The sequence below is a fragment of the Felis catus genome, chromosome C1, assembly GCF_018350175.1.
Source record: "Felis catus isolate Fca126 chromosome C1, F.catus_Fca126_mat1.0, whole genome shotgun sequence".
In the NCBI taxonomy this organism is placed as follows: Eukaryota; Metazoa; Chordata; class Mammalia; order Carnivora; family Felidae; genus Felis; species Felis catus.
Genome location: NC_058375.1, coordinates 8,679,767 through 8,818,530, shown reverse-complemented (window position 1 = coordinate 8,818,530; position 138,764 = coordinate 8,679,767). Strand labels below are relative to the sequence as shown.

General features: G+C 53.3%; 4 protein-coding genes, 2 long non-coding RNA genes and 2 other non-coding genes across 16 annotated transcripts; 2 read left to right on the top strand and 6 right to left on the bottom strand.

Moving 5' to 3' along the window:
- Positions 1-5,562: 5,562 nt before the first annotated feature.
- LOC109502084 lies at positions 5,563-10,207 on the bottom strand. Its single transcript, XR_002160452.3, has 2 exons — positions 8,567-10,207; positions 5,563-7,869 (listed from the first exon to the last, which is right to left on the bottom strand). It is a non-coding gene; the product is annotated as an uncharacterized LOC109502084 (long non-coding RNA).
- Positions 10,208-10,551: 344 nt separating this feature from the next.
- On the bottom strand, positions 10,552-20,609 carry MIIP (migration and invasion inhibitory protein). 3 transcript variants are annotated; one of them, XM_006934292.4, is made up of 10 exons: positions 20,462-20,609; positions 18,788-18,977; positions 18,207-18,542; positions 17,710-17,794; positions 14,082-14,190; positions 13,948-14,000; positions 13,128-13,257; positions 12,847-12,943; positions 11,704-11,829; positions 10,552-11,448 (listed from the first exon to the last, which is right to left on the bottom strand). In XM_006934292.4, exons 2-10 carry the CDS (start codon positions 18,914-18,916, stop codon positions 11,371-11,373), a joined length of 1,143 nt encoding a protein of 380 aa, XP_006934354.1. In that variant the 5' UTR covers positions 18,917-18,977; positions 20,462-20,609; the 3' UTR covers positions 10,552-11,370. The 3 variants fall into 3 exon arrangements, with proteins under 3 accessions (XP_006934354.1, XP_019691740.1, XP_019691741.1); XM_019836181.3 differs by lacking the exon at positions 20,462-20,609 and adding an exon at positions 20,122-20,428; XM_019836182.3 differs by lacking the exon at positions 18,207-18,542.
- A 1,757-nt stretch (positions 20,610-22,366) lies between these two features.
- TRNAK-UUU lies at positions 22,367-22,439 on the top strand. The gene has a single exon. It is a non-coding gene; the product is annotated as a tRNA-Lys (tRNA).
- Positions 22,440-29,157: 6,718 nt separating this feature from the next.
- Positions 29,158-56,991, bottom strand: MFN2 (mitofusin 2). Of its 6 annotated transcripts, none has more exons than XM_019836178.3 (20): positions 56,754-56,991; positions 55,374-55,513; positions 54,895-54,979; positions 50,808-50,986; positions 47,467-47,602; positions 43,863-44,025; positions 43,044-43,168; positions 41,788-41,896; positions 41,561-41,668; positions 40,363-40,516; positions 40,085-40,152; positions 39,817-39,938; positions 37,716-37,842; positions 37,224-37,328; positions 36,851-36,953; positions 36,143-36,399; positions 35,174-35,329; positions 33,547-33,743; positions 32,617-32,751; positions 29,158-31,187 (listed from the first exon to the last, which is right to left on the bottom strand). In XM_019836178.3, exons 4-20 carry the CDS (start codon positions 50,980-50,982, stop codon positions 31,118-31,120), a joined length of 2,310 nt encoding a protein of 769 aa, XP_019691737.2. In that variant the 5' UTR covers positions 50,983-50,986; positions 54,895-54,979; positions 55,374-55,513; positions 56,754-56,991; the 3' UTR covers positions 29,158-31,117. The 6 variants fall into 6 exon arrangements, with proteins under 6 accessions (XP_019691737.2, XP_019691738.2, XP_019691735.2 ...); XM_019836179.3 differs by having other exon boundaries at positions 54,895-54,962; XM_019836176.3 differs by lacking the exon at positions 54,895-54,979 and having other exon boundaries at positions 56,754-56,990.
- A 12,787-nt stretch (positions 56,992-69,778) lies between these two features.
- On the bottom strand, positions 69,779-97,425 carry PLOD1 (procollagen-lysine,2-oxoglutarate 5-dioxygenase 1). Its single transcript, XM_003989499.4, has 19 exons — positions 97,256-97,425; positions 89,469-89,560; positions 88,233-88,366; positions 87,687-87,850; positions 86,523-86,635; positions 84,818-84,881; positions 83,494-83,591; positions 82,540-82,641; positions 81,114-81,245; positions 79,543-79,664; positions 77,943-78,047; positions 77,434-77,559; positions 77,016-77,157; positions 76,062-76,175; positions 75,298-75,363; positions 74,597-74,701; positions 73,101-73,247; positions 72,198-72,323; positions 69,779-70,659 (listed from the first exon to the last, which is right to left on the bottom strand). Exons 1-19 carry the CDS (start codon positions 97,329-97,331, stop codon positions 70,504-70,506), a joined length of 2,184 nt encoding a protein of 727 aa, XP_003989548.1. The 5' UTR covers positions 97,332-97,425; the 3' UTR covers positions 69,779-70,503.
- Positions 97,426-104,366: 6,941 nt separating this feature from the next.
- Positions 104,367-111,443, top strand: KIAA2013 (uncharacterized protein KIAA2013 homolog). Of its 2 annotated transcripts, XM_023258135.2 has the most exons (4): positions 104,367-105,525; positions 108,341-108,639; positions 108,715-109,194; positions 110,742-111,443. In XM_023258135.2, the coding sequence occupies exons 1-4, from the start codon at positions 104,493-104,495 to the stop codon at positions 110,757-110,759; spliced, it is 1,830 nt and encodes a 609-aa protein (XP_023113903.1). In that variant the 5' UTR covers positions 104,367-104,492; the 3' UTR covers positions 110,760-111,443. The 2 variants fall into 2 exon arrangements, with proteins under 2 accessions (XP_023113903.1, XP_003989629.3); XM_003989580.5 differs by having other exon boundaries at positions 104,369-105,525; positions 108,341-109,194.
- A 10,837-nt stretch (positions 111,444-122,280) lies between these two features.
- LOC111562012 lies at positions 122,281-122,396 on the bottom strand. The gene has a single exon (XR_002745073.2). It is a non-coding gene; the product is annotated as a U5 spliceosomal RNA (small nuclear RNA).
- A 6,329-nt stretch (positions 122,397-128,725) lies between these two features.
- Positions 128,726-135,217, bottom strand: LOC123379353. Its single transcript, XR_006583743.1, has 2 exons — positions 135,125-135,217; positions 128,726-129,100 (listed from the first exon to the last, which is right to left on the bottom strand). It is a non-coding gene; the product is annotated as an uncharacterized LOC123379353 (long non-coding RNA).
- Between the last annotated feature and the right edge of the window lie 3,547 nt (positions 135,218-138,764).

Sequence of the window (138,764 nt, the reverse complement as noted above, 5' to 3'; positions counted from 1 at the left end):
GCCGACCACGCCAGACTGTCACGAGCATGCTCGAAAGGCGCCCACACGGGTCGCATCTCTCCAGGATGTCAGCTTTATTCAGTCATAAAGTCAACATGGTTCTAAAGCAGGTTCAGGATTCCAAACTCAATGACATCTCACCACGTGATTACCTTGGCCTCTTACGTGGCACACGGAGCAGAACATGAAACAAGTCACACCATGGTCTAGGTAACAGAGGCCGTAGGAAGTCAACGAGCCAAACGTGAAGTCAGTCCGAGGTGCGCAGCTGAGATAAAGGCCCCGGTCCGTCCCGTCCGGGTCGGCTCTCGACACCTGCTGCCTATCACGTCGGAGCAGGGAAGGACCTCAGTTCTGTTCGGAGAGCCATCCGGCAGAGCCTTGGGCGGGAGCTGCCTTTTTGAAGCGGTCAGACACAGAGGGGTCACATCTGAAGAGTCTGACAGTTTGCCGGTAAAAAAAAATCCTCCCCTTTTGAAAGGGACGCAATCGCTCTTGGGCTCTTGCAGACGCCCTCGGCTTCTGGCTGTTACCAGTTCTGGGGTGGCAGCTGATGCCGGTCCCGGCGCTATCTTATAGCTGCGATGCCCTTCCCTGCTTGTGTCATTGCTCGACAGAGGCCCCTGCTTGACATGAATGACCCCATCTTGCCCACGTAAGCAGACTGCGGTGGGGTGGGTGCGGTGGTCAGAGAGGGCTTCCCTGAGGTGGTGACATAGAGGCTGAGAACAGAAGGAAGAGCCGTCTGGGGAAATAGGACAGGAACCGGCCGGGGGGGGCGCTGCTGGGAAGACCTCGGTGAGGGCAGTTGGGGGGAACTTCCCGTGGCCCCACGGGGCCCGAGCGTTGCCAAGAGCGAGAAGAGCGAGCTCCAGATGAGGCCAGAGTGGGCAGGACTCTGGGTTGCTTACTCAGCACCCAGAAAAAAGGAGGCTTGGCCCTCGAGCAGCCCAATCAGACCGAGAAATGTAGATGGATAATAAATAGCCACAGATGAGTCATCTCAAGCCCTGATTTTTGAGCCTGCCTTGCAGCTCTCCCCAGGCTGCATCCTTCCCAGGAGGGGCCCCTGATTTCAAAATGACCAGGTCAGGCAGAGCTCAGCCCCCGGGGCCCCTGTGTGGGAGCTCAGCGTTGCAAGAGCCCAGGCGCCAAGGCGAGCTTTTCCTTGCGTTGGCATCCCCATCGCCTTCCCCGGGGCTCAGCGAAATGAACAGCACGCGGAGCACCTGGGCCGCAAACTTTTTCCAAAAAGAAGAAAAAGAAATGCCTTGTATGAATAGAATGGAATTGGAGGCACACCCAGTGTTGAAAAAAAAAAAAAAAAAAAAAAGAAGCAGCAAGCAAGAATTTGGGGAAAGTAAGTCAGACAAAGCTGGGTTGAAATCGTGCCTCTGTCTCTGCCACAGCTGAGCCACCCGGAGCAAGCTGGTTAACCTCCCAGGCCCGCTTCACCCACTTCACAGGGTTGTGCAGAGATTAAAGGAGCTGATAAGTCTTCACGGAGTGCTGGATACACAGGAAGCTCGCGAATATTCATTGCCTAACTACTACAAAGACAGGGATCTATTCTAAACATGCAAATACACCGCCATCGAGTACAAATGAGGCCACCATGCTCCCTGCAGGCCCCCCCCCCAAGGTCCCCAAGGGTTCCGCGCACGCACACAGGAGCACTTGCGCATAGTGTCTCAGAACCCCCGTTGGAAGGCAAGTTCAATGAGCCAGGGAATTTTGCCTAATTTCTTCAATGCTTTTCCCCCCGGGGCTTGGCACTATAAATATTTGATTTAATGAATACAGCCATCCTGAGTCAGTGATAATAAATGTCAAACAATTAGTTTGGCTTGCCACCCTTCCGTGGCATTCCAGGAGCCCAAAGGGATTTAAATGGTTTACTGCTCTCCGCACAGCATGCAGCCTGAGCCCTGTATTTGAACGGGTCCCCTTGCCCTCCAGTCCCGCAGAGTGATGCGTGGCGCTGGCCCAGCTGAATGCTGAGCATACAGTTGTCTGGGTCACAGTTTAGGAGACCACCAATCTCATAAGACTCATCCTTTGCCCCAAGATGACATTATTTTTATTACCCGGCAATGGAAGCAGATCTCCACTGGGGACTGGAGGGGGAGAGGGGTGGTGGCAGACCCTACCATCCTAAAGGGTAAATGAACTTGTTCTCTGACCCACAGGGAGACAGTCACTAGGTCCCTCGGCTGTGGGCTGTGCAAACGGACTGTCCAGGACAAAAGCCGCCATGAGATCTGTAGAAACAGCAGGGAGAATTGCCTCCCACCGACGACACTGCCTCCCATTTACTGACCAGTTTCTTTGTGCGTGCCAGTGATCCCAACAATAGCCCCTATGTTAAGGGCACCTGGGTGGCTCAGCCGGTTGAGTGTCGGCTCTTGATTTCAGCTCAGGTCATGATCTCACTGTTTACGGGATCGAGCCCTGCATCGATCTCTGTGCTGATAGCTCAGGGCCTGCTTGGGATTCTCCCTCTCCCTCTCTCTCTGCCCCTCCCCTGCATATTCTCTCTCTCTCTCTCTCTCTCTCTCTCTCTCAAAATAAATAAACAACAACAACAACAACAAAAAACCACTTAAAAAAATAGCCTCTACGTTAGCTTGCTATCACTGCTGTAACAGAATACCACAGACTGGGGGGCTCACACAGCAGAAGCCTAGTTCCAGCCTTAGGGGCTAGAAGCCCAAGGTCGCTGTGTCAGCATGTTTGGTTTTCCTGAGGTCTCTCTCCTTGGCCTGCAGACAGTCACCTTCTCAGTGTCCTCACTTGACCTTGCTCCTGGTTGTGTACCCCCCGTTGTCCTTTCCTTTTAAGGCCCGCTATAGGACCGGGGCTCTTATGACCTCACTTAACCGTACGTCCCCAGAGGCCCTATCTTCAAATATGGTCACATTGGGGCGTAGGGCCTCACGAGTTCGTTTATTCTTCCCTGTGTCCCACAAGGTAGGCATTACAATAGCCAGTTTATGGATATGAAACTGAGTTGCGGGGTGAATTATCCAATATCCCATCAGAAAGAAGAAAAAGTACAATTTTCTGCTATTCCGGTGATGAACCACATCTCTCCGTGGCCCCTCTCCCCAAATCCAAATAATCTGAAAAGGAAGAGGGGAGTCATAGGATTTGGGGTCTGAAGCGTCTGGAAGCAGGAAGAGGCTGCTTTCTCCCACGGACTGTTCTAGAACTTTTCATACTTCACAACTCTGAGTTAATGAGGGCATGGAGGGCCTTGCCCAGAGTTCCTCTGTTAGCAGAGGCAGAATTGAACTTGGAGACGGTCTGAAGGAAGCGGGTGGAGGCCCGGCTTGGAGAACCCCAAGCGTAGTGGCTGGGGGAGGGGCAAGAATCTGGGGCAAGCAGGTGTCGGCATCCCCAGGAAAGCTCTGTGATCAGCTGGTGACCCCAAGTCCCTGAAGGGGCTCTAGCTATCACGTCACGATTCTCTGTGCCCAAACACTTCTCGAACTGCTCACAGAAACTCCCAGTAGAGGAGGCTGAATGACACATTCGTGCCTTTGGGGTCCGGCCTCCACCCCAGCCCCCGCAGCGACCTCGCGTCTCACCCTCACACGTCCTTCCCCTCCACCTTCCATTTTGCAAAGGGCTGGGCAGCTGGCGGGGGAGGGGACTGACAAGCAGGGCGTGTCCCCCTCCCCCCCCCCCCCCAGTGGACAGACACTTGGGAGAGGCAAGAGCTAGCCCGGAAGTGAGGGGACAGAGCTGCAGCCACTGGCACAGCCAAAACCACAAGAGAGAGAGATTGAAAAAAAAAACAACAAAAAAAAAAACCCTTCCCAGTCAGAATGAAAAGTGAGACCGAGAGAAATTGAGTGAGAAGCTCTCGGCAAAAGAAAAACCAAACGTTGGCTTCCATGAAAGCAGCGGAGGCCAGTGGGGTGTTAAATGACTAGGTGCTGGGGCCACAGTGACAACGACAAGGCCTCTTGTAGCACGTGTGTGTGTGTGTGTGTGTGCGTGTGTGTGTGCTGATCGTGTGAGGGGATATGTGAGCGTGCAGGAGGGCGTGTGCCCTTGAGGCCGCGTGTGTGTGTGTGCAGCGGGGGGGGGGGGGGGGGGGGGGGGGATCAGTCTCCCGGGGCTGTCCTGACAAAGGACCACGCGCCCCGTGGCTGACAAAGCCCAAATGTGTTTCCTCCGTGTGTGTGTGTGTGTGTGTGTGTGTGTGCGTGCGTGTGCATCTGAGTCCAAATTTCCCCTTGTCATAAGGACACCAGTCGTGCTGGGTTGTAAGGAACTGAATCACCTTTTTAAAGACTTGGTCTCCTAATTTGGTTACCTTCGGAGGTGCACGGGGTCAGGGTTTCAACGTACGGATTGGTGGTGGCGGGGCACGCTCGGCCCGTGACGCGGCGGCTTTGCTTGCCCACAAAGTCAGTTCCTGCAGCTGAGAGCCCAGCTGTGGACCGGGGCGCCCGCGTGAGCAACCATCAAGGGGGCCAGCCCCGCACAGGGCCGCGCCTCGTTCCCCGGCAAACCCCGAAGCAAGGTGTCTGCGGGGTCGGTTCCTTCTGGAGGCTCTGAGGGAGAATCTGTCCCAGGCACCTTGCCCAGCTCCTGGAGGCGGCCAGCGATCCCGGAGCCCTCGGCTTCCAGACACGTCACGTCCCCTCTCCAGTGTCCGTGTGCTCCTTTCCTCTTACGAGGACACCCGCTGCTGGAGTTAGACCCTCCCTCATCCTGGATGATCTCATCCTGAGAGCCTTACCTTGATGGCGTCTGCAAAGACGCCAACCCCAAATAAGGTCACATTCTGAGGTTCTGGGAAGATCCGTGCTTGGGGCCACCACTGAACCCACTTTTTGTGGGCCCAGGGGCGATACTGGCTCTTCCCGATGCTGGTGGCCACCACGTCCTCCATGGGCATCGACGAGCTGGGGCCAATGGGGCTGAGCAGCCCCTGGGAACCCCAGCCCCCACCCAAGCAAGGCAAGAAGATCCAATGAGCCCACCCGGCCCTGGTCAAGAGACGTGGGAAGATGAAGGCCAGGGATGGCTTCCAGAGGTGGGGGGTTGGGGGCAAGGAGTGCGGGGCCAGGCAGGGAGGTTGAGGAAAGGTCTGGACAACAGTTCTTGAAGGGAAGACAGGAGAGAGGTTTGTTCCTAAAGGAGATGGATGGAGGCTTGCGTAACCTCACGCCCACATCCCGCTCTCTTCCCAAGCTGTGTCAGCCAGCCCCACGCCCCTAGTTCTAACCCGACGATTCCTGGAAAGGCCTGAGTGGTTTCCAGGCCTCTGGTCAGCCCGGCCATGCTGTTCTCACCCACCCACCCGGCTCTCCTGGGCATGCAGGCCCATGGGGGGGCCCACCCTGGGAGGGACATGGGGCCAGGCAGGGTCCTTTACCAATCATTTACCAGAGAAACTACCTAGAACTTTCCCCTTCCCTCCCACATTCCTTACTATGTTTCAAGTCTGGTGGGGTAGACCTCCCCAAAGACAGGACCTCCACCTTCAAATACTTACACGAGACGCCTGCTTTCAATCAGTCCCTTGTATTTATCAAGCACAAAGTGTTAGCTGTTGCACTAAGCATTTATTATCTCATTTAGTCCTCGAAACACCCTCATAAGGTAGCCAGCATTAAAATCCCCATTCCGCAGATGAGGAAACTGAGGTTCAGAGGCCCACGGCTCCAGGCTCAGTGCTCTGCCCACTTGGCTGGGACTGACCCCGCCAACCCGGGAGGGTGTTTCTCGTGCTGTTCCTCCCACTCCCAGCAGACTTTGGCAAGGGGGGCTGGGGAGGTTGTCCGAATTTGTTGGGATTAGAAAGGAGAGGTCTCCCTCTGGGCTGGGGTTTTGATTCCCCAGCCCTGAGGGCAGGAAAGATCCCCGCCCCCCCCCCCCCCCCCACCATATCTGAGATCTGGAAAATTCTCCAAGCCTCCCTCACCTTCTTTCCCAGCTGAGATCCCATGGGTTCCCAGTCCAGGGTAGCCAAGAATGGTCCCTTCTGCACCCGGGCCCCTTGCTGCCCTGCCATAAGGCAGAGAGGACTCTGGGGACTTTCAGAGGCTGTTTTGGCGGCTTCTGGAAACGGAGAGAGAAACCCTGCCGCCTCCAGTCAGACAAAGAGGACCTGAAAAGGAGTACCCTGTGGTCAGGGCTCAGCCTGGTGCCACGACAGGGGGATGTCCCTGAACGCCACCCAGTCAGCGAGGTCCAACCTCAGGCCACCCCCTCTGGCCACAGCCTGGTCCCATGGAGCCCTGGCTTCCCCTCATGACTTCCTGCACAGCCTGGCCGACCCCCCTCACATGGCTGGGGAGGGCCCTGGTCACCTGCGGCCTGTGGCTGACTTCGCCTGTCCTACTCCCTGCGGGCAGAGTCCCGATGACGGACTGCTCTGTCACCCATTTGCTCTGGGCAACAGCCCCCAGAGCAGCAAGGCTTTAACCCTGTAGACTCCACACTTAATGGCTCCCCCCCCCCCCCCGCCCCTGGAGAAGGTGCGCACAAGGAAGCTGAACTCAGAGGGCAGGGCACTGTGCCCCGTCCAGATGGCACTGGTCTTGACGAGACGGGGTGGGGGACGTGAAGAGCTGGGGACAGCTGACCTGTCTTACCAGTTAGGGCCCTGTTCTCAGGTCGGCCCACGTGCAGCCTTCTGTACCTGCCCACTGGTGCTGTCACCCTTTCCACAGGATGAGTAGGTGACGCACCCAAGGACATGGGTCGGGAAGCCGCCAGACCGCGGCAAGGGTCTGAACCCCGATCTCTGACTCGGGGTGCCCAGTAGAAACTTTTCATTGCACCAAAATGCTGTAAATCCTCAGAACATCAGAACGCTACATTCAAACAGCACGTGGGGAAATAGTTCCGGAAAATCCAACGTTTTGTTGTTGTCCGGGCCACGTGCGGGCCACTTCCGTGAGGACAGAGCGGCAGCAGAGCGGCCACTCCACCCCTCCAGGGACAGCCACCCTCCCAGGTGGCAGCTGGGGGAGATTCTGTTCTTTGGGACGTTGGAAGGGTCCCTTGAGAGGCCAGCTAGAGTTCGCTTTTCCACACACTCCCCATCTGCATTCTGGGGACGGAGGCAGACAGGTGTAGGAAGTCTCCAGGATGGAGATGCCACAGTGTCCCCAGCCGCTCCCCACGTCCCCTCCCAGGAGGCCAGACCCCCCCCCCCCTTAATCTGCCCGAGACACAGGACAACATAACGTACTAAAAACTAGTCAGTTACAGTTCACCTGCCAGGGCCAACCCCCGGGTCACCCTTCGGGTCCCAGGGCTGTGTGGGTCTGTCTCCCAAGTCCCAGGGGCTCATTGATTCACTCACCCACCATTTACCTACCGAACACCAACCACATGCCATATGCTGTTTTAGGACAGAGCTGAGGACGAGTCTGGGCCCAGTTCCCGCCCCCCAACATCTCACTGTTCGGTGGAAGAGGCTACGGCAGGCGAGCCGGGGCGGGTCTCGGACTCGGGGGGGCCCTTGGCCAGTTCTGTGGGATCGGGGGAGGCCTCCGACGAGCAGACACGGGAGCTGAGGCTTGCGTAGTTCGGCGGTAGGAAGAGAGTTCTGGGCAGAAGGAGCTGCGTGGATCCAGACCCGGAGGCCGGGGGCAGCGGCAGCTTTAAGACCCAGAAGAAAAGCCGCAGCAGGGCTGGAGCGGAAGGGAGGAGAGGTGCTGGGCGCCACGGCCGCTTCGCACTTTACGGCGTTGGCTGCTTTCGGCCTCTGCTCCTGCACGGGGGCCCCGTGGGGGCAGGACGCTGCTGTCACTGCTGTCAGGTTCACTGCAGGGCCCCGGACACGGTGATGGCACACGGCAGGAGCTCGGTGCACACGCGGTGAACGAGTGAGTGAATGACCTGTGCGGGGTCCACGAGTCTACGCTGTGATACAGGCAACAGAGGTCAGTCCCTCTTTTTTTTTTTTTTTTAAGTTTATTTAAGTAACCTCTACACTCAAGGTGGGGCTCGAACTCACAACCCCAAGATCAAGCGTCGCACGCTCCATCGACTGAGCCAGCCAGGAGCGCCTGTTCTTACTTTTTTTTAAATGTTTATTTTTGAGAGAGAGACAGCATGAGCGGGGGAGGGGTGGAGAGAGAGAGAGAGGGAGACACAGAATCCGGAGCGGGCTCCAAGCTCCGAGATGTCAGCACAGAGCCCGACGTGGGGCTTGAACCCACGGACTGGACTGCAAGATCATGACTTGAGCTGAAGTAGGACACTTAACTGACTGAGCCACCCGAGTGCTCCTTCTTTTTTTTAAATTTTTTTTAGGGGCACCTGGGTGGCTCAGTCAGTTGAGCGACCAACTTCAGCTCAGGTCATGATCTCACAGTTTGGGAGTTCCAGCCCCGTGTCCGGGCTCTGGGCTGACGGCTCAGAGCAGGAGCCTGCTTCCGATTCTGTGTCTCCCTCTCTCTCTGCCCCCCCCCCCCCCCCCCGCTCGTGCTCTGTCTCCGTCTTTCAAAAAAAAATGAAATAAAACGTAAAAAAGGAAAAAAAAAAAAAGAATGCTGTTAATTTGCAGGAGTGGGGAGACACATGTAAGACATACCAGTGTCTGTGGCAACCACGGGGCTCCTTCGGTTCCATGAAATTAGAGCATCCTTCTCATCACCTTCATGATGTGGGTGGAAAACCAGGCGCGAGGAAAACGCCAAATGCGGAACACAGGTTAGCCACCACTCTTGAGAAAGTAGGGGGAAAAATCCCAATGAAGACAAAAAGAGCTACCTCAGCTCTCATGAAGCTGTTACATTCTAGCAGGGGAGAGGGGCACGCAGCAAGGAATCTCACGATCAGGAATTCAGTAACACACGAGGCCCGAGATGGACGGGTGCAGGGAGGCGAGGCGTGTGACCCGTGGGGTCCATCCGACGGGCTCGCCAGCTGAGATGTGGAAGACTGGGTAGGAGCTAGAGGGGTGAAGGTACGGGACAAGGAGAGATCCGGGCAACCCCAGGGAGGGGGAGGGAAGGACCCTGAAGGACTGGCAGCGGCTCGTGGGTAGCTGGGAGGGCAGGAGGGTGGCGGGTGGGGGCTGCAGGCTGAGTGAAGCAGGCCATGGAGACACGGAGCTCTGTCCGGGGGTCTCCGCCTGTCACCTTCACTCTTGGGGCCCCTTAGGGATGAAGACAGGCCTCGTCCCCAAACTGGAGCAGTCACACCGACAGTTTGGGAGAGGCGGCGAGGGCAGGATAGGATCCTGGGGCCAAGCCCTCCTCGACCTCCCTGAAATGTTGACAGGCTGACCAGCAGCAAAGATCAGGTTAAGGCTGCTGTCTTCCCAGCCCAGGCGACTGTTCCCAACGGCCCCAAGGAAGCCACTGAGACAGCTGGGGGTGCGCAGAACCCAGGAGTCAGCACATAGACAGCCCGGAGGCCTTAGGCTTGAGACTTTGAAGATACTAACTCCTTCACATTTTAACGTCTCCGAAATTAGCATTATCTCACAGCCCGGGTGAGTGTCAGAGGTTAGCGCCATTTTTCCCGGTACACAAAATAAGGGTGAGTCTGATCGTCTACGGTGTCACGCTGCCAGGAGACCATGGGTGTCGTGTCTCACACACAGAAGCAACGAAAGCCAACAGGTGAAAGCCACGTCTCCAAAAGAACTGTCCTTCCAGAGAAACCACTTACCCTGAGGACTTAATGGGACCCAGCGCTGCAGTCTGGACTTTTATGGGAAACATTTCTGTCTTGTTTAAACTTGCTATTCGGGGTCAGCTGAACTTAGGAGTTGATCTCAGCTGTAAATTTTTCGTTTTCGTTGGGCAGAAGGTACCCAGATTCTCTTCTCCCTCTGACCAAAGAATTTCTAACAAAACCACGGACTCCCACAGGCTCTTTGACTTAAAATTACGTTAAACATCAGAAAAAGCAAACAACCAGATCTAAAAATGAGCAGAGGACCTGAACGCACACTTCTCCCAGGAAGATGCACGGGTGGCCGATAAGCACAAACAAAAACGCTCCAGGTTCACAACCATCAGGGAAAAACACAAAACAGAACCACAGTGAGGTACCACTTCACGCCCGTTAGGATGGCTGTTACAAAACATGCAGGAAGTAGGGCGGGCGCCTGGGTGGCTCAGTGGGCAAGCGTCCAACTCTTGATTTCCACTCAGTTCACGATCTCACAGTTGGTGAGTTCGGGCCCCGCATCGGACTCCGCGTTGACAGCACGGAGCCTGCTTGAGATTCGCACTCTCTCTCTGACCCTCTCCTGCTCACCTGGCTCTCTCAAAAATAAACATTTTTTTTTTTTTTAAGAAAGGGCAGAAAAGAAGGGTTGGCGAGGATGTGGAGAAACTGGAACCCACAGAGGCCAGCCACTGAGAGCTGGGGATTCATCAGTTACTGCGGCAGAACCTCCCTCACCCTGATTAACACGTGTGTTGTGAGCCACACGGGTGTGGGGGGGGGGGGGGGACCAGGCTTTCCCGGCGTCACAGCCATGACGGCTTCCTGTGGAAGCCACAGGAGACCACAACCCTAGTTCCAGCCCTCAAAGTGGAGAAACCTCAGAAAAACCACGTGCCTCCTTGGGGCTTCAGTTCCCCTTTTATTTCATGTTCATCTTACAAAACCAGGAATTTTATATCGTTCAACCTATGCGGGGAAGACAGACACTGGCTGTTAATCCACGAGGGGGGGATATCTGTACTCACTGCCAGCCCTGCCTGGCTCTCGGCTTCCCCATCTGTGCCTGCGGCAGCTCTGCGTCCCCTGTGGCTTCTCGGGCTGGGCTGGGGAGAGCAGTCGAGGAGCCACTGGCCCAGGGACTTTAAGAGAAGCCCTCTGTCAACGGACCCCAGCTTCAGAGACCAGGAAGGGGAGAACTCACTCATGGTCCACAGCTTCAGCCTCATCCACAGGAGACAGTCTGGGTCCCGGAGCGCCTCCCTCCCACTCGGGAGGCCATCTACCCAGAGTTGGAAGCTGCACCGAGAACCAAACTCAGGGCACTGGATCCCCTCGGCCCAGTACAGGTTGTCAGACGTGTCTTTCCCCAGGCAAGGGAACAGACTGCCGCCAGAGCACCTCCTGGGCACTGAGGGCACCAGCAGGGCGGACCCGGCACATGTGGGAAATCTGGTGCTGCAGACGGCACTGAGCTTTATTTACAAACACGTCACCCCGTCCTCTTTCACCCACGCCCCCCAACCCTGGAGTCCCCACCTCTGTCTCCAGGAAGCAGAAGGGCCTGAGCCCATCCACCTGCCCAACCCAAGAGGGTGGGGACTACGTTCACCTCCAGCTGAAGCCAGGCAGGGCTCCCCTCTGGTGGGTGCCCTGCCAGAGGAGAGGGGTTAGGGGGGATGGCAGGGGCTCTGTCCTCCTCCGGGTGGCCAGTCCTCAGGGCTTCGGCCAGGGCGCGCGAGGCTGGAGTTGTGACCGGAATGGGGTGGAGGGTGGGACTCGTGTTGGCTGGGCCTGGATGGTGAACAGGGAGGGGTCAGAGGGGACCACTGTGGAAGTCGCCCCCAATTCCCACATCATCGTTCCTGGGGAGGGTGGGGTAGTTGGCAAGGAGAAGAGCCTGGAAGGGTGCTGTGGGCTGGGCTCTTGCAGAGAGAAGCTTCCAGGCTCTGCACTCCCTGCCCCAATCCACCCCACCCCTCTAGGGACTCTGCAGACCCCAGGCCTACTCCTAGGCATCTGTCCCTCCTGGGGTACCCTGGACCATACCAGGCGGGCAGCTGACAGCTTCCGGTGCTGGGCCTCGGAGGAGACACAGGACCAAAGGTCCAGGCTCTTGGGGGCTGAGCTTTTCTCGGGCTTCGGAGGGAGAATGTCCCAGCCCATCAGGCAGTGCTGTGGAGAGCAAGGGATTAAGGCACCTGATCTGTGGCAGGGCTCTCCTCTGATGGGGCGCACCCCAGGGAGGGGCCGTGCCTCTCCCCTGGGACTGCCTGTAACCTGGGTTACCCCAGGCGTCCCTTTCCTTACCCCGCTGACCCAGGCCCTGGGCCCCTGGACTGAGACGGGAGGAGGGAAGGCCGTGGATACTGACAGAGCACTTCCTGTATGCTGGGCTCTGCCCCACGCCTGATGGGGACTGATTCCCTGAACTACCCACCCCCCGCCCCCGGTCTGAGGACTCATGCGTTCATTTTACAGGCGAGCAGGCTAACTTTCTTCGGCATCCTTTCTCTTCTCCCCAGTCTCAGCTCCCCCAGCCTCAACCGGCAGAGGAGGGATCTCCACTGACCCCCACCCTTACCCAGGGGACATAAAGAATGTTTCTAGGGGCGCCTGGGTGGCGCAGTCGGTTAAGCGTCCGACTTCAGCCAGGTCACGATCTCGCGGTCCGGGAGTTCGAGCCCCGCGTCAGGCTCTGGGCTGATGGCTCAGAGCCTGGAGCCTGTTTCCGATTCTGTGTCTCCCTCTCTCTCTGCTCCTCCCCCGTTCATGCTCTGTCTCTCTCTGTCCCAAAACTAAATAAACGTTGAAAAAAAAAAAAAAATTAAAAAAAAAAAAAAAAAAAGAATGTTTCTAGGAGAGGCTCGATGGAAACATTAAGGACCTGGGTTCAAATCCCAGCTCTTCCACCTGCGGACTGGAGGCCAGTGCCCTCCCTCTGCCTTGTCTCATCTGGACAGTGGGACGCTTATCCTGGAAGCCACATCGTGGGTGGGGAACAGGCAACAAGCATAATACAGGTGATGGAAACGGCCCAGCCTGAACTCCAGGGATCTGGGCACCCACCCTCCTTGTGCCCAGCCTCTCTGTGGGCCCTGGGACAGTCTGTGGCCCTCTCTGGGCCTCAAGATCCACCAGGGAACCTGGGCCCCGCGCTCAGCTCCACCCAGGCCCCACTTGGCTGCTCACCCGGGGCAGGGCCAGCGTGTCAGAAGCATCGAAGCTCTTCCGTCGGTGGACGCGGTGCCGGTGCGGAGGGTCCAGGACAGACAGCGGGATGCTCACCCTGGGGGCAGGGGCAGTGGACAGAGAAGGCGTTGCTTTGGGCGCCTCCGGGCCGCTCTGGGACCCCAGCCCCGGACTTGGCCTTCCCTCCCTCAAGACCGGCGGGCCTCAGGCTGGGCTCCTCTCCTCGGTCGCTGCCGCCTCCACGGCTGCCCCCGGGTGTCCTACCTGCTCTGGCCACTCACCTGACCTGCGCGGGCTCCACCAGGGTCTCGGGGCCCCGCTGGTCCCGAGGTGTCCTGCACAGGCGGCAGGGGGAGCCAGGATCCGAAGGCACCAGAAACAGGCGCCGGTTGACGCGGTAACAGTACACGCCTGCGGGGCCGTGAGAAGCGGCAGCTCCCTTCAGCCGGGGGCCCGGATCCCTGGACCCCCTTCCTACCCCAACCACACAGGCCCGCCGATGCCACCCCCCCGCCGGCAGCCGCACGCACAGGCGCACGCAGGTGTACACGTACGGAACACTAACACGCACCTGAGCTCACGTGACAAAACACGGAGGACACACACTCGCACGCGTGCGCACACACCCATCAATGTGACACGTGCAAACCCAAAGCACGGCTCTGTACGGTCACATTCACGGACACACGTGCGCGTGCCTAAACTGGCAAGCACACACGGTGTGCACGCACACACGTGTTCACACGAACGGCCCTTCCTTACGCGAGGCACGCACGTGAATGCACCACGTGCTGTAGACACAAACCCAAAGCAAACACTCAGGACTCTGTGACTGAGCCAGCACCTCTCCCCTACCCCACCCCGGAGCACCGACTGGAGGAAGTGGGGGGCACACAGGAAAGGAGGCAGCTGGCGAGAGGTAAGGTGACAAACGGCCGGCCCTGATCTCCACAAGTCCGGGCCTCAGTGCACCCTCACCACCCCCCCAGGGCCTGACCCACCCTGTCCAGACCCAAGGCCTCCCTCCCCGAGTCCCCGCCACCCCAGCTGCCTCCCTAGGCCCCCGAGACCTTGGCCAGGCTGCCGAGAATTTACACTCACATTCGTGGTCTTGGTCCACCCTGCTGCTCTCCCGGAGGCTGAGGGACCGGGGTCTGTGAAGTGACAGGGGTGAGCAGGCCAGGCGACGGGGTCCCTGAGCCACCCTGCCCACCCCCTTGGCCAGCCCTGCTCACTCAGGGTCACTGTGAATACACTCCTCCTTGTTGGCTTCCCGGAAATCCTGCAGCTTCGAGAAGAAGGCCTCGGGCTTGCTGGTGACGGGCGAGGTGTTGTCCAGAGACCCTGGAGTGGGCAAAGCACCGGGGAGCTGCTGTGTGGCCACTGGCCGAGCCTTAAGGGGTGCTCGGCACAGCACTCCAGTCTACCTGCTTTGCCCCCCACTCTGCCTCATGCAGACCTGGAGGGGGCCCTCTGCTCACCGTGACTGCTGGCTTTGTCTGTGCAAGCATCCAGGCAAAAAATATTTACAGAGCCCCTCCTAGGGGCCAGACACTGGTTGTTGTTTTTTTTTAAGTTTTATTTATTTGTTTTCAAAGAGAGAGCGAGCGTGCAGGAGGAGCAGAGAGAGAGAGGGAGAGGGAGAGAATCCCAAGCAAGCCCCACACAGTCAGTGCAGAGCCCGACACGGGGCTTGAACTCACGAACCCTGAGATCATGACCTGAGCCAAAACCAAGAGTTGGATACTTAGAAGACTAAGCCACCCAGGCGCCCCATGCCCTCATGAGCCTCACAGATATGGTGGCAAAAGGGGCACCTGGGTGGCTCAGTCGGTTAAGCGTCCGACTTCAGCTCAGGTCATGATGCCACGGTTTGTGAGTTTGAGCCCCGCGTCAGGCTTTCTGCTGACAGCTCAGAGCCTGGAGCCTGCTTCAGTTTCTGTATTTCCTTCTCTCTCTCTGCCTGTCCCCTGCTTGTGCTCTGTCTCTCTCTCTCTCTCTCTCTCTCTCTCAAAAATAAACATTAAAAAAAATTAAAAAAAAAACATGGTGGCAAGAAACTAGTCACCAAAGAAACCTGTGACACGAAACCGAATAGTGACGCCCGCCAGGAAGTAGAGCAGAGTCAGGCACGCATGCAACACAGAGCTCACGGATGACAGGACGGTGTCGGCAGGTGTCGGGGACCGAAGCCCAACCAAGAAAAAGCGAGGGAGGGAAACTGGAGACGGCGAGTCTAGAGAGCCCTTTCGAGGAGTTCTGTTATAAAGACAAGCAGAGATGGGAATGCAGGCTGGTGCAGCCACTCTGGAAAACAGCATGGAGGTTCCTCAAAAAACTAAAAAGAGAACTACCCTACGACCCAGCAACTGCACTACTAGGCATTTATCCACGGGATACGGGTGTGCTGTTTCGAAGGGACACATGCATCCCAATGTTTACAGCAGCACTATCAACAACAGCCAAAGTATGGAAAGAGCCCAAATGTCCATCGACAGATGAATAGATAAAGAAGATGTGGTATATATGTCTGTGTGTGTGTGTGTATGTGTATATACACACATGCACACATACACAATGGAGTATTACTCGGCAATCAAAAAGAATGAAATCTTGCATTTATAACTACGTGGATGGAACTGGAGCTATTATGCTAAGTGAAATTAGTCAGAGAAAGACAAAAATCATATGACTTCACTCATATGAGGACTTTGAGAGACAAAACAGATGAACATAAGGGAAGGGAAACAAAAATAATATAAAAACAGGGAGGGGGACAGACTCTTAAATATGGAGAACAAACAGAGGGTTAAGGGGAAGGGTTGTGGGAGGGGGGATGGGCTAAATGGGTTAAGGGGCACTAAGGAATCTACTCCTGAAATCATTGTTGCACCATATCCTAACTAATTTGAGTATAAATTTTAAAAAATAAAAAACAAAATTAAGAAAAAAACCAAAAACCAAAAACCAAAAGAAAGAAAGAAAGAAAGAAAGAAAGAAAGAAAGAAAGAAAGAAAGAAAGAAAGAAAAAGAAATTAAGAAAAGCACAGAAAACGGGCAGTGACCAGAAGCAAACGTAAGACAGAAACGTTTCGGGGCACCTGGGTGGCTCAGAAGTTGGGCGTCCAACTTCAGCTCAGGTCATGATCTCATAGTCCGTGAGTTCGAGCCCCGCGTCAGGCTCTGGGCTGACAGCTCAGAACCTGGAGCCTGTTTCAGATTCTGTGTCTCCCTCTCTCTGCCCCTTCCCCGCTCATGCTCTGTCTCTCTCTGTCTCTCAAAAATGAGTAAACATTAAAAAAAAAAAAATTAAAAAAAAAAAAGAGAAACGTTTCAGCGGGATAGAAAATAGCACACTGCAGCTTTACCCCTGAGCAGAGGGAAGACTTTGCTAAGTGGCTCAGCCCTCATGGCTCGGCCTTGTCATCCGTCAACGGGGACAACAGCAGCACCCAGCTGATAGGGTCATCGTGAAAAGCAAAGGAGAGAATAGGAGTAAAGCCGAGAGAAGAACAACGCACATAATGAGCACCAGGTAAAACCACCACTCATCACTCCTCTGGGCTGTTCATATGCTGCTGGGACCGAGTAAGGAGAGAATCACAAGAAGCAAATCCTCTGGGAGGCTGGAGGGGATGGGGCAGAGCGTACAAACGCGGGGACAGTCCTTAGATGGGAGCGCTCGCTCACCCTCGGAAAAGACAGCGAGCACAGGAACAGGGTAGGCGGGAGGCGGATGCCTCCATTTTCCACAAATGGCAAGCAAGGCAGTGAGCTGACAGGCTGGGAAATCCCTGGGATGGGGCCTGAGTCTCCACCACCCCTGGTCCCAGCAACCCCATGGAGCACCTGCCTTCAGGAAGCAACTCAACCTCTCCGTGCCTCAGTTTCCTCCTTTGCAAAACGAGGATCCAAACAGCACCCACCTCTTAGGGCCACTCACTCTCTCATTCAACAAGTGCTGTCTAAGGGCCTGCCATGTGTCCCACACCTAAGCTCAGGCTTGGGAAATACAGCAAGAAGACAGCTATGGCCCCGCTCAAATTCGTTCTAGCGTTCTGGTGGAGAACTCAGACAAGACACAAGGAAACAAGGGGTGCCTGGCTGGCTCCGTTGGAAGAAAGTGATCTCGGGGTTGGGAGTTCGAGCCCCACACTGGGTGTAGAGATTACTTAAATAAATAAAAACCTCAAGAAGAAAAAAGAACAAGGAAACAAGATGATTCCTGAGAACAAAGGATACGAAGAACATACAAATGATTAATGCCACAGGCAATGACGCAGGGGGCAGTGGCCCTATGACAGTATGCTCGCAAGAAAGGCCTAGACTTTAAGCTGGGCCCTCAGTGACGAAAAGCAACCACAGGGTGTGAACCTGGGGAAGCGCACGCCAGGCAGTAGGAACAGCAAGCGCAAAGGCCCTGAGGTGACCATGAGCATGGCAGGTTCAAGGACCACCAAGGAGACCAGAGAAGCTGGAGCAAAGAGCCAGAAAGTGGATAGTCAGAGGTCATGTCAACAGAGCTAAGTGAGGCTAGGTCATACCCCCTAAGTCTAAATGATGACTTTGGATTTTCTTCTAACTGCTAAGTATTCTGATCCCCATGTTTAGAAATTCATTCTGGCTGTCATGTCAAAAATGGATAGGAACAGGGTGGACGAAGCCAAAGGGAGAGCAGCTGGGCCACTGAGGTTGCTGGGGGTGGGGGTAGAGGGGGATGGGCAGTAAAAGGTAAAGAGTGATACGCATACAGAGTTTTGCAAGGGCCTAGCACCAATAAATACTAAAGAATATGGCAGCTCTGACTCATTCATTCATTCAGTCCCGACAGGGGCTCAGGCAGGTATCTGGAAGCGGCCATACCTGCGATCCAGTCGTAGCCCAAGTATGGTCTGAGGCGCCAGCTCCTGTCAGGCACTGAAGACTCATCACCGAAGGTCACTCTTGGCTGAGGAGGGAGACAAAGAGGGGCAAAGACTAGGCCTGCAGGCCCAGCCCGAAGGAGGTCCCACCTTGGGGGAAGGAAAGGAGCTGTGTCTTAACTTGTACCCTGACATGGGCCCCGGGGCTCGGCCACGGACTCGGGAGCTGGAGGATAAGAACTGGCCCCCCAAGTTCCCCTTATGTGTGACTCTGACCAAGCCTCGGAGCCTCGGTCTTCCCATCTGTATAACAGGCTCATCACCTTCTTCCCAAAGTGCTGAGAAACTAACACCACCACTTTTCGAGCACTTAGGGTGAGCTGGACGTGACTCGAGGCACCTTCTGGAAGCCTCTCAACCCGTAAGGGGGGCTGCCCACGACTGCATTTGTCAGACAGGCGAACTGACGTTCAAGGAAGTTCTATTCTCCCACGTTACCTTGGACGGCCTGCTTTGTTGATCCAGGATGGACCTCTGGGCCTGGGCCTCCTGAGGCCCCGGCCTGTCCGGCTCTCCTGAAAGCTCTGTGCCATCCGGGTCTGAGATGGCCAGTAAGGGTGCCGAGCAGGGCCTCAGTGAACCCGGGGACGGCCGGCGTCGGTATGCGGCAGGTGGGAGAGACATCACTCCAGAGCTGGCCCCGCCAGCCCAGGACATATCACAGGGGCCACCCTGGTGGGCACCCTGAAGGCTGGAGGCTCTCGGGGCCACCGAGGACGTCTCCTGGGACGATGGAGTCTGGGAGTCACAGCTGCTGCTGGAGTCCCGGGTTGACTGGAACAGAGAGGCCAGGTCACCAGGCAGCGGCCCGGTCACACACCCAGCTGGCCTGCACCAGGCACGAAAGCCTGGGTCCTCATTCCTGCTCCGGCCTCTGCACGTCCCACCCAGTCCCTTCCTCGCTGGGCCTCAGTTTCCCCTTCGCCACTAAACTGGGCACGCTGCACTGGAGGTCTGGATTCCGGCCTGGTCAGGCAGCCCCCTCCACACCCCCGGGAGTTCTCAAGGCGGGTGCTCACCCCTGAGGCTGCCTTGGCCACCGACCGCCGCACAGCATCTTGCCCGACCCACAGCTGCCTCAGGAGCACCAGATTGAGCTGCCGGAGCTGCACCGAGTCCTTGGGCTCCACCATCCCAGGCGTTATCATGAGGCTTCCTCCTGGGCTGCGGAGCCCCCTCCGGGCCAGGAACCAGGCCCAGCTCTTCTACCTGAAGCCAAAACAGCATGACACTGGGCTGCCAGTGGAGCCGGAGGCCTGGGTTCGAATCCCCGCTCTGGAACTCCCTAACTGTGTAGCCCCAACCAAGTGATTTAGTCTCTCTGTGCCTCAGTTTCCTCATCTGCCAAACAGAGATGATGACAGTATCTAACTCATAAGGTTACTATAGAGATTTTTTTTTTTAAGTTTACTTATTTTTTGAGAGAGGGAGAGCAGGGGAGGGGCAGAGAGAGCAGGAGAGAGAGAATCCCAAGCAGGCTCCACACCATCAGCGCGGGGCCCGATGTGGGGCTTGAACCCCAAACTGTGAGATTATGACCTGAGCCGAAACCAAGAGTTGGCCACTTAACCGACTGAGCTACCCAGGCGCCCTATTTTTATTTTTATTTTATTTTTTTAAGTTTATTTATTTTTGAGAGAGACTGTGTGTTACTGCAGGGATTAAATGAGATAATGCATGTTAAACCTCACTATGGTACCTGGTACAGAGTGAACATCCCACAAACGTTCCCTTATTACTAAACTGGCCAGAGTGTGTTCGCTTACATGCCAAAAGAGAACAATCCCCTTTAACAATAAAATTTGGGTAACATGTAGAAATATGCAGATATTAGGATAATATGTAGAGAACAATTAGGGCAAGTCTACAAATGTAAAGTATTATAACTTGTGACTCCAACACAAAGCAGGCTCCTGAACGGGCTCTTCCCTCTATCCTGCCCACCCTTCCATTTTACAAACGAAGAAACCAAAGTTCAGAAAAGTTAACCAACTTGCCCCACGTCACACAGCTAGTGACAAGGCCAGGATTTGAACCCAAATCTGGCTACAGGGTCCATGGTCACTCCAGCCTCTCCCTTGTGCAGAGAGGTGCTTGGGAAGCCTTCTCCTCTCCTCATTCTTTACCCCCCCCCTCCCCCAAGGGATCCAGGCTCAGGAACACAGAGATGCTTCTGGAAGGGATTTCTGCAGACTAGGGGAAGGCGCTGCCTAATCCTCTCAGGGCTCCAGGCCCAGGCTCCACCCAGAAACTCAATGTCCCGGAATGTGCACCATCCCGGTTTTAACACTGGGTCGGGCCAGACCCTACTCGCAAAAACCCAGCCCGACCCCCAACCCTCCCTCCCACCCACACTTCTGGATCGCCGTCACCAGGAGCCCCCTTCTGGGCCAGGCTGCAGGGGCTGAGGTCGAAAAAACAGACTACACCGGACACGCCCCCACACACGCGTCCCGAGTAGAGACGATTCTTGCTGCGGCCGCGCCTGGGAAGCTAACAGCTGCGCAAATGCAACGGGAAGGCGACGTTCACAAGACAAACAGGGGCAGCAAAACTGCCGGACGCTCCCGGGAAAAGAGGCTCAGCCTCCCCCTTCCTTCCCATCGCGGTCCCCGGATCCTCCGCGGGGGCGCACGTGGGACCTCCCGCCGAGTCCTTCCGCCTCACGGCGGCCCCGCAGCTTCCATGCTCACCTCCTGGAAACCTGGACATCCGCAAGCCCGACGCCGCTTTCGCAGCCCGTAGTCCCGCCCTTCTCGCCCCACGCGTCGCTGCCGCTGGGGGCGGAGCCAGATCCGGCCGTCCTGATTGGTCAGATTGCGGGAGGAGTCGGACGCTCCTGCGAACGTTACTCGGCATTCCGAAGCGGCAGTTTCAACATTGGGGCGGGACTAACAGAGGGACTCAATAGCTGATTGGTCAATTTCCAAGGTCGTGTACTGGACGTCAACTATCGGTCTGGAGCGGGCTCCCGGAGGGCGAGCTCCGATTGGTCAGGATGGGGCGGCCGAACTCGCGGGGTTTGGCTGGGGCAGTTTCGAAGTCTGGACCCGGCGCTGCTCCCGCTAAGTAGAATTCTGCTGAGGGATGCCAGGCGGGGCTGGGGTAGGCGGTGGCTGGAGACCCATTCTTCCATACTTTCTTTCCGGTATTTATCGTGCCTACTTTGTGCTAAGAGGCACTGTACTAGGCATTGGGGCGGGGGGGGGGGGCAGAGAAGAATGAAGAGGGGTCCTTGCCTGGAGGAAAGGGAGTAAATTAGCACGAATATAGATACCTATAATGTATGCGGAGTGCTATGTTCCAGGTATTTTCCATAGGCCAGTGCATGCCAGCCCCATTTTACAGCGAAAACAAAAATGAAGCCATAAAAGATGAAGTGACTTGCTCAGAGCATTTTTAAACTAATCAGCTTGATTCAGCAAATTAACAGAAAGGAAGAAAGGATAGGAGGGAGGAAGGAAGGGGAAAAAAGGAAAGGAGAAAGAGAAAGGGAGAGAGGGATCATTTTGGGGTGATGGACATGTTCTAAAATTGGATTGTGGTGAAGGCTGCACGACTTTGTAAACTTGCTTAAATGATTGAATTTTGTGGTATGTAAATTACACCTCAATAAAGCTGGGTTTTCTTTTCATTGAATTCGTATCCTCTATACAATCCAGTCATTCTACCCCTAAGCATTTATCCAAGAAGAAAAAAAATTGTCCATACAAAGATTTGCATAGGAATGTTCACAGCAGCTTTATCCAAACACCTGTCAACAGGTAAATGGATAAACAAATTGCGGTATATCCATACAGTGGATACTTCTCAGCAATAAAAATGAATAAACTATTGATATGCACAATATGGATGCATCTCAAGACAGTTACACTGCATGGAAAACAAAGAGTACATACTGTACTTTCCATCTGTATAAAACTTTAGAAAATGTAAACTGATCTATAGCTCTATAGCGATAGAAAGATAAGTGGTTGCTAGGAGATCGAGTGGAAGGAGGCATGGTAAAGGGGCACGAGGAAACCTTGGCGGTGATGGATACGTTCACTGTCTGGGTTGTGGTGATGGTCTCATGGTGCATGTGGTGCATATATATGTCTAAAGTTATTAAATTGTACACTCTAAATGTGCAGTTCTATATAAATTATCTTATTTTTTAAGATTTTTAAAAATGTTTTATTTATTTTTGAGAGAGAGAGAGAGACAGAGTGCGAGCGGGGAAAGGTCAGAGAGAGAGTGGGAGACACAGAATCTGAAGCAGCTCCAGGCTCCAAGCTGGCAGCACGGAGCCCGATGCGGGGCTCAAACTCACGAACCATGAGATCATGACCTGAGCTGAAGTCGATGCTTAACGCACTGAGCCACCCAGGCGCCCCTAAATTATATCTTTTTAAATGTTTATTTATTTCTTTTGAGAGAGAGAGGAGGAGGGAAGGGGCAGAGAAAGAAGAGAGAAAATCAAGCTGCACTGTGCAGAGCCCAACCCAGGGCTTGATCCCATGAACCACGAGATCATGACTGGAGCCGAAATCAAGAGTCAGACGCTTAGTGAACTGAGCCACCCAGGCGCCCCTATAAAATTACATCTTGGTAGGAGTGCCTGGCTGGCTCGGTTGGTAGAGCATGGAACTTTTGATCTCAGGGTCATGAGTTCAAGCCTCGTGTTGGGCGTAGAGCTTACTTTTAAATAAATAAATAAATACCCGATAAAGCTGTTAAAAGATGTGAAGCAAGTAAAGGAAACAAGAACTTGGCCTCATGGGGCACATTGTGTTTGTAGTAGCTGGAATGGACAGCTGCCACTTTCGTGCCACCACGCCCTCTCAGGAGTGGCCCTGAGGACAAAGACAAAGGCTGATCCTTGCCCCAGTGGACACAGCTGTGTGCTTCACACTTGGTCACCTACACATAAAGAGGGATGTGCAGCCTGAGGAACAGACACGCACAATGCCCTGGGTGGTGGCAAATAGCTGGAGGCCTGGAGCCTGGAAGGAAAAGTTTGGAAGATGGGGGGGGGGGGGGCAGGAGAACTGGGGAAGGGGTAGGAAGATGAACCTGTGAAAACCAATGGGAGGGGCACAACGGATTAAGTCTCTGGGTCTCACGTTTCCAGTCCATCAGAGAATGTCCGATGCCGGGGAGAACGTTGGTCAACAAACAGCTGGAATGGGGCATCTGGGTGGCTCAGTTGGTTAAGCACCCAGCTCATGATTTCGGCTCAGGTCATGATCTCACGGTTCCTGAGTTCGAGCCCTGCATCAGGCTCTGTGCTGACAGTGCGGAGCCGGCTTCGGGTTCTTTGTCTCCCTCTCTGCGCCTCTCCCGCTCGCACTCTTATCTCTCTTGAAATAAATAAACACAAAAAAAAACAAAAGCTGGAAAGGCTGATGTGCTGCTAGACGTCAGCAGGCCTCCCTCCTCAGCCACCCTAGAGTGGGTACGGGGGACCCAGGGACAGACAGAGCAGCCGTGAGGACAGGGGTCAAAGTGGCCTGGGCTCCTCTCCCAAAGGCTCACGGAGGTCCCTCTGCCACCGAAGGCCTGGTCTGCTGAAGCAGGAACAAAGCTGAACCCTCGATATACCGTCTCCGAGGGACCAGCCAGCCACTGGTAGCAGATGGATGGTTTCAGTCCCCTGATGGAAGGGGGCCATTTGTCCCTATTGAAATTGATACTATTCTACATACCAGCTCCCCTGACCTGCTTGCGGGGCCCTCCCCCGGACGGCCATGTGAGGGCTTTAGATCACCTGAATGCAGTGACCCGGGACACACACATGGCCTCACGCCAACGTGCCGGAGTCCAGCTCCCGCGGGTCCAGGGGTTCCCGAAGGATGAACGGCGTCGGCGAAAAAGTGAAAATAAAACTAAAATAAACCACTAAAATAAAAACGGACACAGACAACAGCAGCGTGTTGAACTGGCCGATTTATCGTAGCAAACGCGGCATTATATTTGCTAGTGATTTCCTTGTAGCGTACGTCAGCTATGTTTTCTGGCTTTACCCAATTCTAAAATTGTTCCTTAGTGTCATCACCCAATAAGGAATTACATGATTGGGGTTTTTTTTTTTGGTAACGTTCCCTCCTGCCCTTTGCGTATTGATTAATTTCTTTCATTGTTTTTATTATGCATCTACGTTTATCAATAATCTATAAAGTACTTGCTTTGCTGTTTTCATGAAAGGTCATTTATCTCTCAACACCTCAAGTGGAACAGTTACAGGGACATGACCTCTTAGTTGTTTCCCTGAACCATTCGTGGTTTTGAAGAACAAAAGTGTTCGCCTGGGTCCGAGGTGCCAGGAGGGGGGCCGGGAAGACCTTAGAAACCCACGCCTTATACGTTCTCAGAGAGACCCTGCACCTAGGAACCAATGAACCATTCTGTACTTTAACTGACTAGGTTCAGTCGTCATCTGGAATGCTTCCTGGGGGCCAAGTGGGCCCAGGGGTTAGAGTGACCTGCGTCCATAGATACGCTCCTTAGTTACCGGAGTGGGGCTTTCGGATCCATATGTCTCTCCTTCGTTGGCCGCCTTTGCTGGCAAATGCATGAGGCTGTCCTTCCTGTGAGTAGGAGTCTCCATAGGGGATGGCAAGGGCTAAACGTAAGGCCGCACATGTTCTTGCGGAACCTTATTTTCTTCCCTAATGGTTCTTTTCCCAGGGGGCCTGTCGAGGGCAGTTCCCCAACAGACAACACCCCAGGTAGTCTTAAGGCCGAATTACCTAGAAGCAGGAGGACAAGAAGCTTCACTGTCGGCGGGCCGCCCTGCCGTCGCCAATCCGTCCACAGCCCGGGCTCTGCCACTCAGGCTGGGAATAGCTCGTCTTCCAGCACCAAAGGGCCCATTTTTTGGCCAAATGTGGAACAATGGGCCTCCGACTAAAGGGTCCACCGATCTCACCAGGAACCCCAACACCCAGGTGGCACAGCCTGAAAGGACCAAGCTCAGGAACCATACCCCGTAGCTCTATTCTCTAAGGAGCTGAGATATGCCACTGTGTCCCCTGCGGCTACAACACACGGGTACAGGAAGCAGAGGGTGGAAGTCAAAAAGGCCTCTCCCCTCATCACTCCAATGACCCACTTCTGGAGTTTGTGTTTCCTGTGCCTGGGGGTAGGAAGCTTCTGCCCAGGGACACAATAGGGTCCCATCAACTGGAAGATGTGACCTGGTCATTGGCCCCCTCCTGCCGGCAGACCAGCGGGCCTGTGGGCTCACCCGGAAGAGCCAGGGCTGTGCAGTGGGGCAGGGGGGTGTCGGGAACCCCCTTGGGTGTCTGGCTCTTGGTGTTTCCACACCCACTGCTAACAGTAAGTGGCAACCGCGCCGATCACAGCCCAGCCAGGGCGTGACGACCAAGGGCTGGGATCCCCAGGGATGAAGTCTGGATCACCCCACCAGGAAATAACCAGAGGAGCTGCAGCGCGAGGCATAAGGGAGATCTAGGATGGGGGCGGACGAGGGACCAGCTGTAGCAGCAGGGCCTGTAGCCAGGGCCACTGGTCCTCTGAGGCAGAGCCGGTGCTGGCTACCGCCTTGTAGGGCTCTGTTGGGTCAGACCCAGACCTCGCCTCTCAGGAAAGAAGGGAGAGAAGACAGCGCAGCTCTGAATGAGTTGAGGGGTGGGCTGTCTGGCACAAGCCTTCTGCACCCCTTCAGACCCTCCCGGCCTCCCTTGCCTGTCGCGCTAGCTCTGCCTGGGCTGAGTGATGTGCAGCTAGCACAGCCTGCCCACACCCCACCCCCGGCCCACACCCACCCCGCGCCCCTCACCTCCACCACCCGCCGTGGGCCTCAACACGGGGCCCCGACGTTCGTATGCACGATCCAGAAATGCAGAGTCGGTGCCCCAACGGGCAAATCTTCCACCAAGGGGAGGAGAGAAATAGTGGATAAATTCTTCCCCCTTCCTCCCCACCAGGAATGGTACCGGGCATCTCAAGGTCACAGTCTCATTCTGCAGGCACGTGTAATGGTAGCCAGCTGGATAAAGCATCCTTCTGCTAGCTCTCCCTCCTTCTCATTTTCTCTCCCTCCCTCCCTCCCTGCTCCTCTCTGGGGTTGTTCTGCAGAATAAAATGAGGGTGCGTGAGCCTTCCGCTTGAAGCTCTGCTTCCTGGGGAAGTCTGGACAAAGCACCATCCGTGTGCTGACCCCCAAGTGTGTGTCTCGGGGCCAGACTCCTCCTGAGCTCCAAGTTCTCGTACCCAGCTACAGCAGAGGGACCTTAGGTTGAACAGGTCCAACACGGAACTCCTGATTTCCCCCAAACCTGCTCCACTAAAGCTCTCCCCATCCTACCACGTGCCCAGAACCCTGAGTCATCCGTGAGTCACGACGTGGCATCTGTCAGCGCATCACATCATTTCTGTCCTCAAAAGGCCTCCAGAACCTGACCACTTTTCACCACCTCCATCGCAGGACCCCATTAAGATGGAGGTCAGCTCACGTGACTCCTCTGCCCAAAGCTCTCCAATCGCATCTACCTCACTGAGAGTAAAACCAAAGTCCTTACCCGTAAGATCCCGGTCTGTTTCCAGTTCCGTTTCACACCTAATCTCCTTCTCCTCTCTCCCTCCGTCACTCTGCTCCAGCCTCACCGGTCTCATTTTGTTGAAGACGTTGGGCATGTTCCTACCTCAGGGCCTTTGCACACGCCGGTCCCTCTGTCTAGAACGCACTGCCCCAGATATCCACAGGACCGGTTTCATTCCCCCACCGTCTTCCTCCAAACGTCGTCTTGATCAATTGGACTGCGTTAAGAACTTCTCGTCAAAAGACACCAGTAGAAGAACGGAAGAGGGCCCGCCGGATGGGAGAAGATCTGAACAAGACGGGGAAAGGGACAGAACACGGGAGAGGCACATCACCCCTGACAGAGAGGATAACTGGGGCGTGAGAGGTGCCCGGCCTCATGGGTCACCAAGGAAATGCAAATTAAGCCCACTACAGACCCCTGGAGAGACCAAACTCGAAAGGGCTGACACTATCTAGTCGGCAAGGACGAAGAGCATCCGGATGCAAAGCCGTGCGCCGGCTCAGCCCACCCAGCAGGTCTCCTGCACACGTGCCCCACAGAATGGGTCCTGTGTGCACCAGGGGAAGTGCTAGAACAGCCCAAGAAGCACTGTTCATAGGCCTACCCCAACCTCACTCCCATGCCCTTCCCTGCCTCACTCATCTTCCCCCATGGACCTTATCTTCTGATACATTATGTCTTTGACTCCATTGGTTTGGCCTACAGTCTGCCTTCCCCCGCTAGCATACCAGCTCTAAAAACACCAGGAAGTTTTATCCACTTCATCCATTGCTGCCACTTCTAAAGCTTTGCACCGCGCCCATTAGCACCAGCAGGCACTCAGTATTTCGCTGAATTAATCAAATTCCTCATTTGCACAAGGAGGCAAAGAAGTCACTGATTTTTTTTTGAGGAGATTTGGGTGCATGCGTCTACATGCCTGACACACCCAAGTTCTCATTAAAAGTTGGGCTGTTCTCATCTCAACCCTGAGAGTCTGACTCAGAGACCGAGATCTCTGTCCTGGAGGACAGAGTGGATTTACCTGACCTCTGTGAAGAGGGCCCAACCTTAGAAGAGGGGTACATTCTGGCTACATACTTTGTGATTAAATAGGGACGTTGTTACTGGAGGACCGAAAATCCCACCGCTTGGGATTCCTCAGAACTCTCAGTGGGCAGATGAGGTAGGTTGAGAAACCACAGGCATCTGGTCTTGACTGGGGAGAGAGAACCAGGCGGTGTTGAGTGAGGAACACCCCTCTTGGAAGATGGGTCATCACCTCGGAGTAGCTGGTGAACAATTCGGTGCATTGCAAACAGCAGCTGAAGAGAAAATACACAGAGAAAGGGTACCGAGTGACCAGAAATTTTTGGTTTCACCTACACGTATATGCGCGTGTGTGCTCGTTCATCATGTTTCTAATTGTGGGTAAGGGTAAAAAGAAAAAAAGAAAAAAAGTTTGAAAGCCGCTGGACTTTGGGAAATTAGGACTTGGGCTCCAATCCAGGCTCCATCAGCCCTCCAGCTGCTGAGATTTGAACATTTCAAAGCCCCTAGTGCCATGCCTACTTTTAGGAAGTTTCCAGGAACATTTGTTAACCCTGGCTCCCAACCCCGGAGGGCTGATAATGTGTGTTACCGGGACAGGATTCATTAATTCAGTGGGTAGTTACTGAGTTCTGATTCTGTGTCAGGCACCGGGCTAGATGCTTGGCACAGACCAGTGAACAAAACAGACAAAGCCTCAGGCCTCGCAGGGCTTATGTTCCAGCACGTGGACACACAAAACAAACAGTATTAGGTGTTGGAGGATGGCTGTTAGGAAACACATCTATTCCAAATGCTGCAGGGTGAGGGGCCTGAGAAGCGCCAGGCAATAGGGGCAGAGACAGGGATTTTAAATAGGGTGGTCTGGGTAGACCCAGACCACGAGAGAACGTTCCGGCAGGCTTGGAGGTTAAAGAATTAGCGGTGGCAACGTCCAGAGGAACAGGCAGAGGGTCAGCCTGTGCAAAGGCTTAAGGTGAGTGCCTCGCAGTCCCAAACAGCAAGAAACCGGTGTGGCCAAAGCAGAGGGTGTCAGGGAGCAAGGGGCGGACGGAGGCAGTGCAGACCCTGAAAGGCCACCGGGACGATTCGGGCCTGTTCTGGGTGGGCCAGGAGCCAGGGTAGAGGAGTAACATGAGCTGAGTTCTGGTTCAAATCTGTGGCGAAGTCCCTGGCTGCCTGCTGCCTCGAAACAAGCACAACGGGGCAGGGGTGGGAAGAGGGGACGGGTTAGGTGGCAGTGACCGGGGCCGGAGCAAGGGCTGTGAGGGACCGGGGAAGCGGTCAGGGTCTAGAGGCATTTTGGAGACCAGAACTGACAGGTTGGATGAAGCGAGCGACACCGGGGTCCAGGATGATGCCCCAAGTTTGTGGCCCGGGAACGTGGAAGGATGAGGCTCCCACCCACCGCAGTGCGGGGAGTGGGGGCGCCAGAGCCCGGGGGGACAGGTGTGGTGGGCCAGGGAGGCTGACTCGTCCCTGCTGAGGGCCCTTCAAAAAACAGAAAGAAAAGCTCCCAACCAAGTTCTCAGAAGGCAAACTAGGGTGGGCCAGTCTGAGTCATTACTTTTTAAGTGAAAAATGAATGGCTTGGAGTTACAGCGAAATCTGTCAAGAAATCACTCTAGATTTCTGGTTCTCAAAGATCAGTTATGCCCGTTGTTCTTCTGAGAGTATCAGCGTTCTTCCAAGAGTAAGAGGAACCCGCAGGCAGATTACAGTTGGAACTTCCCCTAAATAAACTTAAGGTCATTTCAGAACGCGGCCTGCAGACCCGGGTTTGCGTAAGAACAGTAAACTGAGATGCCACAGAGGGTTTCCAACTAGGTTTTATTTTAGTTCCAATGTTATCGGCAACGATACAGGAGCAGTTCAGGCAAATATACCACCTTAAATACATCGGAGGAAAAACTCACTGTGTCAAGCACGTCTCACACTCCAGCAAATGAACGTAAAGACAGGGAACAAAGTTAGCAGCATGAAATTAAAGTGCTTTTTGCCACACTTCGGTCAGAGTCTTTCCCTCAGTGGGATAAATTTAATTTTACTCATTGTATAAGAAATTCAAAATCCCATTCACCGCCCAGGGGCTACATTCAAAAAAATTCATGTTTAGTTATTTGAAATAAAAAAAATGATTCCCCCCAAAAAGCACAAAGTTCACTGGAATCGTGTGACACTGATTTCTCCTGACACGCCGTGAAGTGACCACCATCTAGGCCTGGCAAAAAGCTCAGAACATCCTCCTGCCATGTGACCGTCGAGGCAACACCCACCACTTTGCCCCACACGCCGTCCGCTGAAGGTCTGAAAGACAAGCAGGCACCTGGAGAAGAGGCCACCTGCGTGGCCACCCACCAGTGAGCAGAGGCCACCAACTCATTTCCCGGAAGCTGGAGGGCGGGGGGCGGGGGGGATTCAGGAGGACAGGCCCCACCTTTCTGCCAGAGCCCCACCTCTTTCTGGGAGAGAGAGCTTTCTGGTTTCTAGGAAGTTCTCCGACCTGAGCTGCAGAGGCTGCTTGCCCCAGTTAACACCCTGGGGACAGGAACCTGCCCCCTCTTCAACCAGTAACGATCCCAAACTCAACAGGAAACATTTCTCAAAGTCCACACGAGGTTGATGAGGGGAAGAGGCTCTGGGGGTCAGGGAGGGTGGCTGCTGGGTTTCCCACGCTGTCTCTCGGCCAACTGCAGCCTCAGCGGCGCGGGAGACTTAGTCAGGAGGACTGACTGGTGGCCAAGGGCAGCCTGGGCCAAGGCGGGGTGGGAACACCTCTTAAGGGGCATAACGGGGATGCGATCAAGCTAACCGTGCGAGCTCTCGGAGCCTGTGAGCCCCTCACAGGGCAAGGTCAAACAGCCCTGTTCTCCGTGGACTCCACATTCTCCAACCATCCCGGACGGGGCGCCCCCCTCCCTCCGCCATCTTGCCTTCTGCTACATCCTCTAACGCTCTGGACCAACCCATCTATGACCAATAATAAAACCAGGCTACACAGGCTAAAGACTGAAAACAGAACAAGGGACACAGTGAAGAGAAGGGAGGCCAAGCCCCTCCTCAACGCGGTACCAGCTACCTGCTCTCTCCACACGCCCCTCCCCTCGGCCACCGACCCCGCCCCGGCTTCTGCAACATCTTTCCCGCCCCCTCATGGCACAAGGGCCCCCCCCCCAGCCTCCAACCCAATCTCTGCCTCCAAGATGTGTGGGAACCGCTCTGCCGATGCAGCGAAGCTCAGAAGCTGAAAAACCAAACTGACGCTCAGGCAGCAGCCCTTCTGGAAATGCGTTCCAGTGCGATCGGGGAAGAAATCCCACCCTCCCTCGGGCGGCCCTTCTTTGTGAGCGTGGAGCGGAGCGGAGCGGACGTGTGGTCGGGGGTTAGTGTCACTGGAGGACGGGGTCTGCCTGACACCCTCGAAGGCGCCGACCGGGCGTCCCGCGGGGCCGGTGGACCCAGAGACCTTGTCAAGCACTCAGAAGAATCTCAGTCAAGTGCACCCGACAAAGCAAAGCCTCGACTCCTTGGTACCACGCGGTCCACGGTCATCATCAAAAAAAAAGGCTCCTTTAGGGGTACGAGCCTGAAGATCTTCCTGCAACGGCAGGCAAAGGGGGGGGGGACTAGCGTTTCAGGGGCTCAAAATGGTATGAGACGGGGGTGCTTTCGTTCTCAGGGTGGCAGCACCGGACGGGAGCTGCCCGGGGCCCCGGTGGGGGCCACACAGCACGGCCCCTCCCCACGCGGGCTGCGGCGCCAGGCTGCCCACTATCTGCTGGGCTGCAGGTACTGGTGCGTGAACATGTTGAGCTCGCTGTCCAACCAGCCGGCTTTGTTCCTGCGGAGAAAGGGTTAATTTGTAGTGCTCCAGCTGCCGACAGGTGACAGCATGACACACCGAGAGCGGTTCCAAGGACACTGGACTCATAGCCTCATTTACTCCTCTGATAACCCCCACTTTGCAGATGAGAGAAAGAGACCCAGAGAACTTATGACATAACTTCCCACAATCACGATTCATCAGCCGTGGAGCCAAAAGTAAGGCCTGTCTGACATTCAAGCCCTATGTCTGCTTCACCTGACCACAGGCAGGCCCCTGAACTGTCCGGAAGTCAGTTTTCCTGCCTGTCTGTGGGGGGTCGGGTTGCTGGATATGCGGCCCATACGGGCTCACCCCGTCCTTGTTGGCTATGAGCAGCAGAGGCATCGGCGACCACCACCCCCCCCGCCCCCACCGCCAAGGTGTCCTTGAAACTGACTCGCCCAGGGCAGTGGGCGGGGAGGGCACATCAGCCCGGGAAAGTCCACCGTTTGCCCAGGGGTTGGCACTGACGTCAGGGGCGGGAGCAGGAAGCGCAGGGTCCCCGGGTGCTGATGTTATCTCAGGCTGAGCGGGCTGAGGACCTTTGCGGAGCGCTTTCTGGTTCAGCTCTGTGGCTCTGTCATGAGATCTCGCTCCATTTTACAGACGAAAACAATGACACTTAAGAAAGCTCAGTGATCCGCCCAAACACGAGTGCCTGGGCCAGAACCCAGGCCTCTGGCTCCTTAGATTGACCCCCCCCCCCCAGCAAAGCTTGGACAGAAGCTCCGACTTTCCACAGGGACCCCGCACGGACCTGGGGGCCAGTGGGGGCTCTGCCCGTCACCAGCTGCCTGACCACCTTTCCGACAGGTAAAAATGCCGACATGGCCCCTTCCCTGCACCCAGAGAAATGGAGTAAAGCATGTGGCGGGTCCAGCCCAGAGACCCCGGTGCACAGTAGACAGAGAAAGACCATGAACGTGCGGAGTGTCCCCGGGCGCTGGAGCCACGCACACCTGGATCCTCTCCTCCTGGCCTCGCCACTGCCTGTGGGACCCCAGACAAGTTACTTAACTCCTGGAGGTTGCAATTTCCCCTTTTAGAAAACGGAGATAGGTGACACGACCCTGCAGGGACACGGACGGGTGAGCGGCACGGCGCCCGTCAAGTGCCTGAGATGCTGCTGAAGGAGAAGGTGCCCGTGAGCGGTCCCTTCACGGCTCCCTTCCGCCTGGCTCCTCCTCCGCCAAGGCCCCGACGGAGAGCGTCCGCAGGGCAGTAACTCTACATCCTGTCGAACGTCCAGCGCTGGCACCGTACCTGGCACCCAGCAGATGCTAGCAAACAGCTCACGCGGAGTGAAGTTCACGTCCACGCAAGACACAGACAAGCAGCCAAAACACCGCTGCGCCCGGGCCGCACACCGGAGCCCACCGCCTCCGGCCTCCCAGGGCGACCTCACCTGAGCAGCTTTGCTTTGCTCTGAAGTGAATCGAGAACCTCGATTTTCTTGTTCATGGCGGCGATGTCCTGCTCCAGGTTCTCCCGGGTGACGTCAACTTGCTGGCACAGGTGGGCAAAGGTCCCAGACAGTTCCCTGAGTGGGAGAGAGTCGGGATCAACGGGGCCACGTGGCTGGTTTGCAGAACACGGGCACTGGCTAGATCCACCTGGTGCCCATCGGTCAGCCGCTGGCAGCTCTGCCCTGCACCACGCCGGTGTGGCAGAATCTTCTCCGCCCGCTGCCCAGACCAAGGAGCCACACACGCTCAGCGTCACCACAGTGAGAGACCCAGGAGCACACTGCCTGGGGCACAGCAGGCGGGGATTCAGATCCCAGCTCTGCCGCTAATCACCAAGTGGCAGGGGAAAAGGGGCAGCCCCTGGAGCCTCGGTTTCCCCATCTGGAAAAAGGAGATGCCCGCACAATGTCTACTTCAAAGGGTTCACAGAGAAAATGAAAAATTAGGTGCGGGCAAGGGGCCCACCACGCAGCAGTGTGAGGAAGGCAGGCCGCCACTCCTCCCGCCCCGATTAGCCAGGCAGGCAGCCTGGCCCCCTCCTGCCCAAAGCTGTGCCAGGAAGACAGGGCCGGGTCTTAGAATTTCAAAGCTCTGCCTACAGACCTTGAAAAAACACGACAAGTAACGTCCCTCGTCCGCCCGCATCTCCCTTCCTTGGGGGAACAGAGGCCTAACTGGTCCCGGCCCCGGGCATAGGGTGTCCCCGGAAACAGCTTTCTCCCCATCCCTGGTCTCAAAGCCGACACTGCACGGCTGAAGGCCAGCGTCAGATGATGCTGGGGATCCAGCGGTTCCCAGGGCAGGTCCGAGGGAAGCTAGCGGGAAGTTCTGAACCAAAGGAGCCGGCCCCGGCCCCGCGGGGGACTCACTGCTGGACTTGGTGGCTGCAGTTGGAGCCGGTGTAGCTGATGATGAGTTGCAACTTCTCGCTGGCATACTCCACGAACTGACGCTTGAAGGCCCTCTCCTTGGCCCTGGTGGTCCAGGTCAGACGCTCGTAGACATACAGGAGGCCATAGAGCCCAAAGGACAGGGCAATGAGCCGCCAGCCCACCGCCTTCCACACCTGCAGAGGCACAGCGATCAGCCGATGTGGACCCTCTGCCGCCCCCCTGCCTCTCCCAAGGGCCCCAAAGAGCCTTTGTGTCTCTCCTCAGAACGCCTCCTTCCACACCTCTTTGATCCCACGGAGGCCAGAAGGGCAGGAACCTAATTCAGAAACAGGGTAACTTAGCGTTGGTCACACGAGGAGACTTGTGCTAGGAGGTGGGGGTAGGGGAGGGGCGGTTAGGGGAGTGTGGGGGTAGGGGAGGGTTGGGAGTAGGAGAGGAGGCACTGGCACCAGAAGCATGGAACCAGACACGCAGAGTCCCTAAAGACAAAAGCAGGTGCTCTAAAGTGACATTCCATCCTGAGGACACTGACAAGTAGAATCCCTCACGTCTTTCCTCAGAGGGTGGCTTCTGTCGCTCTGGTCCGTGACACTTTAGTTCGAGGCAGCGCGGTCACAAAAAACACTGGACACGGAGCCAGAAATCAAGGCATCAGTGCCACCTGCCGTCCTGGTTGAAACCCACGCCAAGTTTCTTTACACACGTTCCTCCCAAAAGAGGCCTGATGGTCTCTCCAGGTCTCAGGGTGGTTTGGGTAAAATGGGCTATTTGACAGGGTCCCGTGACCACGGAGTACCGGCGCCTCAGCTAACGACCCTCTGCCAGGTCACGTCTGAAACAAGCCACACGGCACGCCACGTCTGTGGAGACGGAGAGCAAGGGGCCTCAGCTGTGTCCACCCCAGTCTTCCGACCTGAGAGCACAATCCCCAGCAGTTTTGTCCCTGTCACATCTGCCACCACTCTACGGCTCGAACGACCACAGCAGAGAGAGCAAGCCCACATCCCCAGCAAACTCAGGGTGAAAGCGTCCTGGCCGCAGTGTGTCGTGCGTCAGGACGTGGGGAGTACCCCAGCCACCAAGAAGGCAGCCTGCGATCTCAGGCTTTGGAGTGGAAAAGAAAGGGCAAGAAAACCAGGAGACAGACACACAAGGGTTCAAGGCCCAGCCTGGTCTGTCTTAAACCCTTGCCAGTTTCGCTCTGGGCTTCCTCACCTCCTGGCCACGCCCACCTGTCTGGACTCCAGCTTTGTCACCTTCTCGGGTCCCTTCCCCGAAGCCCGTCACGTAGTAGAGGCCTTCAGGTCAGAGTTCCAATCCTAACTGTCTTTGGCGAGCCACCCAGACTTTCCTCCTCTGTCACATGGGAGCGGTGCCGTCTGAACGTCGCGTCGGCTGAGACTTCAAGAAGTCAATGACTAACACGCTGAAGCTCAGGCTGAGGCCGCACAGCTCCCGAGACCAGAGACCACCGTGAGAAGCCGCCGGTGGGCATGAAAACGCCGCTGTATGGACGCAGGGACCCTGACCAGCACCGTGCCCCTCGGGCCCCACCCGCCTGTCCTCCAGCCCCCACCCTTGCCGGGCAGGGCTGCTCACTGACCACGCCTCCAACAACGAGAATGCCCATGGAGGTCCTGGACGTCAGGGAGGCCAGGCCGGTGACCATGGAAACCATGAGCTCTTCCTGGGTGAGGGAGCCCTGCGGCAGCGGGGGCATGCTGGGGTTGGCTGGCGTCAGGGGGATGGGGCGCTGCACCTGAAAAGACACGACAGGAGGGGTAAGAAGAATGTGGCAGGTCTCTGGTTCAACAGAACCCTCAGTGACCCTCAGGACCAGGGGTCCTGGGACAGGGACACAGAGCGGCTCTTCGGTTTCCAAAAAGGCAAAAAGAAAATTAAGCTTTGCGTGCAGCAAGGAAGGACCGAAGCTTTGTAACAGACCTGCCAGCCCCAAGGTGAGCACTGTGGGGACCCCACAAAATGCGAGCAGTGGCAGCCCCAAATGCCTCGGTACAATTCCCCCGAAGTGGGGGTGTGCACCAGGCGCAGTACACACGAGCTCGACATGTAGAGACACGAGTGGTTTTAAAAATCTAAATTTTAAGGGCGCCTGGGTGGCTCAGTCAGTTAAGCGTCCGACTTCGGCTCAGGTCATGATCTCACAGTACATGGGTTCAAGCCCCACGTCGGGCCCTGTGCGGACAGCTCGGAGCCTGGAGCCTGCTTCGGATCCTGTGTCTCCCTCTCTCTCTGCCCCCTCCCCTGCTTCTGCGCATGCGTGCTCTCTCTCTCAAAAATAAAAAATTTTTTAAAAATCTAAATTCTAAAACGGTGGTATGTGGATAGACTTAAATAATCTATATTCACAAGTCACATGCTTCATTTGATATACGTTAGAAAAAACACTCGGCTAACGTTTTTAATTCCGCAGATATCGGTGCTTAAGTCAAGGCTACGTGGATTTGTGGCAAAAACCCGGACCGTGGTGTGGTAGCACACGTGCCGCGGCTGAAACCGCAGGGAACCCCCTGAGAATGGCTCCTAGGTCTGGAGACAGGTGCAGACTGACCTCTGGTGACACCCAAGGGTGCGGGACACTGCTTGCCTGGTCACTGTAGCCCATCAAGGCCCGGCGGCTGTTCTTGGGGCCCAGGAACCTATTCACCAGCATGGTCCACCCGAGTGAAAAATGGAACTCGATGTCCTCCTGGAAGTCAGCACACAGCTTGTCACAGTTCAGGTCGTAGCTGAGGGAGAAGCACTGCCGAGGGACCAGCATGTCTATCTGACTCCGCACAGACGCAGGAAGGAGGGGTTTCAAACCATCTGTCGGGAACACAAACGAGGGGAAAGAGCATCGGCTCGGCCCTGTGCCACAGCGGGGTCCAGCCTCCAAATGGAGGCCGTGCCAGCCTCCACCGAGGACGCGACTGCTCTGCAGGAATGGCCTGTGGCGCCACAAGGGCCCCTCCCAGAGAGGCAGGCCAGCTGGCCCCAGGGGTGTGTGGACCGAGGCTCCAACACCTGCTGACGTTTATGCTTCGGGTGATTTTAAGGACAGGCCAAACTCTCAGCCTGTGACAGTCCCGTGTGGTAACTCAAGCCGGCTCCCCGAGTCTGTGTGTGGAACACAGGCTCTGCACACCCCAAGAACCTGAGGGTACCGGACAGACTCATCGTCAAGAGTGACAGACAAGGAGAGGCCATTATTTCTGTGGACTGGCCTCCAAAGCTGACCGCTGGGAACCCAAAGCCCCAGTCTCAAGCCCCCACTGACCTATCATGTCCTGCTGCATGGTTTGCAGAGAGCTGGTGATGGCTGTGGAGCAGCGGTCGGACATATTCCGGCCCAGTCCTTCCTCTATATGGCGGTGCAATTCCTGCAACAGGGAGGCAGAGGTTCAGAGAGGCAACGCCCCCATCAGGAGTTCGTTCTGGGGAGCCAGGGGACAAGGAAGCCCGAGGCTGGTCAGCCCGCACCCAGCAGGTGACCGCGGAACGCGGAGTGGAGCCTGGGTCCTATCTCCCTGGCTGAGGGACCCTGACGCAGACCAGCAGGGGCCGAATCACTGTCACGTGGCAATTCCACCCAGCGGCCCAAGGGATTAAAGCGAGTCCCCGTGCAGAACACCTGCTGCTTAACGACTCACATTCTTGTAGACCTTGAGGACCACTGGGGAAGGGTGGAAATCCATCTGGTATTCGTCCACCAGCACGGAGAGGCGCCTGATCTCCTCCGCCATCGCAGTGGACACCTGCGGGAGAGGGACGCGTACCGTGAAGCACGGAGGGCAGGTGAGCCTGGTTCCCTCCTGCAGCACCAGGAGAGCCTAACGAGTCCTCGCAGACCGCATGAGCTTCCCCACAAGCCAGCGGTCTTCTCAGCTCCCCTACGGCAGGAAAGCTTTTGAGGGAGAAGGGATGTCCGAATGGCAGGCAAATGCTCCTCAGAGATGTGGAGGGGAGGCCCAGAGCACAGGGACTTGCCCAGAGTCACACGAGGGACCAGGGAGCCCAGGGGAGGCTATGCGCCCGCTCCAGTCAGGGCCACAACTTCCTTCTGGAAGGCTGAGAAACCGCCAGCACCCTGGACACTCCTAGGCAGTCCAGATCGCCCGGAGTGCTTCCTCCACGATCCGCACCTGCCTCTCCACCTCCTCCGTGATCTGTTTAATCCGCAGCTTATAGTCCTGCGCCAGGAGCTCCAGCTGCTTGTCAATAAACCTCAGCCGCTCTTGCCGTTCTTCCCGCATCTCCAGGCAGTAGACCCTGAGAGAAAGCACGCTGGGCTCAGGAGCGGGTCCCCACCCAACCAAGCGGAGGAGCGAGGGGACGCCAGGAAGGCTGCACATGCCCCAGCTGGGGCCCCAGCAGTGTCAGACGGTGCCCAGAAGCATGCTCTCCCCGTTCCTGAGCACCAGCCCTGTGCCCTTAGGTCTGCCGGCTGGGAAGAGGTGGTGGGGGACCAAGGAGGATGCTTGGGGGGATGGGGAGGGGGGCGTTTAGAACAGATTCTGCTCATTAATCTGGGAAAAAAAAAAAGCTCAGCCTCACTAGTCATCGGGGAAATGAAATTAAAAAGAGGTACTACTCTATGCAGGCAGGAACCTGGCAAAAATCACCAAGTCTGAAGTGCCGGTAAGGCTCGGGGAATGCACAGTCCCAGCACGCACCGTGGGGGAACTGGGGACGCGTTCAGACGTTTCAGAGGGCATCAGAGGAAAACGCTAAAACTGAAAATGCACACACCCTAGGACGAAACAGTTCTGCCTCCGGGAGTTAAGCTCCTAGACATACTCTTAACAAATGTGCACAAGGGGCCACTTGAACCGGTGTCCTCTGCAACAGGGTTTGCAACAGAAAAGAATTAAATCTAAAAATTAATCCATTGGCTGGGGCACCTGGGTAGCTCGATCAGTTAAGCGTTGGACTCTTGGTTTCAGCTCAGGTCACGTTCCCAGAGTCGTGAGATCGAGCCCCGTGTCCGGCTCTGTGCTGACAGCGCAGAGCCTGCTTGGGATTCTCTCTCCCTCTCTCTGCCCCTCCCCTGCTTGCACAGGTGTGCGTGCATATGCTCTCTCTCTCTCAAATATCAAAAAATAAACAAAAATAAAAATCAACCCATAGGAAAATGAGGTATATTGCCAACGGGATGCTCTATCTCAGTTAATAGAAACACCAACTCTGTGTTACCAGCTCTGTGTTACCTGAAAGGGATAGGGAACAAAACCAAAGCCAAGTGGAAAGAAACACAAGGTGCCCTGACACGTTCAGTACGACACCCTGTCCACATGCCTGAGGCACATCCACAGCAGTATTATGTATTCTTCAGGATTTATGCAAAAGTACTTTCTAAATGGATGATGGGGCTACACACCAAATTCATGGCTGTCATTGCCTCTGAGGAGTGGGCAGGGTGACAGCGGGGGAGGGGCTGAAGACTCAAAGGGTGTTTGATGTTTTTTGTTTTATTTCAACTTTAGGATAATATAAAGCAAACACTAAAGAAAGCAAGATGTTTTTACGTTATTCTCTGTATTTTCCCATATTTTAATTTCTATTAAGAACAAAACAAAACAACAACAAAAAACGGGGCACCTGGGTGGCTCAGTCGGTTAAGCATCTGACTTCAGCTCAGGTCATGATCTCATGGTTCGTGAGTTCGAGCCCTGCATCGGGCTCTGTGCTGACAACTCAGAGCCTGGATCCTGCTTTGGATCTGTGTCTCCCTCTCTCTCTGTCCCTTCCCTGCTCGAGCGCACGCTCTCTCTCCCTCTCAAAAATAAACAAACGTTAAAAAAAAAAAAAAAAAGGTTATTTTTAAAAAACTGTGCCCTGGGAGCACCTGGCTGGCTTAGTGCAGTGGAGCATGCACCCTTGTTCCTGGGGATTGAGCTCAAGCTCCACGATGGGTGTAGAGATTACTTACAATAAAATAAAATCTTTAAAAAAACCAAATCCACGTCTCCTGCCTCTAGCTCTGAGAAACGCTGCCATGCTCAGTGTGGTGTCAGCTGAGGCCTCCATCGGGCTTGTGGGGCAACACTTCTAAGAACCACTACACAGACCACGTGGGATGACCAGATACCCACCCAATGGCCATCCTCGCCAGGCTGCTCCCGGGGGATCTCACTAGTCCCGGTGGCACCCCAGAGACTCAGCTCTGCCGGCAAGTCCCCAGGCTGGGGTGAGCGATCCCTTCCCAGCTCTGCCCTCTGCGGGCACGCGGTGTCGGGTTCTTACCGCTGCTCCTGTGCCGCAACGTGCAGGGAGTCCATGATGAGACGCACCGCTTCCGCAATCTGCTTGGCCCGGACCGTGTGCTGCTCGAACTTGGTCTTCACCGCAGACTGGGAGATGCACTCCTGGAACAGACAAGAGGTGCTGAGGAAGGCGGGGGCCACTGGGGTCCACCAGCCCCAGGCGAGGCTCTGGCGTTCACTGCCAGGGTCACGGCTGGCGGGTGCCGGGGAGGCACAGAATAATCAAACGCTGGAAGCAAAGGGCTCACCTCAAATCTCCTTTCAAAGTTCTGAAACTCAAACATCCTCACTTGAAAGCCTTCTGCAAGAGCACCCCCTAGGAGAATTACACCATATTAGTCCGGAAACAACAGCAGAAGGAAATGGTAACATCGTCCAAAGCCAAGCCGACGGGGCACTTGGCTTAAACACTGGCCGAGAAGCAAAGAGCTTCTCCCTCAAGGCTCTTCATCAGAACCATCTTTACGGGCTGAGCACAAGCCAGATGTCTCAACCATCAGGGAAAAGGAAGTCTGTTCCATCGTACCTCCTTCAGGCATGCCCTGGGCCTTCTGGATCCTGGCGTTGAGCACCTCCTTGGCAGATACAAAGAAGATGCGGTCTCCAGCCTGGCCTCGGTCCACCACGCCCAGCTCATCCACCAGGAAGCTGGTACAACGTTCCATGTGCTGCCGCCGCACCTGAAGCCCAAGCAGATGGGTGGGTGTGACCAGGTGGGGTGCCAGTGGCCCCCTCCCAATGGAGCCCACAGCCCCGAACTGCCACTCTTCTAAAGAAGAGGTAAGGTAGTCACATGGTTCAGTATTCCACAGGTACAAACACACACCTCCCACACACATGAGGAATCATCTCCCACTATCGCTGTTCTGTAGCCACCAAGTTCCCCAGAACCCACGTCATGGGGGTTTCTTGGGGCACAGGCTGCCACAAATATTTTATGCACTTACAAGCAGAACTGCCTAAACCTGCCCCAGACTACCTCTTGTTAGAACCCACACGGCGTCTCACTTTGGTGCCCAGAAGGAAAGGAACCCGGAGCCAAGAAACCTAAACTTGGGCTTCACCCTGCCAAGCCGAGTCCTCCCAGGGCCTCGTTTATAAGATCAGTGGACGCCACCGGGAAATCCCTTCTAGCTCTGAAATCCTCAGGTTCTACTGGCAGGTGCTTTCCTCAAGTCAGCAGATTTCCTCCTTCCAAGAACTCTGTCACACGCATCTCATAGACAAGGAGCTTCCCCATCACTGTCCAGCGCCAGCCTGCGGGCCGCGCGCCTCATCGTCCCACGTTACCAGTCTATTACTCCTTTTCCTTTCGTCTCATGCAAAAAGGTAAAGAACTAGAGGATTTGCCAGTAAGAATCAATTATTCTTTGCTCCTCCTTTAAGCTTCTTTCCTGGACGTCTTCTGAAAGCTGAGCCTGTTCTATAACGAGTGACTCTTCATGAACTGAAGTGAGCACTGGCCTCAAACAAGGGTGTGGTTGATGCGGTGGGGACGCTTTTCAGGCCTGGATGACAGCCTTTGGAAGAGTAGAGGGAGCAGGGGAAGTGAGCAGAAGTGAAGGGAGTGTTCCTAAAGCCCTCAGAAGACACCACAGTGACCCCAGGGAACACCTGGGAAATCTCTAGTGAAGAAGTCAGTCACAGGCCCAATGTGGCCGGAGAGCCCACGGAGAGGCTCTGGGGGGACACAGTCCCAAAGTGACGACTAAAGAGCTACTCACCTCTTCCATATACTCAGGCTCCGAGGCGGACGCGTCCCAGCGGTTGTTCAGGATGAAGATGTTCGGGCGGGACAGGCGCTCACTCACCTTGTGGAAGAACTGCTTCTCCTGATGGGGAACAAAGACCTCAGTACAGGAGGGGCTGTGCTGGCCAAGGTCGTCAGCCACACGCACCCCCTGCCCGCTCAGCTGGGGTCCAGGGGTGTGGGAAAAGGTGGAGGGGTTACCGTCTGCATCAGGGTGGACTCTGAGTTGGCCACCAACACAAACACGTCGGCGTCCAAGCAAAACTTGTCAATCCAGCTGTCCAGCTCTGTGGTGACGTCGATGCCAGGGCTAGAGGTGACGGGGTAAAGCATCATCAGGCACACAGACCTTGGGCCCTAGTCTTCCTGCTCTGCACAGACTCGAAGCAGCCAGGCAAAGGAGGAGAAAGTTACAGGTGTGAGAGAAATCGGGCCTGGCCTTTACTGGAGGGATAATTACTTTTCATTTCATATCCTTCCTGATAGTCTGAAAATACGTTTTGTGTTTTGTTCCACCCGTGTATCACTTTTATTAAAACAAGGGTTTGGGGCGCCTGGGTGGCTCAGTCGGTTAGGCATCTGACTCTTGATCTCGGCTCAGGTCATGATCTCATGGTTCAGGAGTTTGAGCCCCTCGCTGGCAGCATGGAGCTTGCTTGGGATTCTCTCTCTCCCCCTCTCTCTCTCCCTCCCCTGCTCTCTCTCCTTCTCTCTCCCCCTCAAAATAAACATTGAAAGAAAATAAAATTAAAACATTAAAAATAATAACTTGTGGGGCAACTGGGTGGCTCAGTCTGTTAAGCGTCCGACTTTGGCTCAAGTCATGATCTCACAGCTCGTGAGTTTGAGCCCCACATTGGGCTCTGTGCTGCCAGCTCAGAGCCTGGAGCCTGCTTTGGATTCGGTGTCTCCCTCTCTCTCTGCCCCTCCCCCGCTTGTACTCTGTCTCTCCCTCTCAAAAATAAACATTAAAAAAAATTTTTTTTAATAATGGCTTGTAATTTTGCTTTGCAGATACACAATTAAGGTGAAATTTTATATTTCTGTGAGTCCAATAAGCACTACGGTACCGTACTTCTCAAGACAGTTATGACCTGCCCCAAAGTGTTCCTTCGAGAGAAATAAAATACCACACGGACCCCAACACCACAAGCTCCCAACCCTAATACACGCACCAACCTCGGGTTACAGCTGAGAACCTCCTCAACTTTTGGGCCTCCCTCCCATCTGTCTTTATGGATCGTCACTGGGACATTTCCAGGGCACTGATGCCAACGGCTACAGCAGCCAGACCCGGGAAATCCAGGAGGCGGGAGGATCTGGCTGAGCCAGTAGGAAAGGCAGCACGAGAAGCAGAGCACCAAACAGGCCCCAGGGGACCCTGGCTGGAGGATGCAGAAAAAGAAACCCGGAGAGGGCCCAGTGTGGACCTCCTACGGAGGCACCTTCCCTCTTACCTGTCCATCAGCACGAGGTCATCCTTCAGAAGTGGGCACTTGGAGTTGGGCCACATCACACTCACTAGGCTGCCAGCATGGAGCTGCTCGTCCTGGTGAAGGGCATGGGCCAGCTGGTTCACAGTCTGACGGGGGAGGAGGCAAAGAATGAAAGAAAGAAAGAAAGACCGGAGCTGAGGAAGACTCGCTGGCCGCCAGCCTGCCCGTGCCGCCTGGCACGCGGGGCTCAGTGGCCCAGTGCTGCGGCCTGGTCTGCTTCCCCTACTCCTTTCATTTCACACAGAAAAGCCAAGGGCCGGGCCGAGCCAATAAGAAACAACTACTCTCCACTCCTTTCAAAGGCTGCTTTCTTGGCTGTTGTCCTAAAGCTGCAGTTATTTTGCACTGATGAGTTCTCCACGCACCGAAAGGAGCTTCTGGCCCCAAACAAGAATGCCAGCGGCTCTCAGAAAAATAAAAACGGACCAGCCACGGGCTATTGACTCACAACCACGGGACAAGTGCAGGAGTCGCCCTGTAGCCACAGCCCAGCAAACGAGGCACACGCACTCTTCTGAGCAAGGAGAAGAGCCACCGGCCTGCTTGGCAACACAGGAACTGGAGCCTCCTGACTCTTGGCGCTCTTCAGACCCGTCCGGAAGCTCTCAAACCTGCCCAAGCTCAGCTCTGACAGGCCTTCCCATTTCCCACCGCACGGGCACCACCCTCTCCTTAGAGGTGCTGACTGCCCGGTCACAGTGGACGTCCCGGTTGGTCTACGCCCAGACTCGACCCGCCAGCACACCCCCCCTGGCACGGTCCCCGCCATGGCACCCTCACCTTGACGCTCCTCTTCTCCTCCGAGCCCTCTGTGAGGAGGAAGGCCTCGTGACCGTCTGTGCCCTCTACCCGCAGGAAGCAGTTGGTGGTGTGGCCGATCCCTGAGGGCAGAACTTTGTCCCAGAGCATGGCATTGATCACGGTGCTCTTCCCGTTGCTCGTCCTGCAAGGACAACCGGCCGTCAGGGAGGCCACCCGCACCTGCCTTGCAGGCTTCCACACGGAAGCTGCCGGCCTGGGAGCCCGAGTCTCTGCAGTGGCACCAGTACCCAGACAGGGGGAGCGAGCACTCTGTGTTTATGCAAACGGATGGACAAACACCTCTGGCCTGTGCCCATGATGTGCTCCCAGGTCATCACTGCAAACCTACCCGCGGGGGCCACCCTAATCTTGGTAACTAGCGTGGTAATCTTTAACAGGGGTGCTAAGTGCATGCGATTGATTTACTAACCCTCCCTCTGTTACCTATTAATCCCACATTCCTCTCTAGAAGAAGAGAGACTCCTCACGTGTCACAGGAGTCAGATCTCTTGCACAACCCTTGAGCACTGAAAGCTGCAAACAGGAGCCACTAAATCTGTACAGAATCGAAACGTTAAAGGCCCCTGCACCCCCTCACTGATGAACGACCCTCGTCCCTTTAAAACCCTCACTGGGGCGCCTGGGTGGCTCAGTCAGTTGAGCGTCTGACTTTGGCTCAGGTATCTCACAGTCCGTGAGTTCAAGCCCCGCATCGGGGCTTGAACCCAGTGTCAGAGCTGGGTTCAATTTGCTGACAGCTCGGAGCCCGGAGCCTGCTTCGGACTCTGTGTCTCCCCCTCTCTCTGCCTCTCCCTTGCTCATGCTCTGTCACAATAAATAAAAACATTAAAAAAAAAAATTTTAAACCCTCATGGCGACACAGAAACTGAGGAGTTGGCTATTGGGTAACAGTCCACCTTCCTCCCACATGGCCAGCCTCCTAAATCAAGCACATATTCCTTTCCTATCAATACTCATCTTTTCTAAGCTTACTTATATATTTTGAGAGAGAGAGAGAGAGAGGCAGAAAGAAAGGGAGAGAATCCCAAGCAGGCTCCACTCTGACAGCGCAGAGTCCAACGCGGGGCTCAAACCCCTGAACAGCAAGATCACGACCTAAGCCGAATCAAGAGTCAGACGCTTCACCAACTGAGTCACCCAGGTACCCCTCAATACTCATCTCTCGAGTACTGGTCATTCGAGGGATGGGGAGCCGAACTTGGGATTCGGTAACAAAGTCACAGGTCATTAGGGGCAAGACTCAAGGCAGAGTGCCTACTCCTCAGGCCACTGCTGTGTGTATAGCATCCAACCTGTCCAGGTGTCTTTGTTCCCTTTATTAGATTCTAATCTTTTTAAAGATTAGACATAAGAAATACATTTGGTTTTTGTCCCTTTACTGGCACAGTGCTTCTAAAATCCTTGGAATTTTGGGGCGCCTGGGTGGCGCAGTCGGTTAAGCATCCGACTTCAGCCAGGTCACGATCTCGCGGTCCGTGAGTTCGAGCCCCGCGTCAGGCTCTGGGCTGATGGCTCAGAGCCTGGAGCCTGTTTCTGATTCTGTGTCTCCCTCTCTCTCTGCCCCTCCCCCGTCATGCTCTGTCTCTCTCTGTCCCAAAAATAAATAAACGTTGAAAAAAAAATTTTTTTTTTAAAAATAAAAAAATAAAATAAAATCCTTGGAATTTTAGCAAGGGAAGTGTCTTTTGTCATTCACAGGAGCCCCTTTTGAGCACACCTGTCTATGCTAATGAGGGGACGGAGCTTGGGGCCCCTATTCTCAAAATGGACTGGTCACCAGAAAGACCAAGCGATTAGAGGGTTAGGACTTTCAGCCCCACCCACCTACTTCAGGAAAGAGGAAGGGCCTGTGGATTAAACTCCATAAACATCTTGAGCAACGAGGTCTGATGAGCTTTCGGGTTGACGAAGACATCCATAAGCCTGGAGGGTAGTGCTTCTGGCCCTCACCCTGTGACCCTCTTCACCTGCTGGTTCTTCTGTATCCTTTACACCAAACCAGTAAGTGTGAGTCACTGTTTCCTCAGCTCTGTAAGCAGCTCCAGCAAATTAGCCAAACTTGAGGAGGAGTCATGGGAACCTCCATGTCACTGCCAGTGACTGCCAGTCACCCCAAAACACAGATTTCCAAATGGCATCTGAAACGAGGCCCGTCTTGGGGGACTGGGCCTTAACCTGCAGGATCTAATGCTCCCTCCGGGTAGACAGTGTCAGAGCTGGGTTCAATTTGCAGGACGTGCAGGGTGTGCCAAGAACTGGAGAACCTCTAGTGTCCACTAGACCTCAAAGTGTAACAAGGAAATCTGATGGCTAAAACTATAAAACTCTTGGAAGAAAACAGAAGAAAAGCCTCACGACATTGGATTTAGCAATTCCTTGGACAGGACACCAAAAGTCTAGACAACAGAAGTAGGAATAAACTTAACTGGGCTATATCCAAATGAAAACACTTCTGGGCATCAAAGCACACAGCCAACCGAGTGAAAAGGCAACGCACAGAATGGGAGGACACATCTACAATCATGTATCCAGTAAGGGGTTAATATGCAGGCTATATACAGAACTCTCACACCTCACAAAAACCCCACAAAAACAACCCCATCTAAAAATGGACAGTGGACCGGCACAGACATTTCTCCAAAGAAGATACACAAATGGCCGAGAAGCACATTAAAAAATGCTAGACATCACTAATTAATAGAGAAATGCAAATCAAAACCACGATGAGATTCCACCTCACACCCATGAGGATGTCATATTAGAGAAGAAACAGAAGGCACGTGTTGGAGGGAGTTGGAGAAACTGGAGCCCCGTGCACTCCCGGGGGGGTTGGAAACCGGTGCGGTTGCTAAGGACAACAACATGGTGGTTCCTCAAAAAATTAAAAATGAAACTACCATACGATCTAGGAATTCTATTTCTGGGCATGTACCCAGAGCACTGGAAGGTCTCGAACAGATATCTGTACACCCACGTTCATACAGCATCATTCACAACAGCCAAGAAGTAAAAACAACCTAAGTGTTCGTCCTGGATGAACGGATAAACAAGATACGGTCTATACGCATGGTGGCATGTTATTCAGCCAGAAAAAGGAAGGCCATCCCGGAGCGCACAACAGAGGGGACCTGGGGACATTATGCTAAGTGGAAGAGGTCAGTCACAAAGGGACAAACACTGTACGATTCCACTTATTGGCGGTTCCTCGAAGAGTCAAATCCATAGAGACAGAAAGCAAAGCAGTGGCTGCCAGAGGTTGGGGCAGGGGTGGGGGTTCCGGGAGGACAAAAGCGAGTGTTTCATGGGGACAGAGTTTCAGTTTCTCAAGATGAAGAAGTTCTCGAGATGGACGGTGGTGATGACCGCACAAGAGCGTGAGCACAGTAAATACTACCAGACTGTGGACTTAAGAGCAATCGTGACAATGGGTTTTACGTCATGTGTATTTTGCCACCATTAAAAACTTAAACAGGAGGAAGAGGTACTCAGACTGCGAGGCTGCACAAGCGCCCCCCTCCCCCCACCCAGGCAGGAAGAAGGTGTGACAGCTTCACAGACTCACCGGCCGAAAAAAGCCACTTTCATGTGCCGCCGGGCCAACACCTCACTGATGCCCCTCACTTTGGACAGGTAGCCTTTGACGTCCACGACCTGTTCTTCTGTCGTAACGGGGTCCAGTTCCGCATTCCTGTAGGTGTCTGGAGGTGGAGACGGAACATGGGTCACCACTCTGTCCGCGGGGGACAGAGGTCCCGGCCGCAGCTCCCCGCCACTGCCCGCTGAAGGGCAACCTCCCTGCTGGGGGCCGCAGCGCAGACACCCGGGCTCCAGAGCAAGGAAGTACTGCTTTGCCACCTCTTCCCAGCTGTGCGACCTCAGGCGACGGAGCCCAGTCTTAGACTCCCAACTCTCACAACAAAGAGCAGTGCCCACCTCTTGCGACTGCCGCAAGGATGAATGAACGATGTCCATTTGAGCACTAGAATGTTCCCTGCCGTCACTTCCAGGCGTTTTACTTACCAAACTGTTCCTTACACACCAGGCACTGCTCTGATCACCTTTCAAACACTGTCTCACCCCATCCTCGTCATTTACCTGCCCCACGCTCGGAGCCAGGACGGGACCCTGTGCACCTTCATGAGGCCCTTCCTGACCGGCCTTGCCTACTGCTCCAGTAGGGCCTCCTGCCAGCCCCATCCTGCACGGCACCCTCGCCATGCTGCCTCCGGTTACTCTGGGCTTTGCTCAGTGCACCCCTCCCCCTCCCCCCGCCTAGGCACAGAGGCGCTGCCTTGGGGGGCTCTGGCTCACTCCCACTTAGCCTCGTCTAGCATGGACTGCACAGCCCCCGGAAGCCTTCCCTGACTCCCCCAACCTGAGTGAGAGCCCCTTGTTTGTGCTCCCAAAGCACCCTGTACTTCAGCGCTCACCTCACCATGGTGTGACCGTCTAGTTCAAGTGCATCATCTCCCACATGAAAGCCAAACTGTGCGGTCCCCGCACTCAGCAGGTGCACCACAACTGCTAAGCCAGTGGGTACTGGGATCACTGCACTGCTTTTTCCCAGTGGCTCTGACAGGCAGATAGGCAACGGATGACAGAAGCAAATGAGCAAGGTCCGGCCCCACCCCATCTAGTCTTGTACCAGGAAGGCGTGTCAGCTGGCGGAGTACACGGGCGCCTGGTCCCTCGGCACACGCTCGCGGCAATGGACTAAATGTTTATGCCCCCACCACGTGATGGGTCATGAGGGTGCAGCCCTCATGACTAAGATTAGTGCCGTTATCAGAGACCCGGAGAGCTAGCTAACTCCCGCCGTGTGCTTACCTGGGATGTTACACAGGAAACGACAGCAATCCAGGAAGCTGGTCCTCACTAGACACCCAACCTGCTAGAGTCCGGACTCTGAACTTGCCAGCCTCCAGAGCCGTGACAAGTGAGCTCCCGTTGTTTATAAGCTACCCAGCGTGTGATATTTCTGCTACGGCAACCCAAGACGACGAGGGTACTGGTGACCACAGGCGGCACTCAGAGACCACCGGGTGAGTCTCCCCTGCATGATGCCACGAGGGGAAGTGACCAAACCGCCACGGCCTCCCAGGTCCCCTGGTCACCGCAGTCTCAGACCCGTCACCCCTCCTCCTTCATAGGGGCACATGGGCGTGGCTTCTGCAACGCTCCTGAAAGGAGCTGGGCTCTCAAGCGAGTGGCCACATTTAAAAGAAACAGCCAGAAGACTGACCAGGCGGCCACCATCCCCGCCCCTAGCCAGGGCAGGCCCAAACACATACCCAGAGCACTCCAGCTCTTTCCCCTGCAGCCCACCAACGGGACAGGTCTCCTAGTCTCCCAAGAACAAGAACCAAAACAGCCATTCCTAACGCCAGCGCACAGACCCCTTCATTAAGCACGTGTTCGTCCACGGCACCAACAAAGTGAGTGAGTCAGAGCATCACAGACGGTCAGCCGGAGCTCTGGAAGGAGTGACCTGGTCTGCCCCATCTCTGCGTGCACAGAGCCAGGTGCACCCGAGTTACTGCCAAACAAACGGGTCATGAACTGGAATAACTTCAGCTACCAGTCTTCTAACTGTAAAACTCGGATTTTCACGTTAACAAGTATGTGGGGACCACCTTCTCTTGCATCAAGCACCACGCCAGGGGCGGGGCAGAGAGTCCGTTCTCAGTCTTGGTTTGCTCAGGCTGTTCCAATGAAACCGCACAGACTAGGCGGGTCATACACAACAGACACGTACTGTTCCCAGTTCTGAACTGGAAGGCTCAGATCAGGACGCTGGCCCGGTTAGGGGAGGGCCCTCTCCCAGGTCACAGGTTTCTCACTGTATCCTCACGTGGCAGAAGGGGGGCCAGGGAGCTTTGTGGGGTCTCTCATAAGGGCACTAATCTCCTTCATGAATGCTCCCCCATCGTGACCTAATCACCTCCCAAAGGTCCCACCTGTGAACCCCAACACATTGGGTCTTAGGGTTCCAACATGAGAATGTGGGGGAATGCAAACATTCAGACCACAGTACTGGAAACATTCCCTCTCTCTAAAGGGAGCCTTAAGAAGGAGCCTGTCACATAAACCAACCCGAAGCCAAGCCACGCTAGTGGAAAGCAGACGGTGAAGCGTGTCCCTGGGGCGTTTCCACTGAACATGGAGAGCTCTGCGGACTAGAATTTAAAAAGCCCTGGTCTCGCTTGAGCGCCTCTTTCACAAACAAGGAAACCAAGGGCAGATGAGACTCAGCTACTGGGTCTGGACGGACAATCCCAGACACAGGAGCTAACGTATACCTTCTAGGGAGGGAGCCTCAGAAAACCAGAGGCTGGGGTTGGCAATCGACTGAGCGGGGCCCTGGGAACCTGTCCTCCTCTGCTGATAGAGCAGGCACCAGGGGCTGGGCTCAAATTAGTAACCAGTGGAAAAGGTGCCAGTGACGCAAGTTTCCTTTCCACAGCCCCGCTGACTAAAAATATCAGAGAAAGAACACCCTGGGCAGGGACAACCAATACCCGCACAGTCAGGCTGAGGAAAACACCTGGGCTTAGGAGTCAGAGACACCTGGTAGAGCCCTGCTGTGTCACTTACAAGATATGGAGCAAATCTCAAAACCTCCATCTGCTTGTCTTCTACATGGGACTGAGACTCACCTACCCCTCACGACTAAATGATACAGAATACACAGAATTCTTACGTGACAGGTCTCTGGTTTTCCTGGTCCGATCTCCCTGGAGCCCAATTCCACATGATTCCCAAAGCACAACACTGCTGAAGGTGACAACCTACCTGGGGATGAGCTCCCCAGGAGCAAGGCTCTACCTCCCCTCCCCTCTATCCTCCCACCTACATATGGAAACTGACAGGTGTGGGCCCAGCTGAGCAGGCCGCCTGTCTCACCTTCAAGGAAGGTGGCGCTCTCTTGGATGTAGGCCCCCAGTTGCTCAAAAATGCCATTGATCTTCTTCTTGGCAGTGACAAAGTGCTTGAGTGGGGAAGCATTCACCTCAGCCATGTGTCTCTTGTCCTTCTTGACTGTAACAATGGAGTTGCACCGAGAGAAAAGCAGGGACATCGCGCTGCAAGAAGAGACAACATGAGTGAACCCAGGAATGCCCAGTTTAGACGTTCTGCTAGGGCTGTGGCGGGGTGCCGTGGGGGGCCTGGGGCTAGCCCTGGGGGCCATCAAGAACACGGGCCCTCCAGGACCAGATCCAGGATGGTAAGGTAAGACTGGCGTCCTCAAGAGTAGGAAGGGACCGCCGAGGACGTGTGGGCACCCAGACAGCTGGAGCCAGGGCTCTGGGTTTAGGCCTTGCGCTGGCTGATCCCCGCCTGTGGAAGAGCAGCAGACCCAGCCTTCCCCACCCCAGGGAGTCAGGCTGGGATCACGAGGGGACACGTGAGAAGCCCTCCTCTCGGTCTCAGGCAGAAAAGTGTGACAGAAACCTCACTTCTTTCCTACACATCACCCACCTAAGAAAAAGCACGGATGACTGAAAGCAGTGAAAACAAAGTGATGCTCAAAGTCAGTGACCCCCGCCACCCTCCCCTGGCCACTCTGCTGTCCAGGTCACGACGGCCCTAATTCTGAACGGGTTTTTTGTCTGTACTGGTGGTGGTCGGGGGTGGACAAGGAAGGGTGGTACTCAAGCGAGAGAGGTCTGCATCTACTGTTTACTTAAAAACACTTATTGGTCTCTTTCACTGCAAGTGTGTGCACTGTAGAAAATGTGGGAACTGAAGGGAAAATCCATAACCCCCCTCCTGTGATAACACTATTAATACCTGTCTATCAGCAGTCTGTTTTGGGGTAGATAGCTCTCTTGCCCTCAATCGTTACAGCCTATATTTTCCAAATAGCAGTAACATACTAGGGGCCGTGAAGCTGAGCTCCAAAGCCTTAGAAATTTTTGCTCAAAGTCAAAAGCGGCAGATAGAGCAGAGAAGGTGGCATCCAGATGTGGCTGGAGATCTCTGGTCCCATAAGTGCACTGCCCCTGAGTTCCCACCATGCACAGAGCTATTTCCCCAGCACGGCCCTCAGATCCTGGATGTCAAAGGACAAAGGCCCCTCCAACCCCACACAGCTGCATGTGCCTGGTTCTGCGTCTCCAACACCCAGCAAATTCTCCCTCCCAGGCCACCCTAATCATAGCAACATGGGCTCTCCACGGGAGCCAGCACTCAGTACTCGCTGCATCTGGGAAATGAGAAAGCTCATGAGGGAACATACACCAGAAACTTCCCAAGCGTGCCAAAAGGTACTGAACAAGTTACTGAGAAGCAGAAAGAACATCCAGAGAAAGCGCACAGTGACTAAAAACTGGTTCTTAGGATCTAATCATCCCAAAGAGTGGGCAGACAGACAGACTTACAGGGAAATATCAACCCACATGTTTTGCATAACTTACAAATTACTTTGTTAATGATTTCTAGGGAGATAAGAAAGACAAGTAACTGTCCATTTCTACTTTCCTCCTCCTTAAATCGCTACAACTGTGCGCTTTTCTTAGCCTGGGGGTCAAGGCGTCAAGGAATTCTGAGGCAACAGAACTCTGAGAAGGGGAATCGGAAAGAAAGCACCTCCGCCTCCTCCAGAGCAGAAGAGGCACTGGAATCAGGCTTCGCGTGGCCCAGCAGGTTAAGACTCTAGGAGAACGGGGGATGAGTGCAAAAAGAGAAAAGCATCAAAAGGAAACGGAAAGGGATCTGGATGGAGCATGACACGGCTGGAGGGGACAGATTCTGGAACCAGAGCTGGGTTCAAACCGTACTCTTTCTGGGCCACGTAAACTTGAGCAAGTTATTTAACCTCAGAGCCTTGAATCCTTCATGTGCAGGACAAGCGTGATGCCACACAGATGGAGAAGGCTCAGGCTGACACAGGACAAACTTAAAGGTGATTTTATGGGAGTGCCTGGGTGGCTCAGTTGGTTGGGCGTCTGACTTCGGCTCAGGTCATGATCTCGCGGTCTGTGAGTTCAAGCGCCGCATCGGGCTCTGGGCTGAGAGCTCAGAGCCTGGAGCCTGTTTCAGATTCTGTGTCTTCCTCTCTCTCTGCCCCTCCCCCATTCATGCTCTGTCTCTCTCTGTCTCAAAAATAAATAAATGTTAAAAATAAAAAAAAAAATAAAAAAAAAAAGGTGATTTTATGTGTTATGAAGTAACAACAATGATAAACTCCACCAGCAAGATCCGGCAACTCTCCCCTCCGACACCCAGCCTTCAGGGAAGGGCAGAGACGACTCCACCAACACATCCTCGGCTCCCCCACCGTCACGGGGAACCCAGGGAACAGGTCTGCTCAGGGCTGAGGAACAGCAGGGCCCACCCCCAGAAGTGACTTGCTTGCAGGCAGAAAGCTCCCTGAGATCAGTGGGGCTCTTAGAAGCATGTGCTTTCAAGTTCTGGTCATTGTTTGCCAGCCCAAAGGATCCGAAACCAAAAGTGCTAGCGTTCGGTAAGTGCAAGATTCAAAGGCGCGCATGCTAGGAAAAGCTTAGCGGTTCAAGGTTACGAGACGTGCTCGGAGTTGCCAGGCCAGGACCTGACCTGCTCTCACCACCCCCCAGCCTGCAGCTGCATGCCCCAGCCCTCTCAGGGATCCTCCCTCCAACCCATCCAAACTGCCTGATTTCTCTGGCTCAGTTAACCCCCAAGCTGAGGTTCCCTGTTTGTGTTGTACGTGCTGCTTCCGGCCTGGGATCGTCTTTTCTTTTTCACCCATTTGGCACACTCCTACTGTCCTTCTAGACCCAACTGTAGCGTCACCTCTCCGTGAAGCCTTCCCTGACATCTCCAAGGAGGACACGCAACCTTATGGTTTTTAAATCCCCGTCTCCTCGTCTAGTCTGTGACCTTCCAGAAAGATCGCCAGACACAGAGTCGTGACCTGTTTCCAGGTCTACTTTGCTCCTCCACAACTGTGAGAGACACGGATGAGTTAGTGAATGCCCCTTCACGAGAGTGCCTTCTTCCCCTTCCATCCCTAGAATACACACATCTACTTTTTTTTCTTAAAAAGCAGCTTCGGGCTAAGCATCTGTTTCTTGGTGTTTGGAGCTCACGGAATCAAGAGAGTTGATCAAACCTTTCAGATCCCAGGATCTGATCCTTCAAAGAGCAAGCTGGACATACATATGTGCACAAATGGACCCAAGTTACGGAACACACACAAACAAGCCAAGATGGGGGGGGGGGGAGGGGAAGGCCCACTATCTCAGGGCTTCGCCTGCTGGCTGCCTACCCTTACAGAGTGGTAGGAAGCAGCTGGGATCCTGTTCCTCCTCTGGAAAGCCCTGATAGTCCCTACTTCACCACAGAGCTCACTGCAGGCATGCAGGTCCAGTCCCCTGGGCACAGCTAGGTTAGAGTGGCTCTGATACCAGCTACACATTAAGTGGCATGCTTCAAGCTGGGGTGACAGGCGCAAAGTGCTCTTCAAGTCAGGGTTTCAGATAGTTCAGGACAGCATTTCCCAAAGTGCGGGCCACAGAAATGTAGTGCACCCAATGCTCCATGTAAAAAGGGATCCACAGTAGAAAAAATTTCTAAAACACTATATGCCACGGTCATCCTCCATCAGAGCACATGACCAAAGCAAAGACTCTGGAAAAAGGCCTGTTCTAAAAACACTAGCTGAATTGTATTTAACGCAGCATGTCACAAACGTATCTAAACAAGATGTTCTGCTACATAACGGTTTTTAAAATCCTGAGGAACATCCTTCAGGGAAAGCCTCATTCATCCTGGTCGTCTCCCTCTCCCACCCCAAAAAAGTGCTAGGGGCACAGTATTAACAGATAGTAACCTAAGACCAGAACCAAACCCAATTCCAAACTGAAAAAAAAGCTTTGCCTCAACCCAGGCTATTTATTAGTTGAGGAGTATTAGATGCCTCGCACGTGAAAACAGCAGTAGAGAATTCACCGCATGGTGTGTTTGGATCCCAAGCACAGTCCCTAAATCCACACCACCTCCTTACCCAGTTTTATGCACAGCAACTCCTAGCAGGGAAAATAAAATAGGTCCACGGGTCGTCTGCTGGCACAACTGGAACAGAGGAGAAGCTGAGAAATTGAAACAAAAGAGTATCCAGGGTAAAAGGGGCAGAGTAGACTCTCAGAAGAGCTGTGATAAGGAGCCAGTCTCTGCTGGGCAGACACAGGGAGGGAGGAGCCAGCAGAGCAGAGAACAAGGGAGACAGAGACTAATTCTTCGGGGAGCCCAAAGATTCCAGCCACCTTCCGAACTGTCAACCTTTAAATAGGCTCTCTCCGCCAACAGTGAAAACCATGGAAGCAGAAAGGACACACATACAGTTTTTTTCAGCACAGACCGGAAAACTCCAGCTCTGAGCAAAGATGACCCCATCCATGACACTTGCCACTGGACAGCCAGCAGAACATACCCCTTTCCACTCAACCCAGATCCAGGGTGCCAGACGTCCCAGCTACCACTTACTTTTTGGATGGTAAGAGACCTTCACAGGCTGGGCATCATGGGCATGGCTGGAGTCAAAAAGACGAAAAGAATCTGAATTCTCCTCTGTCCTGTCTCAGGTTGAGGTTGGCTACTGATTGTGTTGACTCCACCAATTCCAACTTATTGGGGAAAAAAAAAGGACATGTCAACAAGCAGCAAAAAAAAAAAAAAAAAGGGGGGGGGGGGGCGCAAAACACGTTTAACCAGGTTTAAAGCCAAACAAACTCATCCCTGGGGGAAGCTTAGTCATTGTCCCGTACTCTGTACGACGGTATGTGAGGAAGTGCCCTGGGGGAAAACACAACACACAGGTGTGGGGACAATCGCGGGGACACACAAACATGTGCTGGTGAGGAGCAGGAGCCCTGGTAAAGACAGGTCCATGTCCAGAGAGGTGAGAGGAGAGGAGGTAGCAGACCAGGACAAGGACTGGTCTTGAGGACTGTGGAACTGAGGACTAGAGATGAGTGGGTGGGGGTGTGGAAGAGAAGTAGAAGTGGAACTTATTGAAAGACTGTGTGTGCTACATGCTGTAAAATGTATCTTACTTAATTTTTAATTCTATGGGGCAAACAGAGGCTTGGGATACTTAAAAGATTTATAGACTGCTAATAAGTGGCCAAGCTAGGAACTGAGATACCATCTCCCTTTAACTCCAAACCATACTTGTTTTTAACTTCGTGGATCTGCCTCACTCCACCCTTCCGGGTGGGAAGGGTGATAATCAGAGGCCTTTCTGGGAGGAAGAAAAGAGAGACGATGGAGAAATTGAAGAAACAGGGCAACGAAAGATTACAATAGAGGATGGGCAGTTTAGGCTTCACGCATCCAAACAGTAAATTATTCCGCATCGTCTGTGTGCCTGTGTGCCTGCTAGGCGCTGAAGTTAGGGATGGGTAAATCAGTACCTGCCCTCAAGGGGCTTACCTTCAGGTGAGAAGTCAAACAAGAAAATAGGTGACTGCACCTGAGCGCAGAAAGTGCCCAAAGTGGGAGAGGGCAGGGCGCCACAGTGGTCAACGTGGGCACTTATCTTGTGCTGAGTAAATGCTGGCAAATATAGAAGACTGGATACGAAAGGAAGAAAGGGCTGGGATGGAATGGGGCCGCGAAGGTGGGAAGGCTGGGGGAGACGAGGAACCTCAAGGACCCCCACCCCCAGTCCAGACACCCACGTCCCGCCCCCTCCTCTCAGGGCCGCGGAGGGCCCCGCAGCGAGGCCGGGGCGTGGAGACGCCCGCCTGCCCGGATCCCGAGTTCCCGGGGTTCCAGCGTCCCACCGGTCCCCGCCGGGCTGCTCAGGACTCGCCGGGCTGGGCTGGGCGGGTCCCCACCCCTCCGGCGCGCTCGCCCTCTCACCTTCACCTTCCCGGCCTCGCGGCGGCCATCATGCCCCTAACGTCACCAGACGGCGCCACCCCGGAGAGAGGCGGGAGGAGGAGGGAGGTCGCTCACGTCACTAGCCGCCGCACGTTTGCCGCCCTGGCCCTGATCAATCGGTGGACTCCGAGCTCAGGCGGTTAGACCCTATCACTCCTTACGGGTCAGGGGGTCTGCCGGCTGAGAGCCCCGAGAGGCGGCTCAGCGGGCTCGCTTACCGCCGGGGCGTCCCAAGCCAATGACGTCAGCAGAAGGACTCCAGCTGCATCGTGGGGGCTGTAGTTCTTCCGGGCGCCCGTCAGGGCGGGGTGGGCGGGGCCTCGAGCTGTCCAAAGGCCAAGAAAACAAGGGCGTGGGTTAGAGGTTCCCGCTTTTTCGTCTGTTGCACCAGAGCCTGACCCTAAGGCCCTTGGCGGCTCTGTAATCCCAACCTGCGTTTTGTAATTTTAGAGAAGAGCTCTTAAGAGAAAGAGAGGAAGCAAACTTGGGCCTGTTGCCCTTCGGTTGACTTTGAGGAAATGAGAACAGCACCGGTCGCGGAGCAGGCAGGGTGCCTAACATACATGCATTTTATTTAACCTTGAGGACATTCCCTGGAGGCTCAGAGGAGACATTATTCCAGCTCACATATGGCAGACCACTGGGCCTCATTATGTGCCAGGCGCTAGGACACAGCAGTGAACAGGTTGTCTGGTGGCCTCAGCCACGGCAGGGAAGGTTTGAAGCCTATGTTCTCTCTCCAGTACCGCAGCCACCAGCCACGTGTGGCTATGGAGCCCCTGAAAGGTGGCCAGTGCCAATTGAGATGTGCTGCAGACTTGTACCAAAAAAAAAATAATAATAATAATAATAATAATACACACACACGTATATATATACACACACACACATATATACATATGTATATACACATATATCCATATATCCATATATCTATACACATATACATATATATCTATATATACATATGTAGGCACATATACATACATATATACACATATATCTATCTACATATATAGATATAGATATATACATATGTATCTATACATACATATATATATAGGCACCTGGCTGGCTCAATTGGAAGAACATATGACTCATGATCTTGGGGTTGTGAGTTCAAGCCCCATTGTGGGGTATAGAGATTACTAAAAAATAAACTTTAAAAAAGGTAAACAATTTCATTAATGCTTTTAGGTTGACTATATGTTAGTGATCATATTTTGGATAAAGTGAGTTAAATAAAATATATTGCTAACATTAAGTTCACCTGTTTCTTTTTACTATTTAAAATGTGGCTACTAAAACATCTAAAATTGCATAAAATGGCTCGCTGTGTGATATTGGGGTTTATGACAAATATATATTTTGTCTTCATCCACTGTTTCTATAAATTGGGTGTCTCTTGTTATTCATAATGAGCCCCTTTCAACCACACCTGGGTTTATGTGACTGCGGTAACTTTTGGAAACCCCCTAAGGATTGAGGCTGGTTGCCAGGGGAACCAACAATGTGATTAGAGGGTTGGAATTCCAGCTCACTACCTGTAAGCAGAAAGAGTTAGGGGTTCCCAGGAAAAGACAGACATAACTTTCCTGACATAAGTCATTTTAGGGGTGCCTGGCTGGCTCAGTCAGTACAGCATGTAACTCTTGGTCTCAGGGTCATGAGTTCAAGCCCCACACTGGGCATGAAGCCTACTTTTAAAAAGTGGGGGGCACCTAGGTGTCTCAGTCAGGTAAGTGTCTGACTCTTGATTTTGGCTCAGGTCATGATCTCTGGGTTCGTGAGATCAAGCCCCAAGTTGGGCTCTGTGCTGCATCAGGCTCTGTGCTGACAGCACTGAGCCTGCTTGGGATTCTCTCTCTCTCTCTCTCTCTCTCTCTCTCTCTCTTTCTCTTAAAATAAACAAACTTTAAAAAAAAAAAAAAGTAATTTTCAGCTCCCCACCATCCCATTGAAGAATGCTAGAACAGCCACACCCAGGCCAGGAGATAAGCTAATCACATCAGGACAATAATCAGTGGTGAAATCCTCAGTGTTGATTCCAAAGTGAACAGTAACCTGACACACATTCTTGAGCTATCTCTGCAGGATCTAAACCCCTCTGAGCACTCAAATAGAGGGCCAATTGGAGCCAGAAAACTGATGCTGACTTTTGCCAGCCCTCTGGAATTTGACCCGGACTCAGTCACCTTCAGATGACTTTTGCCCCCAAGTCCCCGCTGTATTCCCCCTTGTGCCAGCCCCTTCATGCATATGCATGCACTCTTACCTTAAAACTTCCCCGATGTTGTTTCTGGAGACACTGCTTTGGGAAATATCCTTAGTGTTCTCCTTTTGCTTGTTTCACGGAAATCCCTTCCTTTTCCTATTCTTTGGCTCGGTTGTGAATTTTGGCTCAAAACCCATCAAGAGGAGAGCCCAGGTTGGGTAACAAATTTGGCAACTCTGGTGGGAACTCTCACCTAACCCCTTCGAGTTCCTTCTGTGGGGAAGGGCATGAGAGAATCCCTCTTGATGCCTGATTTGTTGAGTCACCTCAACTCGCTGAATGAGCTCAGTGGCTGTGCCAAACATTTTTTTAACGTTTACTCATTTTTGAGAGACAGGGCGTGAGTGGGGAAGGGGCAGAGAGAGAAGGAGACACAGAATCTGAAGCTGCCTCCAGGCTCTGAGCTGTCAGCACGGAGCCCAACGCAGGGCTCGAACCCATGAAGTATGAGATCATGACCTGAATCAAAGTTGGACGCTTAACCAACTGAGCCACCCAGGCGCCCCCCCTCCCCCAAACATTTTAATCAGAGAGTCCCTTCTTAACCAACTGAGCCACCCAGGCGCCCCCCCTCCCCCAAACATTTTAATCAGAGAGTCCCTTCGGAGAGGTCAATGGCAATTATCTCACAAATCAGATTAGGGTTCTGCCGCTATCTCAAGGGGAGAAAAGGAGGGCTGGAGGTCTGAGCCGCTATCTGGTCTGGTCTGGTCTGGTCTGACTGGGGAGTCAGGACTTGTAAGACGTCCTTGTCTCCCCAAGTTCTGGAGGCTGAGAAGGGATGCCTGATCATTGAAGGCCTCCGTGAGATAGATCTCAGGTTCTGGAGATTGTCTGCAAATTGGGTAGAGAGGTGCCAGTTTGGTATACCTCAACCAGCTGGGTGTCCACTTTTAAATGATCAACGGAAAGAGCTTACTTACCAACTCTCTGCAGGACATTTTCAGTGGGCTGAGAAGAGCTGAATTTGTGCGAACACTAACCCTTATTGCAGATCTCTTCGTAGTTGGAGAACGTTTGTAAAAGAGCTCCATTTGATTGGTTATAAGGCAAGTGCTCATCAAAATTCAGCATTCGAGGGACGCCCAGGTGGCTCAATTGGTTAAGCATCCAGCTCTTGATTTCAGCTCAGGTCATGCTCTCATAGTTCATGAGTTCAAGCCTTGCATCAGGCTCCGCACTAACAGTATGGAAACTGCTTGGGATCCTCTCTCTCTCCCTCTCTCTCTGCCCCTCCCCAGCTCATGCTCTGTCTCTCTGTCTCTCAAAAATAAATAAACATTAAAAAAAAGAGGATTTTATTTTTTTTAAGTAGTCTCTACACCCAATGTGGGGCTCAAACTCACAACCCTGAGATCAAGAGTCACTCACTCTGCTGATCAAACCAGCCAGGTGCTTCTGTAAGTACACTCTTAAAAAGTTTCCAAAATTTTTGGTTACTTCAAACTTTGAAGTTTTTCTGGGTCAAATAATAAATTGGGTTCGATTCAATGGATATCTAAATCTTTTCCAAATAAGATCCTGGTATAACCATTCACAATTGCTTACCACTTAGTTTCCACTAGACATTAAGGTTTCTGAAAATTAAAAATATAATTAAGAATACTGAAAATAATAAGGGAAACAACTGTATGCAAGGAAAGATACATGTTTTTGGCAAGAAAGGTATAAGGAATGGGGATACTTTTTTTTAATTCTATTTTTTTTTTTTGTTAAAATTTTTTTTCAACGTTTTTATTTTTATTTTTGGGACAGAGAGAGACAGAGCATGAACGGGGGAGGGGCAGAGAGAGAGGGAGACACAGAATCAGAAACAGGCTCCAGGCTCCGAGCCATCAGCCCAGAGCCTGACGTGGGGCTCGAACTCACGGACCGCGAGATCGTGACCTGGCTGAAGTCAGACGCTTAACCGACTGCGCCACCCAGGCGCCCCAATTCTATTTTTTTTTTAATTTACATTCAAATTAGTTAGCATATAATGCAACAAGGGAATACATTTTTTTAAGAAAATAATTTTGTCCTAAAATGAGACTGGTTGTTATTTTTTTCTAATACTTTAATGTTTTAATTTAATTTTTGAGAGAGAGAGGGAGAAAGCGTGAGCATAAGTTGGGGAGAGGCAGAGAAAGAGGAAGACACAGAATCTGAAGCAGGCTCCAGGCTCTGAGCTGTCAGCATAGAGCCTGACGAGGGGCTTGAACTCACGAGCCTTGAGATCTTGACCTGAGCATCTGACCCGAAGTCAGATGCTTAACCGACTGAGCCACCCAGGGGACCCAATATATTTTTTTAAGATTTTATTTTTTAAAGTAATCTCTACGCTCAGTGTGGGGCTCAAATTCACAACCCCAAGATCAAAACTTGCATGCCCCACCCACTGAGCCAGCCAGGCGCCCCCTGAATCTTATCAATATTAAGAGCTAAGTTTTCCCAAAAAGTTAAATACAGAACTACCCTACAACCCAGCAATTGCACTACTAGGTATTTACCCAAAGGATACAAGAATACTGATTCGAAGGGGCACATGCACCCACCCCAATGTTTATTATGAACAATAGCCAAATTATGGCAAGAGCCCAAATGTCCATCGACTGATAAGTGGATAAAGATGTAGTATATACATACACATAATGGAATATTATTCAGCCATCAAAAAGAATGAGATATTGCCATTTGCAATGATGTGGATGAAGCTAGAGTATATTATGCTAAGGAAAATAAGTCAGTCAGAGAAAGACAAATAGCATATGATTTCACCCATATGTGGAATTTAAGAAACAAAACAGATGAACATAGGAGAAGGGATAAAAAAAAAAAGAGAGAAGCAAACCATAAGAGATTTTTTTAAGTTTATTTATTTTGTGTGAGAGACAGCAGGAGTGGGTGAAGGAAGGCAGAGAATGTTGCATCCACAGGACTCCTGAAACAGAATGCTACGGGCACCAGTGACAGTCACAACAAAGTTTATTGCAATGAGAAGCAAGGCCGACCGATTGGGACCGACACTCTTGACCAGAGTGTGGCCTCGAACAGCCGGGGTACAGAGTTTTTATAGCCAACCACATCGTCTTATGATCACCTAGGAACAGAACAAAGAAATAGTTCCCAGATGGGGGTAGAAACAGTTCAGACCTGCCCTTGCCCCAATCCAATCAAACACTAATCCAGTTGATTTTCCTTGAACTTTTGTTCCCTTGATTGATAGGATAAGGCTGTTATCTCTTAACCTACAGCATTAAAACAAAGCTGTTATTTCTCAAGGCTACAGGTTAGCCCTAACACTACAATTTAACCCTTACAAGAGAGGGAGAGAAAGAATCCCAAGCAGGCTCTGTGCTGTCAGCTCAGAGCCTGACATGGGGCTTGAACCCACGAACTAGGAGGTCATGACCTGAGCCAAAATCAAGAGTCAGATGCCCAACCAACTGAGCCAGCCAGGTGCCCAAAGATTTTATTTTTTTAAAGTAATCTGTACACCCAGCATGGGCTTGAACTCCTAACCCTGAGACCAAGAGTTGCTTACTCCCCAGACTGAGCCAACTAGGCGCCCCAAGGAGAACAGATTCTTTTCTCTTTTTTTTAATGTTTTTTATTTTTGAAAGAGAGAGAGAGAGGGAGAGAGAGAGAGAGAGTGTGTGTGTGTGTGAGTGGGGGAGGGGCAGAGAGAGGGGGAGACACAGAATCTGAAGCAGGTTCCAGGCTCTGAGCTGTGAGCTGTGAGCACAGCTTGAACTCAAGAACTTCGAGATCAAGACCTGAGCCGAAGTCGGACGCTTAACCAACCAAGCCACCCAGGCGCCCCTAGATTCTTACTGAACCTATGCAGATAACTGTAATTGCCATCAGAGTAAGAATACTCACTGAGAGTTTCCAAGTTTTAGAGGGATCAGGTAGGGAGAAAAAGAGAAATGTTTCAATTTGTTCACAAAGGAATATTTTACCAAATTTCTGTAAGTCACAGATATGTTAAGAGAAAAAGTTTCCTTAAATCTGGAAGAGCAAACATTGAAGAACCAACAATGTGTCACGTGAGAGTGATTAAAAATTATAATCATTTTCCTTAATTCATTTAGCCCCACGTTATTCTTGTTCTGTTTGAATGCAGTTTTTCCATTAGTTCTGAAAATTCTTACTCAGTTTTAGTTTTAGGGTCTGAAGGGTATCAAAAACTTGTATTCATCAAAAGTCCTGTCCATGAATCTCCTTGAAGATGAAAAACATTCGTAAGAGCATCAGAAGAATAATTGTAAATGACGAAAGACTCAAAACTGGCCCTGGGTAGGGGTGCCTGGCTGGCTCAGTTGGTGGAGTGTGCGACTCTTGATCTCAGGGTTGTGGGTTCGAGCCCCATGTTGGGTATAGAGAGTGTTTAAAAATGGAATCTTTTTTTCTTTAATAAAATCCTTAAAAAAAAAAAAAGGTCATGGTTAACAATCTGATGACAGCACATTATGACATACCTGACAAGGAAATTTGGTTATTTCTGGGACACACAACATTTCAATAACTAGAATTACAAGTGATGACATTATACCATGGCATAGTAAAACTTCAGGAATTTCATATAATTTCTATGACAACTATAGCATTTACCCATACAATATAACCGGAGGGAGTTTATCATCACTTATTTGACAATCCTTCCCATGGGATTGAAGATGCCAAATAAATAAGTTTATTTTTGATCAGTCAAAAAACTTCCCTTAGAGGAGCCTGGGTGGCTCCGTCGGTTAAGCATCTGACGTCGGCTCAGGTCATGATCTTGAAGTTCTTGAATTCAAGCCCGGCGTGGGGCTGTGTGCTGACAGCTCAGGGCCTGGAGCCTGCTTCGGATTCTGTGTGTCCCTCTCTCTCTCTGTATTCATCCTGTCCTGCTCCTGCTCTGTCTCTCTCTCAAAACAAACAAACAACAACAACAAACACTGAAACACACACACACACACACACACACACACACACACACACACACAAAATTTTTTAAACCCAAAAAGAATGAAATCTTTAAAAAAATGACTTGTTTTACAAAGTAGTTTTAATTTGGCTATTTTTGATGGAAATGAGGGTGATTTTGCAGAGAAAAATGTTTCAGTTACACATACTTATGGATGTTAAATTCCAGTTCTGATCGTCTTTGAGTGTTTGTTGGTTGGCCTATGAAACTGGGCTGGATCCTGAATTCTTATCTCGAATATCTAGCTATAATTCACCAAACTAAAGTTTTCAATTTTCTCCCATTCTTGGACTTGACGAAACCTGTCTTTTCCCCTTAAAGCCCTGCAAACCGGAGCTAGGTACCTGGAGGCAAACTTCAGAGAAACTTCTACAGTGGCCCGTGTTTATGCCATGTTTGTGCCTGTTGCTGTCTGAGTCATTCAGAATGATCGCGGGAGACCTCGGGAGAGAGGCTATACAGAAGAGTGTGTACTGTGTTAAAAACTCACAGAATAAACTCTGACTCTGCCTCTAGCCAAGGCTGTGTGAACTAGGACTTTGCCTGGGGAAGGTCGGCAGGTGGATTTTACTGCCTCTGGGGAATTTAAACACCTTGTTTTTTTACAGATACTTTCACTGGAAGGATGGAGGTTTTCCTTGTGGAGCTGAAGGGGCAGATGGGGTAATCAAAGGGTTGCCTGCGGGAGGATTCCTAGCTTTGGTCTTGCCTGAACAATACAAAGTGATAATGGACCAGCATTTGTTTTTAAAATAACTCTGGGTGTGGCCCGTGCTCTAGGGACAAAATAGAAGCTACAGGCTGCCTGCAGGGCACAATCATCTAGAATGGTCTTAAGTAAAAGGCACCTTTGGGAAATGCTCTGGGGAGATTGAGAGCCTAGATGTCCCTTGGGGGGGACCGTTGAAAGCTACAACCAGACTTTAAGTGGGGAAGACCTTACCTGATGCTGAAACTGAATAAGCGATAAAGCTTATAATTCCCATAGGGGACTGTCATGTCTGCCCTCAACAAATACACAAATATGAGCCTGCCTTTATCAAATGAAATAAACTCCATTCCTATGAACCAAGTGACTGGGTTTGCTTGAAGATCTGGAAATCAGGGTCATCTCAGGATCAGCTCAGCCCTATCTCAACAGGACCCGACTTGATGCTATTAACCACTCACCCTTTTAGAAAGCTACAGAAGGGGGCACCTGGGTGGCCGAGTCGGTAAAGCGTCTGACTTCAGCTCAGGTCATGATCTCACGTTTCGTGAGTTCGAGCCCCGTGTTGGGCTCTGTGCTGACAGCTCGGAGCCTGGAGCCTGCTTTGGATTCTGTGTCTCCCTCTCTCTCTGCCCCTTCTCTGCTCATGCTGTCTGTCTGTCTCTCTCTCTCAAAAAGAAATAAGGGGCGCCTGGGTGGCTCAGTCGGTTAAGCGGCCGACTTCGGCTCAGGTCACGATTTCACGGTCCGTGAGTTCGAGCCCCGCGTCGGGCTCTGTGCTGACAGCTCAGAGCCTGGAGCGTGTTTCAGATTCTGTGTCTCCCTCTCTCTGACCCTCCCATGTTCATGCTCTGTCTCTCTCTTAACGTTAAAAATAAATAAACGTTAAAAATTTTTTTTTAATTTTTTAAAAAAAGAAACATTTGAGAAAACTAAAAAAAAAAAAAAAAAAAAAAAAAAAGAATGAGGAATGCAATATCCAAGTGTAGGGAGGGCAGATTTTATAAACAGAAAGAGTAAAGAGCTCCTAGAAAAAAGAAAGACAGACATAGCTTTCTTGATGTAAGAAAAGTCATTTTAGGCCCCAGAGGCATTTTGTTAAAGAATGTAAGAACAAACAGCCACTCTCAGGCTTGGAGATAGCTTAATGATATCAAGACAATAATCAGCAATAAAACTCCCAGTGCTGATTCCAAAGACTGACCTGATGCACACTGAATTATCTCAAAGTGCCCTTTGAGCACTCAGATATGGACCAGAGAATTGAAGACCCTTACCCTATCCAGCCCAATCCCATGCTGTATTCCCCACGGCACAAGCCCCTTCATGAATATGTATGTACCCTTACCTTAAAACTTCCCTAATTTTGCTGTTGGGGAGACACTGCTTTGGGTCATGTCCCCAGTGTTCTCCTTACTTGTTGCACATAAACCCCTTCATTTTCCTATTCTTTGGCTTAGTTGTGTCTTTTAGCTTGACACTCACTAAGAAGCAAACATACTCCCTTGGGTAACATTCTCCCTCAACCTCCTGGGAGGAGAGAGGACTGAAGATTGACTTGATCATAAATGGCCAGTGGTTTAATCAATCGTGCCTATGCAATGAAGCCAAGCTTTCCGGCTTGGTGAACACATAGAGATATAGGGAGGGTGGTGGGCCCAGAGAGATGGTGAGAGTTCCTTGCCCCATCCCACATACCTGGCCCTACACATCTCTTCTATCCGGCTGTTTCAAAACTGCAATCTTTTTTTTTTTTTTTAAAGATTGACTATTTTGCTTTAAAAAAAAAAACTTTTTTAGTGCTTATTTATTTTCGAAAGAGAGACAGAGCATGAGCAGGGGAGGGGCAGAGAGAGAGGGAAACACAGAATCTGAAGCAGGCTCCAGGCTCTGAGCTGTCAGCACAGCGGACTTGAACTCACAAACCTCGAGATCATGACCTGAGCTGAAGTCGGGCGCTTAACCAACTGAGCCACCCAGGCACCCCCAAAACTGCAATCTTTTGTAATAAACCACTAATCTAGGAGGTGAAGTGTTTTCCCAAAATCCGTGAGCCATGCTTGCAAGTTAACCGAACACGGGATAGGGTTGTGGAAATCTCCAATTTATAACTGGTCAGTCAGCAGCTTAGGTGACAATTTGGATGGGTGATTGGTGTTTAAATGGGGGTGTGTGCGGGGGACAGTCTGGTAACAACACTGAGCCCCTAACCTGTGGACTCTGATGCTATCTCCAGGTAGATCGTGTAGAATTGAGTCACATTTATAGGATACGCTTTTGGTGTCTACCGAGAATTGGAGAATTGCTTCGTGTGGCTTGGTGATCAGAAGTGGAGTATCATGTAGAATAAAAAGGAAAACAGTAGTTTTTCTCTGCAGTTGGATTTGTGGCTCACATTATATTTCTACTACACAGCACTGCTTTATAAGCATGGTCGAATCTTGCCACAAATACTTGAAGAGGCAAATCAGTAGCCGCACACCGACCAGCTTATCAGTTCCCAGTAAAGTTGATCCAAGGGAACGTTCCAGCTCTGAGTGAAGCAGCAGCCTCATGTCTAGATTCGGACTCTGCACTGTGAGGCCACTCCCAGACGTGGCCTCTGGGTGTGGCCAGGCCTTTGGGATGGGGCACATACCAGGGCCTGTGACCCACTGCCTGGTAGAGTGGCTGTTTCCTCCTTCTAGCTCCCTGGCCTCCCTAAGGGGACCAAGGGCAGGAAATGAGTTCCATTTCCTTTCTCTTCTTTGGCAGAATCTTGCCCAAGTCAGGTGGAGGCCTGGAGGTTCTCCCTCCTCAACTTGTCTATTTCTGCGAGCTGTGGCCTAGGTCCTGGTCATGTGACTGACCTGCTCCAGGAGGCTTGGAATCCACCCCCAGCCCTCTGGTCTGGCGCTCCAGCCAACACCCCAGCTTTCTCTCTGAAAGGGTTTCAAGCCATGAGGTTCTCATCAACAAGACTCCCCCAGTTCGACTGACAGTATTATAGGTGAGGGGTGCAGGGCAGGGCTGGGGCCCAATTACAGACCTTTCTTTTCTACATTACCTACTTCTATTTTGGATGGCTTTTTCTAGGTGGACAGGAATTGAGTCGTAATCAAAACCAGGTAGTAGTTGGGGCGCCTGGGTGGCTCAGGCGGGTAAGCATCTGACTTCGGCTCAAGTCATGATCTCACAGTTCATGAGTTTGAGCCCAGCGTGCTAAAAGCTCAGAGCCTGGAGTCTGTTTCGAATTCTGTGTCTCCCTCTCTCTGCCCCTCCCCAGCTCATGCTCTAGCTCTCTCTCTCTCCAAAATAAACATTAAATTTTTTTTAAAAGGTAGTAGTTAAAAACAACCCTGATACACACACACATATATGCACAAACCATCTCAAAAAGGACACCCAAGAAACAGATCAGGCATGGTTGCTTCTGGGGAGAATTCTGTAGCCAGGGGTGAGCAGGATAAGGATTAAGATTTCTACTATATGGGTGCACCTGGGTGGCCCAGTCGGTTAAGCGTCCGACTTCCGCTCAGGTCACGATCTCGCAGTTCATGGGTTTGAGCCCCGCGTCAGGCTCTGTGCTGACAGCTCGGAGCCTGGAACCTGCTTCAGGTTCTGTGTGTGTGTGTGTGTGTGTGTGTGTGTGTGTGTGTGTGTGTGTCTGCCCCTCCCTTGCTTGTGCTCTCTCTCTCTCAAAACTAAATAAACATTTAAAAAAACTTTTAAGTATATATAAAAAAGATTTGCACTATATGAATTTACTGTGAGACAATTAAAAAAACACAAACACTTAAAATTATCTTTAGAAAGCATACACAGAATCCATCAATGACATTGAAGCCATGAAGTCCAACCCTCCTTTTACAACCTGGGAAAATGAGCTTTTACAACCTGACCCCCTCCGCACCCCCCTCCGCCCCCCCTCCCACCCCCCCCCCCCCCAACAGCAGCCACCCTGCGCCTTGCTGGCTCCAGCCGCCTGGCCTGGAAAGTCTCCACTACTGGGAATCTCGTCCCCCTCCAAGGCCCCACTCAAATGGCATCTGCTACCAGGCTTCTGTCTCAGCACTGCTGGCATTTGGGGACAGTTAATGCTTTGGGTCAGGGGTCATCCCGTACATTGTAGGGTGTTTAAGAGTATGCGGGCCTCTGCCCACCGATGCAGATAACACCCCACCCCCCACCCCTTTCCTGGATGTCACAACCAAAAATGACTTCAGACATTGCCAAATATCCCCTGGGGAGAGAAATCACCCTCAGCTCAGAAGCACCGCATCACAGAAGACACTGGCACTTCCTGGGCACCGTGAACAGTGTTGCAGCTCTGATTTCTGTCCCACGGCTCGGGGAGCAAGGGACCAGATTTCTAACGAGGTCATATTCAAACCCCTTTCCCTACGCTTACTTGTGTGACCTGAACTGGCTTCTCCTAAGCCTCCAGTTCCTCATCTATAAAAAGGAAATGACAGAGGCGCCTGGGTGGCTCAGTCGGTTAAGCATCTGACTCTTGATTTAAGCTCAGGTCATGATCTCGTGGTTCGTGAGTTCAAGCCCTGCGTCTGGTTCTGCTCTGGAGGTGCAGAGGCCGCTTGGGATTCTCTGTCTCCCTTTCTCTCTCTCTGTCCCTCCCCTGCTCTTTCTCTCAAAATAAATAAGTAAACTTAAAAAAAAAAAAAAAAAGGAAATGACAGCCCCTACCCCAGAGGGCTGAGCACCTGACATACACAATGCTCAGCCCACAGCAAGGGATGGATAGAGGTTGGCCCTCAATATTAATAAACACCCCAAAGTGTTATCAGTGCTATAAGAAGAGTGTGTCCAGGGTGTGGTGGGGGCCACCAGGAGTTCTCTCTGATGCAGATCTCCAGAGATGAAGCATGCCCCAGGCGGCCAGCGCCGGGCTCACGTGTAAGGCTTTACGGAACACACAAATGACACCGGGATCATACGTGACTGGGTTTGGGAAACACAAGCCACCCGGTCTGCTGACACAGCCCTTCTTGCCAGCCACGGGCTCTTAAACCTCTCCCTGCAGACACTCGCTCGGACACGCGCACACTCACTCACCCAAGCATCTCCCACTCTGTGGTGTGAATGATCTTTAATAGAAACTCTCCTGTTTCTGTCTGTCCCTCTCTCCAGAGGCATCGGGACAGGGTGATTCACTGCAGTGTGCGGACATCTCACTCCCTCCCCCCACGCAGAGGATGGAGCTTTGGCATCGATGCCTTTCCTGTCTCCCAGGGGGGTTTCTGAGTCATCATCTCCAGGGGACAACATTCTGCTCCCACGACAGGAGCCACGGAGGAAGGGGCTTCGGCAGTCCTGGGGGCAGGGAGGGGGCGTGAATCTGATCCGGTCTCTGTGTCTGCCGGGAGCAGAAGTCCTGGGCTGCAGCTCTGCCCGGGAGAAGCTCCAGGGCTCCCTTCTCACACCTAGAGCACCTCTGGGCAGCCGGTTAAGCCCTTGTTCTGCTCAAGTCCCGCCCCATGGAAGAAGCAGACAAAGAGGACTGGGTATTTCAGGAAGATGGGTGGGAAAGGGCAAGTTGCCACAAAGCAATGAACATGCACTGCTGACTACAGGGCGCCTCCCTGGGCTGGGTCCAGAGCACCAGGAAAGCCCCAGCCAAGGAGGTGTATTCTGCCTCTGGCTCGCGGCCAAATCTCTCCGATGGTGGCTCCAAGAGCAATGGAGGTCAAGAGCCTGGAGGCTGGTCCAGGTTCCCTGGGGCCCCGACGCCCCAGAGTGCTGCCCGGCAGTGGTTGTTGGCAAAGAGGAAGAGGTCCGAGGTGGCTGGCCTGGCCAATTAGGGATCGACGAAGGACACGGCGATGTAGCGGGTGCCCCTGGTGGTGGGGAGCCCCTCGTGGTAGTGCGTGAGTCGCCCGGGGTGCATGAGGGTCCAGCCTTTCCGTGGGGCTCGGATGGAGCAGTTGTAGCGCAGGAACCGACAGCCCCCGCCCTGGGAGACAGGAAGCGTCAGTTCTCCCATGGGAAGCTGGGCCCTTCCCCCGCCGCCCTATCCCCCACCTGAGCCACTGCAGCCCAGTGTCCTCAGCCCAGTCTGCCGGGGATGCCTTGTAGAGTGGCAGCCACAGCTGCCTAAGGAAGACACTCAACTCAGCAAAGACAGAGGGAGCGAGAGCACTGACCTTGAGTCAGGCAGCCCTGGGCAAAGGTTGGCTACATGCTTTACTAACCCAGGCCTCAGTTTCCCCTCCCAGGAAACAGGCATGAACCTCACAGGGTCATGAAAATTAAGTGAGATGATCCAGGTGGGGGCTCAGGGCCAGGTTTCTCAACCTCAGCACTATGGACATTTGTGGGCAGAAAACCCCCCGTTTTTTAAATTGTGGTGAAATGTATGTAATTGAAACTTTACCATCATAAACATTTTTTAAGTACACAGTTCTGGCGGTACTTTCTCTTGTGGGGGGGCTGCCCTGGGCACCCCTGGCCTCTACTCACTAGATGCCAGTAGCACCGCCACAGCTGTGACAACCAAAAATGTCCCCAGGGGGTGGGGGCACAAAACCGGCCCCTAGGTGAACCCCTGATACATGGTAAACTCTCAAAAAAATTAGGGGATGCTTGTGTGGGTGTCCTTCACTGTGGCCCAGCCCAGGACTGAGTCCCCAAAATGCTTAGAAAATAGCAGCTTAAAAAAAAAAAAAAGAGGGGCGCCTGGGTGACTCAGCCAGTTGAGTGTCCAACTTTGGCTCAGGTCATGATCTCATGGTTTGCGAGTTCGAGCCCCACGTCGGGCTTTGCGCCGATACTGTGAATCCTGCTTTGGATTCTCTGTTTCCCTCTCTCTCTGCCCCTCCCCTGCTGTCTCTCTCTGTCTCTCTCTCTCTCTCTCAAAAATAAACATTAAAAAAAATAAAAAAAAAAACTAGCAGCTTAAGGAATGAGTGAATGAACAATGAATGAATGAATGAATGAATGAATGACTCCCTAGCTGAGCACACCTAGAGGCCTTCCTTGGGACCTTGAGGCCCCCAGAGCTGTCCCCTCTCCACCCCACGTCCTCCTGGTTTCCCCGGCTCTCCCCTCCAACCACCAGCCTGAGCCCCACACCCAGACTAAGCCCATCCTGCCATTTCCAAGGCAGCCTCTTCCTTCTGAGACTGATGGAAACCCTAATCTCCTTATCACCAACAGCTATCAGGCCTCGAGTACTCACTGCGGGTTCCCATAGGCAACCACCTGAATGAGCTCAGGGAACTGTCACAGCAGTTCTGTGGAGGGCCCTCTACATTTTCCCAGCTAAGATAGGAGGAAACTGAGAGCCTAAGAAACGTGTCTGAGGCCACAGAGCTGGTGAGCAGGTAGGCAGGTGCCGGTTTACGCAGTCTGACCTCTGACCTCCCGTGCCCACGCTCCACTGTGTCTGAAGTCCTTTCCCTCACAGACCTGGCACCCTCTCTCTCTCTCTCTGGTTCTTGGGCACTGGGCCCCGCAGGCCCCGCAGCCCCAACCACCCCGTGAGCAGCTCACCTCGTAATCCACGCCGACCCGGTTCAGGGCGATGTTGATGGTGAAGGTGGAGGCGTCGTGGTGCGGCATGAGGGACGGCTGCTCATCTGGCTTGTAGCGGACAACAAAGGCCAGGTCGAACTGGGCCTGTGTCAAGGGGGTGGGAGAGAGAAGCGGCTGGACAGAAGCCGCTGAAGAGCAGGAGAGGCAGGGGTGCAGAGGAGGGGCCCCTCACGCAGTCTTTGGGATGCTGGCTCCCTGAGGGCAGGTTTGTTCAACGCCGTGTTCCCCCCGTGCCTGGCACAGGGAAGGCTTTCAATAAAAACGTGCAGAGAGGGGAAAGGACAGAAGGAAGGGAAGGAAGAGAAGGGAAGGGAGAGGAGAGGAGGGGAGGGAAGCTAGGGTAGAAGGAAGGCAGCTCATCCGTACAACCCTTTATGGCAACTATGCAGGCTGCTGATTCGTCCGTCAAGGGCAGTGCCCAGGCAGTCAAAGCAGGTGTCTGGAGAAAGGCTTGTGTGTGAGGCGGTGATCAAGGGAGGGAAGGAGCACAAAAGGCAAAGGGGCAGTCAACAGGTACTCAGTGGGGAGCTAAAGGGAAATTGAGAGAGGAGTGAGTATGCTGGCCAGCGAGCCGGGGGCTTGTCTGCAAGCTGGGCAGAGGCATCCTTGAGGCAGGATTTAAGGACACGAAGGAAGGAGTCAGAGGAGTGACGTCATAGGCTGGAGGCAAGGCGGGCTGCCCCTACCCTGGACTCTTCCAGAGGCGCCCCCACCATGGGAGGAGACTTCACTCCCACCTGGAGACCAAACATTCAGGCCTCTCCCGCAGGCTGGGACCACTCTCTCTCCTTCCCCCCACTCTCCTCTCCCTAGCCACTCCCCCTACCATCCCCTCCCTGGCTACATCCCAGGCACACCCACCCTGGTATAATAGCCTGGGTAGAGCTTCTCGGTCATGGGGGCGATGTACTCCACCAGGAACTTGTGCCATTCCCGCTCGAAGCTGATCTGGTTCATGTGGATGTCGATGGTTGGTACGTTTTCGTAGCCACCCTGGATGCGGTTGTCCTGGAAGTGACCAAGGTGAGCGTGGTAAGCAGAATTCTAAGACGGCCGGCCGCCTGGTGTGTGGACTGCCCAACCGCCCCCACCCCACCTGTAAACACGATGGGATGAGGTTAGGGCAGAGGGCAAAGCGAACGGGCTCTGCAGATGTCACTGAGGTAACAAGTCAGTTGACTTTGGGTTGATCACACGGGAGAGTGCCCCGGGCGTGCCTTTAAATGAGCATCTTGAAGAGAGAGACTCTCCCGCTGGCCTGGAGGAAGCACGGGAATGAATTCTGCCACAGGAGCTTGGATTAGGACCCCGAGCCTCACCTGAGACCCCAACCCTGGCCGCCCCTCAACTGCAGCCTCGAGAGACCCCTGAGCAGAGGACCGGCTAAACCACATGTGGACTCCTAGAAACCCGGAGATGATACATGGGTGTTGTTTGATGCTGTTGAAGCTTCATGGTGATTTGCTACACCGCAGAAAAAAAACAGGTGCAGAGGGTCACAGGTTGGCTCAGGCACTAGAGTCCCAGCACTGACCTGGTCCCGGGAGCACAAAGGCTGGCCAGACCCCAGAAAGCATGGGCTATGCCGGTTCCTGGCCTCCGAAGATGATCTCACCACCAAAGCACGTGGATGAGGCTGGTAATCGGACCACTGGTTACTCCAGCTGCCAGGTCAAAGGTTAGCCAGGCTCTGAGGCACACAGGCCCAGGACCTCATGTGCCTTTAAAAATGCCCCCTGAACTTTCTGAACTACAGGTACGGGATTCCTCTTCCAGGGAACCACACGGCCTCTCAATCCAATATGCCACTTGCTTCTGCTGTCTGGTGAATGTGGCCTTAACGTCCCTAATTCTTCCTCATCCCACACTTGCTTGTTCCTCCCCCATTACACACCCAATCTGGTAAAGGAAGCTAAATCATTCTAGTAACAAACCAGGAACTGGAAATCTAGAATGTGAGATTAAGGCAGCTCAAAGTCACCTAGCGGTCATGGCAGCTTGGGGACCCATACTCCAACCCATTTCTTAAATCCCCTACTCCTCAGTGCCAGAGCACCCCCCGAAAGAGTCCCAGAGAGAGGGGTGCCTGGGCGGTTCAGTCGCTTAAGCGGCCGACTTCGGTTCAGGTCATGATCTCACGGTTTGTGGGTTCGAGGCTGACAGCACAGAGCCCACTTCAGATCCTTTGGCCCCCTTTCTCTCTGCCCCTCCTCTGTTCATTCTCTCTCTCAAAATAGATAAATAAACTTAAAACAAACAAGCGAACAAAGTCCCAGAGAGGTTGGCCAGCTTGTCAGGAAAACAGCCCAGAGGGCAGGCTCCCCCACATTTCCCAGCCCAGGCACCTGGGCCCCCACCTTGTTATCTCCCAGAGACCACTGGCCATAGTGTTCCATCTCCTCCACCAGCTCGTCGCAGGCCGTCTCCGTGAAGATGGGGAACCAGTAGACATCTGGGCAGGGCTGGGGAGGGCGGGGACGGAGGGGAGGACTCAGTCACACGGGTCCGGGTGGCACCGCTGCCTCTTCCCCCACCTCTCCCACCCCCCTGTGGAACCCGCCACAGGCAGGGCCCCTCAAGTGGCCCAGGCCCTTCCCCATACCCTGGTCCGTGAGCTGCTAAAGGGGGAAGGAAACTGAGCTCAGAGCTGGTCTTTCTCAGCCAAGGTCACAGAACTACCGGGGCAGAGCCAGGAAGGGAATGTGCGTACGGAGGGAGGACAGCCCAGCAGGCTTCAGGGCAAATAGAGAAGCACTGTTTCTTACTACTGGCCCCTGGTCCACGGTTGAGACCACATTTGGGGACATTTTCCTCTTCCTCGCCTGGGCCAGGAGAGCAACCCAAGGTCCCGAGGCCCCTGCAGACTCCAGCTGGGAAGTACCAACAGGAGGAAGGACCAGCCCACTGCCCATGCTCTTGCCCAAGTGCTTCCAGAGCACAGAAAGATGCCTCCCCTTCTCTCCTGGGGCAGCTAATTGCCTTCCTCTGCCCTCCACCCCCCTCAGCAGGTGTAGGGTGTGAATCAGCACCTTTGTTCCCAGAGGCACCCGGTCCTTACCATCTCTACCAGCTTCCCTGCCAGGGCCTTGGTGTAGTTCTCGTGGATGTACTTCTCCTTCCAGTCCTGGGGTGGGGGGAGGGGAGTCGGTTGGGGTCCTCAGGCCTGGCCCGGGCCAGCTGGGGCTCACTCTTTGTCCGACTCCATGGGATGCTCCAAGAGGGGGTTCATCCCCCTCCCAGGCCCCCTGCAATGCGGGTGAATGTGTGCACGCCTGGGGGAGGGGGTACGCACCATGCCCACCGGGTGCAGGTGTATGATCTGGGCACACAGTATGCCTGCAGGAGCTGGTGTCTTCACGTGTACCTACATGCGTGTGCATGTGTGTGCAGGTCTGCATACAGGTATGTGCATGTGCCCAAGTCAGCCATAAGCTCACAATGTCTAGGAACGCCGTCACCACTTTCTCCTCCTCTGATCTTCTCGACACCCTCAGAAGTGAGTGAGGCTGAGATAGTATGCCCATTTTAGAGCTAAGATAACTGAGACCCCAAAGGTCGAGCGGCTCAACTAAGTCACAGCTGAGGGTCCACAGACCCAGGCCTGACTCCTGGTCTCCCCTCCACTAGATGGCGCTGCCTCTCCAGAGCCCGCATCTCCCAGCCCAAACCCTGCCCCACCCGGTCCCCCGGGGTGGAGGAAGGCAGGTGGCAGGTAGCCCTCAGAGCCCCAGCCCTTCTCAGGCTGAGCAGGAGTCCCCTTACACCACTGGCTCGCTGGGGTCCCTTCCTCTCCCTCCCCTGCCCATCCACCCAGGACCTCACCTCGGGGTTGCTGAACACCTCCCAGAGGTCGTTGTGGAGGTGGCTGGTCTGGTAGCTGTCCAGGGAGAGCAGGTGGCCAAAGGTGTGCCGGTTGGTCAGGTACATGAACACATCCTGGGGAGAACAGGACGGATGGAAGAGAGCCCCTCTCCCCCACCAGTCCCAGGAGAGAGAGGCATGGCTGCAGCCTCCTCTGTCCATCAAGTTGGAGATCAGGGAACCAAGTGCGGGCACCCCATCTCGTCTCCCTAGCACCCGGCCAGGCCTGACATGGATACAATCAAGGAGGGCTTCCTGGAGGACTGAATGGGAATCAAAGAACCAATGTTGATGGTGTAGAAGCAAAGAATGGTGTCTGATCCTGAAGTTCAGAGCACAGGAAGACACCATCATGCTGCCACATTTAAATAAAAATAACCACAGTCGGGGGCACCTGGGTGGCTCAGTCGGTTGAGCATACGACTTGGGCTCAGGTCATGATCTTACGGTTTGTGAGTTCAAGCCCCATATCGAGCTCGCTGCTGTCAGCCTATCAGCACAGAGGCCACTTTGGGTCCTCTGTCCCCCTGTCTCTGCCCTTCCCCCGCTCACTCGCGCTCTCTCTCAAAAATAAATATGCTTAAAAAATAAAATAACCACAAAAACATATTGGGTGGGGCACGGGGAGAGGGCAAGGGCGTCTCTTCGGCACATTACTCGGGGTACATTTAGGTGGAGAGTTTAGGGTTTTTTGGCTGTGTTGAAAATGTCAATGAAACAGATGCTGTGAAAACTGGGTCCACTAAAATGGTCCCCACGGACCCTAAGGACCAGCCCTCATGCCTGATGCCCCGAGTGCCCCCCACCAGGCCCTGGCACCTCAGAAGCTCGAGGCCTAAGGCGACACGATCCAGACCACCTTCTCCATCAACGGGCCCCCCCCCCGCCCCCCGCCAACTGCCCAGCCCTGCCGACCTGCTGCCGGATATTGGCACAGAAGGCCATGTCGGGGTCCAGCTTGCTGTGGTGGAACAGGTCTGTCTGCAGCAGCTCAGCCCGCAGGGCACTGCCCTTGATCAGGTAGATGTTGGAGATGTAGGGCACGTTCCAGACGCCACTAAGGGCGAGAGAGGAAGATGGAGGGGGCTGCAGGCCGTCATAGGCTAGAGATCAGGGCCCCGGGGGAGGAGGCAGTCAGAGGCCGGGAGGGCACAAGAGTGCTGACTTGATTCCCCTACCCTGGGCACATGGGCTCAGGACAACTGCCAGGAAGTCCTTCCCTGTGTCTGACTGCAGTCTTCCCTGCTTTGGGTTTCGCAGGAATTCGAGGGCAACAAGGACAGGAATATTGGGGGAAGACGGGTGAGGGCGTTCCCATCCCGCAGGTACTCACACGCGCCGCCCCTGCACAATGTCCACATAGTCCTCGGAGCGGGCGTAGTAGCCATCTGCGCTCAGGGCCCCCCAGAAGTTCGACCACAGCCTCCCATGGCGGGTCATCAACGGGGCGATGACGTTCCTGAGGAAGGGAGCACCTCAGCGGGAGTCTCCCTGCCCACTGGGAGTTTGGGGCAGATCTAATTAGGTGCGGGGCGGGGGGTGGGGTGGGGGGAGGAGTGCCCTTTCAACCCGCAAGTGGGGCCTGGAGGAGGGTGGGTTGGCCCATCTGGTTCGTGCTCCCTCCAACAGGGCAGCCGGGAGCGGAGGGCAGGAGGGGCGGCTTGCAGCAGGGAGGAGGGAACATCTTGGACCAAGACAAGGTTGCCGGGCTGGGGCAGGCCCAGGGTGGGAGTGAGGCCAGGGTGAAGGCGGAGAAGAAAGGCATGGCGGGGGGCCGGGGGGGCCTGGAGCAGGGGCCCGGGCTTAGAGGGCCAGCCTGCTGCAGCCCACCCACAGCCTCACTTGTTCTGCTCGATCAGCAGGCGCAGGGTTTTAGGCTCCGTCAGGGCCACGTCAGCATCCACGCTGAAGTAGTAGGTGCAGCCACGGTCCTGTCGGCACAGATCCCTGCAGGTAGGGGTTCCGGGGTCAGCAGAGGGGTCCCAGGGTCCCAGAGCAGCGCTGCAGCCTTACTCTCCAGGCCTGCCCCCCTCTGTGACCACAGGGAACCAGCCAAAGGTCTTTAGAGGGGTCAGGCCAGCCCTGGTGCAGGTTGGGCCCGGCAGCCTTGACCCCGAGACCCAAACCCTGGGCTGTTAGGCTCTCAAGATGAATGCCCGGAGCTCAGCGACCGCTATCAAGTGCCCTGAAAACCGTCGTACTGGGGAGAACACGGCCCACAGACAGGTTCGTACACCGCCCAGGGCTAGGGGGTAAACCGGTTCTGCCCCTTCTGAAGTGTAGTTTGGTCACCCGTACCAAAAGCCTTACAAATTTATGCTCTTTTTGTTAATCTGGCCCAGGGCTCAGCAACGTACAGCCTGTGCTCCAAATCCAGCCCACTGCCTGGTATCGTTGTAGGTCGTGAGCTAGGAATGGCTTCACGTTTCTGAATGGTTGGGGGAAACGAAAATCAAAAGGAGTCACATAAAAATCATATGAGGGGTGCCCGGGTGGCTCAGTTGGTTAAGTGTCTGAGGTCGGCTCAGGTCATGATCTCATGGCTCGTGAGTTCGAGGCCCGCGTTGGGCTCTGGGCTGACAGCTCGGAGCCTGGAGCCTGCTTCGGATTCTGTGTCTCCCTCTCTCTGCCCCTCCCCACTCATGTTCTGTCTCTCTCTAGCAAAAAATAAATAAACATTAAAAAAATTTATTTTCAGGGGCGCCTGGGTGGCTCAGTTGGTTAAGCATCCAGCTCTTGGTTTCGGCTCAGGTCATGATCTCATGGTTCAGGGGTTCAAGCCCCACATCGGGCTCTGTGCTAATGGCACGGAGCCTGCTTGGGATTCTGTCTCCCTCTCTCTCTGCCCCTCCCCTGCTCGCTCTCCGTCTACCTCTCTCTCAAAAATAAATAAATACACATTTTTTTTAAAAGTTAAAAAAAACTTATTTTTGAGTCGTATGAAATTCAAATTTCAGTGTTCGGAAGTAAAATTCATGGGAGCACAGCCACGCCCATCTGTGCTACAACCTCAGGGTCAAGTGGGCGTGGCAGAAGAACCTTCCTGGAGGTTCCACAGCCTTGGATCTGGACTAATTCTTCCACAGTCAACAGGGATTACTTGTTTGTTTTAATAATAAAGGCAAAATCAGAGATCGTCTCTCGAATTGTCCTTGTTTACCTACTTCTGGCTTTCCAGTTCTTCCTCTTTCTCTGATTTGCTTCCTGCACCCAAATGACACTGCTCAGCCCTACCCAGGAGCCCCCAGGTTGGCAGGGCAGTGCCTATTTCCCCATTTGACAGTTGGGAACGCTGAGGCCCAGAGAGGGGCCGGAACTTGCGGGAGACCACACGCAGCCTTCTGAACTCCTTTGTCTCCTGGCCTGATGCCCCCTGACACCATGGCCCCCCTGCCCACTACCGTCAGCAGAGATGACCGTGGTGCCCCAGCCCCCAACTCACGCGCCCACGTTCCTGGCGTCAGCGTTTGCCACCCGAACCTCAGGGCCCACCAGTTTCACGGACTGGTACTCGCTGCCATGCTCTGCCAGGAACTGTTCCACCTGAGCCTTGTGGTGTTGCTCCTAGGGGTGGGGGATGGGAGGGTGAAGATGGGGACAGTGGTTCCACCCCAGGACCACAGCACCCCTGATCCTGCAAGCCACTCCCCTTCATTCCTCACACACCCTTGGCCATTGGCTTTCCTATCTCCAGACCTCTGCCCATGTCCATGCCAGCCTTTCTGCCTGGAGTGCCCTTTCCCAGCCATCCCTGACCAGGCCAGGCCCACCAGCCTCTTAAAAGCCTCTGTCGCTTGGACAGCATCCCCGACCTCATATCCAGAGTCGTTGATTCTGCCGGTCTGGAACGAGGCCCAGGGACCTGCTTCGCTACAAAATGCTCCGCGTGATCCTTGGACTGCACTTTGAAAAACAACAGTCCATTCCCCAGGCCCCTTGCAGGGGGAAGCGGACAGATCAGGATTTTTAGGATCAAACCCAGGATTCAGAGCGAAGCCCAGCTCTGCTACCATTAGTTGTGCGGCCTTGGACAAGCCACCTCACCTGCCTCAGCTTCCATTCCCTCCCTTGTAAAATGGGAGGGCAACTGAGCCTAAGTCCCAGGGTTCCTGTAAGGAGGCGACAAATCAGACCGGGCTCACAGGTCTTTAAAGACTGCCTGTGACAGTTTTCTTTTTCTGCACAAAAAATGAGAATTCACGTCTCCAGGGAAGCGGGGAGACTCCCATGGGCAGGGCTGACACCCTTCTCCTGTTTCCACGTGGCACAGTTGAACTAATGTCTGTGACACAGGCAGAGCTGAGCCGAGTGTGCGGCCACAGGGCCCTGGGAGTGGGGTGCTGACTGTCGGGGCTGAAAGGTCTCAGAAAGGGGTGCTGCCGGATGAGAGGACGTTACGGGAGACAAGAAGCTTTGAGAACAGAGAGAACTCGACAGCGTATCTGGCATCCCGGATGCCAGGGAAATGAGGTGGCACTTTATCCAGCTAGGAAGCGGGGGAGAGGGAAGGAGCTAGGAATACTGAACCTGGGCCTGCTCCCCACAAAGCAGCAGGCCTCAGGGCCCTCCTTGATTCCCCAGAGGGTACGCAGAGAATGAAAACCAGTTTGTCACCGAATCGAATCAGGAAGGACAGACTGAGGCAGGGAGAGAAACAATGACGATGATGACAGCTAGGAGCACCTGCCATGTGCCTGCCCTTCCCTCCTGTGTGTTCCCGGTGCCCACTTGTTTAACCCATGCAGCAATTCCACGAGGTCGGCACGATTCTAGCCCCATTGAATAGGTGAGAAAACTGAAGCACAGAGAGGTTGAGCGATGTCACACAGCCGATACAAGCAGTGGCCCTGGGATTCCAACCCGGCCAGTCTGACTCAAGTCAAGCCCAACGCCCACTTCCATTTGGCCCAGAGAGTGATGCTTCAGTTAGTTCCGGAGATGTCCCAGGCCACCCTGTGAGGCGGGGCCTTGACCCAAGCCTCACAGCGACCCCACCAAGTGCCTGCTACTCACGTGGTTGTGAATGAAAAGCCGCATCTGTTTCTGGGGGTAATGGAGGCGGAGGAGCCGCTGGAAGAACAGGGATAGGAACGGCGTGGGCTGTTCGATGAACACGCCGACCAGGACTGTGGGCAGAGCTTCATCCTGCATGGGGAGGGGGCGGCATGAGGGGCTGGCGATGTGGCCACCGGGCCACTGCCGAGCCCCTAGGGTGGCCTGAGGGACCCAGAGCCAGAGGCATGCAGACTTAGCAGGAAAGGGGCCTGAGCCAGGGAGCTCCAAGCAGGATGTGCAGACAGGCAGAGGCAGGGACTGACAGGGAAGCAGAAGGAAGCGGGAGGAGGTGGGGGGGGGGGGTCCCTGCTGGGCAGATCACGTGAGCCTAGACTTGGAACCAGGACCAGCTGATGGCCTGCTGTCACACAGCCTGGCTGGCATGGGTTTGCAGCGAGCCATAAACAAGGAGTTAAGGGGGTGCCTGGGTGTCTGTGGGTTGAGCATCCAACTTTGGCACAGGTCATGATCTCACAGTTTGTCAGTTCAAGCCCCGTTTTGGGCTCTGTGCTGACAGCTCAGAGCCTGGAACCTGCGTCAGATTCTGCGTCTCCCTCTTTCTCTGCCCTTCCTCGGCTCGTGCTCTATCTCTCTCTGTCTCTCAAAAATACGTGAACAAAATATATATACATATATATTTTTTTATAATTTTTTTTCAACATTTATTTATTTTTGGGACAGAGAGAGACAGAGCATGAACGGGGAGGGGCAGAGAGAGAGGGAGACACAGAATCGGAAACAGGCTCCAGGCTCTGAGCCATCAGCCCAGAGCCCGACGCGGGGCTCGAACTCACGGACCGCGAGATCGTGACCTGGCTGAAGTCGGACGCTTAACCGACTGCGCCACCCAGGCGCCCCTATATATATATATTTTTAATATGAATAGATAAACATTTTAAATCAAAACAAAACAGGGGTGCCCAGGTGGCTCAGTCAATTAAGCGTCCAACTCTTGGTTTCAGCTCAGGTCATGATCTCACGGTTCACTGTCAGCACAGAGCCTGACTGGGATTCTCTCTCCCTCACTCTCTACCCCTCCCCCACTCATGCTTTCTCTCTCTCTCAAAATAAATAAACTTAAAAAACAAAACAAAAAAACAACAAAAAAACGAGGAATAAGATCTGTGAGTGAGTGGAAGGCAGCTATAGGAGAGGAATCAAGCTGAAGGAACTAGAACTTTGGCATGGCCAGGGGGGTGTGCATGAACAGGAGCCATATGTAATCTCAGAAGGCTTCCAAGAGGAGGTGCCTGGGTGAGGAGGAAGAGGGAACCCCAGACAGGAAGGTTATCCCTTTACCTCCCACCAGAGACGATAGTCTCTTCCAGACTCACTCATCCTCCCCATCTGCGAGGACCAAGCGCCCCATGTCTGGCAGCCTTACCCCTATGCCCCTGAGGCTGCGCAGGCCCTCATCACACACAGCGCAGCCTGTCTCGAAGGTCCAGAAGCGCGGGATGTAGTTGCCCAGATAGTTCAGCTGCAGCTGTAGGGAGACGTGAGGTCGGAGATGAGGGGTATGGCTGGCCCTGCCCACCTGTAACCACTGAGTCACATCCCTCTCAGCCCCTGGTGTTCCCACACCCCGGCCCTCTAAGGGGACAGGAATGCGGCTTTATTTGGGGCAGGTTTTGGAGAGAATGTTCTGGGGCCCTGAAGATCACCGAAGCTGCTCTGGGGGCCCAGGGAGGACTAGCAGCCTGATACACTTTTATCTCTGGATCTGCCAGAAAGAAGCTTGTGAAATGCAGACTGCTGCCTGCCCCCCACCCCAGAGAGTCCAACCGAGCAGCTCTGAGGTGGGGGCAGGAAGTCTGCTTTAATACCCTCCCCTTTCTCTCTGACACGGTGCGGGGAGTGGAGGGGGTCGGGGACCACACATGAAGAAGTGTGCTGTGAGCCAGGGCTGGCTCCCTGGGGCCTGTGAGGTCCGGCCCGCACCCCAGCTGCTTCTTAGCTCCACAAGTGCAGGGACCAGTCTGTGCTGCTCATGACAGACTATGCCTTATGTCCTTCCTAAATGTTTGCTGAATGAAGAAACAAGTCTGCCCTGGGATGATGGGGTACGGATGACTCGGGGCAGCCCAGCTGGGGCCTGGATGGGGTCAGCGACCTCCTTTCTGTCCTGGGGTTCGGCAGGGATGAACATTACTGACCGTCACAGCAAGGAAACAAGTCACCATGCTGAACTCCGATGTGAGGACAGAGGCAGCCAGGGGCCAGCGGGGCCCAGGGGGGCGGCTCTGACCCCAAGGAGAAGCGGTGGGGTCACAGTGAGAGCAGAATTGAGCCTCTGGCCCTGCTCTCACTCTCCCCAGGGGCTGGGGCCTCTCCCTACCTTGGTGGGCCCATTGCCATGAATCAGGACCGGAAGGGTGTCATAGGCAAGGTTCCTCGCTCTCACGTGGCCCATTTCAAACTTGAGCACCACCTCATCTGGGGGTCAGAAAGCACAGAGACATCCAGTATCAGGTCCAGAGGCCAAGTTCAAGTCCTAGCTCCTGCTCAGGGCTTGTTCTGGGCTATTAACATCACTTCTTCGAGCCTCAAGTTTCCTCGTCTGTGAAACGGGGGTAAGAGCGGGAGGGCTCTGTGTTGGGCAAGCACTCAGCACCACTCCTGGCACATAATGAGCATAGAATCCACGGCAACCCCCAGTATTTATGGTGATTACTTATTCAAGCCAGAAGCAGGAGATGGGAGAAAACAAAGACCTGAAACATCCCAGCTAAAGAAGCCCCAGGGACAGAGCCTGGGGGCACCTGCTCCGACAAACGACAGACCTGGAGAGCAGCACTGAGAATGTGCCAGCCCCAGCGGAAGGCCTGAGCAAGGTGGGGGACAGGTCCTGTCCTGGTGGAGAGACTCCCTCGGGCAGGATCCTGACGGATCCTCTGACCCCACTAGACAGCAGGAGGTAGCAGCCCATCCAACAGTTACAAATGCAGAGAAGTCTTCCGTCAGAGGCCTGGGAAGACACTGGGGAGGGAGGCCCTCCGTGTGGGTGACCATGTGAAGGGGCCCCTCTGCGCAAGTGCCTGGCTCCCCCAAGAGACGCTCAGGACCCAGCTTCTTAGTCTAGGTTCATGTGCTTCCAGAAGCCACAGACAAAAGGGTGTGGCTTTTCTTGCACCTTCCTGGGAAAGGACTCATTAGATTCTCAAAAAATAAGATTCCATTTATCCCATAAAATCACCAAGCAGCTATTGGGTCCAACTATCCTTTTCTTTTTTTTTTTTTCCAACTACTCTTTTCTTAAGATGTCCATCAGCTTCCTGTGCCAGCCACCTGGGAGGTGGGAGGGCAGGGAAGGAGAGGAAGCAGGAGCGCCTATAAGAACCAGGGATGCAGGGCTGGGGACAGGTACCTACTGTGCACATCGCCCACCTGCTCCCAGGCTGAATTGCTGCCTCCTCCCCTGGTGTCCCGCAGGCTCTTAGACTGACCTCTTGGCCCTCCTTTCTCCACCCCCAGGGAAACACAGCTCTGCCCCAGGACATCCAGGTGGCCTCTGGGACCTGAGGATGGGGCAAGTGACCTCCTGGAACAATAGCCAGAGAGAAACCAGCCTCTTCTCCTCCTTGGGCTCAGGCCCTGCCTGGAATCCTCATCGCCTTATTAATGACTCTCTTAGGATCCCTCTCCCCGTGGGGGCCGCTCACCCAAGGCTCCATCCAGATTCTGGAAGATACGGCAGCGGTGGTCCAGGGTGATGTTGATCCGCTCCTGTAGGAAAGAGAGCACTGGGCTGCAGCAGGGACAGGCCCTGGTGGAGGATGGGGCTCCATCATGCCCAGTGTGGGGAGCCTGCCTTCCTACGTCTGCCCCTTCCTCCCCCCAGTACCCGCTGTGCCCTGGCACACCAGGACAGCTCGGAGCCCTGCGATCTACTGGTCCAGTGGCTCTACTCACAGAGAACCAGGGACTTTCAGAATTAGAAGGCATCTAAGGCAACAGCTGGTTCAAGAATAACAATCATGATAACAACAAATGTTTTTCACTTTACTGTCAATCACTGATCTAAATACTACATAAGTATTAATTCATTCAATCCACACAACATCCTTTTTTTTTTAAATCTTTAAAAAATTTTTTAAAATGTTTTTATTTATTTTTGAGACAGAGAGAGACAGAGCATGAGCAGGGGAGGGGCAGAGAGAGAGGGAGACACAGAATCCGAAGCAGGCTCCAGGCTCTGAGCTGTCAGCACAGAGCCCGACGTGGGGCTCGAACTCACGGACCGCGAGATCATGACCTGGGCCGCAGTCGGACGCTTAACCAACTGAGCCAACCAGGCACCCCAATCCAAACAACATCCTTATGGGAAAGTCTCACCGTCACCACATTTTACAAATTTAAAAAACAGGGCACAGAGAGGTTGAATAACTTGCCTAAAGTCACACAGCTAATAATTGGTTAAGCTGGCATTTGAACCCCAGGAGCCCGGCCCTGAGGTCCCTGTTCACTGCACAGGGATGCCTCTTCAAGATCTAGCTGTGTCTCATGAAGCCCTAGGCCAGGCCAACAAAGGCAAGTGGCATGCTAGGCCCAGTCCTCATCCCATAGAGAGGGAAGGGGACTCCTACAGAGTCCACTTTTATGTTTTGGACCCTGGGCTTCTGCAAATGATGTCACCCGAGGCAAAGGGGAAGGAGGAGGAAAGACTGAGTTAAAAAGATCATGTTTCTACCGCACAAGTCCAGCTGTTTCATTTCATTAGTTCGTGGATAATAAAAACTGAGGCCGAGAGAGGGGAAGTGACTTACCCTAGGTTGCACAGCACCGCATGGATGGAGGTTATGGGGACAAGCAGGGAAGAATCCAGGAATCCTGACCCCCTCCACCCAAGGACTCTCTGAGTTTCCTGCCTGCCCGGAGGACACTGGCTAGTTTGGGGCGACACTGGTCCAGACCTGCCACCTTCAGTCCCTTCGACGACCCATGCCTCCCTTAAGGCAGGCTTGGAGGTCATGGCACAGGTCTGGCCAAGACCTCTTCAGCCCCCAGAAACCTGCCCCCCCCCAAGGCAGGGTGGGGCAGGGGCAGCTCAGCCTGTCGGTTCCTTTCAGCGCCATCACCCCCAAAAAGGAGGCTATGAACTCCTGTCTCGCTGACTTGAGTGTCCGTGAGGGTGAAGGCCCCCACTGTCTTCTTCGCAGCCGCATTCCTGCCCTGCACCTGACAGCGTCTCACATACAACAGGCGCTCAATAAATAGCCGCTGAACACCTGAGTGAATCTGCGAATGAATAAGTGGGGGCCCAACCCACGGAGTCAGGGGGCACTGCTCCCACTGTAGCATCAAGATCCAGCGTCAAGATCCCCCCCGCCCTGCCCCTGTTCCTCAGCCCCACCCGCCGCCCCTTACCCTCTTCTCTGGGTCCAAGAAGATCTTGGTGTAAAAGAGCTGGTCACTGTCACCGTCCTGGCCCTCCCACTCGGCCACCAGTTTGCTGAGGCTGGGGGCATAACCGATGAAGCCTGCGGTTGGTGGGGGACACACAGAGACAGACACTTAGCTCCCGGCCTCTAAACCAGAAGCCTCTTCCCAGACTCTGCTTTCATTCATCTCCCACTCCTTTACCTCCTCTTAGAGGTCCTCCTGGATTGAAGGGAGGTAATGTCTGTAGGCTGAAAGCAACCTGCTAGTTCATGCCACTTGGTGACAAGTTCCCCCTGAGTTCACAGAGAAAGATCAATGGTATCCACTAACCTGAAACAAATCAGGTGCTGGGCACCACGTAGGTGGTGAATAAATGCATCAGACCAGGAGTCCCTGGAGAGCAGAGCTGGTAGGACATAGGCTTGGAGCCCCTTTTCTACAGTTATCTGGGAAACTTGGCCCAGAGAAGGGCAGAGGCTGGGCCAAGGTCACACAGTGCATGGGGGCTTAGAGGGAAAAACCCACACAGCTCCTTGGCCACAGTGCAGACTGGAATGGAGAGAAAAGGGAGGAGGGGCCAGCCAGGGAGGGCTCCACCCCAGGGAACACCCCCAGCCTTGGGCCAGGACCAGGCCATCTAGACTGTGCTAACTCTCTCAGCCAATGGGGAGAAGTGGCTGCTGGAGACGAACCCCCTTCCGTGGCTGGACAGAAGAATCGGGAATAAAATATGGATTTTACTCTCCATGCAATAAGAAGGCACTGAGTGATGCGTGTGGCTTTGCGCCTGGCTACTGGGTGGAGAGCGGACTGGAAGGGGTGAGGGCTGAGGCCGGCAGAGCAGGCAGGAGGCTACTGCAAATGGCCGGGAGCCAAGTGAGGCGGCAGCAGTGGGGGGTGGACACGAGGGCAGAGTCGAGACCTTTCAAAGTGGGAGTGGCGACACCAGCCCGCTGACTGAGGGGGGGGGGAGGGGGGAGGGGGACCAAGGGAGGATATTTAAGGGTGGCTCTGGTTTTGATCTGTGCAGATGGGTGACTGTTTACAAGATGACGAGGACTGTAGGGGGCAATATGTCCCGACGGCAGTGGATGGACCCCTCTGGAACCCGCCCAGCCCCACCGCGGCCTCCGCGCCCAAACTCCTCACCTCCAGAGCCCAGGAACCTCTTGCCATCGGACACTGCCGGGTACTTGGCCTCCAGCCTGCGGTCAGGGTAGATAAGCTCCTCGGCCGAGAAGACCACCTGGCTCCTGGCCTGCCGGAACTTCTTCAGGAGCTCTCGAGGCCCCGACGCAAACACCACGTCATAGCTGTGGCCAGAGCCGAGGAAAGTGGGGGCGAGGCAGAGGTGAGCAGGGGCTCATGAGGCCACCTTTCCCACGCCACCCCTGGGCCACGCCAGGGGAAACGGCTCTTCCCTTCTGTCTTTGGCCCAGCCCGTGGCGTTGCCACCCTGCCCTGGGCAGAGATGGTCCCCACCTCACACTCGAAGCATGGCTCACCCCACCTGGGCAGGGCCCCCTGCCCATCTCACCACCCCTGGGAATGGTCTTTTCTGGGCTCACAGGCCCCCTCAAACGGTAGACAACCTTAGCTAGAGCGAATCCCCCCTCACCCCCGATATCCTGCAAGGGCTAGAATATTCTAGAATATTCTCTCTGGGCCCCACCCAGGAAGCCCCCAGCCACCTACCTGTCTGTGAAGAGAATGACCAGGTTCTCCTTGTCTGCGTGCTTCTCCAGAGCTTTCTTCAGCAGCCGAACCTTCAGCCCTCCACCTGATGACGCCCCCTTCTCCCCATTCCAGTCTTCCCCCAGGCCCAGCGCCTACAGAGAAAGGCCCTTTAATGTGGGCTTTTGGTACAGAACTATCTTGTCAGCCAAAATTCTACCTCTGCCTGAACAGTGAACATCTTTGCCTGTCTGTCCAGCACCTCCTCCCTCACCTGTGGGGAAACCATTCTACACCGTGTGTGATGCTGACAGGGCTCTGGGGGTGGAGGTGGGGGTGATGTGACCACACCTGGCCAGTCAGTGTCCCATCCTTCCCCCAGCCATGGGTTTGGGCATGTGACCTAAGCGTGGCCTGTCAGACTCTTCCCCGGGACTGTTCTGTCCCAATTACGGAAAGGCTGTCTAGTTCTGTCGAGGTTGAGAAGCTGAGGCATGTGGGTCTGTGGCTGGTGGTCATCCTGCCACCATGTAGAGAGAGCATGCCTGCAAATGAAGGCCAAGAGAACCTAGAGATAGAAAGATAAAGCCCTAACCATGCAGCTCGAACCCCTAGATCCAGCTATGCCTGAAGCAAACCTCTGCTTCAACCTGCATTCATGTGAGCTAATCCATTTTCTTTCTGGCTTAATGCCACTGGATTGCAAGCTGTGTAGGCAATGCCCTGGTCTGCCCTGTCATCATTCCAGCCCCAGTGCCTACCACTGTGCCTGACAGAAGGAGGCACTCAGCACACTCAGCTAAATACTGGAATGTCTCCCTGCAGGGCTTGGCCCCCATCCTGCACACAGAGGACACCAGAGGACAGCTCAGCCTCTGTTTCTTTAGAGCAGAGTTTATACAGGTAAGATCTCCAGAATACGGCCATCTCAAAATCCCTTGGCGGGGAGGGGGGAGGAGGGAATTGGTAAAATGCTGGTTCCCAGGCCCTGCCTTCTAAACCAGCCCTACTCCCCTAGTGTTAGCATCGCCCCCTAGCCCTCCTGTCTCACTTTCCCCACATTCCCAACTCTGGCACCTCCCAGACTTTGCTTACATTCTCCCCTTCTTGCTTTTCCTAAGTCATCCTCCTCTTTTGGGCTTCCAGAAGCTTTTCCTGTGGCCCCAATCAATTCGGGAAGGGCAAAAACCCAGCTCCTGGACTCACCCGCTACCCCGAGGTTGTCCTGGCCCCTTCCCCCCACCCGGAGCCTCTTACCTGGATCTTGTAGTTGAAGAACTGGCCTGAACGCTTGAAGCGTCGGAACCCCTCAGTCTCCTTCGTGGCCACCGTGAGGACTAAGAGGTTGTCTGTGGACAGAGGACGGCGTGGTGAGTGGGAATGGAGGGTGAGGAGAGGTGACAGGCAGGAGCAGGTCATTGTTCCTACATGTGTCAAATCCCCGCAGGATGTGCCCTCACGTCCACCCATTACAGACAAGGGCCCAGGGCCCGGGTAGGAAAGATGTACGGAAGGTCACTCAGCTGGTTAATGATAGAGCGGGGACAGAACCTGGGTCTCCTGGAATCTCCTCCAGGGTTCTGTCCCCCTGGGAACTGAATGGCACGACAGGAGACATCCAGAACAGAAGCGTCTGCCCCTTGCATGGTGGGGCTGGGTTTCTCTGGATTTAGGGGGCTGTGGCCCCAACACGGGGGCGGAGGGAAGGGTTCGTCCTGAATGCCAAGAACCAGGGGGACCTCTCTAGCTGATGCTGGACATGAGCCCAGGGATGGCCACCTGCCTGCACCCAGGGCGCACACTGCTAATCCATCCCAACAGCCTTTCCTGCTGAGCCTCTCTGCCAACATGTGAGAACCTCTGAGTTGACCCTGATTGAAACAGACTTGAAATCCTCAGCTTTGGCCAGAATAGCTGTACTACCTTAATAAGAGACTTCTCTCAGGCTCTGTCGTGTGACTTCACCTCTGCAATAGAACTTGCTGAGGGGCGCCTGGGTGGTTCCGTCGGATAAGCAACTGACTTAGGCTCAGGTCACCATCTCGCGGTCCACGAGTTCCAGACCCGCGTCAGAATGCGTGCTGACCGCTCGGAGCCTGGAGCCTGCTTTGGATTCTGTGTCTCCCTCTCTCTCTCTCTGCCCCTCCCCAGCTTCTGCTCTCTCTCTCAAAAATAAATAAACATTAGGGGCGCCTGGGTGGCGCAGTCGGTTAAGCATCCGACTTCAGCCAGGTCACGATCTCGCGGTCCGTGAGTTCAAGCCCCGCGTCAGGCTCTGGGCTGATGGCTCGGAGCCTGGAGCCTGTTTCCGATTCTGTGTCTCCCTCTCTCTCTGCCCCTGCCCCGTTCATGCTGTCTCTCTCTGTCCCAAAAATAAATAAAAAACGTTGAAAAAAAATTAAAAATAAATAAACATAAAAAAAAAAAGGCTACCCAATTGATTCTGATTGCAATCAGAGTTAATCACCGACTTAAGGAAATCATGATTCATTAAAAAAACAAAAACAAAAACAAAAAAAACCCTGCTGAAAACAGCTCCCCAGGGGGCATCCATGGGAGCCCTGGGGAAGCCCCTTCCAGATCACAGTACGAAGGGGCACCTGGCTGGCTCAGTCAGTACAGCATGCAACGCTTGACCTTGAAGTTATGAGTTCGAGCCCCACGCAGGGCAGAGAGATGACTTAAAAAAACAAAACAACACAAAAAACAAACAAACAACAAACAGTACAGTGGTCAACCCTTTATCCACGGGAAATGCATTCCAAGACTCCCAGTGGATAGGACCGCTCCACAGATAGTACCAGACCCTATATACGCGATGTTTTTTCCTATGTGTATGTATCTACGATAAAATGTGATTATAAATGAGGTACAGTAAGGAATGAACAATCGTGAATAATGAAATGGAACAATTATAACAACATACTGTAATAAGCATCATGTGGATGTGGCCTCTCTCTCAACATATCTTACTGCACTGTGCTCACCCTCCTTGCGATGATGTGACATCTAAATGCCTACCCGACGAAACAGAGTGAGCTGAATGACACAGCACTGTGACATAGTTAGGCTGGAGGATCAGCTGCTTCCGGACCCTGGTTGACCGTGAGTAACCGAGGCGGCGGGTAAGGGGAGGCTACTGTTACCCACTCCAGGGAACGCCAGACTAATTCAGTGAGATCGGGCCTGTAAAACCCTTGTTGCGTTTTACTAAGAGCTATGACTGGTGCTGATCAGTGAGAGGCAAATACCCTGCTTTGGCATTCAAGGCCCTCCCTGATCGGCCCAGTGATGTACTCCTTCCCTCCATTGAGTGAGTGGACGAGATCTCCCCCAGCCAGGGGTCTCACCTTGCTGAGCTCCTCCCCTCCTGCCCCAGCTCCCTCTCTCTGTCCCCTTTCGCTAATCTTCCTCCAGGTCCCAGGGCCAGTGACAGTGACACCCCTTCCCTGCCACCACCTCTATGAAGCCTTCTGAGATTTGTCCTGACCTCTCTCCTGCCTTTAGAGGTAGGACACCCCCCCGCCCACCACCACCACCTTTGTAGCACTAATTACCGTTTCATGGGGTCCAGGACATAATGCTTTCCTGGGTGAACTGACCCACCAAGTGGCCAGGCCAACACAGGCAAGTAAGGCCTTCCCATACACCCCCACCCCCCTAAAAACAAGAGAAGCCTGGGCTGAAAGAACAGAAGCATCTCGCTTGGCAGAGCTGGCTGAGCTGGGCAGGCTGCTGGCCCCAGAGCAGGGGGCAGCTCAGAAGGTTTTGGCAGGAATCCACTGGAAGTGGGCCCAGGGCCCTGGGGAGGAAGGGGTAGATCCACTAGGTAGGTATGGAAAGGGGAGGCCTCACCACCTGACCTTGGGGGCCAGGAAAGAGGGGTGCTGCTCACACTTGAGGAGAGGCTCCCCCAGTTCTTGCCAGGATGGTTAAGTGTCCCCGCACCTCCCCCCCCCCCCCCCCCCGGAGTGAGGAGAAGAGAGTGGCTGGCTCTGAGGCCCTCCTGTCCTTGGCAGGGAACGCTGGGACAGGGAGTGTCACATTTCACAGATGGACAAAGCCAGCATGTGTGTGTGTGTGTGTGTGTGTGTGTGTGTCTGTGTGTGTGTGTGTGTGTGTGTCTGTGTAAGTTGGTGGATCAGGGCTCCTGAAGACAGGCTGCGGTGGGAGGGGCTTGAGGGGGTAGGCATCTCGAGGCTCCTTTCCTGAGTCCCCTCTAGCAAAAGAACGGGTACCCGATGGCTAGCCTTTACCGAATACCTTTGGCACGCAGGACTCGGTTCTAAGCACTTTACTCTCCTAACTCCCCACTCTACAATTAGAAACCTACGACTCAGAGATGGTGAGTAACTTGCCCAAGGGAGCCAGGAAGTGGTAGCACCAGAATGTGGTCACAGAAGTCTGGACCCAGAGTCCCCTCTCTTAACCTCTGCACGCACTGGCCTGGCTTGGGGCAGTGACCAGCTGTCTGTCTCTCCATCTGTCTGAAAAAACCCTAGCTGAGGTCGAGGAGAAGGTCCCAGGCTATGCTGGACCCTCCCCACCCACCCAGACTGTCTCTTCTCTGATTTCCAGGATGATCCCAGATGCCCCATGGGGGCCTTAACAAATCTAGTAGCCAAGGACTCCAGAAGATCACCTGGTCCAGAGGGTCAACCTGCCTACATATCAGCATCACAGGGAGCCTGTGAATTCTAGGACCAGAGGTCTGAGATGGGCCCAGGAGTCTGGATTTTTTCTACCCTTCCCAGGTGATTTCTGATGTTAGCCCATTGGGAAATTTCTGATTCGACCCATCCCCCGGTCCTGATCGGGGCTCCGATGCAGGGGTGCGGGGATGGGTCACAGCAAGAGAACTCAAGGCAGACCCCTCCCCCAAGGGACTCTGCCATTACCTCTCAATACCCCCCACCCCCACGCAAGCTGCCTCAGTGAACCCAACCTTTGCCCCATTCCCTTGCCTTGCCTGCATCATTCACTCCTCCTTCCTCTGAAGAGGCCCCAGTCCTCCAGGAAGCCCTCTTTTCTCTGCCCAGCAGGTGATGCACCACTACAAACATGTTCCTTGTCCCTTTTGCCAGGCCAGGCTCCTGTCTTTATTTCCTTGGCCTCCCTCCCCCTCCCTGGGGCTGGGACTGAGCGTGACTCAGGACGTCTGGTGTATACCGTCTGGCCTTAGGGAGCACGGTGGGCAGGTGACTCTAGTAAGCACTACCACCGGTTGAGCCCTTGCTAGAAGCCACATGCCACACAAAGTGTGTTACAGTCATCACATTTAACTATCGACATCCCATGTGGCAGGTGATAGTTCTACCCCTCCCTTCTATAGGCAGGAAACTGAGGCACAGAGAGTCCAAATGACCTGCCGCAGGTCACAGAATCTTGCCGGGAGAAGGGAATGAGCTGGAATTCCAAATGCCTGTGTTCTTAACCTCCCCATTTCTCTGTCCAACATCCTGGAAGGCTGCAGACCGAAGCCAGCATTTCCAGCCGCCCTCTCTCAGGCATCCCCAACGTGGACATTCGGCTCCAGTCACCCGGCAGGCAGCCAGAGCGCAGGGCATGCCACAGGGTGTCAACGTGGAAGATTCGGTATGGAGCACCAGGGCCCTGCCCCCCTGCTTTCTGGCCGGTCCGGCCGGCCCACCGGGGGCCAAAGCCAGGGTCCGCACCGGCCTGCCACCCAGGGCTCTTGGCCCTCCAGACCTGCTGCCCAAAGCACAGCACTGGTTTTCCCCGACAGACAGGCTGTGATCCAGGATCAGAGGTGAGCAAAAGGCAGCAGAGCAGAGTGGCAGACAGACTGCTGGTGAGTAACTTAGCTTCTCTGTGCCTTTTATCTGTAAAATGGGGTCATAACAACAATAGTAGTACTTTCCTCCAGAGACTTTCGTGAGCACTGAATGAGCTAATGTCCGTGAAGTGCTTAGCACAGTACCTGGCTGCGGGTGCCACATGTCATAGGGAACGTCCCGAGAGAAGGGCATGTGTGTGGCCAGGTGCTGCCCTGGGGGTCAGGGATGCAGGAAAGCCACCTTGCTGAGAGCAAGAATGATGGGGACAGGCTGAGCCCGGGGGCCTGGGGGAATACAGATCCCTCTTTGGGGTCCAAAGAGAAGGCTGGGAACGCAAGATGGCTCTCCAGGCACGGTCATGACGCACCTAGTCTGCTCTCTGGGGAGGTGGGAATGAAGCTCCTCCCCATCCTCCGTGCTCCCCCTAGGCTTGAACGGAAGCCATAAACGGGGCGGCAGAATGGCAGGAGATGTACATTCCCAGGGCCCAGGAGCCCGGCGTGCCTCCCCTGGGTCTGAAGCCCTACTCCTTTCTGCCCCTTCAGTCCTCCTCGAACACTCCCTCCCCCCCCCCCCCCACACATCCAGCTGGGCCCGCCTGACTCCTGGGACCTTTCCACTCCCTGCCTGGAACAGCATGACCCGGGACCCCCGCCCACGCCCTGTTGACTTCCCAGAGCCTTGGAACTTGGCAGCTGTCAGGCTCCAGGTGGGCCTTCCCTCTCCATGGCCAAACTGAGGCCTGCAGGGACAGGCGGGAGCCCAGGGAGAGAGCAGTGATCAGCTAGAAGTCTCTACAAAAGGGAGAAAGGACCAGGTTTATGGGAATTTGTTCGTTTGAATGTCGCTTTATTGACCGTCTCTTTCTGTCTCCCACATTGGTCTGGGGGCTCCCCCAGCATAGGGCAATGTCTCCCTTCTCAAGCATAGGGCATTCTGGGAGCAGAGGGCTGTATCCCCCCCCCCCCCATAACATTGGGTACCTACTGAGGTGAGCAGTTCTGGGCCCACCCACCGCTAAAATTGGGAACTCCCTAAAGTGGAAACCCCATCTTTTTCTCCATGTGCCAAATCCACGTGCATGTGGGTACAAGCTGCGAAGAGCGCCATTCCTGAACCTGCCCACTGGAACATTCCTCGGCAGCTGCCCCATCCCAGCCACCTGGCACCAACCGGGCACCCTAGCCCAACCAGGGGAAGGGAGGAGCTGGCCTCTCTGGGGGGTGCTGGAGCATCCCTCACTCCCGACACCAATCAGTGGGTCTGCAGGACCAACTACCCTCCCACTCTGTCCTAGCCAGCAGGCTGAGGGTCCCACCTCAGCTGGGCCTGGGAAAGTTGAGCAGGCTCCTCCAGACAGCACCCCACCCCCACCCCGTCCAGACAGGGGTCGGCGGAGATGAGCAGCGGGTCTGAGTCCCAGTCAATGACTCCACCTCCAAGCACCTACCACGACCCGAGACCAGGTGTTTAACCTTTTGGGCCCTCAGTCTTCCTATCTGCAAAACGGGCTAATGATTCCTTACTTATTAAAAGGATCTGGATAGAGTAAGGGAAGAGAAGGGCCTCAACCCGAGAGGGGCTTGACGTTAGTTCCATGTCTGGCAACCTGTTACCGCTTGTCCATCAATCTACTATTTACTTACGATCTACAAGGTGCTCTACCTGGATCATCTCAGTCACACACTCAATCCTGCACCTTTAATGGGACTCCCTTCTGTCTCCTCTGTCCCCTCCGGTCACCTGCCGGGGCCAGCACGCCTGAAGCCTTGTCACCGATTTGGTCCCTGACTCACTTCTGTGGACTTCATTGTGGGAGCAGGAGTTTTTTCTCCTTCAGTGGTCTGAGGCGGAGGGAGCCCACATCAGCAGAAGCAGGGGAAAGAGAGGCCCAGGAAACAAAGGCTATTATAGGGCACCTAGCTCCTGGCCAGCGAGTGGACCCAGGCCACAGGCCTTTGGCACACACTATCAGCCCAGCCCTGTGCTCAGCACCTGCATCACTGGATTTTTTTGACCTGTTTTACTACCCTGCTGGGATACTCCAGGAAAGCAGGCGGTGCTGGGTCCAAGAAAGAAAATGCCAGTATAGGCCAGGTGTTGAGCTGAACCCTCACCAGGAGGCCTCATCTCCTGGAATCCTGGTCAGAGCACTAGGACTCAGGTACCACTGCCCCCACTTTGCAGGCTAGAACACCAAGCTTCGTGGAGATTAGTCACCACGGGCTTTACCGCTAGGAGATGTGTGGCCTTGGGCACAACCTGGCACAAAGGAGGTACTAAGAAACCGTGGTTCCCATCCCCTCCCCTGGTGAGGGTCTTCTATACCACCATCCTGCCTCCTCTGGCTCCCGGGTTCTCAGGAAGGAGGGCAGACAAAACAGGGTACCATGGTCAGGGTGGCCAGTCCAGCTCTGCTTTGCTGGGATTGCCCACAGGCTATGCTCTCCTCCGGGCTCGCAGATGTTCAGCAGGCAGCCCTGGAGGTGACCCAAGGAGCGTTGGGGAAGACACTAGCACCTACTCAGAACGATGGGGGCACACTCTGAAACCTGCCCTGGGGATGTAGAGGGAACCCTAGACACGGAGTCCAGTGGGTCTAGAACCAACCACTCCAAGACTGGACAATCCTGGGTAGTCACTGCACCTGTCTGAGCCTCAGTTTCCCCAGGTGCAACCTGGAGAGAGTTAAGACCCACCCAGCAGGCGCCCCGCAGACCACAGAGGACTGATATGACAGCGTAAATGGCTCTGCCATGTGAGCCACCCCCTCCTCTCCCCACCCCAGTGGCTGTGATGCCTACTGTCTCTGAGCCCGGCTCGGAAACCAGGCACCCCTGGGTGTCAATCCTGGTTCCAAGGCCCCCAAGCTGTGTGATCTTGGGCAAGTGAGCCGACTCCAGAACCTCACATAGTGTGCCCCGCTGGAAAAGGGGGTAATAGAAGAGCTCGCTTCCGCGGGTCGAGATCACGCTTAACCGATAGCTGGCCCATAATAAGGGCTCCCTAAACAGTAGCCATTGGTATTACTGTTATGAGAGCTATTATGATTTGGATGGACCTCGGCTGTCCCTCCCCTCCCGGCTGCACGGACGTGGGAACCGCAGCGCCAACAGAGGAAGTGATTTGTCCGAGTCACCAGCGAGTCAGTGGCCAAACGGCCGGAACCCGGATCCCCTCGGAAGCCCAGGCCTCCCGTGCAGCCCAGACCAGCCTCTCGGCCCCGGGCCCGGCCCGCGCGCTCACCCTCCGGCTTGGCGTCGCCCTTCGCTTCGGCCAGGAGCAGCCAGCCCAGCGGGGCCAGGAGCAGCAGCGGCCGCATGGCCAGGGTCTGGGGACGTCCGGCCGTTCCCGCCGCGCTCGCAGGCTGGAAACTTCGCGACGGGGCCCGCGGTCCGGCTGCCACGCACGGGGCCCGCCCCGGGGGCGGTGTCGCACCGCCCTCTCCTCCCTCCCCGCCGCCCGCCCGCCCGGGGGAAGGCTTTTCCCGCAGACTCGCCCAAACTGGGGCCTCGCGGAGTTGGGGCGGCTCCCGGGTCCTTCCGCCCGCTCGCCCGCCTCCCGTTCTTCTCTGGGGCTTTTCTACCGCAGGGAGCGGGGGATACGGGGGTGTTCGGGGCGGTCAGGGCCCTCCGCACCCCTGGAGAGACCCCACCCCCGGCTGCTGGAAATGCAGAAAGTGCATCACCATTCACCAAAAAAGGAAATCACTTAATCCGCCTTTAAGTCCCTGGGCGGCAAACAGAACCTCTAAACCAAGAAAGGTCTTGCTCTGAAGTCGCCGTGTTAAGTGAGTGAATGAAAGAAAAGGAAGCAAGGAAGGAAGGAAGGAAGAGAGTTAGTTTAGTTAGTTTAGTGGGAGTTAGTTTAGGACCTCCAAGGGCTCCTGGCACAGATGTCAGCCAGGGGCATCCAAGTCTGGGGAAAGAAAGGCATCCTCCCTTCCTAGGAAGAAGCCCTCAGACAGATCGGGAGCCTCTTTCCCGCAGAGTAAGCTCCAGAGGCGTGGGTGGTTGGGTGCAGCTCTGGGTGCGGCAGGCCCCCCTCCAAACCCTGGAGGGGCAAAGGGTGGCTGGAAGAGGCATGTCTTGGATGTTAATGAACAACAGAGTAGACCATGCATAGGCCCTGGGGAAAAGAGAAATCAATACCCTAAGACTGCTTCAGCAAGGGAAATAGTCTATCAGTGTCAGCGGGCATACAATATGACTCTACTCAGTAAAAATACACTCTCGTGAATACAATAGAGACAATGCCAGAAGCAAATGACAGGCAAATGTTTGCAGTGATTATATCCAGGTGTGGGATTGTATATATGTATAGTTATATATTATATATTACATATATTATTTCCTGGTAGTTTTATTTATTTATTTATTTATTTATTTATTTATTTATTTATTTATAAGCAGGTTCCACGCCCAGCACGGAGCCCAACACAGGGCTTGAACTCACAACCCTGAGATCAAGACCTAAGCTGAGATCACAAGTCGGACGCGGATGCTTAACCAACTGAGCCACCCAGGCATCCCTACTTTTATTTTCTTATTTATATTTTTCATTGCTTTTATAATTTTTTTAACGTTTATTTATTTTTGAGACAGAGAGAGACAGAGCATGAACGGGGGAGGGTCACAGAGAGAGGGAGACACAGAATCCGAAACAGGCTCCAGGCTCTGAGCTGTCAGCACAGAGCCCGACGCGGGGCTCGAACCCACGGACCGTGAGATCATGACCTGAGCCGAAGTCGGACGCTTAACTGACCGAGCCACCCAGGTGCCCCTTATAATTTTTCATGCAATTAATATATCCTATTTGTACAATCCAAACAAAACCAACACATGTTATTGTTAGAAAATGGGTACAATCCCTGGGCACCTTGGAGCTCATCTCATCGTACAGAGATTTACTCACTGTACAGATGGTAGGAGGGAGCACAGAGGGACCCAGTAGCCAGCTCAAGGTCACAAGGCAAGTAAAGGGAAGAGGTGTGGGTGCGATCCAGGTTTTCTATCTCCCAGCTGGGACCCCTGGCAGGCGGGGAGTTTCTGCAGCTGGAGACAGGATTTGGTGCCAAGATCCACCGGATGTTTTTGAATTCAGGAGAATACAGACTGAAATTCCAGATCTTTCAAGAAGGAAATGGAGGGATGGGCAGAGGGATGGAGAATGAATGTATGTTGCCTGGTTCAGTTTTCAAAGTTCTTTCTCATTCTGTGTTCACAACAGCCTTGTGAGTTAGGCAGTATCCTATTTGTGAAGTAAGGAAACTGAGGCCCAGAGAAGTGAAGGGACCCTGCTCGACATCACCCAGCTGGTGTGGGACCACAGTCAGGGAGGTGGCTTTAGAACCTAGTTCTAACTCTCCATTTGCCGGGACCCAAGGAGAACCTCAATGGTCACAACGGTCACGTACTTTGGACAGAAAAAGTCCTTGGGCAGCGGGGTTCCCCTGGTCCACGGGCCCAGAGTCATTGTAAATCAGGAGAGGGAATCAATCTGGGAGGCTGCTGGCCTCCTCTGGAGAAAGGATTCACCCCGGTGCAGCCTGCCCTCCATTCCTTCCGTATCTATTTCCTGCTCCCTTTGCCAAATTGCTAGAACTTGAACCTGGTCCAAACTTCATCCAAAAGTAGAGCCTGTCTCCTTAACCAGTGGTGGCTGCTGCCCAGATGTTACTGCTGGTACGTGCTGCACGTGTTGTGCACATTTAAAGGCACAGGATTCGGCTTTCCTGGGAAGGTGCAGAAAGGACACCTGGCCTGGAGGGCGGTTCTCTGGTGCCAAGGGGTAGGGGCTGCTCTTCTCATCTCCATTGCCATCGTCGTCTTCTTCTTCTTCTTTTAAGTTTATTTTCTTATTTTGAGAGAGAGAACGCGCACGCGTGAGCCGGGGAGGAGCTGGGGGGGGGGGAGGGGCAGACAGAGAATCCCAAGCAGGTTCCACACTGTCAAGCGCCAAGCCTGATGTGGGGCTTGAACTCACAAACCGTGAGATCATGACCTGAGCTGAAGATGGATGGCTGCCAGCCTGCCCTCAGCCCCCCTCTGCCTTTATACTCATCATCTAGTCCCACTGGCACTTAGCCCCCTTAATAACAATAATGACGGTGGGGTACCTGGGTGCCTCAGTCGGCTAAGCATCTGACTCTTTTTTTTTTTTTAATTTTTTTTTTCAACGTTTATTTATTTTTGGGACAGAGAGAGACAGAGCATGAACGGGCGAGGGGCAGAGAGAGAGGGAGACACAGAATAGGAAACAGGCTCCAGGCTCTGAGCCATCAGCCCAGAGCCCGACGCGGGGCTCGAACTCACAGACCGCGAGATCGTGACCTGGCTGAAGTCGGACGCTTAACCGACTGTGTCACCCAGGCGCCCAGCATCTGACTCTTGATCTCAGCTCAGGTCTTATCTTAGGGTTGTGAGGTGGAATCTGTGCTGGGTGTAAAGCCTACTTAATAATAATAATTATTATTATAATTATTAGCAGGAATTCCAAGCTCTTCCCTTAAGTGAAAATAGAGAGATACAAGTGTATATTACATGCTCCAATTTCTGTGAGTGGAAAACAGCAGTAGTTGAGTCTAGGGAGAAGAACGGATGAATTGGGGCCCCGAGAGAGGAAGACTTCACCCATCACCTTATAGCACATTTAGAATTTTGGATCATGTATGTGTGTTTCTTGTTTCCTGGCAAAAATAAATACTGAATGGTTATTTTAAGCCAGGCAGTATGTGAAATGTTTCACATGCTTGTGTCTCTTAAGTCTCAGAGCAGCCCTACTGTGTTTTAATTTTTTTTTAATGTTTATTTCTTTATTTTGAAAGAGAGACAACAGGAGGGAGACGGGCAGAGAGAGGGAGAGAGAGAATCCCAAGCAGGCTCTGTGCTGTCAGTATAGAGCCCGATGCAGGGCTCAATCTCAGGAATTTTGAGATCATGACCTGAGCCAAAATCAAGAGTCGAATGCTTTACCGACTGAGCCACCCAGGACCCCCAGCCCTACTCTATTTTATAATCCCCATTTTATGGAGGGAGAAGCCCAGGGAAGTTAGGTGACTTGCTAGCAAGGGGTAAGGCCAAGAGATTTGAAGCCCAGAGAGCCTGATGTCAGGGTCCTCTCTCTTGACTCCTGGCTTTGTTGTAGCTCTGTTGCTTACCCAGGGCTGTGATTCCCCTGTAGGGGTGGGAAGTGGGTGATTGGGGGTGGGGGGAGTGTTGAGAGTGGCAAGGGAGTTATGAGCACAAATAATGAGGCTCCCCTTTGACCCAGGAATCTGCTTCCAGGAATCGCTCCCCCTGAAACATTCATGTAAGTAGGCCAAGATGGATGTCTATTACATAGTTGTTTGTAATAGCCAAAATAATTATGTGGCTTTACATTTACTGAACACTCACGATGTGTCATGCGCCTTGCATACCTCACCTGCATTGACTCAATTATGCCTCAAAAATGTAAGACACAGGGGTGCCTGGCTGTCTCAGTCGGTAAAGTGTGCCACTCTTGATCTATGGATTGTGAGTTCGAGCTCCATGTTGGGTGTAGAGATTGCTTTAAAATAAAAACTCTTTAGGGAAAAAAACATATACGAGGCAGATTCTCTAGTCATCCCCATTTCACAGGTAGAATCAAGCCTGGTCCAGTCCTTTGTTCTCACCACACTGTGCCGCCCAGGTACTTCTGCCTTCTCGAGGGGGTTGAACGGATCCTGTCTTTCTAACTGTAGGTCATGGATTCCTGCACATTCATGAACATATACTGTGGGGTTTGTGAACTCCAGGTGGGAATTAAGAATTGTGTTTATGGGGCTGCCTGTCTGGCTCAGTCAGAAGGGGATGTGATTCTTGGAGTGCCTGGGTGGCTCAGTCAGTTGAGGACTTTGGCTCAGGTCCTGATCTCATGGTTTGTGAGTTAAAGCTCCATATGGGGCAGCACCCTCTGTCCACCTCTCTCTGCCCCTCCACCACTTGTGCTCTCCCCAACATAAATAAATAATAAGTAAATAAATAAATAAACAAATAAATAAATAAGTAAACTTAAAAAGAAAAAAAAGAGGAGGGGTGCCTGGGTGGCTCAGTCAGTTAAGCGTCTGACTTCGGCTCTGGTCATGATCTCACAGCTTGTGAGTGTGAGCCTTGCATCGGGCTCTGTGCTGACAGCTCAGAGCCTAGAGCCTGCTTTGGATTCTGTGTCTCCCTCTCTCTCTGCCCCTCCCCTGCTCACACTCTGTCTCTCTCTCAAACATAAATAAACAAACAAACAAACAAACATTAAAAAGGAAAAAAGAGGAGCATGTGACTCTTGATCTTGGGGTCCTGAGTTCAAGTCCCATGTTGGGTGTAGAAATTCCTAAAAAATAAATAAATAAATAGGGGTGCCTGGGTGGCTCAGATGGTTAAGCATCCAACTTTGATTCAGGTCATGATCTCATACTTCATGGGTTCGAGCCCAGCGTTGGGCTCTGTGCTGAGATTGTGATCTGTGCTGAGATTGGGCTCTGTGCTTTGGATTCTGTGTGTGTCTCTCTCTTTGCCCCTGCCCTGCTCATGCTCTGTCTCTGTCTCAAAAATAAATACACAATTGGGAATGCAAGCTGATGCAGCCACTCTGGAAAACAGTATGAAGGTTCTTCAAAAAACTAAAAAGAGAACTATCCTACGACCCAGCAATTGCACTACTAGGCATTTATCCACGGGATAAAGGTGTGCTGTTTCGAAGGGACACATGCACCCCCATGTTTATAGCAGCACTATTGACAATAGCCAAAGTATGGAAAGAGCCCAAATGTCCATCAATGGATGAATGGATAAAGAAAATGTATATATATATATATATATATATATATATATATATATATATATACACACACACATACACAGTAGAGTATTACTCGGCAATCAAAAAGAATGAAATCTTGCCATTTGCAGCTACGTGGATGGAAATGGAGGCTATTATGCTAAGTGAAATTAGTCAGAGAAAGACAAAAATCCTATGACTTCACTCATATGAGGACTTTAAAAGACAAAACAGATGAACATAAGGGAAGGGAAACAAAAAGAATATAAAAACAGGGAGGGGGACAAAACAGAAGAGACCTCATAAATATGGAGAACAAACTGAGGGTTGCTGGAGGGGTTGTGGGAGGGGGGATGGGCTAAATGGGTAAGGGGCACTAGGGAATCTACTCCTGAAATCATTGTTGCACTATATGCTAATTTGGATGTAAATTTTTAAAATAAAAAATTAAATTAAAAAAAATACACATTATAAATAAAAAACTATTAAAAAACAGTTGTGTTTATGCTTTGATAATAGCCTTGGAAAAAAAAAAAAGGTAAGCATAGTTGCAGGATCACCTGGACAGGCACCTTCTCACGGGGTGCTGGCATTCCCAACTCTGCAAACATATGTCTGCTCACAGCCCACAAGAAGCCACCTCAAATGACCGTTTAAAATTTTCAACAACTGAGAAGCACTGTCTGACTTTGGAATGTCCTGAAACCAAAGTGGAAACAATTGCTCCATTGTCCTCCCCTGTGCTCATATTGAATTTTTTCCCTTAGAAACAAAGCAAAATTTCTCTTCTGCATGGATGATTCACAATTTAAAGTCATTTTCAAATAATGAGACTTTAGTGTCTTATGTTATTTAATAAGTTAAAACTCAGGATGACATCAAGAAGATGATGTGGTGTGGCAGAGAAAGGAGACAGTCCTGGGCGGGATTCGTGTCTCCATATGCTGATCTGGAAGAGTTGGCAACAAAATATTTTGTATAAAGTCTAGTTTACGGTGGCTTCTTTCTTTCTTGTCTTTCTTTTCTTTTCTTTCTTTCTTTCTTTCTTTCTTTCTTTCTTTCTTTCTTTCTTTCTTTCTTTCTTTCTTTCTTTCTTTCTTTCTTTCTTTCTTCTCTCTTTCTTCCCTGTACTAAGGGGTTTTTTTGCAGGGAAAATCGTCATTTTTACACAAAAGTTAATTTTTTTTTTTTTTTTTAAATCGTAGGGCTGTTGAAACCATCAGTAGCAAATGGGGCCCAACACGTGTTCAGTTTGGCTGGCTCAGTGTTTTTTTTACAAGTAAGTTGGACGCTCTCACGCCTCCACCCCCTTCCCCCGCCCCAGACCCCAGCCGCCTCTTTGACTTCGCTCTATCAGCGGGGGAACGGGTGGTCCAGCCCCTGCGGCTCCGGTCAGTTCCTCGCCGAAGCTCCGCCCCCTTCTCTCCGACCCGCCCCTGTCTCTTCCCTCCGCCCTTTCCTTCCCCTTGTGTCGCAAAAGACTCGGCGGCGCTTGACGGCCGGGGTTGTTTGACGGCCGGTGGCAACCGAGAGGGAGGAGGAAGCAGCTGTGGCTGCTGCTGCGGCGGCTGCGGCAGGGGCCGGGGTGGGCGCCGCGGTCCGGGCCGGGGAGTGAGGCGCGGGCGGCCGGGCCGGTGGGCTGGGCGGCGGGCCCGGCGGCCGCCCCCGCGCCGCGCCTGGCGGCCCGATGTGGCTGCAGCAGCGGCTTAAGGGGCTGCCGGGACTGCTGTCGAGCAGCTGGGCCCGCCGCCTACTCTGCCTGCTCGGCCTCCTGCTGCTGCTTCTGTGGTTCGCCGGCTCCGGGGCGCGGCGGGCCGCGGGCGGCCTGCACCTGCTGCCCTGGTCCCGCGGCGAGCCGGGCGCCGCCGAGTCCTCCGCCTGCCTGGAGGCGGCCACCCGCGCCTGGCGCGGCCTGCGGGAGCGCGGCGAGGCTGTCCCACTGGGCCCTGGAGTGCCGGCCCTGGTGGCCAACGGCTTCCTGGCACTGGACGTGGCCGCCAACCGGCTGTGGGTGACTCCTGGAGAGCGAGAACCCGCCGTGGCGCCGGACTTCGTGCCCTTCGTGCAGCTGCGACCGCTGAGTGCGCTCTCCGAAGCCGGAGAGTCAGTACTGTTGCTGCGTGAAGGGCTGCTGCGCCGAGTGCGTTGCCTGCAGCTCGGGACCTCAGGCCCCGGCCCTGCGGCCGCCGCCCCCGGACCCGCCTCGGCCTCCGGCCTCGTCACCGGATCCGGCCGCGACTGCGTGCTGCTGCAAGAGGACTTTCTGGCGCACCGGGGCCGACCCCACGTCTATCTGCAGCGTATCCAGCTCAACAATCCCACGGAGAGGGTGGCCGCGCTGCAGACTGTGGGGCCCACTGCCGGCCCGGTCCCCAGAGCCTTCACCAGTACCCTGGAGAAGGTGGGAGATCATCAGTTCCTCCTCTACTCGGGCCGGTCCCCGCCTTTTCCCACGGGGCTGGTGCACCTGGTGGTGGTGGCGGCCAAGAAGCTAGTGAACCGGCTCCAGGTGGCTCCCAAGACACAACTGGACGAGACAGTGTTGTGGGTGGTGCATGTTTCAGGCCCTATTAACCCCCAGGTGCTCAAAAACAAAGCAGCCAAGGAGCTCAAGGTGGTCCAGGATTTGGCACGGAAGGAAATGCTGGAGCTCTTGGAGATGCCAGCGGCTGAGCTGCTTCAAGACCACCAGCGCCTCTGGGCTCAGCTCTTCAGCCCAGGTGAGGCCTGGCCAGTTCTTGGGCCACAGTGCACACCTTACACCAGGGCCTCCGCGGCCCACCCTGGAGATGCCCCACTAAAGTCTGCAGAGTTGACCCTGAAGGGGAGCAGTGGGGGTGGTTAAAGGGAGCTTGGCCATTGACCTGGGCTGACTCTGCTCCACCGCTTGGTATTTGTGCGAGCGACGTGGGACCAGTTTACTGATCTCCATGGGCTTGTGTTCAGTAATAACAGGAGCACCTCAGAGGGCTTCTGTGAGTCCGAGGAAGGAATGAGAATAAAAGACAGGCCTTACTGTTATTTGTCCTCATAAATGAGGCCTGATTTGGAGAGTGGTTTTGGGGGTCAGCTTGTAAAGGATAAATCAGGCAGAAGGGCCTGGCGGGTCCCCAGATTCTTTCTTTCCTCAGTCCCTCACAGTCTGGCTGGTGACAGGCATGCGCTTTTTTTTTTTTTTTTTTACATGTTTGTTTATTTTTGAGAGAGGCAGAGAGAATGCAAGCGGGAGAGGGTCTGCAGAGGGTCTCTGCACTGATAGCAGAGAGCCCAATGCAGGGCTCGAATTCACGGACTGTGAGATCATGACCTGATCCAAAGCCAGATGCTTAACCGACTCAACCACCCAGGCATTCCCCCCCCACCCCGCCCTTTTAAAGTGTATTTTGAGAGAGAGATCGAGAGAGCATATGAGCAGGGGAGGGGCAGAGAGAGAATCCCAAGCAGGCTCTGCACAGTCAGCATGGAGTCCCACAGTGGGGCTCAAACTCATGAACCATGAGGTCATGATGAGCTGAAATCGAGTGGGATGTTTAACTGACTGAGCCACCCAGGCCCCCCCCCCCCCGCCTTTTTTTTAAAGTGATCTCTGTGGTTCATGGGGCTTGAACTCAACAACTGAGATCAGGGGTCATGTGCTCCATTGACTGGAAGGGAATGGAACCTCTCCAGCAGGTGGAATGCACCCACCAAATAAAAACTTCCTTCCCCTAAAGACTGTTGAAGTAAAGGAAATCCTATTCTAGGTGAAAGAGAGATTTTGGTTTCCAGGGTGCTCGTTGTCTAAATCCTTGTATTTAGTTGCTCAAAGTGTGTTTCACTCGTTCAGCAAGTATTGATCGAATCCTGCCAGGGACTGTTCTCCATACGATGGATAGAGAAGTGACCAGAACAAAGCGCCTGTTTCATGGTGCTTGCTTAAATTCTGGATGGGAGGAAGACTATAGTAGAAAAGTGAAAGTCGGAATAAATAAGCCAGATTGCTCTTTAGAATACGAAGTTCCATAGAGCGGGGCACCTGGGTGGCTCCGTCGGTTAAACCAGCCAGCCCTTGATTTCTTGTGTCAGGCTCTGTGCTGACAGTGAGGAGCCTCCTTGGGATTCTCTGTCTCTGTCTCCAGTAGCGCTTGTGCAATCTCTCTCTCTCAAAATACACTTAAAAAAAATTTTTAAAGTTCCGTAGAGAAAAATTAAAAGTATGTGATTGAGGATGACAGGGTGGGGTTCAGAGTGGGGTGGGGGCCTCTGTTTAGCTCCAGTTGTTGGGGAGGCCTTTCCAAGGAGGAAGCACTTAAGCTAAGACCTGAGTAGCAAGAAACTGACCATGTGATGATCTAGAGGGAGCTGGCAAGTCAGAGGCCCTAAGACAAGAGCAGGTTTGGTTGAGAGGCCAGGGTGGCTGGTGGGTAGCAAGCCAGGGAGGGGTCGAGGTAGCCAGACCCCGAAGGGCCTTGTAGACCGTGGTGATGACTGTGAATTTGATTCTATGTGGGGTGGAAGGGAGAGCAGAGACAACTGTCGGATGTACATTTTTCAGGATCCCCTGGCTGTTCTATCCAGAATATAGACAATAAGGGACAAAAGTGGGACATGGAGACCAGATGAGAGGATTTTGCAGGCGCCGAGGTGAAAGAGGAGGGTGGCTGGCACCTGAGTTGTGGCCGTGGAGACAGAAGTGGATGGCTTCTGATACTTTCAGAAGTGGCGCCACCGGGACTTTGCACGGACTGGGCGTGGGGCGTGAGAACTGGAGGGTGACTCCTGAATTTGTGGGGAGCGCTAGAGCAAGTGTCTGGAGATAATTTGTGGAAGGATTGCTTTGGGGCTGGAAGAACTTCGAGCACGTCAGGTCCCAAATGCCTGTCAGGCGTCTGGGTGGAGACCCCAAATGGGCAGTTAGCTGTTCTGAGTCTAGAATTCATACAGATTTGGGAGATCCGGTGTTCAGATGTTATTTAAAGCTCCAGGACTGGAGCACAGGATGATGGCAAGGAGCAACCCAGGATGGGCCAGAGCGCTGATGATGTTGTTCCGGAGGCAGAGGGCAGGGGGGCGGGAGGCGTGCTGGACTCTTCAACCAGCACCATGTCCCGGCCACGTCTGTGTTCTTCTGGGCGCTGGCAGGATTTATGTTTATTATGTTATTTATGTTATTATGTATAGGATTTACTGTTTATTTATTTTTGAGAGAGAGTGCGAGTGGGGAGGGGTGGGAGTGGGGGGTTGGGACTACGGATCCAAAGCAGGCTATGCACTGACAGTGGTGCCTGATGCGGGGCCTGAACTCACGAACCCTGAGATCAGGACCCGAGCCGAAGTTGGACGTCCAACTGACCGAGCCACCCAGGCGCCCCAGGAGGCCCCACTTTGAACAGGATTTTAGGCTTCAGGCCCGCCGGGTCAAGTTGGTCATGTGAGGGAGCCAGAGCTCAGGGGAGGCTGGAGCTGCCATTTCCGTCGCTCCCGCTCTTCCCTTCAGAACCTCATCTTCCCGGCCGGGCCGTCCCCGCTTAACGTGCAACCTTTGTGGCGTTTCAGGTGTGGAGATGAAGAAGATCACGGACGCCCACACCCCGTCTGGCCTGACCGTGAACCTGACGCTGTACTACATGCTCTCCTGCTCACCAGCCCCGCTGCTCAACCCCGGCCTGAGCCACAGGGAGCGCGACCAGATGGAGTCGACGCTCAACTACGAAGATCACTGCTTCAGCGGCCACGCCACCATGCACGCCGAGAACCTGTGGCCGGGCCGGCTGTCGTCCGTCCAGCAGATCCTGCAGCTCTCTGACCTGTGGAAGCTGACCCTGCAGAAGCGCGGCTGCAAGGGGCTGGTGAAGGTGGGCGCCCCAGGCATCCTGCAGGGCATGGTGCTGAGCTTCGGGGGGCTGCAGTTCACCGAGAACCACCTCCAGTTCCAGGCCGACCCCGACGTGCTGCACAACAGCTACGCCCTGCACGGCATCCGCTACAAGAACGACCACATCGACCTAGCCGTGCTCGCGGACCCCGAGGGCAAGCCGTACCTGCACGTGTCCGTGGAGGCCCGCGGCCAGCCCGTCAGGATCTACGCCTGTGAGGCCGGCTGCCTGGAGGAGCCCGTGGAGCTGACCTCAGCGCCCCAGGGCCACACCTTCCCGGTCATGGTGACGCAGCCCATCACGCCGCTGCTCTACATCTCCACCGACCTCATGCACCTGCAGGACCTGCGCCACACGCTGCACCTCAAGGCCATCTTGGCCCACGACGAGCACATGGCCCAGCAGGACCCCGGGCTGCCCTTCCTCTTCTGGTTCAGCGTGGCCTCCCTCATCACCCTCTTCCACCTCTTCCTCTTCAAGCTCATCTACAACGAGTACTGTGGGCCTGGGGCCAAGCCCCTCTTCAGGAGTAAGGTATAAAGCCCCCCTGGGTCTTCAGAGCCTGAGGCCCCGGCCTCGTGTTCTAGCCTCAGACTAGGACGGGAGAGGCCTGGGCGGCAATGGGGTGTCCTCCTAAGCCAGTACCCTCAGCCCGCAACACAGACAGGAGTGAGCGTGTTTGCAGAGGCTATCAGAAAGCGACTTCTGAGAGGAGACCATAGGGAGGGACAGCGGTGGGGCACCCGGGTGGCTCAGTCAGTTAAGTGTCCGACTCTGGATTCTGGCTCCGGCCATGATCTCACGGTTCACGAGATCGAGCCCCGCGTCGGGCTCTGCAATGACAGCGTGGAGCCTGCTTGGGATTCTCTCTGTCTCCTTCTCTCTGCCCTTCCCCAGCTTGCATGCACCCCCCTCCCTCAAGATAATTAACTAAACTTAAAATAATAATTGCAACAAGCCCCTAGATAGACCGGAAACTGCTGTCTAAGCCTCAGGTGAGCCCCCTGTGCTCCCTCCTGAGGGCCTGCTCGTGCCTCTCGCTGTGGGCCAGCTAAGGTGGCCATCTCGTCAGCACAAGGCAAGGTCATTCCTCTCATTTCCGCAAACACCTTGGCCCCCAGGAAGCCATGACTTTGAGCATGGTGGCTGTGAGACTCTCATCAGGAATGTGTCTTGGGGATCAGGCTCAGTTCCAGGGGAGGCCGCTCCTTCTGCCCCACCACCCAGTGCTCCATGCTCCGTTGCTGCCAGGATTCCCCGGGAGAGGGAACAGAAGGAAGCCCATCGCTGGCAGTCACAGGAGAAAGTTCTCCAGAGGGAGCGGGGCTCGCTTCCCTTTCTCTCCTCTCCTCTTGTCGCACTAGCATGTGCAGAGATAGATTCAAGAGCTCTGGGTCTGTGCTCCCGAGCAGTTGAGGAGCCTGGGCCAGCTCCGGAGAAATGCCTCCTCACCTCCACAGAGGGCTTTGTGCCTCCTGGTTTCTGGTTTCTGGCCCGAGGCCAGGACTTGCGAAGAAGTAGCTCTCAGCCCTGACGGAGTGGGAGCAGGGTGGGCAGCAGGTCTGAGCCTGGAGCTTGGAGAACAAATGGAAGGTCAGATGAAAGAGAAACGTGGCCGAGCTGTAACAAAACAGGTGCTCCGTTTGCATTGCGTGGGTCTGACGGCCACTGTTAAGCCGGCCACTGTTAAGCCGGCAGGCTGCTCCTCCCTGCTGCCTGGTCGGCTTCTCTGCTCTTAATCTGCCGTATACCCGTCTGCCCCCAGTTCCCCACCCGATCCAGGGGACAGGCCAGACCCCTAATTTTGGGGTGCTACCCCGTGGCCCTCAGTTGACTCGCGCTCGAGCTGGGGTCCCGCCAGAGCAGAGCCCAGTGAACGCTGCGTCAGCCCGAGGAGGTGTCCGGGCCACTAACCCCACGGTGGCTCTAGCACATCCCTGGGCCACAGTGTCTGCAGAGCCGGATCATCGCCCGGGCGGGATGCCACCAGGGGCGTCCCCGTCACCTGCCCCGCGTGAGATTTCTGTAGCTTCCACGGGGTTGGTGGTGAACAATAACAACTTGTTTTGTTAATTGAACAGGAAGATCCCAGTGTCTGAGTGAAGTCCCATCTGCACAAGACACCCAGCACCGAAAGTCCTGCTGCACGAACAGGGGATCCTTCGAACGCACCCACCCTTTTGTGCCTTTGTTGGGGACGCCAGTGACGCAGAGTGCGTGTGGATGTTCAGGAGTCTGCATCGGGGAGCGGGAGGGGAGGGCCGGTGGACTTTTTGTAAGCTTTCGACTCAATAAAATGAACCTGTATGGAAAATACTTGAAATTGAACTCACTCCTTCTGCTTTCCCCCCTTCTTCTGTCCCAGGAAACAGAGCCTCTTTTGAAAAGACCTGTCTAGGAAAAGTTGTGTTCTATTCCTAATTTAATGTGTTCTTTCTTGACTGAATTTTTAATTTATTGTTGTTGAGATTTTGCCGGATGGTTTTTGCACCCCCTTCAGACGGTGAATCTCGGGCGGGGATTTCCGACCTACGCCGCCCCCGGGGGGGCATCCGGAGGCCCTGCCGCCTGCACCTGCGCCTGCGTGGAGAGCGTGGGTCTCGGGTCCTCCCCGGTTTGCACGTCGTCTCTTTCTTACCATGAGCCTGTGGAGATCTGTGCTTTTGTACTTCTGGGCTTTAGGGGAGGTATTTAACTTTCTAGGGGTTGATGATTGTTGGGTTTTGAAATACCAAAGCTTTTTTTTTTTTGTTCTGTTTTTAAATAAATCTCTTTCAAACTTCCATGATCGGTTTGTGTGTGGTTTGAAACCTCTGGAGACAGCGTATCTTCCTCCATCAGCTGACTTTTAGGTAGTGTCTGAAGCAGATGGGCTGCCCAGCCCTTTGGGGATGGCTGATTCCCGCCCCCCCCCCCCAACATCTAATACTCCCCTTGAGAAGACGCTGATCCACCTGGGGGGGGTTGGTTCGCCAGGTCACCCGGCAGAGCGGGCGGATTGAGGAGCGTCAGCCCGGCCCCTTCCCTGCTGCAGTGCCTCTCCCCCACCTGCCCTAAACAGCCTAGATTTGTCTGTCCTGGCTTTTGCCAGCCCTGGCTTTTGCCAGCCCCGATGGCCTTCTGCCCGTTGGTGGTGGTGGTTGTAGGATCTGATGACCCTGCCTTGTGGGGAGGAGATGGGGCTGGGCCCAGGACCAGAAAGGGACTGAGCTAGGCCTGGCAGCCCGCCTTGGGAGGCCGTGGGCACAGCGTCGTGGGTGCTGCGGCATGACTCCCTGCGAAGCTTGGTCTGCTCGCCACCAGCAGAATGACGCTCACAATGGCATGCTGGGAGGGAAAGGAAACCTGTATCTCCACCTCCACCATGAGTTGTCCTGGCCCCACCCACCTTCCCTGGATGGTGCAGAGCTCAGAAGTGCCTTCCTCGTCCAGCCGTGGGTCATTGGCTGGCCTACCCATTTAGGGAAGCAGGAATCTCACGGGGTGCAGCTGGGTGTGGTTTACGGTGTGACGGGCCCTCCAGTTGTTTCGTTAGAATAGAAGCTGCTTGGGGAGCCTGGGTGGCTCAGTCCATTAAGCGTCCGACTTTGGCTCAGGTCGTGATCTCACGGTTGGTGTTTGAGCCCCGCGTCGGGCTCTGTGCTGACAGCTCGGAGCCTGGGGCGTGTTTTAGATTCTGTGTCTCCCTCTCTCTCTGCCCCTCCCCTGTTGGCACTCTCTCTCTCTCTCAAAAGTAAATAAACATTAAAAAAAAAAAAAGGTGGAAGCTTCTTGACAAGAGCCCCACTTAATGTTCCGCCCCTCTGTTTGGCTTGGAACTCGGCCTATCAGAGGCTCCTAAACGGTAAAAACAAACCCATGTACCTGCTGCCCCGGAAAGACTGATTGAACAACCAGAATTTCAATAAACTCCTTGTGAATTACAGCTCGCGTCGAGCGCTCACTCTGGATCGCTTCCTGGACATCCGCGCGAGCCTGCTGCTTTCTCAGGGGTGGAAACCTGGAATGGGAAATTTAATTTCATGCTACTTAGCACTTCCCAAAAGCTGAGGGCTCGGTATGGACATGTATTAGCTCCCTGAAAACCGACCTGCATCGTGGGCCCCTGCTGATTTGCAAGTCCCCTAGGAGTTTCCCAGGAGTCATCTGAACCTGGTCCCTGTTCAAGAGGGCCGGGAGAGACCAAAGAATGAGGCAGGCCACTCCAGGGGGGTAGGCAGCAGGTGGAGTAAGAAGGGAACTTACTCTAAGAGGCTTGTCTTGGGCTGTAAGACCAGTGGATCCCGGCACCCGCCTGCCACACATTAAAGCTTCTACAGAGGTCTTACCTGGGTTCAGACACGCGCTCAGTCACCATCATAGTGCTGTCCCCTTGGAGCAGCCTCCGGGAGCAGGAAAGGCACTCAGATCCCACATCCAGGGCCAGGGAAGGGGTGAGGAGCCTCTGATCACCTGGGGCCAGCTCACGGATCACTGGAGGTCACGTCCTCTCCATGACACCCTGACAGCCCCCCTCCTCTCAGCCCACCTTTTGCTCTGTGTCCCTGTCCCCCAAATTCACATGTTGAAATCCTAACCCCCAGTGTGATGGTGTTTAGAGGGAGCCCTGGGGGAGGTGACTAGGTCATTAGGGTGGAGTCCTCCCAAATGGGATTCTTGCCCTAATAAGAGAGACCGCAGAGAGCACCCTCGTCCTCGCCTGTGTGTGGGGTGAGGCCACAACAGGCGTCTAACAGCCCAGAAGGGGTGCTCACCAGAACGCACGTGCTGGTCCCCGATTCCGGACTTCCAGCCCCCAGAACTGTGGGAAGCACCTGCCTGTTGTTTCTTTAAAAAAAAAAAATTTTTTTTAGAGATGTATTATGTATTTATTACTACTTTATTTATTTTTAAATTTACATCCAAATTAGCATGTAGTGCAACAATGATGTCAGGAGTAAATTCCTTACTGTCCGTTACCCATTTAGCCCACCCCCCCTCCCACCACCCCTCCAGTAACCCTCAGTTTGTTCTCCATATTTAAGAGTCTCCTATGATTTGTCCCTCTCTCTGTTTTTATATTCTTTTTGTTTCCCTTCCCTTATGTTCATCTGTTTTGTCTCTTGAAGTCCTCATATGAGTGAAGTCATAGGATTTTTGTCTTTCTCTGACTGACTAATTTCACTTAGCATAATAGCCTCCAGTTCCATCCACATAGTTGCAAATGCAAGATCTCATTCTTTTTGATTGCCGAGTAATACTCCATTGTCTATATAAACCACATCTTCTTTATCCATTCATCCATCAATGGACATTTGGGCTCTTTCCATACTTTGGCTATTGTCGATAGCACTGCTATAACCATGGGGGTGCATGTGTCCCTTCGAAACAGCACACGTGTATTCCTTGGATAAATACCCAGTAGTGCGATTGCTGGGTCGTAGGCTAGTTTTATTTTTAATTTTTTGAGGAACCTCCATGCTGTTTTCCAGAGTGGCTGCACCAGCTTGCATTCCCTTTCTTTTTAAAAATGTATTTATTATTAAAAAAAATTTTTTTTTGTTTTGAAGTTTATTTATTTTGGGGGGGAGGGGCAGAGGGAGAGGGAGAGGGAATCCCAAGCAGGCTCCGCGCTGTCAGTGCAGAGCCCGACGCGGGGCTTGAACCCACAAACCGTGAGATCATGACCTGAGCCGAAAGCAAGAGTCAGACTGACTGAGCCACCCAGGTGTCCTCCTTTCTAAGCCCCCAGTCCCTGGCACCCTGTTATAAGAGCCCAAACAGACTAAGACAGGCATGTTCTTGCAGTGGAGGAATGGAACTTTTTGGAGGCGAAAACAAACCAAGAAACAGAGATTCACAGGGTCTTAGATGAAGAAGAAACCTTAGAGGTTTTGTTGCTCAGAATCTGTAACCTGGCTTCGTTGGATCCAAGGACCCCAGAATGGCCAAATGTATGCACTTTTTTTTTTCTTTCCTGAGACGTTCTGTAACTTTCCTCAGATTCTTTTTTTTTAATTAAAAAAAATGTTTTTATTTATTTTTGAGAGGGAGAGAGGGAGAGAGAAAGAGAGAGAGCATGAGTGGGGGAGGGGCAGACAGAGGGAGACACAGAATCCGAAGCAGGCTCCAGGCTCCCAGCTGTCAGCACAGAGCCCATAGAACCCGACCCAGGGCTCGAACTCGTGAACTGCAAGATCCTGACCAGAGCTGAAGTCAGATGCTTAACCGACTGAGCCACCCAGGTGCCCCTTGCGTCGGATTCTTAAAGGATGCCTGGCTTCAAAACGAACAAGATAACCTCCAGCTCGGGGTCTTGTTTTTACCCTCCCCCACCCACCACAGGAAGCGGCAGTGGTCTGAGCTTCTGAAGCCTGGTTCGGAGTCTGGCCATTGGATGGATCACGCCATTTGCTGTGGTGCAGGCGCCCTCCCTGCAGAAAGGAGGCTCAGGGACGGTGGGGTCATCTTGGCTGCTGGGTACCGGCTCAGAAACTGCTTTACCTGAAACAAGCTATCGGCGGTCTGGCTCTCCGGGTTCCCGGGAGCCTCTCCTCCAGACTTTGGCCAACGGAAGCTTTGGATGTATCTTTGGGTTCAGTAAATATTCACTGTGAATCTTCTAGCAGGCCATGCATCTGGCCCTTGGGTGGCAAAGCGGGAAAGATTACATTTGATGAACATCTACTGTGTGCTTGGCACTTAAGTTTTGTGAAGGCAGTGGCTACCTCTGTCTTTTCGTTTCGGGATGGCCAGAAACTAGCACGGGGTAGACGGTCCAAGAATGTTTGTGGAATTGCATTTGTCTGCATTACGCCATTTAATCCTTGTGTTTGGGGTTGCGAGTGACAGAAAACTTTAATTATAAGTGGTTTAAACAGAAGGAAAAGTATTGGTTCACAGAGTAGTCCAGCAGGAGTTCAGGAATGGTTTGATCAAGAACTCAAGTAACATCAGTAGGGCCCAGCTCTTAGCCCTGCTTCCTGTAGCTTGGCTCCCATCCACAGACTAGTTACCTTTGTGGTAACAAAATGACCCCAGTTATCCCAAGCCTGATGCCCTCCTAGCAAAGTCAGCAGCGTCTGAGTCTCACTGTTCCCACCCGCGGTGCTGAGGTTCACCTCCCAGTGGACAACCCACCCCCTAGTCAATCGCTGTGGCCAGGCTGCAAGGGATATGTTTGTTAGGTTAGGCCAATCAGGCCACCTCTTCAGCTGAGATGGGGGTCAATCTCCAGCCACTGAACAGAGGATACTGGGAGAGAGGTGGTTTCTCAAAGGAAATTTGGGGTACTCTTATCAGGAAGGAGGAAAAATAGATGCTTGGCAGCAAAGCTCCTGGGTCCAGTGTGCCCTGCAGGGGAAGTTTCATTCATCCCATTTTGCAGATGAGGCAAGTGAAGCTCAGAGACCACAAGGCACTGAGCCCCGGAAAAGGGAGGGGACCACACAGAGTCCCTGACCTCAGGGGATGCACAGTATGAAGGGGAGACAGACAGATAAGAAGCCAATTACACTGCGATCAGAGAGTGGGAGCGTGGGGCTGGCACACTGAACCTCTCCACTGGAGCATCAGGGGTGGCTCCCTGGAGGAAGCTGGAACCTGAGGGATGTTGGGTGTCCACCAGGCTAAGGCATGGGACAGGACTTTCCAGGTCGTGGGCAGAGCATGAGTAAGTATACAGACGTGGGTGGGGACATTTCGGGAGGCAAGAGGACAGTAATACTCCGGTTTGTCCAGAGTGTAGAATCCTCTAAGGAGAGGTGGGGTTTATCGATCCATAGTGATGGGGTTCTTGAGAAAACGGCTAAGAAGGAATTCTTGAGACGTCTTTGGTGTAAAAAGGTGATTTTATTAAAGCACAGGGACAGGATCCGTGGGCAGAAAGAGCTGCCCCAGGATTGTGAGGAGTGAGTGATTGTATATTTTTAGGTTTGTGGAGGGAGGGAGATAGTGTAAGTCTCTAAGGAATTTTTTTTTAATTTTTTTTTTTTACTTTTATTTTTGAGAGACAGAGAGAGAGAGACAGAGCACAAGTAGGGGAGGGGCAGAGAGAATGAGACACAGAATCCGAAGCGGGCTCAGGGCTCTGACAGCACAGAGCCCGACGCGGGGCTCGAACCCACAAACCGGGAGATCACGACCTGAGCTGAAGTCGGACGCTTAACGGACTGAGCCACCCAGGCACCCTCTGAGGAATTTGAAAGCAAGGTTTTCAAGGACCTTGAGGGGCTAGCTACTGGTGAGATAGGGTTACTTTTAGTCTTTAATAAAACTAAAACATCGGGGCGCTTGGGTGGCTCGGTCGGTTGAGCGTCTGACTTCGGCTCAGGTCATGATCTCACGGTCTATGAGACTGCTCAGAGCCTGGAGCCTGTTTCCGATTCTGTGTCTCCCTCTCTCTCTGCCCCTCCCCTGTTCATGCTCTGTCTCTCTCTGTCTCAAAAATAAATAAGCGTTAAAAAAAATTTTTTTTTAAATAAAAAAAAACTAAAACATCAAGGAAGTAAGGCAGCCATGAGTTCCTTGAGCAAGGTCACGTTCTGCATGTTTCAGGTGTCTATCTGCGAGCTGCAGGCTGTAAGGAGATTTAATTTAAGCTACATTTCTCTTGCCTTTGTTTCCCTCATCATGGATCTTTGACTTCTAAAGGCAAGGGTGGGTAGGCTCTCAGACCTAGCTCGTGGCAATGACAACATCACAGGTGACGCTCCCTCCCATGGACTCTCACGTCCTCTCCCCGCGTTACTGTCATAATTGTAGCCAATCTTTACGGCTTCCCCCGAAACCAAGGGAGGACAGTTTATCACCCTGTTTTACAGAAGTAGAAACTGAGACAGAGTGAAAGAGGATGCCTTGCCAAAGGTCAAAGGGAGGTCGCCAGCGCCTCGCAGGATTGACAACCTCCCATCGGCAGGGCAATTAGCACTCTGCTCACATGGCTCCTGGCTGTCCAAGCGCCATAGGAATCCATGGGACCGCTCTGTGGGTGTCCCGACATATGACAAAACAGAGGCGGGGAGCCCAGGAGGAAGGCTGTGGATTCTCTCAAAATAGAACTTGGCCGCAAGGTAATTAGGCAGCATTTCTGGGGAAGGGAGAGCTGGATATAAAAGAGTCGGCAGCGGGCTGGGAGTTGGGGGACCTGATTCCATCTCCAGCTCGGTCATTATCATTGCGCAACCTCCCATAAGTGAGGTAAGCGTTTAGACTCCAGGTTCCCACCTGTAAAATGGGTCTAATAGCACCTTCCCACTTCAGGAGATGGTCAGGAAGTCCCACTTAAATCGAGGACTGTGTGTGAACGTGCTTTGATAAGTTCAAAACTTTCTACCCACACAGCGGATGGTTTGCACTGAGTAGCTGGAGGCAAAAGAACGGAGGTCAGAGCTCCTAACCCCGGGTCCGCAGGCAGAATTCAGAGGGTCTGCCAACCTGGATAGGTTTCATTTTCACCAACCTCTGGCTGAAATTTAGCATTCCCTCCCATGGTTAACTTTGGCACTTACGTCATTGTCACAGATGACAATGAACGCATTCATGACCCCGTTATAGTTGTTGCAGAGATCTTGAAGTAATCGCTCATGGTTGTTGCGCCTTTGATTTTTGTTTAAGTTTATTGATTTATCTTGAGGGAGACAGAGACCGTGCGAGTTGAGGAGGGGCAGAGAGAGAGGGAGACAGAGAAATCCCAAGCAGGCTCTGCACTGTCAGCGCTGAGCCTGATGCAGGCTTTGAACCCACGAACCGTGAGATCATGACCTGAGCGGAAACCAAGAGTCAGACGCTTAACTGACTGAGCCACCCAGGCACCCCTCATTGTGCCTTTGAAATTATGGTAGTCATTAAACTTGCTACTAGATCCCAATATTTGGTGTATTAATGAAGAAGCACAGGTTACCAGTCGCAAATTTGTTTTAAAAATATAGTTAGGGGTGCCTGGATGGCTCAGTCTGTGGAGCAGGTGACTCTTGACCTGGAGTCGTGAGTTTGAGCTGCACGTTAGGTGTAGAGATTATTTAAAAATAAAATTAAAAATATTTTTAAATTAATTTATTTATTAAAGTTTATTCACCAAGAGAGGGAGGGAGGGAGGGAGGGAGGGAGGGAGGGAGGGAGGGAGAGAGGGTGGGCACCAGTTTGAGTGGGGGAGGGGCAGAGAGGGAGGGAGAATCCCAAGCAGGCTTTGCTGGAAGCCAGTGCAGAGCCCAATGTGGGGCTCGACCTCTCAAAACTGTGAGATCGTGACCTGAGCTGAAATTAAGAGTCGGATGCTTAACCGACTGAGCCACCCAGGTGTCCCTGAAAAAAAATTTTTTTTTAATTTGAAAATTATTGGGGCGCCTGGATGGCTCAGTTGGTTAGGCATCCGACTTGGTTTCGGCTCAGGTCATGATCTCACGGTTCGTGGGTTCTAGTCCCGCATCGGGCTCTGCACTGACAGTGTGGAGCCTGCTTGGTATTCTCTCTCTCTCTCCTTTCTCTCAGCCCCTCCCCTGCTTACACGCTCTCTTTCTCAAAAATAAATAAACTTTAAAAAAAACCTTTAAAATGATGGCTCATGTTTAGCATACACAAAGTAGGCCAAATGGGAGATAAATAGATAGATGTAAGAGGAGATTTATTATGGGAATCGGGTCACGGAATTATGGAGGCTGGAAGTCCCACGATCTGCCACCTACAGATGGAGACCCAGGAAAGCCGGTGGTGTAAGTGGAAATTAGGGCCAAGACCAGGAGCCCATGTCCAATGGCAGAAGATGGATGTCCCAGCTCTAAGAAAAAAAGAGCAAACCCGCCCTTCCTCTCCCCTTGTGTTCTATTCAGGCCCCCTCAATGGGTTAGGTGAGGCCCACTCATTTGGAAGGACAATCTACTCAGACCGGGTATTCAAACACTAACCTCTTCCAGAAACACCCTTCCAGGGGGTGCCGGGGTGGCTCAGTTGGTTAAGCATCAGATTTCAGCTCAGGTCGTGATCTCACAGTTCATGGGTTCGAGCCCCATGTTGGGCTCTGTGCTGCCAGCTCAGAGCCTGGAGCCTGCTTCGGATTCTGTGTCTCCCCCTCTCTCTGCTTCTCCCCCGCTCGCACTCTGTCTCTCAAAAATAAATAAACGTTAAAAAAATATATATATATATAGGAAAAGAAACACCCTTCTAGACACGTGTAAAGAGTAATTTACCAGCTCTCTGACACAAAACTCAATCATCACAGTGACCTGTTAGCTCAGTTGAGTGTTAGTATTTTCATGAACTCATAGATTTAAATATATTCGAGATGCTTTGATCCTTTGAATGTATTAATCTTCTTGATGGCCCATTGATATCACCTTGGGCTTTTGGGAACCTCTGCGAGGGCGTATATTTCCTGGCTCCTGCCTGGAATCTCTATTTCTCCAAGGAGCCCGCTTCCGTTGACCAGGAACCGGCCTTTGGAGACTGTAATCTGGGTGCTTGGGTGCTCATTACACTGGGTGGTTCCTTGCCCAGGGTGAACAACACACACATTTAAAAGCCCTGCTTTTGATAGAAACCCTGTCCTCGGAGCCCGGGGACAGCACCGGCCACCAGCATTTAATGCGGACTGACCCGAGCTGCCAAGTGAGGAACGGTTTGCTGGGGAGAAAGAAAGGAAAATGACTCTCTCAGGGCTTGAAACTGTCACTGGGCCAACGTGGGCCCGCTCCTTGGAGAGCTGTCGACCCAGACTACACTGAGTGGAGCTGCCTGCCTCACAGGGTCACTTTCCTTGTGCAAATAAGGAGACCTCGAGGAATACTTTCCAAAACTGTGAACTCCCTAAACAGGGGTAAGCAGGCTCCTTTTAATAGGGTTTGGGATGAATATTTAGAGGGGGATTTTAATATTATAATGAATCTGAGATACCCAGTAGGCACTTTTTTAGTTTATTTATTTAGAGAGAAAGAGAGAGAGAGAGAGAGAGAGAGAGAGAGAGAAAACCAGTGGCAGAGGGGCAGAGAGCAAGGGGGACAGGAGCCGAAGCAGGCTCTGTGCTGACAGCAGAGAGCCTGATGCGGGCCTCGAACTCACAAACCTGAGCTGTAGTCGGATGCTTAACCAACTGAGCCGCCCAGGCACCCCTGTCGGGCACTTTCTGATTCATCTGGACGGGTATGGTTCTCAAATGTTTCTTTTCTTGTTTCAGCAATTTGTGAGTTTCTAAGAGATGAAATGGACAGGCAGAAGGTTCTAGGAGTTTCCTGAGTTCAGGAGGGCAATCCTGAGTCTGGGGTTCAAGGGGTCTCCCTGGTGACAAATGGTGGTACCAGCAGAGCAGGGCTGGACTTAGGGCAATTGCCTCAGGCACCCTGAGCCTGGGTGGGGGTCATCTACACAAAGGACATCAAAAGGACCCTGGGAGGTGGCTATCCCACAGTCAAAAGCAAGGGAGAGCTGGCCACTGGGAGGAGGCTGGGAGGTGGAGAAATGCAAGGAAGGAACTTTGGGATGGATGGGATGCAACTTTGGGATCTGGGTGCACACCCTGCTAGTTTTCTTTCGTAATATTTATTCACTTTCTCCCTCCATGGGTCTCACATTAGCAGGGCTCATGGCTGCCCAGGGGAAAGACTACATTTCCCAGCCTACCTTGCACCTAGGCGGGATCACAAAGCTAAGTGGTTATTCACCTCCTCTTGAGTTTTATCAAATCCATTATAACCATCATTAAAAGGTCTTTCTCACTCCAATTTTCCACAAATGATCCGGCTCTAGTTTTAATGACCTCATCAGGAAGAAAAACAAAACAAAACAAACCCAACAGCAATACTTTTAAATATGTCATAGAAATAGCAGCCAGGGCACCTGCATGGCTCACTGGGCTAAGCGACCGATTCTTGGTTTCGGCTCAGGTCATGATCTCAGGGTTCAGGAGTTCCAGCCCTGAGTAGGGCTCCGCGATGACAGCGCGGAGCCTGCTTGGGATGCTCTCCCTCCCTCTCGCTCTCTCTGCCCCTCGCCTGCACGCACGCTCTCTCTCAAAAAATAAATAAGCTTAAAAAGGGAAAGAAAAGAAAACGCAGCCAATATTGCTTCAATTGTTTAAAGTTCTTTTAAAAAGCTTACAGTCAGGTGCCGGGCCTTGCCTCGAAAGGTGTGTGTGACTGCACAGATATGCCCAAGAGTCATCTTAAAAAAAAAAAAAAGTGTTATCTGAAGTCTGGGCCAGATCAGGTTAACCAGATGTTCTTTATTCAGCAATCTTCTGCGCCCGCCTCCGCGCGCGAGGCCGGAAACCGAGAACAAGTCTGGGTTTGGTGGTTTCCAGCCTGTGAACGTTCGGAGGCCCGCAGACCAGGAAACCTTGCGAGAAGGTTCTAGTTTTCCGTAGCTGAGCGCTGCCCTGGCAGGCCCGGCGTGGACCCGCACGGGAGATCTGAAGCTTTTTTCAAGCAGGTGAGCGCCCCGCCCCCCGGGAGCGCCAGAAAAGACGGAAACGTAGAGCAAATGGATAAAGAAAAAACACATTACAAATGACAAAAATTAGACAAAAAAAACAAGCCACGGAAACACAGAGGAACAGGTAACCGAGAAACTATAGTTGTACCTCCCAAGCAAAACACGCATGCGTAACAAAAAGAGAAGCTGAAACAAACTAGTCTATTTTTAAACACCATAAGTAGCCTTGCAAGCGCAAGGCCTCAAAAAATTGGTTAAAAACTCAGAATTGTTCCTCTCCACGGAAATCTTTAGTAAAAGGCGAAAGATTTATGCGATCTGAAGAGAAACCAGAGTATGCTTTCGAGCCGCCCGCACACATTCCTCGGGTAACTGTTACCCCGAATTCAGTGATGGTGATTCTCTGCTCGAAAGAGCCAGTGATTTTCGTCGTTCTCCCAGACAATTCTGTGGGAGCGGCCTTATTCTTGGGGAAAAAGAATTCAACCGCAAAAGGAAAATCTCGTCATTTCTAAGTCGGAAATTGCCCGGTGTGCAATGCCTCTTGGGTATGTAAATGAACCTACGTCGTCACGCCCCGGTTCCCGGAAATGCCTTAAACAGTGTATTCGTTTTCCTGCAGGGACTGAGACTACCACCAGGGGGCAGAGCGGAGGCCAGATTGTCAGGATTTACGCTTTGGAGCAACCGGAAAAAATCTTTTATAAATTTTATAAATTTTGACTCCAAGTAAAAATTTCTTTTGTACTTAAGTAAAATAATAAAAATAAAATAAAACTTGAAAATATTTATCTTCATTCATTCAACAACGTTCTTAAAAAAAATTTTTTTTTAATGTTTATTTATATTTGAGAGAGAGAGAGAGAGAGAGAGCACAAGCAGCAGAGGGGCAGAGAGAAAGGCAGACAGAACCTGAAGCAGGATCCAGGATCTGAGCTGTTAGCACAGAGCCCGACTGGGGCTCAAACTCACGAACCGTGAGATCATGACCTGAGCCGAAGTAGGACGCTTAACCAACTGAGTCACCCAGGCGCCCCTCAACGACAATTTCCTGAGCACCGTGTTAAATCCTGTGCTGGGCTGCAAGGATAGAGAGATATCCCCAACATTTCATCCTCAGTGAGCCTGTATGTGATGGGGAGGCTAAGTGTGCGTGGTAAGCACTGATAACAGAATGTTCGTTGACATCTAGGCACGCCTAGGGCGGTGAGGGTGTTCCAGGCAGTGCAGAGAGGGTGAGTGACCAGATGGCCTTCAGTGCCAAGATGGGAGCTGGCATTTACCTTGGGGGCAATGGCGAGGCACCCAGGAGTTTTACAAGAGACCAACGCGATCAGATGAGTTATTTAAGGCAGCAGTTCCTTCCACGTGGTCCCCAGACCAGCATGTCAGTATCACCTGGGTACCTGCCAGAGACCCAAACTCTTGGGTCCCTCCCTAGACCTACTGGGTCTCAAACCCTGGGGGTGGGGCCCTGCAGGCCGGGATTGCACAAGTCCCCCAGGTGACTCTGATGCAGGTGAGGCAGAGAACCACTGTGGGACAACCATTCTGGCTAATGTGGCGACTGTAGAGACAAGGAGTCTGGGGCAGGTGAATTAGGAAGCTGAGCATTAAAGCCAGAGAAGACTTCCAGGTGGCCGGCATGGGGGTGTGGAGGGAGGAAGGCCTGGGAAAGAGGAAAGTGAGGAGAGGGAAGAAGTCTAGGTGGGTCCTTGGGGGGGGGGTGGCATAAAGGAGGGGTGGATGCTGCAGGAACGTGTGAAGGGGATTAGGATGTCCCCAGGAAGCCACAGGAAAACCAGGAGCTGGGGCTGCACAGAAGTCGAGGGCAGCTATGGTAAGCGTGTCATGGGTGTCCTGGTGGGGAGGTCGGTGGCCTTGGACAGAGGAATTTCTTTCTTTCCTTTGTTTTTAAAGTTGATTTATTTTGAGAGAGAGAGAGAAAGCAAGCGTGGTAGGGGCAGAGAGAGGGGGGAGAGAGCGAATTCCAAGCAGGCTCTGCACGGTCAGCACAGAGCCCGATGTGGGGCTTGAACTCACAAACCGTGAGAACATGACCCGAGCCGAAATCCAGAGTCCGACGCTTAACCGACTGAACCACCCAGGCGCCCCTGGACAGAGGCATTTCTAAGGAGTGGGGGTGCAGGAAGCTCCCAGCTGCAGGGAGGGTGATGGTGAGGGAGGGAGGGGGCCGGGTGCAGGGGGGGGGGGGCTCCGTAGGGACCGCTGGGAGGGGGTGAGGTGGAAGCAGGTGTTGCAGTGCCTTTTAAACGTTCTCCCTGCGCCGCCTCCAAGGTCCCCTTCCTGACTCTCACTCTGACACTGACCATGCCGGGGATCTCACTGAGCCAGCAGAAGCCCCGCCTTCCCTCCTCCGGATCTACCAGCCTGCCCGTCCCTGCCCCTTCTTCCGCCCACTCCCGACCAAGGCTGACCCTCCGCTTGGGCTTCCAGCCTCACCCCTGCCTGTCTCCCCTGCCTGCCAGCAGATACCGCGGGCTTCCTTATTTCCCATCACGAAGGAGGGAGGGGAGGTAGGAGCCAGAAAAGCGCCCCAGACCCCATCTCCCTTTCCTCTTGTGGAATTCAAGAATCGAACACAACAAAGGGAGGAAAACCTTTACTCTCAGAAAAAAAAAAAAAAAAAAAAAAAGACTGTCAGAAATCACCTTATTAAAACCAACTTAATTCACCTCGCGCCTACGAGGATGGCGATGATAATAATAATAATAAAGGAGAATGACGAGGGTGGGTAAGGATGTGGAGAAGCTGGAACCCTGCACACCGTTGGGGGGAATGTGAAAGGTGATGTGCGAAAACTTGGTGGTTCCTCAAAAAGTTAAATGCAGGATGATCTTATGACCCAGCAATTGCTCTCTGTTTCTTTTACTTTTGGGGAGAGAGACAGAGCATGAGCCGGGGGGGGGGGGGGGGGGGGGGGGGGGAGGGGCAGAGAGAGAGGGAGACACAGAATCCAAAGCAGGCGCCAGGCTCCCAGCTGTCAGCACAGAGCCCGACGCGGGGCTCGAACTCACGAACCAGGAGATCGTGACCGGAACCAAAGTCTCGGATGCTCAACTGAGTGAGCGCCCCTATCACAACAATAATTTTTTTTCCTTTTTTTTTATATGAAATTTATTGACAAATTGGTTTCCATACAACACCCAGTGCTCATCCCAAAAGGTGCCCTCCTCAATACCCATCACCCACCCTCTCCTCCCTCCCACCCCCCATCAACCCTCAGTTTGTTCTCAGTTTTTAAGAGTCTCTTATGCTTTGGCTCTCTCCCACTCTAACCTGTTTTTTTTTTTTTCCTTCCCCTCCCCCATGGGTTCCTGTTAAGTTTCTCAGGGTCCACATAAGAGTGAAACCATATGGTATCTGTCTTTCTCTGTATGGCTTATTTCACTTAGCATCACACTCTCCAGTTCCATCCACGTTGCTACAAAAGGCCATATTTCATTTTTTCTCATTGCCAGGTAGTACTCCATTGTGTATATAAACCACAATTTCTTTATCCATTCATCAGTTGATGGACATTTAGGCTCTTTCCATAATTTGGCTATTGTTGAGAGTGCTGCTATGAACATTGGGGTACAAGTGGCCCTATGCATCAGTACTCCTGTATCCCTTGGATAAATTCCTAGCAGTGCTATTGCTGGGTCATAGGGTAGGTCTATTTTTAATTTTCTGAGGAACCTCCACACTGCTTTCCAGAGCGGCTGCACCAATTTGCATTCCCACCAACAGTGCAAGAGGGTTCCCGTTTCTCCACATCCTCTCCAGCATCTATAGTCTCCTGATTTGTTCATTTTGGCCACTCTGACTGGCGTGAGGTGATACCTGAGTGTGGTTTTGATTTGTATTTCCCTGATAAGGAGCGACGCTGAACATCTTTTCATGTGCCTGTTGGCCATCCGGATGTCTTCTTTAGAGAAGTGTCTATTCATGTTTTCTGCCCATTTCTTCACTGGGTTATTTGTTTTTCGGGTGTGGAGTTTGGTGAGCTCTTTATAGATTTTGGATACTAGCCCTTTGTCCGATATGTCATTTGTGAATATCTTTTCCCATTCCGTTGGTTGCCTTTTAGTTTTGTTGGTTGTTTCCTTTGCTGTGCAGAAGCTTTTTATCTTCATAAGGTCCCAGTAATTCACTTTTGCTTTTAATTCCCTTGCCTTTGGGGATGTGTCGAGTAAGAGATTGCTACGGCTGAGGTCAGAGAGGTCTTTTCCTGCTTTCTCCTCTAAGGTTTTGATGGTTTCCTGTCTCACATTTAGGTCCTTTATCCATTTTGAGTTTATTTTTGTGAATGGTGTGAGAAAGTGGTCTAGTTTCAACCTTCTGCATGTTGCTGTCCAGTTCTCCCAGCACCATTTGTTAAAGAGGCTGTCTTTTTTCCATTGGATGTTCTTTCCTGCTTTGTCAAAGATGAGTTGGCCATACGTTTGTGGGTCTAGTTCTGGGGTTTCTATTCTATTCCATTGGTCTATGTGTCTGTTTTTGTGCCGTATCACAACAATAATTAAAAAAAAACACTTTTGGGGAGACTGGGTGGCTCAGTTGGTTGGGCGTCTGACTTCAGCTCAGGTCACGATCTCAGGGTTCGTGAGTTCGAGCCCTTCCTTGGGCTCTGCGCTGACAGCTCGGAGCCTGGAGCTGCTTCCGATTCTGGATCTCCCTCTCTCTCTCTGCCCTTCCCCCCCCCCCCCGAAATAAATAAACTTAAAGCAACGCTTATATTTGAATCCTTCTGCAACTTGCCTTTTTCATGCAACGTCAGGTTTTCAAGATCGATTCGTGCTGCTCTCTGTAGATTCAGTTCTAGTTCATGCCTTTTCTCTGCTGTACGTGTGAGTCCAGCATAGTGCCCAGATCAAGCAGGGCAAACAGGTCAAGGCAGGCGGTTGGCGCTCTCGGTTACTCCTTCCCATCCCTGTGCCTTGATTTCAGGTCTAGCGTGAGCAGCGGAGGGGGTGTGGGAGGCTCAGTAATGATGCTCACGAACTCCAGGTTCTAGTCCCTGGAACCTGTGTCACCTGTTATCTTACAAATGAAGCTCCTGGTTATTTTACCGCCAAAATGGGTTGATTAGGGAATAGCAGAGAATTGCAATCTGGGATGAGCACCACTCGGGGTGGGGGCGGGGAGGGGGCGCGAAGGCCTGGGGCACAGGTGGGGAACGTGGGCAGGCGGCCTTCCGGACAGCACGAGGGACACCCCCCGGGGTGCTCTGAGCCCTGCAGCCCTTTGCTTGGACCTAAGGCAGCCCCGTGGCAGGTCTCTGCTCCTGTGGCGCGGCTCCTGCCCCCCCTTCCCGAGGCTCCCCACCTGCCCTTCTCGTCCCACCCTGCTTGCCGCAGCCCTTAGATTTCAGCCCTTAGATTTCAGCCCTTAGATTTCCGCAGCAGAATAAATCACTTTGCCCTGTGCCGTGTGCCCTTGGGTGGCTTAGTTCTCTTCTCGGAGTCTCAGTCTTCTCTCCTCTGGGATACAAATGCCTGTTTCACAGGTCTCGTGTCGGGATTACAGGAGAAAAGTCATCCAAAGCGCCCAGCAGAGTCCCTCACATATAGTCGGCCCTCAGTATATGGCAGGTGTGACTGTAGTTCCTGGGAGGCTTTCTCTGACTTCATCTGCCCACTTTCACCCTGAGGGCCTCTGCTCAGTCCTCCCCCACCCAACTTGCTCTCAAACTCCCCACCCAGCTTCGTGGCCCTGTCACCCCCGCCTGGAGAGACAGGCCTCAAACACAAGCAGGCAGCCCCCGTTGGCCTTCTCACCTGCTCTACCTGCTCTCATCCGCACTGCCACAGTTGCCAAAAAATACCTCCCGACCCCACTTGACCCTCCAGGGCTTCTGCGTGCACACCCAGCAAAGCCCAGCCTTGTGGTTCACCTACCGCTCCTCGCCACCTGCTCCTGTGTGGCACTCTCTGCTCCTCTCCAGACCAGGCTGCTGCTCCCGGGGCCTGTCTGTTCCCTTCTGCTCTCCCTTTCCAGGATGTCCAGCCCTTGCCTCTCTCCTCTTCCCCTGAGGCCCGGCTCACCTGCCTCCTCCTCCAGGAAGCCATCCGTGGCGCTCCAACCGAGGGGTTCTTTTTCATGACCCATGGTCAGCACGGAGCACCTGCCTCCTGGCGTTCGTGGGATTGTCCTGCTGCGTTCCGTCTCCCCAGAGAGGCGACAGAGGTCATGTCTTTTTTCATCTTGGATCTCGGGAACCGAGCGTGTGCCCCACACGGGGAAGGAACTCAGGAGCCGTGGCTGCAGCTGACATCCCAGGCCTTGTTCTGCACCCCGAGATGGGGCACCCTTGGCAGAGGTCCAAGGTCTCTATCCTCTGGGTCAGTCTTATCCCAGAGCCCTCCCCTCCTTTTGTGGCTTCCTCGTTGGAAAAGCTCTGAGAGGCTCGGCCCCGACCTCCCACTCCTCTCCCCCCTTGTCCCTTCTCTCAGGAAGCAGACAGATACTTCTCTGAGAAGTTGCTTTTAGCCCAACTGTCCCCAAGAAAGGGGCAGAGAGTGGGGAAGGGGGGAAGCCCCTTTTGACATTAGACGGGGAGGGACATGTCATTACAAAGCCTACGCTAACCCTGGGCCATGGGGAGGAGGGGGTGGGCACCGTGATTTTACCAAACAGTAACAGAAACTCAGCTCAATCTGGCTAAAGCACCAAAGGGGTTGTATTGGCTCATGCTACTGAAAAGCGTTAAGCAGGTTCAGGCATGGCTGGATCCAGGGGCTCGTGCTGTCCTTAGGATGTTGCACTTCCATCTGTTGGACAAGCTTCCATTGTGAGGCCTTCCGGTATATGTGGCTCATGCCAGGAGGGCAGAGAATGGCTTCCCGAGAGCTTTTGATCCCACGTCATCCTCGTGGAAAGAGGGTGCCTCTTCCCTCTCTCTTCCCCCGTAGTCGCAGCAAAAGTTCCATGTCTGCGGCCTAACCTGGATCACACGTCCTCTCTGGAAGGAAGGTGTTGGAGTGGGTAGCACCACCCTGACCGTAGAGACAGAGGTGGGCGTGGAGGGGTGGGTATCCTGGAAGGGAGAGGAAAGCACGGTTGTCAAAATCGATGGTGGGCAAGAAAAATGTGCCGGTAAAGTCTCCCGATGTGCAAAATGAAGGGGTTGGGCTTGATGGTCTGTGGGTCGCTGTCCACCTCAGGTCACTTCTGTGATTACTTTATTTGCACGTGCCCCAGGAATCCTGACCTCAGGTACGAATACGCTCGTTTGAGTTTGCTCTCTTGCTCCCTTGTGCCAAGTGAGCGTTACAAACAGCCCAGGTATGATTCTACTGCAGGGCGTCTCCAACTTCCACGTACATGAAGACCACTGGGTGGCGGGGGGGTGTGGGGAGCCTCTGGCGGATGTGCACATGCTGACCGGGTAATTCCTGGGTTGGGCCGGGATGCTGCATTTCTATCATGCTGGCCCACGGACCACATTTTGAGCAGGGGCGTAGCAGCGGGACCATCCAGACTGCTTCCTTTCCTCCTGCCCAGCCCTGCCATGTGTGATTCTGTTCCTCCATCCAGACGCCCACCCGGCCTGCCCTCTGGAGAGACCCTCAGCTTGTCATGCTAGAGGAGATGCTTTTAAAATTTTTTAGTAAACGTCAACTGTTTAAAACAAAAGTAATAATTTGTATTTGGGAGTTTATAACCTAGAAGTGAAATATACAATATTAATAGCACAAAGAAGGAGTTTAAATGGAATTATGCTCTTTTAAAGTATTTACCTTTTACTTGAAGTGGTAAAATATTGATTCTAGGTACACTCTGGGAAGTTAATAATGCATAGCATAATCCTTAGAGCAATATAAAAAGGTATAGCTAAAAAACTAATAAGGAATATCAAATTATTCGATTAGCCCCAAAGAATTCAGGAAAAGAACAACAAAGAAGAGAGGATAAATAGAAAACACGTAACAAGGTGATGGACTTAAACCCAATGGTATAAGTAATTACATTACATTAAATATAAATGAATAAAATCTTCCAATTAAAGGCCAGAGGGTATCCAATAGTAAGACTCAACCATATGATGCCACAAAAGAAATACACTCGAACTATAAAGACACAAAGAGGTTGAAGCTACAAGGACGGAAAATTATGCATTAGTAGACCTTACAAGTCTTGTATAGTTGTAGTAATATCAAACGATGTAGATGTTAAGACCAGGAATATTGCCGGAGATGAATAAGGACATTCCTTATTGTCCTTATGGAAGGACACTAGCCTCATGGACACTAGCCTTTTCCTTATGGAAAGCCACTGGGTGGCTCAGTTGGTTGAGCGTCCGACTTCGGCTCAGGTCATGGTCTCACAGTCTGTGAGTTTGAGCCCCGCGTCAGACTCTGTGTTGACAGCTCAGAGCCTGGAACCTGCTTCAAATTCTGTGTCTTCCTCTCTCTCTGCCCCTCCCCTGCTCGTGCTCTGTCTCTCTCTCTCTCTCTCAAAAATAATGAATAAACATTTAAGAAAAGTTTTTTAAATAAAAAAGAAAAAGATGCAATGAGGCACAGTGTGACAGAATCAATTGGAGAACACTAAAATTTCAGGGCGCGTTGTCTGACCACAAGAGAACTAAACGAGAAATCGAAAACCGTAAGTTATCTAGGAAAGCCTTAAATAGTTGATCGTTAAACAACACCCTTCCAAATTAATCCATGGCCCAAGGAGAAATCAAAAGGGAAATTAGGAGCTATTTTAAACTCAGTGATAATAAAACAAACACATAAAAAATTGTGGGAAGCGGCTAATGTCCTTAGAAGGGAGCTCGTAGCTTCAAGTGAAAGATTTAAAAATAAAAATCCTAAGTTTCCATTTTATGAAGCTGGAAGAGGAGGAACAAATTAACCCCAAAGTAGGGATTAAGATGGGTCATAAACCTAGACATAAAAGCTACGATCATAAAGCTTCTGGAAGAAAACATAGGAGAATATCTTCATGACCGTGGGGTAGGTGAAATTTACTTAGAGCGAACGCAAAAAGCGTCGCGTATAAAAATAAGTAGATAATTTGTATTCCACTAACAGTAAACATTTCTGCTCATTAAGGCAGTGAGAGTGAAAAAGCAAGCCACAGACTAGGAGATAACATTCCCCATCCATTCATCTAGCAAAGGACTTGTATGCAGAGTATATAAGAAAATCCTACAAATCCGCTAGTAAAAACAGAACCTAGTAAAAACTGGGCAGAAGATCTGAATGGACGCTTCCCCCCTGCCCCCCAAAGATGTAGGAAGGCCCAATAAGCATGTAAGAGGTACTCAACATCATTTCTTATTAGGAAGATAGAAATTAAAACCACAATGAAATGCTACATTACACCCTCCGGAATAGCTAGAATCACAAACACTTCTCTGAATGTTGGTAAGGACATACGGTGTTGGCTAAAACAAAGCTATGTGCGCTCAAGCTTAGAATAACTTCCAGTAATTGAAACAGTGTGGTATTTGTGCAAGGGCAGACAGGGACAAATGGAACAAAATAGTCCAGAAATAGAGCCACGTGTATACAGTCACGTGATGTAAAACAACCACACCCATAGTAGACAGCTAACGTATTCATTAAGAAATCGTGCTGTATCTGAGCGCCTGGGTGACTCAGTCACGTATGCGTCCGACTCTTGGTTTTGGCTCAGGTCATGACCTCACGGTTCGTGAGATCGAGCCCAGTGTTGGCGTCTGCACCGACAGAGCGATGCCTGCTTGGGATTCTCTCTCCCTCTCTCTCTCTGCCCTTCCCTCACTCACGCTCTCTCTCTCTCTCAAAATAAACAAATACACATTAAAAATTTATTTCAAAACATGGTGCTCTAGCAACCGAGTTTCAAAATGGAGATACCTTTCTTATATCACACACACAGACCGGTTCCTAAATGTGAAGGGTAGAACAATCCACGTTCTAAAAGGTAAACCAGGAGAGCATTTCACGACCTTGAAAGATTTCCTAAAGTCTAAAAACACTTTTCCATGAAGGAAAAGACTAATCAACTGGACTATATTAAAACGAAGCTCTGATAAGACTCCATGAAGAGAGTGAAAAAGGTAAGGTCACCAGGTGGAAAAAGATATGTGCAATATGTATCTGGGACAATGGATTTCTATCCAGAATATATGCAGAACCCTTACCAATCGATAAGAAAATGACAGACAATGTGCTAGAAGACTGGGAAAAATTTGTATAGGTCCTTCACTGAAGAGCATATTCAAATGGCCAGTAGGCATATGAAAAGTGCTCAGCATTATTTGCCATTGCAAATTAAAATGACAGTGAAATATCATTATGCACTTACCAGAATGGATACAATGTTGAAAAGCTGACAGTACCCAGTATTTTTTTTTTATAAATTTTTTTTAACGTTTATTTATTTTTGAGACAGAGAGAGACAGAGCATGAACGGGGGAGGGGCAGAGAGAGAGGGAGACACAGAATCGGAAACAGGCTCCAGGCTCTGAGCCATCAGCCCAGAGCCCGATGCGGGGCTCGAACTCACAGACCGTGAGATTGTGACCTGAGCCGAAGTCGGACGCTTAACCGACGGAGCCACCCAGGCGCCCCAGACAGTACCCAGTATTGATGAGCATGTGGAGCGACATATACTGCCGGAGAGAGTCAGTTAGTAAAATCATTTTGAAAAACTATACGGAAGTGGCTGCTGAGGCCGAACGGGCACATACCCCATGATCCAGTATTTCTACGCATAGGTGCGTAACCAAACACTGTGTGTGTGTGTGTGTGTGTGTGTGTGTGTGTGTGTATGTGTGTGTATAAGCCACCGAAAGACACGGGCAGGAATGTCCATAGCAGAATTACTGTGAGCTTCCCGAAGACAACTGCTAAGTTTATGGCAGGAGGAATACTCACACCTGTTTATAAGGTCAAGTACAGGAGTTAATCCCCTGAGAGGGAGCATGGCCCCCTCCCTGCCCTCCATCATATCCCACCCCCCTCCCCACCTCCCGTGGCCACGAAGCACTTGCTCTGGGGAAACAGCAGACGCTGCTATTGTATCTCCAGCAGGTGGCGCTGAAGGCTCTCTTTTCCCTTCAGTGACACCGCCAGCTCTATCCTGGATCTGGGAAGGGGTGGATGGGTCAGATGGGGAAGACCCGCGCTGTGGCTCAGCCAGAGGCCAGGCTGGGCTCGTCCCCACCCCTTACCTCAGGCGAGCAGGTGAGGCAGGGGAACTCTTATAGGAGATCTTTGTCTTTGCGTGGGTGTTCCTAGGCAGTGCAGGAGGGCCTGTCCCCCTTCTGGCCTGGGATCAGACGCACAGGGGTCAAAGCCAACCTCATTCTGTCTCCCCTGAGAGTCATGCTTGGTGCATTGGAAAGGGCATAGAACTTGCAGTAACTCAGACCTCCTTTCAAATCCCAGCTCTGCCTGTTAGAGGGCTGTGTGACCTTGGGCAAGTTGCTTCATTTCTCTGAACCTCAGTTTTACTCATCAGTAAAATGGAGCAATAATGCCTAATGCTCAGGTTAGCGTCAGGATTAAATGGGTCAGCATGTAAGAGCACCAAATTGTAATAGGTGGTCAGTGGGGGTTGGTTACCTCCCCATTCACAGGCCTGGGGTTGGTGGCCTGTCAGTGGTCAGACCCCCGCATGCAGCTGTTTCTTACTCTACACTGTTCCCTGAGTAAGGATAGAAATGGGATCCTGGTAAGACAGAACTGAGGGGTGGGACAAAAAGAGTCCCAGAGACTGCTTTCTCAAGTGCACTTATAATCACAGTAATAGGCATCATCCTGATTTTCTGATAATTCTTGCTTCTTTTACAACAGGGCTAGAGGGGGGCGCCTGGGTGGCTCAGTCGATTAAATGTCCGACTTCGGCTCAGGTCATGGTCTCACGGTTCGTGAGTTCGAGTCCCCTGTTGGGCTCTGTGCTGACAGCTCAGAGCCCGGAACCTGCTTCGGATTCTGTGTCTCCCTCTCTCTCTGCCCCTCCCCCGCTTGTGCTCTGTCTGTCTGTCTCTCTCTCAAGAATAAATAAAAAAACACTAAACAAATTAAAAAAAAAATATGGCTGGAGGGAAAATTCTACTTCAACAATAGCAGCTTTTCTAGAAAAAGCCTGGCAAGGCAAACATCATACTGTCTATATGTGATGTTAAAACATATCAGAGGTCAGGGCTTTAAGAAACCCAACAGAACCGAGTCCTATGGGTGGGGGATTTTGGTTTCGTTTTCTCGGAAAGGCCAGGACTGGGCCCCACTGACAAACTGGTGGGTGCTCGGCCGTATGTTTGTGAGCGAAGGGTGGGGGGCAGCAGGGGCAGGGTAGCTGCCAAACAGGTGTTTCCACAGTGCGTTTGTGCCTGGGGTGTCCAGAGCCTGGAGCCGCCTGTGGCTTCTCTTGGGTCTCCTTTAGGGCACCAGGAATGCCGGCTGCTTTCCAGTAAGGCAGGGTCTGCAGCAAATCAGTTCATCCCTGCCCTGAGGACGGATGAATCCAATGGGAGGCATCTCTGCTGCGCTTCCCCCACGGAGGATCTCAGGGCTTTGGAGCCCCAAGAGGCAGGCAAGCCCTGGTGATGTGAGGACGCTTTGGGGGGTGAGCGGCCAGGGTGGGGGGTAAAACAGGAAGCCTACAGATGGGGAGGTGGCCTCGGAGGTGGGGCGGGTCTCAGCCTGGAGCTCCTGGGATTGACGTTGGCCTCTGTCCATCACTGATGCCTGTCCGTCTCCTGACCCTTCTTTTCTGCATTCCACCAGCCAGGCCAAGGAGGGTGGGGCCGCCTTCCGAACGACAAAACTCTTTGAGTCACCGGCCTCATCAGCACCTCCGCAGCCTTAGCTCCGCCCTGAGCTTTTCTCAGGTGCTGAGAGCTGGGAGCTGGGAGTTCAGGTAACAGGGTAGGGTCAGCTCGCCCGCCCGGTGCAGAAATGCAGACTGTGGCTCCCTCTCCTGCAGGCAGCCCCACCCCTCCCCTCACCACACAGCCTTGACCTATCCAAGCAGAAAGAGCACCCCTTTGGACTCAGAGAGATCCGAGTTTAAATCCGTGCTCTCCCACTGCTGTGTGACGCTTGCAAAGCGCTTCACTCACCGGGGCCTTGGTTTTCCCAATCTGTCAAATGGACATGGTGGGCCTGCCCAGTCTGCTCACAGGGTCGGGGTGACAGTTATACAAGACACTGTGCTTTGTAAACAAACAAACAAAAAAAAGCATAAGCTCACAGCAAATGCTGCCCACCCCCCCCCCCACCGGCTCCCCGGCCCCCCCATGGCTGGATACCACCCATATACACGTCTTGTTAGAAACTCAGCAGTCAGGAAAGATCTGAAAATTTTTGGCCAAGATTAAAACATCAGATTTTTACAGAAGGTTTTGAATTTTCCACGGCATCTGACAATACAAGGGCAACCCCCCAAAAGATTCTCCAGGGTTAGGGTTTGGCTGGCCTCCGCAAGCCCTGCTGCGTCCCCGGCACCGAGGTCACAGGTCAAGTACTATTTGTCACCCGGCTTGCTTCGGTCCACCTGCCCTTTTGATAGGTGTTTGTAGCAACTGCGTTATTTACGTGGGAAGTGCAGGGTTATCATCCGTCCCTCTGGTCATTTCAAGGCGTGGCACCACTTCTGGCCCCTTCTCCTCCTGGCGGGCGTGGCCATCTGCCTGGCACTGGGCACTGACTGTGGAGGGGACAGCATTTAGGAACGTTGCTGGTCTCCGGCTCCTTTCGGAAGAGTGGCTGGCTCTTGGGGCGCCTGGGTGGCTCGGCGGGTTGCCCGACTCTTGATTTCGGCTCAGGTCACGATCCCGGGGTTGTCAGGTCAGGCTCCGTGGCTAAGTGTGAAGTCTGCTTAAGATGTTGTCTCTCTCTCCCTCTGCCCCTCTCCCATCCCCTCCCCTCCAAAAAACAAACAAACAAACAAACAAACAAACAATGGCTCTTTATCTTATCTACTTTTACCTACATTGTCTTTTCTCGTCCTGACAGTCAAAGGTTGCTTGGATGAATTAGACACTCTGGGGGCTTGAAGGAGCTTCCCGAGGCCCTGATGTGCTCCGCTCTGGCTGGGTAGTTTGCTGTGTGACCTCAGGCAAGCGGGACGGTCCCTCTGGCCTGCTCGCCTGGGATGCCTAGAAGGATCTGAGAATCCGGGACACGGGCTGGGACAAAGGTGGTGCAGGAAGGGCAGTGGTGAGGATCCAGGGAGGGTGTCTGTGTGGTGACACCGGTAAAGCAGAAGCCGGGGGTCAGATCTCCTGAGTTCAAATCCCATTCCGCCCCTTGGCGGCCCCACAGTCTTGGGGACACCACCAGCGTCCGCCTCACAGGGTGGCTGAGAAGGTAAATGAAATAAATCATGCACGAGAAGCCCTTGGCACCATAGTAAGTGCTCAGAAAATAATAGCAATAATTGTCAGCAACACAAGAACGGCAGAACCTGCAAAAAGGAAAATGAGGCTTCCCTGGGTCGAGGGGTCAGCCGACCCATACTCCCTACGGGTAGAGGCTGGGCGGGGTTATTCAGGTTCGATTTCCAGGAGGGTGGGGACCTGAGTTTGGGTCACACCTGAGCCACGGCAGACGGACGGGGAGGGGGCAGGCGTGAGTTCTGGCTGCTGGGGCATCCCTGGCCCGGTGGGCCCAGTGAGCCACCCTCTCCAGAGGCCAGCGCTCTGGGTCAGGTCACATGGAACATGTGGCAGGGACACGGGTTCCTCTAACAAAACCCATACAAGGCTTTGGGCCTGAGCTTACCAACCCGGACCGCAGGGATGCAGGGGGTTCACCTTCTCCAAGGAAGGGGCAGGGACAAGAGGGAAAACAGGGAGCTATTTTGAGAAGGTGTCGAAGGCCGGGACACTAAATTTAGACCCTTGGTTCCTAAAAAGACATTGGCGCCAACCAAGACCTTGGAGAGGGGCTCTTCAGCGCGGAATGTGACCCCAGGAAGCGCTCCTGCGGGCCTGGGCAGTGAGGTCAGCCTGCAGGACCAATGGGGCCGCCCGATGGCTAGTGGTCACGGGCACCTCTCCCCCCCAGCGGCCCCGCCTGCAAAATTCTGGAGCTGGTTCCAACCGCTTCCTGTCCGCGCCCAGCGAGCACGAGGGCGAGGGGGCAGAGCTGCCCGTCCCCGGGGCTGTCTGACCTTCCCAGCCGTGTTTTTCCTTTTTTGACTGTCCCCTTGTCTCCCCTGCTTTCTGTTCCATGCTGGGGGAGGGGGTGCTCAGGTGAACAGCCATCTTGGGGCCTGGGGCTCCAGAGGCCTGGCTGGGAGTGTGCAAATGCTCTACCCCTGAGCTATACCCACTGCCTAGCTGGGAGTGTGAGCCAGAGGGGCCTGGGATTCTGTCCGCTTGGGCCCAGGCCTCTGCTCTGGCCCCCAGGATCAGGGAAGCCCCCGTACCCCTCCCCTGTCTCCCCCTTCAGTCTGTACACCTCACCCCTGCCCTCAGGGATACGGCTGCCTCTCAGGAAGCTGTCGAAGTCCTATGAAGCCACTTCCTGGAATGATGTGTCAGGAGCCTTCAGTCCCCTGGCTCTGAGATGACCCCTCTCTCCCTCTCCTGCGCCCTGGCCTGAGGCCCAAGACTGTCATTTGACTTTCCTCTCACCCCAAGTTGTTTTCTACGGTGGGGAGGGTGGCACCTTGGGTCCTGTCACCACACACGTGTGAATTCCTTTAACTCCTGCCGGTGGCTCTGGGGATACGATCTCGAAAGCCCCACGAGGTCCAGCCTGCCCCCTCTCCCCCACAGCCCAGCCCCATGGTGGTCTCTTCCATTGCCCAACACACTGAGTCCGTCTGATGGAGCCCGCCCCCCTGCTGTCCCCCTCCTGTCCCCCTTGTCCGGATGAGCCCCACTCCCTCAACTTCAGCGTCACTTCCTCGGAAAGGACTTAGGTGCTTGAAGACACATGTTGAATCAGGCTGAGATGGAACCGGGAGGGCAGTGCCCTGGCCACTCTCGGGTAACAGGGGCCTCGAGGCCCAGGGACCTGTGTAGACCGGCTGCCTGGGTGAAGAAGGACCGGTCCACCAAGGGAGGCTGCAGCCGGGACTCAGTGGGGAAGGGCGCAGCTGGAATAGGGTCTGGGGGCTGTGTCCATGGTGCTCCCCACAGCGGGGACTCATCGATTACTGGCCCACCCAACTGGGCTTCCTGTTCCTGTCCTCACCCTGAAGACTGGGTTCCTGGGCTCTCACCGAATAGATAGAGCAGGGGCGCCTGGGTGGCTCAGTCGGTTGGATCTTGGGACTTTGGCTCAGGTCATGATCTCAGGGTTCGTGTGTTGAGCTCCTCGCAGGCTCTCTGCTGTCAGCCTAAGAGCCCACTTTGGATCCTCTGTCCCCCCCCCCCCCACGCCTCTCCCGCTCACACATGCTCTCTCTCAAAAATGAATAAACAGGGGTGCCTGGGTGGCGCAGTCGGTTAAACGTCGACTTCAGCCAGGTCACGATCTCGCGGTCCGTGAGTTCGAGCCCCGCGTCGGGCTCTGGGCTGATGGCTCAGAGCCTGGAGCCTGTTTCCGATTCTGTGTCTCCCTCTCTCTCTGCCCCTCCCCCGTTCATGCTCTGTCTCTCTCTGTCCCAAAAATAAATTAAAAACGTTGAAAAAAAAATGAATAAACATTAAAAAAAAAAAAAGAATAGAACAGATAAGCAGATAGATCTTCAATCAACCCTCAGGGAGACTGCTGGAATTTTTGAAGGGAAAGTAGGAGAATCCACAA

Coding starts and splice junctions, on each gene's coding strand:
- MIIP (XM_006934292.4), bottom strand. CDS start 18,916: ATGATAACGCCTGGGATGGTGGAGCCCAAGGACTCGGTGCAGCTCCGG. Junction 14,191..17,709: donor GGGCTACGACTGGATCGCAG/GTATGGCCGCTT, acceptor TGCCCACTCCAG/GGTCTCTGGACAACACCTCG. Junction 14,001..14,081: donor TGTATTCACAGTGACCCTGA/GTGAGCAGGGCT, acceptor GTCACTTCACAG/ACCCCGGTCCCTCAGCCTCC.
- MFN2 (XM_019836178.3), bottom strand. CDS start 50,982: ATGTCCCTGCTTTTCTCTCGGTGCAACTCCATTGTTACAGTCAAGAAG. Junction 35,330..36,142: donor ACCCTTGGGTGTCACCAGAG/GTCAGTCTGCAC, acceptor GTGTCTTTTCAG/GTGCAGCGCCCCATCCCCCT. Junction 33,744..35,173: donor TTCTCGTTGTTGGAGGCGTG/GTCAGTGAGCAG, acceptor GTGCCTCTGCAG/GTGTGGAAGGCGGTGGGCTG.
- PLOD1 (XM_003989499.4), bottom strand. CDS start 97,331: ATGCGGCCGCTGCTGCTCCTGGCCCCGCTGGGCTGGCTGCTCCTGGCC. Junction 82,642..83,493: donor ATGGCAATGGGCCCACCAAG/GTAGGGAGAGGC, acceptor GTCTCCCTACAG/CTGCAGCTGAACTATCTGGG. Junction 73,248..74,596: donor GGTCTCTGGGAGATAACAAG/GTGGGGGCCCAG, acceptor GGTCACTTCCAG/GACAACCGCATCCAGGGTGG.
- KIAA2013 (XM_003989580.5), top strand. CDS start 104,493: ATGTGGCTGCAGCAGCGGCTTAAGGGGCTGCCGGGACTGCTGTCGAGC. Junction 105,526..108,340: donor GGCTCAGCTCTTCAGCCCAG/GTGAGGCCTGGC, acceptor GTGGCGTTTCAG/GTGTGGAGATGAAGAAGATC.